Here is a 144,179-nt window from a genome sequence, read left to right on the forward strand (position 1 = left end):
GATACTGCTGCTGTTTGTTCCTGTTTGGTTGAGTCAGGTGAGACCTCTGTTTAGTTAGAGCCCAGCCGGGCAGGTGTTTATTTTGTATCCTGTTTTTGCACAGTGCTGCTACATTTGCTTTTGTCTGAAACTTTATATGCCACAATAAAGCCAAGTTGGACATTTTATGTTAAATTGGCATAAGGACTGCATTATTCTCGCTACCCCCTACTAAAGACCCCACAATATATATATATATATATATATATATATATATATATATATATATATATATAAATAATATGCACGTGCCGTCGGTTTTCCTTTAATACGGTATATGGGGATCTACTTTTCAAACTTGTTTTTATTAACTATTCTAAATTATTTAAAAATCATGGGGGGGGGGCGGCCTTGGGGACAAGGTAAAAAGGTTCTGGGAGATAGATGCTACGTCCACAATACTTTCATCTTGGTGGATTTCTAGGAATCTATTTCTGGGGTCTACTATTAGAGCTCTATGAATGGGGGGCATTGGCTGTCACTTTAGCACCTGACATGCATCCATGAGGACAGTGTGGATGTGCAGTGCCCCACTACATAGGTTTCCTGTGTCTTTCCTGAGCTGTAGGACATGTTACTCCGACACCAACACTTTGACTTAGGGGTTATCCAGCGCTACAAAAACATGGCCACTTTTCCCCCTCTCTTATCTCCAGTTCAGGTGCGGTTTTCAATTAAGCTCCATTTACTTCAATGGAACTGAGTTTGAAACCCCACCCAATCTGGAGACAAAATAGGGGGAAAAGTGGCCATATTTTTGTAGTGCTGGATAATCCTTTTAATTTGCCTCCCCAACTGTTGTATTGAACAGCGTGTTTGGAAAGAGTCTCATAGACCAGAGTTCCTCACTTCTAATTGGAATTGGAACACTTTAAAAGCAGAACAACATTTACAAGACTTACTAGAAAATCTCTAGTCCAGAAGAGAACAACCCCATTTAGAGATGACTTTGGAGCCGATCACTTGTTGCTACAGTCTATTCTGGGTGATCACAAATAACCCACTAGATCTTCTTGGTGATATGTCTTGTGTGTACAGTGAGAACAGTTTTGGTTACAATGTTAGTGGCTGTGCACGTATTGTAGACACGGTTGTTGGAAGAGATGAGCGAACCGGGCGGAGAGAACCATCAGAATTTGAATCCCGCTGTCTTCCTGTTCCATGGGGAAGGTGGAGACTAAACTTTCAAAAAAGGGATTCTACCTTTCTTTCATTCCCCATAGATGTGCATTGAAAAGAAATAATTCAATTGCTGTACAATAAGAAAAATAAAAACATCTCGTACATTTGTCGGTATAATTTTTGTTTAAGATCATGAATTGTAAACCTAAAGAGAGTGGAAATCTTTTGGAGGTGTCAATGCTGTAATTGCTGTGAACCTTGGAGAGTGGCGGTCCGGCAGGCCCCGGTGTCTAGCCAATTACTTCCATATAGTCATGGGACACCTCCAATGTCCTTCTGAAGTCTCCACACTGACAGCCAAGGGATTCAACCTCTTGAAATGGGTATCAGTGATGGAGTCTCTCTGGTGCTAAGTTTTCTTTTATAATCCTATAAAGGACCTGGAAGGAAAATTCACTGAGCCGTAATGTAGAACGGTTGTGAAATGTGAAGTGCTGATGCTAATTGTACGAGAAGAGGAATAGCCATAGTTTACTGGTAGCTGGAAAATCTCCCAAGAAACGTAATACATAAAGAAGATTTATACTAGGCTCCTTAGAAGTTAATAATGATGCGATATCTGCTAAATAAAACCCACAGGCCTTAATGCTCAGCTAACAAGCAGATGATTGATCGTAGGCCTTAATTCCCAAGATGGATGCAGGATTGTAGGATTCTATGTCCTCAAAACGTAGGGAAAAGATCAGCCAGGACGTTGCCAGTAATAGATAATGCCAGTGCATGGGGTGTAACTAGGATAGCGGGCATAATAGCTAAATATTCAAAAGTATTGGACAATTCATGGTCACCATCGGTAATATACAGGATTTGGAAGGCACCTGACTGGATATGGAGGGTGCATACTGACTGCACATGCACTCTCCTCTATTTCCTCCTAAGACCTGATCGTCAGCAGCTGCCAGGAAAGGGTTAACAGTTCCTGTGAGGCTGTAACTCCTCCCCACACCCCTCTCAGACACAGCTCCTGTATGTTTCCTATGAGCTCTGTGGCCAATAGGCCGGATTCCCTCCTTGCTCTAACCCCTCCCTATGCCTTTAGGAACCTGAACTTCCTCTTCCTGCCCTCAGTCTCCACAGGACTGACCTGAAGCCGGTTTGTGTGGAGAATCCATGGCCGCTTGTGCTGATGTGAAGCTGCTGGTAACACTATAGGTGTGACCAGGCAGAGGGTGAGGGCTGGTGAGGACACTTGCTGTCTGAGCTCCGCCCCCTCTGGTAATCCCTCAGTAGTTCCCTGGTTGGAGTTTGGATGTCTGCTCTGTGTATCTGCCCCTCACAGCAGCTGGGCCCCATGCTGGCACTTAGTTTCCAGTGCACCTCATAGTAAGTAATTCCATGTTGCCCAGAGATGCACAGTGCCTGCTATTCTCTCCCTGTCCCATGTGCCCTCCTCCCCATCCCCCTCCCTCTTATTTGCCTCAGAGACATTTTATGCCCACCTGCAGCTGCTGCTCATGAGGCTGCACCTCACTTATTAGCTGTTCTAACCCCCTCATCACCATACATCCCCCCCATCACCATACAGCCCCCCCCATCACCATACAGCCTCCCCCCATCACCATACAGCCCCCCCCCCTCCCCCTCATCACCATACAGCCCCCCCCCCCAATCACCATACAGCCCACTGGTGAGGTGGTAGTGCTCTCTAATGAGGGCTCATCCTCTATAGACTATACTGGTCCCCCTCAGTATCCTGAGGTGAATGGACCATATTGTGATGCTGTTACTGTCCCATATTTGCAGGCGCAGGTCCAACTTTTTATGTTCCTCCCAGGGTTCGTGGCACTGTTGTTGCCGCGTTTCAGCCTGGTATCATTCTACGCTACTCCTGACTCCATTCTAGGGATTCCGGGATTGCTTGAGCGTTCCAGATCCGAGGAGTCTGGTCACATAGTGCGCACTGACTTGAGGGGGCGGGGCCCCTCTTCTCCAGGGTGGCGGCCTGGTCCAGAAAAGCACGCCAAGCCCTCATCCTGTGGCTCCAGCGGTGAATTCGCTTTCCCAGGGTGGCGGCCTGGTCCAGACAAACACGCCAGGCCCTCATCCTGTGGCTCCAGCGGTGAATTCGCTTTCCCAGGGTGGCCTGGTCCAGACAAGCACACTAAGACATGATCCAGTTGCTCTAGCAGTGATTTCAGTAATGATGGATCCTCCAGAGCCTTGTCTGACGCTTTCCGCTCCGCCTGTAGTTTGTGAGTAAATGTCACTCAGTGGGGTAAGTGGGGGGGTTGACTCCAAAGTTTTAGCTGCCCTGAAAATGTTTGTGGGTAAATTGTCCTCCCCATCTGGTGCCATTTACTTTCAGAGCAGCTGTCTTTCCCTAAAAGATAGTGCCTCCCTCATTAGATGAGGAGGTAAAATAATAATTTTATTCCAGACAATATATGGACACTTGGTCCTTGGTGTCGGTGGATCAATATGTGATGGAAAGGGAATGACCCCCACAGACAGAGTATGCCAAGTCAGCTACCTTGGATTGAGAAGACACCTGGCTCCAGACGTGCTTCACCCGGGTTGGGCTATGGGTCATAGGTCGCTATTCTGAGTCTGAGGACACTTCTATATGTAGGGAAATTAGATGCAGGTACAGTAGGATTTTAATCAGCGAATAGCTAGTTAGATCATGATAATAGATGACAATGATAGATGACAGTCTGCGGGTATCTCAGCTTAGGCCGGTGTATTAGCACAACTACCTGACTGTCACAATATAGCTCAGTAATGTACATGTCAGACTGTTAGGAGACACTTACATCTGCCTATTACAGTGTGAACAGCGCCATCTAGTGGTCATGATTTTAATTACACCTGTGCACATATATACTTTCTGTTTTATACAGACTAATAAGGTTAGTTTTACATGGAATCAAAGTGAGTTGCAATTAAAATAAGATTATTTCATTTAAGTATTTTCACATTTTATCAACAAAAAATGGAAACAAGCTGACATCCAGTGCCATCACTAGCAGCATCGTCCCCATACACTTCACAGAAATCCAAGGCTGGTTGCTGCTTGCCTGTGGCCTGGGTGGTCTCAAATTGTTCTGTATAGTGCATAGGTGTTCTTTATAGATATTCTATATAATGTATAGGTTTTGAGAACTAGTTATATATATATAAATATATTGGGACAGTATTTATGATGCATATAATCACACAGCATGACAGGACTCCCATAGACACTTTGCTCTGGCTTTGGCTTATGCTTGCACACCAATCATCGCCTCTTTATCGGCCCAACCAGTGGCTCTGGTAACACATCTCTTTGGGTCCTGTGGCGGTGCGTCACCCAGGTCAAGTTTGCAGGTATGTTCAGATAAAAGCACAAGGGCTCCACCTGCAGAGGCCCGTACATCACCATGCGTTCTCCCAGACCTCCTATCCATCTAGATTATAGACCCCAGGTAACGAGCAGTAGGACGCCAGTGAGCGTAACAGCGATGGCTCCTTGATTCTACCAGCACCTCTATAAGTAAGCAGCTGGTATTTTGTGTTTTGGTTTTCAATTCAGTTTTATATAGAGTCTGCTGTCTGGTTGCTGCCTTGTCTGTACACCTCCTGCTGCGCTTAATATTCTATTATATTGAGCCCCACCACAACCACTCATTGCATTGTTCATATTCTTGCACTAGTTTGTATTCCAGCTCCTCCCTGGAGTGGATGGTTTTTATTAAGCCGGCTTTCCTTCTGCAGAATTGCGGAGGTTGCTGGATCTCCTTGATGGTTTGTTGGGTATGAGGAGGGAACCTTAAGCGGCTTTAGCCCCCTTCTGTCGGGTTATGCCTAAGGGATTTTCGCTTGCTACTTCTCTCTTACTATCGAGGATCCAAGTGGCCTGAACACTGTATACATGTCAGTAGGCCATTAAAGGCTGACCATGGGCTTTGAGGAACAGGCTTGAAACTTAACGTGGTAACATCTCTGCCACTATATTAGTAGGATGTTGAGTGTCTCTCCTTCCAAAAAGAGTATAATTATTTGATCATAAAACTAAATAATAATAAAAAAAATAAATAAATTCACCCCATAAATATTTGTCATAAAAGGCACCATTACACAGTACACTTGTTCCTGAAATGCAACAATAAATATTGGCACGGTCATTCAGGCCATTTTGGGCTGTCATGAAGGGGTTAATCATAAAACTAAGAATAAATAAACACATCTTTCCCATCAGCCCAGTTGGTTTGTGGATGGACATTATGAGTGTGGTCTCATGCATTAATAGCTTGGCTTTCCTTCCTGTCCGTAGACGTCTATCTTACCAGTCCTTCACTGCTTAGAATATTATATTTATTTCAGGGTTCACCATGTTCCTGGTATTGATGACATTTGTGCAGTGATATGTCTGTTTTGTTTGCAGGTTGTTTGTAAGCTTCTCTCTGGGACTAGTATGATGGGCAGGCCATGCCCACCTAGTGGACCTCAATTGATGTCACTTGATTCCTCACCGGTCATCCTGGCCATTTGGCAGCATTACGGTAAGGTGTGGGAAGGTGGTTCTCTTTGATGGACTGTTGGGAAATTGCTGCTGATCCTGCCGCTCTGCTGAAGTTTACAATTGATCATTCATTGCGCTTAAGGTAGTCTGGTTTCTTGGGATCTTGCTCAGAATTGTATTTATGCTTAATGTTGGATAGAGAAGATGTCACTTAGTCTTCCCTATATGCCCGGCTCTTAAGGGGTGAAGAAGGGAGCACATGCCCATGGAGTGCCATCGCCTTTCAATTATCTTGGCTACTTATTCAGCTTTGCCCTTCGGCTTGCAAGTCCTCATACGAGGCCAAGTTGTTTGAGCGGTTTTAGTAGACTTTGATATTTGTAAGGTCCTTTTCTCTTAAATGGGGATATCATGAGAAAAAACCCGATCTGAGTCTGGGTCCATAAGTTAAGGAGTGATTCCGTGATTACAGGGTGTGAGCACCACTGCAGACGGTCTCATGCTCGGCCTGTTCAGAGTGGCTTGTGGTCGACTTTCAGAAATCATGGTTCTAGGTAATAGATTCTTGGTTCACAAGGATTAACCCCCCACTTCTTCACTGTTTTAATCTTGCTCCATTTTTCAGTCTTTTGCAACCCTTGCACTCTCTCCCAGTGGCTTAGAGACACACTCCCTTACATTAGAGGTGGCTATGGAGCAGCAAGACCTTTCCTAGACTGAGTTCATTTGCAATAGGCGTTACTGTTTGCTCTTGCTTTGCACACTACATGGGTTTTGAAGCTGCTGTTTTGGTTGTTTTAAATTTATCTTTTTTCTTCTCTAGGTTCACTCATTGGTTTGGATTGTGGAGAACTCTACACTGGGGGCTGCTCAATCTGCAGAGATCAGGCATTGCGACAATAATCTGCGGTGTGTAACATCTAGGACTCTTGGTTCGGTATCCACTACCTCTCACTGAACACTCACGAGTCCTGTTTTGTTCGATGATGCTCTAGGGTGGAGCGTCACCGGTTAAAGGGCGATAACAGAGATTGATGGCGGTTGATGGAGTGCTCTGATATATATTGAGCTGATGTAATTCTCTTGCATCCAAGATGGCATTAAGCAGGCCCTCTTTGTTGGGTGGTGGTCGGAGCCCCGTGTAGGGCTACAGGGTCTCCTCCGTGGCGGAAATTACCTGCTAAGCAGGCGTGTTGGGTTAGTAAGGCGGACTTGCACGGCAGGAGTCTGTCGTCCGGCATACCCCTTTACACCCCTCGGTCTAAGAGTTCGGCACTAAGTGCCCGGTTATTGGTTTGGTTTGAGAAATAATTAAAAGCTGTGGCCGATCACCACCCAGCAAAAGTTAAATCGGTGTCTGTGTCTTTATTCCTGGCAGCTATGCTTATTAATTATGGTTTTTGGTTGCTTTGGGTCTATGTGCAGTCTGGAAGGCACCTGACTGGATATGGAGGGTGCATACTGACTGCACATGCACTCTCCTCTATTTCCTCCTAAGACCTGATCGTCAGCAGCTGCCAGGAAAGGGTTAACAGTTCCTGTGAGGCTGTAACTCCTCCCCACACCCCTCTCAGACACAGCTCCTGTATGTTTCCTATGAGCTCTGTGGCCAATAGGCCGGATTCCCTCCTTGCTCTAACCCCTCCCTATGCCTTTAGGAACCTGAACTTCCTCTTCCTGCCCTCAGTCTCCACAGGACTGACCTGAAGCCGGTTTGCCCACCCGCCCTCCCTTTTGATCTTGGTTTGTCATGGTGTTTTGTTTCTTTTTGTGCTTTCTTTTTGTAATTATACATAAGTCACAGCTGGCGGAAATTACCTGCTAAGCAGGCGTGTTGGGTTAGTAAGGCGGACTTGCACGGCAGGAGTCTGTCGTCCGGCATACCCCTTTACACCCCTCGGTCTAAGAGTTCGGCACTACGTGCCCGGTTATTGGTTTGGTTTGAGAAATAATTAAAAGCTGTGGCCGATCACCACCCAGCAAAAGTTAAATCGGTGTCTGTGTCTTTATTCCTGGCAGCTATGCTTATTAATTATGGTTTTTGGTTGCTTTGGGTCTATGTGCAGTCAGTTAAAGGAGAAGTCTGGGTAGTCTCACTTTAGCTAGTGGATTGTTAGTGGTGCTGTAAGGGCCAATATGTAGCTCTGGCCAGTGCCGGACTGGCCCACAAGAGGACCGGAGGATCCTCCGGTGGGCCCCCAGCTTTAGAACCTTCACTAACACTGATTGACATGTTGATTCTCACTGGTTCTTTATTGGTGGGCCCCCAGGATCATTTCCTCTGGTGGGCCCCAGATACCCCAGTCCGACACTGACTCTGCTGTCTGTGTCTCCACTGTTCTAATATCTACATGCTTTATAAATTTTAAGACTGAACAGACAGCCGATATATACATCAGCAATGAATAATAGTAAGCAATGATCATCCGGCAGAAGAGTGAGGAGAATCTATTCAGCCTCTCAAGCATTGTCAGCCTGACAGCAGGATAATTGTAAAAGTGTTTCTATCAGCTTCAGTGGTCAGAGTTATTGTCTGGGGAGCGCTAAAGTAGGTTGCAATGACACAGCTGTAGACATTGTGCTTGGCTCTATGCATACAGCGTAGAGGGATCAGTTCTGTTGATGCTTAGTCGTGTTCCCTCTCCAGCCAAAAGCTATCTGTCAAAAAGTACTGATCATTTCCATGATCTCGCTCCGTGTCAGCCGGCTTTCTTGCTTTGCATGTAAAGTATCTGAAAGTTTCCTGAGTCACGGGTTTTATTGACTTTATTACTATGAGTATAGGGAGAGATGTAAAGATATTGGAGATATTGAAAGGTGTTTATTTCTTGTTTCTTAAATAGTGGTAATTAGAGATGAGTGCAATTCGCCCATGGTCGAGTCCAATAATTTTGCATTTGAATACCGGTAGCTGAAGAAGTTGGATGCAGCCTTAGGGAGTCCAGGAAATCATGGATACAGCCTATGGTCTATGGCTGTATCCATGTTTTCCTAGATTTCATCAGCATTGACGCGGGATCTTTACTGTACGAGCAGTGAGACTGTGGAAATCTCTGCCACATGATGTTGTCATGGCTGATTCATTAAATAAGTTCAAGGGAGGCCTGGATGCTTTTCTTGAACAATATAATATTACAAGATATGGGCATTAGATTTCCGGTGATACGCTGATCCAGGGATTAGTCTGATTGCCAATGGAGTCGGGAAGGAATTTTCTCCCTGTGATGGGGCGATTGTCATCTGCCTCATAGAGGTTTTTGCCTTCCCCTGGATTAACACAACTGGTTGAACCTGCTGTACTCTTGTCTTCTTTCAACCTTATTAACTATGTTACTATGTAGATTCACTAGGGCTGCATCCAACTTCTTCAGCCACCGGTAATCAAATGGACTTGATCATGCTCGAATTGCTTGAAATAATCAAATGTTCACATTGTTCTTATCAGTCCCTGTCCCCATTGGGGTCACAATCTACAATCTTGGAGACACAAGCATGTAATTTGAGAATGAACCCTACACAGTATAGCAAAAACAAATGGAGAGCCAGCACTGGACACTATCCATCTTGCAAGCAACTAGCTGGAGCTCCATTCCAGACGCCATAAAAAAATACAGATTATGGTCACAGCAAAGTCACCAAAGGTTTGGTGTTATATGAAGGTATTTCTTCTTTGCTTCCACCCAAATGTGCAATGTTTCGCAGTATTGCCTCATCCCATGCTGCTGAAATGTTGAACATTTGGGTGGATGCAAAAAAACCCCAAACAAATCGGCTATAAATAACACCAGAGCTCCGACTTTGCTGTGTTCTGCATTTTCCTTATCGAGTATACATACTTTTTGTTACTATAGATAGACAGTTGTTGTTGTGTACTAGACCTAGTTCTGATTCATTTTTTTTTTTTAGTTATCATGGAAAACACAGCACTTCCTGTTTTCTGACTCAAGACACAGGAAACAGTCAGAAAACAGGAAGTCCAGTGTATCCCAGGCCATCTGAGCGCTCACAGAGAGAAGGCAGTCATGTGACTGATGGACACATTGAGCCGTGACTCTCTGTACTGCCCAGAATTCCTGTGTTTAGTTTCTTTTTTTTCAAGCAGCACAAGTCAAAAAATCTGCCTTTAGGAGACTGGACCTGGGTTTCTGGTAAGTTCAGCTTTGTTTTACAGCATGATAACAACAACAAAAAAAAGAATGTGCGCAGTTTACACCAGTGTGTATTTACATCCTGTGATAAATCTGGGCAATAGCCTATATGTGATCACAGTTGGCCTGAATGGCTAGCCTATACTTTTGTGACCTGCAAACTATATACAGTTGTACTCAGAAGTCTACATACCCCAGCAGAATTTTTGCTTTCTTGTCCTTTTTTCAGAGAATATGAATGATAACACAAAAGCATTTTTTTCCCACTCGAGGTTAGTGGTTGGGTGAAGCCATTTATTGTATTTTATTAATGACAACCAAAAACATCCAAATGACCCTGATCAAAAGTTTACATACCCGAATGTATTGCCCCCTCTAACATCAATAACAGCTTGAAGTCTTTTGGGGGTAGTTGTGGATGAGGTTCTTTATTTACTCAGATGGTAAAGCTGCCCACTGCATGAACTGCGCTGCGCGCTTGAGATCTCCCCAGATTGGCTCAATGATATTGAGGCCAGGAAATTGAGATGGCCACTCCAGAACCTTCACTTTGTTCTGGCTTCACCCAACCACTAACCATGAGTGGGAAAAAAAGTTTTTGTGTTATCAGTCGTATTCTTTGAAAAGTAAACAAAAATTCTGCCAGGGTATATAAACTTTTAGCACAACTGTACATTATATATGTATATATCTCTGTATAAACTGTAAATTAGTACTTAAAGGACTTATTCTCTTGTTAGGATAAAACTACCCCATTGTTTAACTAACCACTACATCTCTGAGCTCCTTTGAATTGCTCTTAATAATGTGTTTATGGAAAATGTCGTCTATATACCATAAGCTTGTGACTGGTATTAGCAAGCACTGCTGTATCTGTTAGTTTATTCTTTAGGGTCCTTTGTAAGTCGCTCTAGGAAGAATTAATTTATATTAAGGGTTTGCGGGAGAATAACTTTTTTCTATGCTTTAGTACAATGTCTCCGATTACTTATATTAACATAATACAGGATGTTCTGTTGGTTGCATTATAGGGAACCTTTGGTGCTGGAGACGTCTTCATCCTAGCAGCATACATCTCCTATTTCATATTTTAGCAATTTTATGAGTCCGATACACATTGTATAATGTTGCCAGTACACTCATCTAGGTCACACAAGGTAAACCTGTTAAAGCAATTTAAAATAAACAGCTTTAAGGCAATCCATACTTTCCAATAAAGCTGACCTTTATACTGTGCAATGAAGATGTTTTAAGAAGTTATTGAAAAAAAAGAAAGTATACTAAGAGAGGAAGGCCTGAACTCTTCCAGTTTACTCCTCAGAGACAAGCCCATTGGGAATGCAGTACCTGGATGATTTTGGGACAGTGCAGCCACCAATGTAGTGAAAATGCAGTATTGGATGGTGGCCATTAAGAGGAATGGCTGTCCATGTAATATGTCAAAGACTTGAGTCTGCCAGAACAAGAAGAACTAATACAGAGAGTATCTCTGATCTGTCTCATAAAAGGTATATGGGGAGAAAAGATAGACGAGGGTCACATAGCTAATCATTGTCCTTTAGGGCTTCAGGCCGGGCCTAGCAATCATGTTGCTATTCAAGCTCGCCCATTTCAGAGGACCAGAACACTGCAGTGGACACTTTATCTAAAATTCTAGTAGTGATGTTTCTTGGGATTTCAGAGGGTGCCATGTGGTTTATATTTCCTTCAGGGAAGATAATTAAAGGGGAACTCTGGGTAGAGGTAAAAAAAAAAAAATGAAACTTGTGCAGAAGCATATAACATTACTTACCTATCTATCCCAGTTGTGAAACTACCAAAAATCCATTTGTTTTGAGGGGTTTTGTTCTGTTTTGTGTTTCTGTACTTCCTGGTTGAGCAGATGTACTCAGTACTACAGGTTCCAGAATGCATTGCTTTCCCTCAGCTGTTCCATCACAGCCCCCCACCCTGCCTATTCCCCGCCCAAAGCTGTTGCAGAACATCTAGGCTGTGTTCACACATTGTAGTTTCAGGCTATGTTAACAGTACGTAAAACTACGGCCGTAGTGCTCGCTGCAGAACTACGGCCATAGTTTTGAGGGGTGGAACAATGCCTTATTTTCAATGGGATCCCGGCCGGCGCGTATACACATCGTATGCACTCTGGCCGGGATCCCATGCGGTGCCGGAAAAAACTGACATGTCAGTTTTCTGCGGCCAGAATTTAGTGAATTCCGGCCGCAGAAAGACCTGTTAGTTCACACAGTGAAGCAAGCGGCTCCGGCCGCTCGCTTCACTGTGGGCTATAGGAAGCTCTGATGCGGGCGCGCACTGATGCGCCCGCATCATAGCTCCGCGGCCGGAAAGATCACCCGGCCGCGATGATCCGGGCACAGACCAGCCGCTCCGTGACCCGTCCGGGGTCACGGAACGGCCAGTCTGATACGCAGTGTGCACATAGCCTCATTGTGTTACTGATTTGCAGTACTTTAAAATTTCATTGTGGTCCCACCCGCACAGCACACTGTATTCTCTACCTGTAATGCTGATATTAGAATAAAGCAAAGAACTTTTTAAATTATATTTTTATTTGTTTTTCTTTTCCTTTCCACACACATATTATGATCAAGAATCTTTTATCTTTGAAGTTGATTCCCACTTTATCCGATATTATCTTACATGGGATATAATGTTTATGCCTTGTTTTTGTGCAGGTGGGATTGGCAGTGCTGGCTCTTATCCTTTCTGCTGTTTAGCATTATCTATTTGTGTTACTGCATCATTTTTGTGCAGATGCTGCAGTACTGCAATGACCCTCCAACATGTGTGAACATAGCCCTGATTTCACTGCAGACTTTTGCACAATCAGCGAAGTTGAAACACCTGCTTCTGGCCGGTCAGAGATGGTGAACCACTCCCTGCCCCCTGTCTGCATCATCAGCCTGTGTCTAGCAAACACACACAATGTGAGAAAGAGGCATGGAAGATTTGTCTCCTAAGGTGGGAGAGCAGAGGGAGCAGGAGACAATGTGGATTAGCACAGAGGCCATTTTTTTTTTACTTCCTCGATTTCTATCAGCAGAACTAGCAGAACTGTACAGATACAGTAATAGGCTGCGTTCACACTACGTATATTTCAGTCAGTATATGTATATTTCAGTCAGTATTGCAACCAAAACCAGGAGTGGATTAAAAACACAGAAAGGCTCTGTTCACACAATGTTGAAATTGAGTGGATGGCCGCTATTTAATGGCAAATATTTGCTGTTATTTTAAAACAACGGCTGTTATATTGAAATAATGGCCGTTATTTACTGTTATATGACGGCCATCCACTCAATTTCACCATTGTGTGAACAGATCCTTTCTGTGTTTTTAATCCACTCCTGGTTTTGGTTGCAATACTGACTGAAATATACGTAGTGTGAACGCAGCTATAGGCTGCGTTCACACTACGTATATTTCAGTCAGTATTGTGGTCCTCATATTGCAACCAAAACCAAGAGTGGATTCAAAACACAGAAAGGATCTGTCCACACAATGTTGAAATTGAGTGGATGGCCGCCATATAACAGTAAATAACGGCCAGCCATTATTTCAATATAACAGCCGTTGTTTTAAAATAACAGCAAATATTTGCCATTAAATGGCGGCCATCCACTCAATTTCACCATTATGTGGACAGATCCTTTCTGTGTTTTCAATCCACTCCTGGTTTTGGTTGCTATATGAGGACCACAATACTGACTGAAATATACGTAGTGTGAACCCAGCCATACATTGCATAGACACATCTATATAACTTTTAATGTACTTTTAATAGAAAACAAGTTTGTCTTATCCGGAGTTTCTCTTTAAAGGTAATGTTTTGTAGTGTTGGCTAGAGTTGAGTTAAAGGGGTAGTTCACCAATTATATTTTTTTTCTCTCAAATCAACTGGTGACAGAAAGTGCCAGAGATTTGTAATTTACTTCTATTAACAAATCTCAAGTTTTCCAGTACTTTCAGCTGTTGTATACCCTGCAAGGAGTTGTATGTTCTATTTAGTCTGACAAGGTGCTTTCTGCTGCCACCTCTGTCCATGTCAGGAATCTCCATAGAAAACCTCTCCTGCACTCTAGACTGGAAAGAATACCACTTCCTGCAGGACATACATCAGGTGATAAGTACTGGAAGACGAGATTTTTTTAAATAGATAAAAATTTTAATTTCTTGTTGGCACCAGTTGATTTGAAAGAAAAAAATATATTGGTGATCAACTCCTTTAAGGAGTTTCTGCCACCCCAATAGCATACCTTACTTTCAAAAGAGTAACCCCTTGCTCCAGGCACATTCGTTGTTGTTACGAAGACACTTTTCCTCAATTGTAAGAAAAAATAGTTGTCTTTGGTAAATACTGTTCTCTTTCTCTATGACTTCCAGTCAGTAGCGTAATTTGGTGGGGGCAGAGGGGACAGATGCTCCCGGGCCCACACAGGCAGGGGGCCCACTGAAGATTTTGCCAGTTAATGCTATGTGCAAAAGCAATTGCTTTTGCATACAGACTTAAGAAATGTCTACTGGCTGTAGGTGACCCCTGGTCAGCAACCAGTGCTCCTAGGGGGTCCCACATGGCTAAGAAATGTTGTGTCTGATGATTTAGCTGTATGCGCTTGTATGCGGGGAGAACATACAGTTGAATGCATCAGGGTGATTGACAAGGAGAGGAGTGCGTTGGCTCACCACCCTGCCAATCGCTGTTGTAGCCACAAAAGGCCATTTTCTCCCTTAGAGCTGTGGGACATGAGTGATGTCACTCGTGCGCTCACAGAGCAGGAAGAGAGTTGACATCAGAAGACTACAGTACTGCAACCGCACAGCAGGTAGGTATGCTTTTTTCCCCTTAGTTATAGAGAAGGAGACCTATGTGGGTGGGTGGGGCTAACTCCTGGGATGTATGTTATCTATGGGGGTTGGGGTATGGAATGTGCTTGCTAACTGAAATGGGGGTACCTAATTTGGAGGTACAGTCTACTCACAGTGCTGGTGGGGGTGTCTAACCACCAGGAGGATTACCAGGGAGATTACTGCTGGGGAAGATGGTGGCTGCATGGGGAATACATACTGGGGGGATTACCTAGATGAGATAGTGCTGGAGGAGATGCCTACATGGAGGATACTACCTTTGGGGGGGGGGGGGGGGGGGGGGTTGCCTGCACAGAGAGGTCTGAATACTAGATAGATGCACAGAGGGGAGTCTAACTTCTATATGAGGGCACAGAGGGCCCTAACTACTACATGGAAACAGAGGGAAATAATAACTATACTATATTGGGGCACAAAAGGCCTAACTTCTATATAGAGGCACAGAGAAGCTGAACTTTAATATAAAAGTACAGAGGGGCCTCACTACTATATGGGGGTGCACAGGGAGGGTCTATATTCTATATGGAGGAACAAGGGGGGATAATCTACTATGTTAGGGTATAGATGTTGGCCTTTTTACTATATGATACCATAGAGGGACCCTGCGTTCTATATGAGGGCTAATAGTGGGTCTAAATACTACATGGAGGTATAAATTAGCTCCTCTCACATACCCTGTACACCATGATTATCGGGGCTGATTTCTCCTACATATGTAATGTAGTGTCATTTATTGTTTCTATGAATTAGTAAAGTAATTATTCCAATTAGTTATGTTGCAGTCTATTTTTTTTCTTGTATATAGGTTATTTAGTATAGTTGCCTTGAACTACATGGGGCTATTTATTGTTATTACCCAGCATTTGTACCATACATTTACTCTATTAGTATTGCGGGTATCCCCTTCGGGTGTTACCTATTTGGTCATTGACCATCAGCTATGGTGTAGTCCTCATGTTGCCCAATGGATATTAGACAGATAGATATGAGATAAAGAGATAGAAGAATGGATATATGGCTAATTATAAAACAAACACAGCGCCACAGCTTCCTCTATGATGTTTGTGGTATTACAACTTGGTTCCATTCTCTTTTAGTGGAACTGAGTTGCACTACCACATCCAAACTTTGGAGGAGAGTGGCGCTGTTTCTGGAAAAGGGCAGCTATGTATTTGCAATGCTTGATAACCCCTTTAATTTTTACATGGTTATATATGTGAAATATTCACTATGAATAATGTAGTAGAAAATAGCCTTTATTATTCGGAAAGCATTGTCATCTACTGAGGTTCCCTATGGGTAACATAATCGGTTAGGGGCCCACTGAGACTCACTCGCCCCCCCAGGCTAAACCCCTAGCTACGCCACTGCTATTAGTGTTTGGTTATGTTCACACAGTGTCAAAATGACGTCTGTTTTGTTAAAATAACGACCATTATTTGCTGTTTAATGGTGACCATTCAAATGAAATCTCAGCTCATAATCTGAGCTTCCTTCACAAACCAGAGGTAAACAGGTTATAGCTCTGCAAGGGCTACTGAGATAGAAATGTGAACGAGTCACAACCTTTAAGCCACATATCTCAAAAAAATATTCATTGAACATAGAGTATTACTCTGAATAATAGTGTGCAATATCCGCCTGGAGAATGGATGCAGAAATCCATCACATTAACCTCTAAGTTGTATAAATACATCCGCTCTGCACGCTTATGATGAGCTTGTAGCTGGGTTAACTTGCTCTCCTCTAGAACCCAATATATTAAATACAGTGGTGCCTTGGATTACGAGTATAATTCGTTCCAGGACCGTGCTTGTAATCCAAATCCACTCTTAAACCAAAGCAAATTATAGAAATGCAGACAATTGGTTCCACACCCCAAAAATAATGATTTATTATTCTTGATAACATGTAAAACAAATGAAACAAACATACAGAAACAGCAGAATATGTGATATTATACGTTACTGTACAGTCATGGAGAGGATGGGAAACACAAGGACTGACAGAAACTGCAGGGAGCATGAAGGAATGAGCAGGGCAGATGTGGGCACATACATGCAGCACTCTCTGTCCCGGGAGAGAGGGGTTACAGTTATGGAGAGATTACCTCCACAGTCCTGTCCCCTGATGTAACCCCCAGCCTGATGTGGATCTGCTATGATTTGGAAGGTGAGGGACACTTTCTGGGTCAGAGTACAGTGCTATAGACCCCGCTATGCAGACCATACCCCTCCCCCACTCGCCCTCCCATCCAGTACAGGGAGATCTTACACCAAAGCAATGCTCTTAAACCAAGTCACAATTCTGAAAAACTGTGAGCTCTTAAACCAAAACGCTTCTAAACCAAGTTACTCTTAAACCAAGGTACCACTGTACTTTGTTTAACCCCTTAGCGACCCATGACGTATCTGATACGTCATGGCGCCGCGGGGGGTGTTCAGAGCGGGGTCCCGCCGGGACTCCGCTCTGAACGGCGTTGATCCCGGCTGACACGTGCAGCCGGGCAGTGCCTCTGTTAGCCGGCGCGGGTCCCGTTGCCGCGCCGGCTAATTAAGCACTTCAATGCAGCTGTCAAACCTGACAGCTGCATTGAAGTGCTTTATGCACACTATCCCTGGTGTCTAGTGGGTCGGATCTCCCCCCCGCGATGCGATCGCGGGGGGAGATCCGTTCTTCTGCCCATGCCGGGCCTCAGCGTCGGAATGACGCTGATCCCGGCTCGGCAATAGATTGCTATGGCCTGCAGCAGGCCATAGCAATCTATGACCGATCTGATGGATCTTTGCTGTGTATATACACAGCATTGATCTCTATGAGAGATCAGTGCTGTCTATATACAAGCCCCCCAGGGGGGCTTCTAGTGTATGTAAAAAAAAAAGTAAAAAAGTGTTTTTATTAATAAAAAATCCCCTCCCCTAATAAAAGTCCAAATCACCCCCCTTTTCCCATTTTATAAATATAAATTAATAAATAAATAAACATATTTAGTATCGCCGTGCGCGTAATCGCCCGAACTATTAATTAATCACATTCCTGATCTCGCACGGTAAACTGCGTCAGTGCAAAAAAATTCCAAAGTGCAAAATTGCGCATTTTTGGTCGCATCAAATCCAGAAAAAATGTAATAAAAAACGATCAAAAAGTCGTATATGTGTAATCAAGGTACCGATAGAAAGAACACATCATGGCGCAAAAACTGACACCTCACACAGCCCCATAGACCAAAGGATAAAAGCGCTATAAGCCTGGGAATGGAGCGATTTTAAGGAACGTATATTTGTTAACAATGGTTTGAATTTTTTACAGGCCATCCGATACAATATAAGTTATACATGTTATATATCATAGTAATCGTAACGACTTGAGGAACATGCATAACAAGTCAGTTTTACCATAGGACGGACGGCGTAAATGCAAAACTCCCCGAAGTCAAAACAAATTCGTTTTTTTTTTCAATTTGACAGCGCAAATGATTTTTTTCCGGTTTCGCAGCATATGTTATGGAAAAATAATGCCGGTCATTGCAAAGTACAATTGGTTTCGCAAAAAATAAGCACTCATATAAGTCTCTAGGTGAAAAAATGCAAGCGCTATGGACTTTTAAACTTAAAATGGAATAAGCAAAAGCGCAAAAACGAAAATAGGCTTTGACCTTAAGGGGTTAATGATTTTATAAAAATTGTGATGTTCCTAAATTTGTGTGATGCCTGCTCAAGCCGGTTGATGTTATGTTAGGCTGGCGGCCTCTGTGGTTGGTAACCTCCAGGAGTGTTGAGAGTAATTTAGGCACTTGTCACAGTAGCATGGAGTGGTAGCAGAACCACCCGGGTAGTTGGCACCGCCACTCACAGAAAGGGCAAATAACCCAAGTATGCTGTGGTGTGTGTGTGTGAGTGCAGGTGTGGACAAATTTGACAAGAGTCGTGTGTGTTTGGTCAAAAATATAAAACTTTACTGAAGTAGTATTTAAGTTGAACAGTACACGTGATACAGTAGTGCAAAACTTGACACACAATGTTAGGGCGGACACAGAGGTAAACAGTCCTTGTGGAAGTAGAAGGTGCTTTGTAGAGAGAGAAAAATAGGAAAGGAGTTGCCAGAGGAGCCCTGCCCAACGTAGTGAATGTGCTCTGGGGGAACAGGTGTAGAGGTAGAGAGGTACAAAGATAATTGTACTCAAGAAGGTCAGTAGTGGCTCTGAACCATCTTATGCCCCCTAGTGCTAGGTGGGTAATACGAGCCCCATTCATCGGTTATAGGGGTTGAGCAGACTTCCTATGCTGTGCAGTAGGATACGTAGACCTTGCACAGTAGCTTTGTCCTACTGGGGTCAGTTTCTGTTGCTTCAGGATACTGCCCTGCACTTTTTGGAGAGGTTCCTGGTGTGGGCTAGGGTATTCCTAGGTGGCTTCTCTCCTCTAAGGTGAGCTTAGCACTGCATACTGGTTTTAGTTACTTGCATAAGAAAGTCTTTGGTTTTCAATCTTTTGGTTCCTGTCAGGGGTCCTGGCTAAACTTCTGCAGGAACTAGTTTGTTTGCGTCCTCTCACACTGAAAACTAAGTGAGGACTGACTTACTTCCTCCACCAAAACTAACACTTCCTACAGGGGCTAATACTAAACCCTCCTGTGAGTGGTGGGTCTGTGTGTGTGTGAGAGAGGATAGGATAAGAGAAAACAAGCACCCAAGATTGGTCAGCAAGACAACACATGGCATAAAACAATTAACCCTTGGTGACTTCAGCTGTGCAACAGGTGAGATCAAACAGTGGTGACACTTAGTGGGAAAAACACAGTACTACATATCCCACTTGTGAACCTGAGAGAGTGACTTACTCAGGTGTTCTAGACAGCACCAGTGGTGGGACACCACAATTGCACAATGCAAAATCTGTACCAGGCCCCATCTACCCAGTGCCCCATCATTTGTGGCCCCTTACTAGGGCCCAAGTGTGACTGCTGTCCCTGTACCCCCTTTTGTAATATTGGATGAGTAATATCCATACAATGTAGTTTACAGGGTTTATTTTATGGATTCGTGGGGTTCCTGACACTTGTATAGAGCTAAAATATAGTACCAGGTACAGTACAACAAACACTTGTAATTATGTTGCCATGTGTCCAGAACAACAGTAAAAGAGACACCGTAATTCAAGATGTGTGTCAATCAACCCATATTAAACAGACACAATGACTAGGCATTGGCGCCAAAGTTTGAACCATTTTGGGTTGCCATCTACTGGCCTTACGGCTTGTGTTCCCTCTAGTAAAACAGTCAAAATCTGGTGACATGACTGGATTAAAAAATGCCCTGGGTCTGAGGAGATCTGGAGGAACCACATGGCATGATATGACAGGTTATCTGAGTCCAACAGGGACATAGGTTCAAGATCCAGTAGGCCAATGCAGTAGTGGAGGACGCACGCTAGAACACCAGCAATCCTAAGTGCCGGTGTACAGACACCAACAAGCTTGACAAAGACCTTTCAGGTCAAAACATTGCATTCTTAGTATTCGGATAAAAATTGGAAGATTTGCATGATCTTTGACTCTGTCGGACCCTTTCGCTTGCTGAAGGCTACCTGATCATGTCATTGAGTTGGGCTGTTGTGGGCATGCCTCTGGATCAAGTTAGGAGAGCGAACATAGACAAATCCTTTATTTCAATGAGCATTTTCCAATGGTAGTTAGTAGCTGAACATGGCCCCTCTGTGACATGACATAGAAATAATGGGGGTTACACAACTTTCAGTGGTATTTATCGTACAGAGTTGTACTACATGGCTCCAGTATTTCTTTTGCACATTCCCATCATTTGTAATTGTTAGTTATACACGTATAGCAATTTGTGTGATTTGTAGCCATCAGCTAAGTAATTAAATGCAAATAAATCTGTAATTAAATCTGCCGTCTATAGAAAGATAGTACATGAGGCTTCCCGGCACAGGCTGCCAGGGGAGGAGTTTCTGGCAGCGCCGCTCTTAGACACATTTTCTTCAGGTTTTCATCATTTAACTTCGCTAAGTTAAACTGAAGCCGCAGATCTTCTACTGAAATATAAATGAGTATTGCAGTATTAATGCACAATAATGACACTAGTAAATTATTTGGAGACTGAAAAACTTTCCTCCTTAACTTTGTCTAAAAATTTGTCCCCGAAACGTGAGCTTGCGATGCAAGATTTGTCACCACTCCTGGAGAAAGATGAAACCTCGTCTTGCTTCTGGTCTAGAGGTGCTTCTCTGTATTTGTGTGGCTTTCTGGTTGGCTGGAATAAACAGCAAGGTCTTAATCAGACCTAAAATGTTGGTATGCAAAAAGGTGTGGGGAGCCTCAGTTACCAGTCTCAGAACATGGGACTAGCCAGATATCCCTCCAGGGAAGGACCTAGCAAAGGGATAGCTCCTGTATGGAGACCACCCAAACCACCATATTAAGTGGTCCCTTCAGTCAATATCCAACCCAACTACAAGTCTGATGATATGACCATGGAAATACCAAAGCCAGGTATCAATCCACAGACAGCTGTTTCAGGGTGTTACCCCTCATCAGTGTGGAGTGGGATTCTGGCTTGGTGGGAGCAATGGCTAATAGACCAATAAGGAAAACAAATCACTGATCTTAGGGAGACCAGCCAAAGTAGACACTGTTGGCTACTGTTTAAGGCGCTCAATATAGTAAAATCCTAGGTGCATTGCCCCCTGGTCCTTCTCTGGAGGGATATCTGGCTAGTTATGTGTTTTGAGACTCAAATGAGGATCCACAGACCTTTTAGCATATTGATGTTTCCCAGGGGGAAATGCACCTAGGCTTTCACTGTATTGAGCGCTTTAAACATCAGCCGACAATGTCTTCTTCGGCTGGTCTTTCTGAGATCAGTGATCTGTTTGCCTAATATGTTGGTGATATTTGCTTGCCAGGTTGGCTGTACTGCCCGACTAGCATCCTTGACCTTTCTCTAATGTCTGATCCAACTCTGGACCTATGCTGAATAAGCCATAGTTTGTCCTAAAATCTTCTTCTAACACATTCTATACTATACACCATAATGTACTTTGACAACCTTTCTGAGTTAGTTGGGTGCTCTACCATAGACCTATGAAGTCCTATGCTCCTTATTACTGACAATCCATTCTTCCCACCAGGAACTTCACAACCATCTTCTTGGGGGTTCTAGCTTACACCCTTGTTATTTCTTACCATGTCCTTTTCATGTTCCACTATGATCATCATCATATTCCTTCTTCTACATGGAATTGTGACCACTTTGCATAAACCCAACTTCAACAATTTTTTTGGAACATCAAATACTTAGTCCTTATTGCAAGTTAAGAAGTGAGCCTCTCAACCTCCCCCCCCCCCCCCCCAACAAATGCTCTCCGACCTGTATGGCTTTTATTTTTTTTTACATTCCAGTCAGGAGATTTCTTTTCTTTTAATAGAGCATGGGATTGTGCATTCAGGCTCTTATACATGGGCTGACAGGGGCTGATGTCAGTGATCGGCACTCCTTTACTAAGCCTTATGCAAAAGAACACTGCAGAGACACCATCACATGTCTCAACGTCAGTGAACTAGCCAGACCTTCCCTCCGGGAAGGAACAACCAAGCCAAAGGCGTTCTCCAGTCAAGGAAACCACCTCAGCAAGGTATCCATCCACAGACAGCTGTTTCGGGGTTTTTGCCCCTCATCAGTGTGGAGTAGGTTTCGGGCTAGTGGGAGCAATGACTAGTAAGTGCATACAAAAGGACGCTGGTTGACCTCAGGGAGATCAACCAAAACACTGCAGAGACACCATCACGTGTCTCAACGTCAGTGTATTTTAGAACATTGCCCCCTGGGAAATCAAATATGCAAAATTTTGGCTGATCTCCTTGAGGTCAACCAGCGTCCTTTTGCATGCACTTACTAGTCATTGCTCCCACTAGCCAGAAACCTACTCCACACTGATGAGGGGCAAAAACCCTGAGGTCAATCAGCGTCCTTTTGCCTTTACTAAGCCTTGACATGACTCCATTAAAGCGACTCTGTCGCTGTCTGTGCCCTAACTTTGCACCTCCCTCCTCCCCACCCTCTTCATCAATAGGAATGCCACTGGAACATTTTCTCCATGCTGAACATTTGCACAGGATGTCTTAACGATCCAGCCCATGTGCCGTGCTGACACAGCTGACGAATAGGAGACAATCTGCCTGGAGCATTCCTAATGATGAGGAGGGCGGGGAGGAGGGACATAGAGGGTGTGCCAGCCTAATGGATACACAATCTAGGCCACTCCCGTTGGGCACGGGGCTGCCAGTTTAAAAGTTGCTTTTTAGGACAATAACTGCATCACCTGCCAAACGGACCGCAGGACAGATCTTGGATTAAAAGCAGCTGACGGTACAAGCGGTTTGGAGGGGGGGGGGGGGGTCAGATTGTGGGTACAGAGTCACTTTAATCCTGTGACCAGGCCCTCCATATGTTTGCTGCATTGTTCGCATGGGTCTAAATTTAATTATTGTTATCAGCCCATCCTGGGTAATGTGCGGCCAATGAACAGATGAATAATATTTTCTCATTCATTGGTTAAAGGGACTTTTACATAGACCAGTTATTGTGACGCTCATTCAGCCAATAACCAGCTCATGGTAACGGGCCTTTAGGCAAACAAATTTCATGATTAGTGGAACCAGTGTTTCTCCTTGATACACTGGCATGGGCTAGGGTAGTGTTGTGTGGCTGCTCTCCCCTAGTATTTGTTTAGCACTGCATGGTATAGGTAGTGGTTTGCATAAAAGAGTCTTTCAGAGCTAGTGTCTCCTGCATCTGTCCACACTGGAAACCTAGTCTGAACTGCCTCACTTCCTCCCACATGGAGCTAACTCCTCCTACAGGGCTGTCAGTGTTTGTAAGAGAGGACAGACAGGATGGGGTAGAGAAGAAAGAGCGTCTCTCAGTGGTCAGAACATTAACCCATTACCTTCCTTCAGCTGTGCATGAGAAATACATATAAAGAACAGTGACACCTAGTGGGGAAATTGCATAAGTCATCCATCACTTAACCTGAGTGTGAACTTTAGGACAGGTGCATAAGAGAACACTAGTTGTGGGACACCACATATTAATATATAAGGTCACCTCTCTCCGGAGGATTTTGTTGCCTAACATTGGTGTGATGCTTGAAGCCTCCTTGTACAAAATGTGTCGGATGCTGTTCTGGCATCTTCCTGGCACCTTTACTCTTTTAATTTCATTGGGGTGCACCAAAGTTGTCACTGCTTATGGACTCTCTTGGACTGGCACTCTCTAAGGGGGTACAGTGCTCTGGAATATATAGGAGCAAGCAGTGATTGATACCACCTCAGTAGGTTACACAAGAAAAAGTCCATCTGGAAATGATCAGAACAGGAAGTCTCAGATTAGTTTTAGGCCTAGTGGCCAGAATGGAAACTGCTAGATTCCATGATTATTTTTTAAATATTCTAATAGAAAATATAAAAAAATCCCATAATGACAAATTCTTTTTTTTTTTTTTTTTTTTTAAAAAGCTCTAAATTTAAACAATAGGTCATTTTCTGATAACTCATTCCCAAGTTTCCAAAGCAGTACATTATACTGGGGAACCGTAATAATATGCATATATTGCTCAGACCATGAAGGTGCAGGAGAAGGTGTCACATGCTGTGATTGTTTTCTTGAAATACTGATAAAGAATGAATACAAATGCTGAGAGGCAGTCAGTTCCAGAGATGGGGCGCAGCACAGGAGGAGTGCATGATGCACAATGACATCTTTATAGAAGATCAGAGGCAGCGGTGAAAATGATATAGGTAATTAGATTGGTTTTCTTGGTGGGCGGCTGTGAGGTTAGGAGATATCTCTGAGATCAGGCACAGGATCAGAATTAATTGTTAAATTTAATGGGGGTGTTCACATATGAGAAACAGGATTTACTCTTCCTATGGAGGCTATTGAGAATAAATAAGAAGAGTAGAAAGACAGAGACAGAGAGGCCAGCAGTGGTGATACAGGCAAATATACATGGTCTATACTATACTGTACATTACAAAGTAATGTATTGAATGCTACTAAATTCTTTTTGATTGTCTGTCTATGTATCTAGCTAACATTTGCAAAATTATACAATTTAAAGGGGTACTCTGGCAAAAAAATTCTTTTAAGTCAATGGTGACAGAAAGTTATATGGATTTGTAATTTACTTCTATTTAAAAGTCTCAAGTCTACCAGTACTTATCAGCTGCTGTATGTCCTGGAGGAAGTGGCATATTCTCTCCAGTCTGACTCTGCTGCCACCTCTGTCCATGTCAGGAGCTCTCCATAAAGGAAATGTTTGCTATGGGGATTTGCTACTGCTCTGGACAGATCCTGACATGGACAGAGGTGGCAGCAGAGAGCACTGTGTCAGGCTGGAAAGAATACGCCACTTCCTGCAGACACAGACATGTCACAAGTTTTAATTGATTGGCGTCTCAGAGCTAAGATCTTCATTGATCTGTAGATATAGCTAAGAGAAGCCCTGCTCAATCAAACTCATTGCAGGGTATGAATCCATTATAAGTATATTGAGTCTTTCCCCTGCAATGAGTAGGAGTGTTGATTTGGGGAGTGAAGTGAATACAGTAGCTGCACACTTCTCCCAGCTATACCTTGAGATAGGTAGGGGTCTCAGTATTGATCAGTAACCGATCAGCACTGAGACTCTGACTGATCAGTAATTGATCAGTACTGAGACCCTGACTGATCAGTAACCGATCAGAACTAAGACGTTGACCAATCATTAACTGATCAGCACTGAGACCCTGACTGATCAGTATCCAATCAGCACTGAGACTCTGACCAATCATTAACTGATCAGCACGGAGACCCTGACTGATAAGTAACTGATCAGCACTAGACCCTGACTGATCAATATCTGATCAGCACCAAAAGACCACGACTGATCAGTCACTGAAAAAGCTTTTACTGTGATGGTCTTTGTCAAGTATACTTGATAAAGAATATCATGGTCAAAGCGTTATATTTGTACGAAACCACCCAATAAACACTTGGATTATTCTATTACTGGATACTGTCAGACTTTGGATTTTCAGTATTTATTTCACTAACTTGGACTGTGAACAACTGGCGTGCATCCTCCTGCTCTAACCTTACTTACTGATCAACTTGTGCTGCTGGTGTGGTATCCCACCATGGGTGTTTCGTGTTTCTCCTTTGCACCTCTCAAAAAAGCTTCTTACTCCAGGTTAAGTGGTAATGAATTGCACTCTAAGGTTTCACCACTAGATGTCAGTATATATATATATATATATATATATATATATATATATATATATATATATATGCTCTTAATTATTGCACAGCTGAACTTAGGAATGGGTTACTGTTTTATGTGTACCATGTGCTTTTGCTGACTTGTAGGAGATGCTCTCTACTCTCAGCCTATCTCTTTCTTTCTTTCTTTCTTTCTTTCTTTCTCACTCACACATTTCTTTCCACCACTCACAGGGTAGATAACACATCCTCTGTAGAAAGTTGTTACTTGGTGGGAGGAAGTGTAGGTTCAGTCGCAGTCTTATCAAGATTCTCAAAGAGGACGGACACAAACAAGGCAGTCCCTGCTGTAGCCAAGCTAGGGCCTGGCTTTTACCAGGACCCTCGTCTGGGACAAGTCAGTTGAGTTCAATCTAGTTAGTGAGTTGGTCTAAGACATGTGTGTATGCATGTGTGCAGCTAGAGATAACCAGTTCTCCCAGCACTTCTACTATATCTACTATGCTGTACTAAACACTACAAAGGGAGGAGAGTTTAGCGAATATCCTAGCCCATGCCGTGAACCACTCCACAAAGTACAGGGCAGTATCCTGATACAAAAGAGGAACCAGTCTTGATAGAACAAAGCTACCAGAAGATCTGGGTATCCTATCTCGCAGTGCAGGTAACTGGGACGCCCCCAGGAACTTAGCTTTGCCTACGTAGCCACGACTAGGGCTTGTATTAACCATAGGAGGACAAGTCACTCGACACTGTAGGGAAGAAGGTGGTCAGATTAAAGTCTATAAATGGATACAAGTAAACTCACTCTAAAGTATTCTCTCAAGTTCCGGCAGTACATTGCTACATCGGGTTAGAACTCCCCCCACAAACTCCTCTCTTCTGTGCTACTTTACTCTACTTTCAACTTCACAAGCTCTGCTACAGCTACTTCTTCTCTTCTACTTCCTCAAGCATCTCCTCTGCACAACGAGTTGAAGCATTACAGTCTGTGTGGAGATTTATCTATTTTCTGCAAAAGTGTATTGTACTATAAAGAGTCTGTACAGCAAAGCTGTTATATTTTTTTTTATACCACTGGGACTCCAGTCATCGTTTCCTTCGCACCAGCACCTATCCACAATAGCCGCACACCTTGGGTTATTTTTCCCCTTTCTGTGGGTGGCGGTACCGATAGTCCGGGTGGGTCAATTACCACTCAGGACTACCGTGACAAGAGCCCAAGGGATCTGCGATGCCCTGGCCCCTGGGGGCCACTTCCGCAGTGCTGGTGTTATGAGCGGGCAATGACCGGGGCAGCTGCAGGGGTTATACTTGTCACTGTATAGGCCTGAGGGCGGCACAGCTGTAGGGCCGGTCTGTGGAATCTGCGGGTGATGATGGGCATGCGATTCTTCGCTGCACCTAGTCAGGGCACCAGTTAGTGGACACCAATGCCAGGGTTCAGTAACAGCGGTTTTATTATAGATGAGGTAACTAGTAGCAACAGTTCTGTCCGGATGCAACCGGGTATATAGCAGGCTTTGACAAATAAAGCAGGAGTGGTGCTGCATAGGCTGTGAGAATACGTGCCGGATGATGGGAGTAGGAGTATGAGAGAAATAGCGTTGCTGGGTGGATTAGCTTGAGAATAATACTTGCTGTGAATCCTTGTAGCGATGATGAGAAATAACGGAATGACACCCAGATGAGAGAGAAGACTCCGGACACTTGAGCAGGCAGATACAGCCGAAGACTTGAACACAGCAGAGCACTCGATCCACACTTCTAGTGGTGAAGTGGGAGCTGCAAAGAAGTCCAACTCCTCTGAGGTAGGAGAGAGACGACCCACACCCTCCTTGCTTGGGAGCATGGGGAAGACTAACTTGTTAGGAGGAAGTGGGAGGTCACATGGTTGCTCCTGGCCAGAGCTAGTCGGCCATTGGAGGAACCATGGTTACAGGGCACTGGCACGGTCACGTGATCAACAGCCTTGCATACCACTGTACAATGTAATACTACACAGGAGTACATGAGAATACACATGAGAATGCACATTACCAGAGAATACTAGGGGAAAACCAGCAGCAGTTGCAGTGCAAACACTCACCAGAACAGGCATGGACACAGCAATAGAAATGGCCATAATAGGAGTAGTAGTCCTTGCGTGTTCTGGGACACTGCAGATCCATCACAACCCGGCAGGTTACCGACCATTGGGGAACACTACAAACCGGCCACGCTAAAAGCAGGTTCCAACATCACACCTGTGTGCTGGACAAGCACTGGCGTCACAACACTGTAACATCATTGGCTGAGGCAAACACCACACTGGACCTTCTCTATCGGTTATCAGTAACCTATCAGCACTGAGACACTGACCGATCAGTAACTGATCAGCACTAAGACCCTGACCGATCAGTAACTGATCAGCACTGAGATCCTGACCGATCAGTAACCGATCAGCACTGAGACCCTTACCGATCAGTAATCTAAGCCTACACATGGTGCGACCAGACAATCCATTCCTTACAGCCTTGGCCGCCTTCCTTCAACTAAATAAAAAACATGTTTTTCTTTTGCTCACATTTATCCGGCAATTTCCTTAAAGGGCTATTCCCAGGATGGGTCATAAACATATAAAATGAAGCATAAAAAACTAACAAACAATTTTTTTTATTTTCAATAATTCCCAGCAGGCCATTTTTCCATTCTACTTGGTAATTCATATATAATAGATGCAATATACTGTGTGCAGAGCGCCATGCTGTCTATATACAGCCAGTCCCTCATGTGCTCTCAACCATTGACTCCGCAGTTCATTGTAACATCATTTCAAGGGTATTTCTCCGCAGGTTGCGTTTAGTTGAGGTGAAGTGCAGGGAGAGGGGATGAGGTTAATCTAATTCTGGGTCAGGAGGGACAGATTAGGAAGCTCAAGTAGATTCCGCAATCCCAGTCTGCGAACCTTGTCACTCAGCGTCGGGATAAATAATAGTCAGGGACGACGTTCCCGGGTGGACGTCCTATTTGTTTTACCCGGAGTACAGATTACATTATTCCCAGTATAAGTGACATAGATTGGGTCTGGAAACGGCAAGGAAGGTGCATGACAGCGAGACGAAAGCCCTTGGGGGTCTCCTCCATTACTATTGTACTGATCCAAATGAAGTTTATATATTAGGGAGAGAGAAGACGTCTCTTCTTGTACTTTTCCAGATATTTATTTGTATTAAATATACAATAAATTAACCGTATAGTTAAGCTGCCTGTAAATGACTCCTCTTATAACTCTGGCATGGGTCCTCTTGACATCATTTTGGCAGATCCCATGATCAGGGCCGTATTTACCACCAGGCACCCGTGGTCCGGCGCCTAGGGCAGCACCTTGCAGGGGGGCAGCACCAGGGAGCAGGGGGACAGAAAAAAATATTTTTTTTGTTTTTATTTTTTTAGTTTCCCTCCTCCCATTCTGACTTGCCAGTAAATCTGTTGTCTTTTCCAGGGGGGTGGGGGGTATGGTGGTATTGGTCAGGTCTGGTATCGCCAATAGGTGCGTGTAAATGGGGCGTCTTCAGGTTTAGTTCCTAGGGCAGCAGCAGCTGTTAATACGGCCCTGCCCATGATGCTTTGCAGTGTAGCTTCTCATAGATCAGCTTCTAGCCATGACACTACTAGGAACTCTAGGAGAAATTAATCTATAAAAGGGGTTTATCCAGGATTAGTAAAACATTGCTGCTTTCTTCCAAAAACAGCACCACCCCTGTCCCTAGGTTGCCTGTGGTATTACGGCTTTGCTCCATTTACTTAAGTTGAACTGAGCTGCAGTACTACAGTCAAACTGAGGACAAAAGTAGAGCTGTTTCTCGAAGAAAGTAGCTATATTTTTAATCCCTTTAAATAGGTTGCCTATATATTACTTATAGGGTGGAAAACAAGGTCTGTTAGGCTCAGGCTTGTGCCCCTTTAGGCTATGTTCACACTATGTAAAAATACACTATGTTGAAATACGGCCGTTGTTTTTACATAGTGTGAACCTGGCCATAAAAGGTACCTATTATTTAAACAAACTTCTGACATGTAATAGCGACATGTAAGAGATTTGGAGTGCTGAGCCCCCCACTGATTGTTAGAATAAAGGGGATACGCGGTTTGCTTCCTCTTCTCTGTCTCACTGCTAAAGAAGCGGTGGACGGAATTATAATGGAGCCTATGCAACGTCCAGTACAGGGATTACATGATAGGTGCCATTTAAACCTCAGATGCATCTCTTGATAAATCCTCCTTTCACTAACAGGGGATTACTTAAAGGGGTATGCCAGAGAGTTAACATGGGACCCTGCTCTGTATAGTGCTGTGTGGCTGCGCTTGATCAGAACAGGGGAGCCCTGCAGTCCCCATAACGAATGTTGGTGGCAGCAGAATGGGCTGTGTCTTCCCGTACGGCTGCCAGTCAACGGAAGTACAGAATGCTACAGAAAAAAATATAAATTTATTGTAACAAAGTAATATAACTTTATTAACTTAATAAATCAATAAAAAAATCTCCAGAGTACCCAGGGCCGTCTTAACAGCATTATGGGCCCCTGGGCAGAGGTGTGAATTAGGCCCCACCCCCCGCGGCCACCGCCATCAAAACCCCCCCATCTTTGCAACCCCGCCCCTAGCCAGTACAATTACGTACAATAAAAAATACAAATTATTGTTAACATAAACTTTAATTCACAACACAGTCTCTCAGCAGCGCAAAAACAAAAAATAACCGTGCGTGCCGCCTCACCAAACCAGACCTGGTTCGCTTCACAATATCCAAAGAACGCAATGGAGACAGCACTTCCAACAGCAATCTGCAGGGTTTATTGTCACACCAGTGCAACATGTCTCATATATACAGAGGGGCAACAACATGACTATTATATATGAGAACCATGTTGTCTCCCTGTATGTATACTGTATAATACAATATACAGGGAAACAACATGGCTTATATATAGAGAAGGGCAAAACAACATGTCTCATATATACAGAGTGGCAACAATATGACTATTATATTATATATGAGAACCATGTTGTTTCCATGTATACAGAATACAGGGAAACAACATGGTTCATATATAATATAATAGTCATGTTGTTGCCCCTCTGTCTATATGAGACATGTTGTTTTGCCCTTCTCTATATATATGCCAGATAACAAGCAACAAATATTACCACCGCATACTGACTAACACCACCGCTGCTACTGACTAATCCACTGTACACAGATCACTATCACCTCATCCAGTCATATAGAGGTACCCAGCTCTACACAGGTTCTGTACACCATATACATTACAGTGCAGATACATCAAGTGACTCACATGGGACGTCTTCTCTGATCAGAGTTCTTCCCTTTTCATGTTCTTTTCCATTTGCCCTGTGCTGTTATGAGAACTTCTCCGAGCCACAAATCCACAGAATCTGCCAGACAGACATATTAGGCTTCACACTCTGTCACCATCCTCATCTCTCTACACACTGCACATCTGTATTGGCCCCTTATAGATGGCTCCCCCTGTATTACCCCCTTATAGATGGCTCCCCCCCTGTATTACCCCCTTATAGATGGCTCCCCCTGTATTACCCCCTTATAGATGGCTCCCCCCTGTATTACCCCCTTATAGATGGCTCCCCCCTGTATCCCCCCTTATAGATGGCTCCCCCCTGTTTCCCCCCCCTCGTATAGATGGCTCCCCCCCTGTATCCCCCCTATAGATGGCTCCCCCCTGTATTACCCCCTTATAGATAGCTCCCACTGTATTACCCCCTTATAGATGGCTCCCCCCCTGTATTACCCCCTTATAGATGGCTCCCCCTGTATCCCCCCCGTATAGATGGCTCCCCCGTATTCCCCCCTTATAGATGGCTCCCCCCTGTATCCCCCCCCCTCATATAGATGGTTCCCCCCTGTATCCCCCCCTATAGATGGGTCCCCCCTGTATCCCCCCCCTCGTATAGATGGCTCCCCCCTGTATCCCCCCCTATAGATGGCTCCCCCCTGTATCCCCCCTATAGATGGCTCCCCCCTGTATTCCCCCCCCTCGTATAGATGGCTCCCCCCTGTATCCCCCCTCTCTTGTATAGATGGCTCCCCCCTGTATCCCCCCTATAGATGGCTCCCCCCTGTATCCCCCCCTATAGATGGCTCCCCCCTGTATCCCCCCTATAGATGGCTCCCCCCTGTATCCCCCCCTATAGATGGCTCCCCCCTGTAGCCCCCCTATAGATGGCTCCCCCCTGTATCCCCCCTATAGATGGCTCCCCCCTGTATCCCCCCTATAGATGGCTCCCCCCTGTATCCCCCCTATAGATGGCTCCCCCCTGTATCCCCCCTATAGATGGCTCCCCCGTATTCCCCCCTTATAGATGGCTCCCCCCTGCACAGCAGATAAAAAAAACAAACACCCAACTCACCTACCAGCGCTCCCCCGTCGCTGCTTCCTCTCCACTTCTGCCCCTGGCTGATGCGTCGCTCCCTGGGGGATTCTCAGGGAGCGCAGACATCCGGAAGCTCAGTGTGCGCCCGGGCCGGGACTTCCGGTACAGGAAGCCCCAGCGACGCGCACTGAGGTTCCTGATGTCTGCGCTCCCTGAGAATCCCCGGGGAGCGACGCATCAGCCGGGGCCGGATTTCCTCTTGCAAATACAAGCAAGAAAGTGCTTGCGGTCGCAAGAGAAGGGGAAGGGGGGGCGCGCAGGGCCGTCTTACCCATTGGGCATGGAAGGCGGCTGCCCGGGGACCCTTGCGTCCTAGGGGGCCCCTGCCCGCTGTGACAGCGGGCAGGGGCCCCCTAGGACGCAAGGGCCCCCGGGCAGCCGCCTACCATGCCCAATGGGTAAGACGGCCCTGAGAGTACCCCTTTAACGCCCTATTCCAGGGGCTGTCAGCGCTCGTTTGCTCCTCGTTCCCTGCTGGCTGCTGCCGCTATTACACGCAGCAGCAGGGAGGGGCTGCGGGGTGGCTGCCCGGGTGATCGCTAGATCGTCCGGGCAGCCCATAGAGGATAGCAGCGGTCTGCTGCTGCCGCCGCTCCTATTCCACAGAGCGACAGCAGCAGATCGCTGGTATCACAGTCGCTTGTTTTTCAATATGTTTGAAAAACAAACAACTGCAACTTGAACAATGTCTGCTGATCGTTGCCTTCTATTCCACGGGACGATTATCGGCCGAGTATGGACGATAATCGTTCCATGGAATAGGGCCTTTAGGAGTGTGAAATGTCAAATTCCCCCTGCAGGACCTTTATTATTATCTGCAGGACCTTTATTATTATCTGCAGGACCTTTATTATTAGCAGAACAAAGATGCTGCCTTGCCCCAGCCTCTTCATTATTTACTCAAGCACAGTGCCATGCGTATGGGTGTGGCCATGTCTGGTACTGCAGCTGATATCTATTTTGAGAAGCCATAGAAACAGGGTGTCTGTTTCTGTTCTTTATTTTTCAGCTGAAAACATAAGGTCACAGGAGCCTAAGAAGTCTAATAATCTGCAGACCAGCCTGGAGAAAATAGCTTCTGCAAATCCTGCAGAATATGGGCGAAGCAAAAATGTTATTGTAGAGCTCCGATATTTCCCAGATGACTGCTTAACAAAGAGCAATAAAAATATCGGTGACACAAGGACGTGCTCATCTCCATCTGCCAGAAATATTATATTTTTCTCTTATTGTAATTATAATACACCACTCAATTTTCTATTGTTCGTACTGTCCACCAGAGCAAGAAGTCTTGTATGGATAAGTGGAAGAAACAAAACCATCGCTCACTGCATCAGATCAGCAAGGGAGGGGGATGAACAGGTGAGCTCACTCATGGGACAGCTGTTTCGGGCACACGCCCTTCTTCTGGCCAGGGATAAATGAAAAGATTCTGGATGCCTACAGCCACCTCTAGGAGGAGTTTTTCTTACATTTTCTACATTTTCTTACATTTTTATTTATTTCTATTTAACAAAAAACTCAAGCCTTCCAGTACTTATCAGCTGCTGTCAGCTGCTGTATGTCCTGCAGGAAGTGGTATTCTTTCCAGTGTGGAGAGTAGAAGAGGTTCTTTATTACGGAGATTTGCTACTGCTCTGGACATTGACAGAAGTGGCAGCAGAGAGCACTGTGTCTTCCTCGAAAGAATACACCACTTCTTGCAGGACATACAGTAGCTGTTAAGTACTGGAAGACTGGAGATTTTTTTTAGTGGAAGTGAATTACAAATCTCTGGCATTTTCTGGCACCAGTTGATTTGATTGAAAAAAAATATTTGGTGAACTACCCCTTTAAGCTCTCCCTAGTAGCAGTCAGAATTGTTTCACTTACTTGTCTATGCTTTGGATTTGGAGCTGGAAAGTTAATCTCTGACTACTGTGAAGGTATTAAAAAACGAACCTGCATAAAATTTTAAAGCGTGTTAGGTTGAAAATAAATAAACAAACAAATCCAATAAATAAATTCAATAAATAAATAATAATAATAGCAAAGTGACAATATATGTAATACCAAACCTAATATTATGGCTTCTGGTCTCTTCCAGTAATTTCCTACCATATAATACTCGGAATGGTTGTATAATATAATTATTATTCTATATCATTAGTATTTGGAAGCTTCTCCGATAAGTCGGTTTTACACCTTGTGAATCAGTTTAATCCCTTAGATGAAAGCTAATAAATAATAAACCTGTGTATTCTGCTCTTCTGACAGCGCATCAAAGCAAATGACATCCTGAGGTTTGTACAACTGGGGATTATTTGATGTGAAGAATAAAGCCCCGTTCTCTAAATTGCTGTGTTATTGCCTCAGCACTAAAGTCACTAAATTTATCGTGGCAAATCAATCAATTCAGCTATTTGGCAGGAGAAGATGGTTGCCGGTGTTTGATATGTGACAAGTAGCTTTGGAGCGCCTCCCCACACATCGCTTCATTACAGTCACTTTTATCTGAAGGCTGGTGATTATGGGGAAGCAGCTAAAAGTTACACGAAAGCCGGGAAACACCTCCGGCAAAGGCGAACAAATCTCCTATAAACCCTGATTAAATATCACTGTATAGGAAACAAGGAGGGAAAGGGCAAAACAAATACATCTACCAGATACCAAGGAGTCCGCTGTGAACACTGGGTGCTCCTTAGAATACATGGGGTCTTAAGAGCTGCTTTATTTCATAAAGGTGGTTGTATATTCATATATAGACAGTTGCATCTCATGAACGCATTCTTTTTAAAGTTTTTTATTTTTTTACCACTGATGGCTTATCCTCATGAGCTGATACTTACGATTCTAAGATATGGGAGAGGTTTCTAGACATGCTCTGTGACTTGTGCAGAGGTGATTCTACAAGCGAGATAATTTTGAACATAAACCATTGTAAATGCTGGCGGTAGCTGGAAAGTGATCTATAGAGAAGCTGAAAAGACAGCTTATTAGGTTTAGTGGCCAGAATGGAAACTGAGAGATTTCAGGATAATTTAACCCTTTGAGGACCAGGCCCAAAATGACCCAGTGGACCGCGCAAATTTTGATCTTAGTGTTTCCGTTTTCCCCTCCTCCCCTTCTAAGAGCTCCAGCACTTTCAGTTTTTTACCTACAGGCCATGTAAGTGCTTGTTTTTTACAGGAATAGTTGTACTTTGTAATGGCGTCATTCATTTTACCATAACATGTATGACGGAATCCCAAATATATTATTTATGAAGATATAAATTGGTGAAATCGCAAAAAAGAATGCAATATGGTAACGTTTGGGGGGTTCCTGTGTCTACGTAATGCACTATATGGTAACAGCGACATGATACCATTACTCTATAGGTCAGTCCGAACACAACCATATGCAGGTTACACAGATTCTCTAATGTTATATATTTTTTTTAAATGAAATCCTTTTTTTTGGCAATTAATTATAAATAAAATGGGACTATTGTGACGCTTATAACGGTTTTATTTTTTCACCTACGGGGCTGTATGGGGTGTCATTTTTTCCGCCATGATCTCTAGTTTTTATTAATACCATATTTGTGAAGATCGGACGTTTTGATCACTTTTTATTAATTTTTTTATATATATAATGTAACATAAAATTGGTAATCCGCGCACTTTTTTCCCTCTTTTCGTGTACGCCGTTTACCGTTCGCAATGACGCTTGTTATATTTTAATAGATCGGACAATTACGCACGCTACGGTATATTATATGTTTATCTATTTATTTATTTTATATGTTTTATTTATATAATGGGAAAGGGGGGTGATTTCAACTTTTATTGGGGGAGGGGTTTTGGGGTTGTGTGTTAGTGTTTTTAACTTTTTTTTTTACACATTTGAAGTCCCTTTGGGGGACTTTTACATTCACTACTTGGATTTTTACACTGATGAATGCTATGCCATAGGCATAGCATTGATCAGTGTTATCGGCGCTCTGCTCATTGAGCCTGCCTGTGCAGGCTCAGTGACCAGAGCGCCGATCGGACCGCACGGAGGCAGGTGAGAGAGCTCCGGCGGTCCGTTTTACCGATCGGGACCCCCGCAGTCACACTGCGGGGGTCCCGATCGGTAAGTGACAGGGGAATCCCCCTGTCACTTACACTTAAACGCCGCGGCGTTTAAGGAGTTAATGACACGCGGCAGCGCGATCGCTGCAGCGTGTCATTACCGGTGAGGTCCCGGCTGCTGATTGCAGCCGGCCCCCACCTGCTATGAAGCGCGCTCCGCTCCGGAGCACGCTTCATAGCGTGAGAAACACCCAGGGCGTACAGTTACGCCCTAGGTCGTCTGGGGACAGACTTCCATGGCGTAACTATACGCCCTGGGTCGTCTAAGGGTTAAAGCGTAACTGTCAAATTTTTTTTTATTGCAGAAATCAGTAGTATAAGCGATTTTAAGAAACTCTGTAATAGGTTTTATCAGCCAAAAAAAGCCTCCTTCTGTACTCAAGAAGCAATTTCACAGCCTCCCCCCCCTGACTTCTTATATGTGCATTATCAGGCAAACACGTCTTCATTACAGAGAAGCCAGTGAAGACGGGCTCTGCTCTCTCCATTCTATCCTTATGGAGGGGGGAGGGGCTGAGGGAGATGAGGGAGCAGGAAGAGGTGACATGAAGGTCAGCTGTTTGTAGACTCTCTGGGCACCTAAAACGCAGGATTCTGGGGTCAGAAAGGTCAGTGCTTATCTATGAACTTACTGAGAGAAGATTGCAGGGTGTTGTGCTTTGCAAGACTGCTCCGTGCTCAGTCACTCCTAACAGCCCCTCCCCTCTCCATAGCCACATAATGGACACAGAAATCCTGCTTCTTCTGATGTGAGGGGGGAGGCTGGGAGATTGCTTTTTCAGTCCAGAAGGAAACTCTTTTGGTTTATAAAACCTATTACAGAGTTTCTTAAAATCGCTTGAACTGTTTATATTTAATGTTTTAAAAAAAATGGCCCTGAAATGACAGTTACGCTTTAAAGATATAGGTAGTAACCCCCCCCCCCCCCCTTCCCTGTCAAGCTCATTTGTTGACAGAGCACATTGAGGAGGATTTATAGAATGAACTTAAAGCGAACCAATCAGCCCAATTGGGCTGATATGGTTCTCTGAACTGCTGTATACAGCTGCTGCTGCAGCTGCGGCACATACCAGTCAGGGCTGCAGCAGTAGCTATATACCTGAAAAAAAAGCAGTTTAATCCCCCCGGGCGCGTGACAGGCAGCGGCGGGGAAGCAGTCTTCTAGTCACCGCGCTCTGCCTGTCAGTGCGCTCTGAGGGATGATTGACAGAGAGGTCCTTTCTCTGCCTGTCAATCATCTTTCAGAGCGTGCTGAAAGTACGAAAGAAAATAAGAGTAGTGAACAGGACATCGGTCACATTGCCATCAAAGTCTTTCTTAGAAAAATGAAAGCTGTAATCTAATTGGTTTTTATAGGAAAATTATGCAGTTTGTGTTTTTTATTTTATATATCCCCCTATTAGTGTAAATGCATTTATCCCCCTATTAGTCTTAGTGCATTTATCCCCCTATTAGTGTTAGTGCATTTATCCCCCCCTATTAGTGTTAGTGCAATTATCCCATTAGTCTTAGTGCATTTATCCCCCTGTTAGTCTTAGTGCATTTATCCCCCTGTTAGTCTTAGTGCATTTATCCCCCCCCCAATTAGTTTTAGTGCTAGTGCATTTAGCCGCCTATTAGTGTTATTGCATTTATCCCCCTATTAGTGTTATTGCATTTATCCCCCTATTAGTGTTATTGCATTTATCCCCTATTAGTCTTAGTGCATTTATCTCCCCCTATTAGTGTTAGTGCATTTATCCCCCCAAATAGTGTTAGTGCATTTATCCCCCCTATTAGTGTTAGTGCATTTATCCCCCTATTAGTCTTAGTGCATTTATCCCCCTATTAGTCTTAGTGCATTTATCCCCCCATTAGTCTTAGTGCATTTATCCCCCTATTAGTCTTAGTGCATTTATCCCCCCCAATTAGTTTTAGTGCATTTATCCCCTATTCGTGTTAGTGCATTTAGCCGCCTATTAGTGTTATTGCATTTATCCCCCCAATTAGTGTTAGTGCATTTATCCCCCTATTAATGTTATTGCATTTAGCTCCCTATTAGTGTTAGTGCATTTAGCCCCCTATTAGTGTTATTGCATTTATCCCCCTATTAGTGTTATTGCATTTATCCCCCTATTAGTGTTATTGCATTTAGCCCCCTATTAGTGTTAGTGCATTTATCCCCCCTATTAGTGTTAGTGCATTTAGCCCCCTATTAGTGTTAGTGCATTTATCCCTCTATTAGTGTTAGTGCATTTATCCCCCCTATTAGTCTTAGTGCATTTATCCCCCTATTAGTGTTAGTGCATTTCCCTTACGTCCTCAGCAGCAGCACGAATGGGGAAGATCCTATCTTCCTGCAATGGTAGGACAGATGGTACTAATAAAAGAAGATTGATTAGGAGCCCTATAAGAAGGCCATACAGACCCCTCCTCCTTGTGTGTTTTTCTGTCCTCCTGTGGGACAGGTGGTAGGAGAGGGAAGCAGGCTCAGGCCTATGTTTGTGTCTGACTTTCCTTTCCAAAGATTCTTCCTTTCCACATGGTCGTGTGGAGAGTGGAAGTTTATAAAAATGTTGTTTTTCCTACTCTGCTGTATCAGAGAGGAGATTATTTACTTTTTAGTAGAGCTATCACTCAGCTTCTCTGCTGTATGGAGCCGCTGTGTGGGGGAAGCTATGAAGCTGCTGCACCTGGGCGGCTGCTGCAGTAAGTATCATGGTGCTGCCAGACCTGTGTTCTCACTTGGGTGGCTGCTGATGTTTCTTGATACTTCAGCAAGGTAAGATATGCTGCTTTTTCTTTTGAGCTGGAAGCCTGGCCTGTGTGTCAGGAGGATTATTGGAGATATATATATGTTGTATGAGGCTTTTACGCCTCAAATATTTTGTTTCAATGTCTTTCACTTTTTTAACTTTGGTTGTGCAAGTCATGTTAGACTGCTTCACTATATGAGTGACCTATGTAACTATAATGTGTGTACATGAACACAGCTTTGGAGCTGCTAGTTGTGTATTTAGTACATCTGCTGTCTCTTTATTTTCTCCAGTACTGCTACAATGAAACTGTGTATGTGTGTGAACACAGCCCTAGAGCTGCTAATTGTGCACACCTGTTGCCTCATTACTTTCTATATTACTGCCATCAGATGATGCAGTGAAGCTATAAAACTGTGTGCACACAACCTTAGAGCTGCTAGTTGTGCAGTGTGCACACCTGCTGCCTGATTACTTTCTATAGTACTGCTACCAGATGATGCAGTGAAGTTCTGAAACTGTATGTGAACACAGCCCTAGAGCTGCTAATTGTGTACACCTGTTGCCTCATTACTTTCTATAGTACTGCCATCGGATGATGCAGTGAAGCTATAAAACTGTGTGTTTGTGTGTGCACACAACCCTAGAACTGCTATTTGTGCATTGTGAACACCTGCTGCCTAATTACTTTCTATAGTACTGCTACCAGATGATGCAGTGAAATTGTGTGTGTGAACACAGCCTTAGAATTGTAGTTGTGTAGTGTGTATACCTGCGGTCTGATTACTTTTCCAGTATTTCTATCAGATGATACAATGAAGCTATAAAACTGTGTATGAACACAGCCTTAGAGTTATTGTGTAGTGGTAGATACACCTCCTGTCTAATAACTTTCACTAATACTGCTAACAGATGATGCAGTCACCCTATGGAGCGTCTGTGTGCTACTCCAGTGCTGCCATTTAAGAATGCAGTGAAGCTACTGTGTGTGAACGCGGCCTTAGAATTGTTAGTTGTATACTATACACCTGCTGTCTATCAGATGATACAGTGATCATGTGGACCTTCTGTGTGCTGATATTTAAGAATGCATTGAAGCTACTGTGTGTGAACACTGCCTTAGAATTTAGTTGTGTACTATGTACACCTGCTGTTTAATTACCTTCACTAATACTGCTATCAGATGATGGTTATCATGTGGACCTTCTGTGTGCTGCTATTTAAGAATGCAGTGAAGTTATGAAGCCACTGTGTGTGAACATTGCCTTAGAATCGTAGTGTACTGTGTAACACCTGCTGTCTGATTTTTTTTTTCACTGTACTGCTATCAGATGATGCAGTGCCCTATGAAGCTACTGTGTGTGAACACAGCCTTAGAGTTGCTAGTTGTGTACTGGATACATCTATATAATTACTTTCCCTAATACTGCTATCAGATCATATAGTGACCATATGGAGCTATGTGTGTGAGCACATGTTTAGAACTGCTGGATGTGTACTGGATACACCTGCTGTCTGATTACTTTCCCTAATACTGCCATCAGATGATGCAGTGATTCTATGGAGCTATGTGTGTGAGCACGGCCTTACAGCTGCTGGATGTACTGGATACACCTGCTGTCTGATTACTTTCCCTAATACTGCCATCAGATGATGCAGTGATTCTATGGAGCTTTTTTGCGCTGCTCCAGTGCTGCTATTTAAGAATGCAGTAAAGCTACTGTGTGTGAACATGGCCTTAGGATTGTAGATGTGTACATCTGTGTACTATCTGATTAGTACTGTTATCAGATAATGCAGTGACCTATGAAGCTACATGCTTAGAGATGCTGGATGTGTACTGTGTATACCTGCAGTCTAATTACTCTGTAATACTGTGTACACCTGCTGTCTAGTTACACTCTGTAAAACTGATATCAGATGATGCAGTGACCCTATGGAGCTTCTGTGTACTGAAGGACGCAGTAAAGCTATGAAGCTGCTATGTGTGAACACCGCCTTAGGATTGCTGGTTGCATATTCAGTGCACCTGTGTGTCTGATTCCAGGCACTCTGCACTAGTCTGTTAGTTGGCCGGTCAGTCTGGCACAATTTCCATCCTTGGATGTAGCAGGATTCTGGTGACAGAACTTCTGGAGGGGAAAAAGCTTTCTTGGCGTACAGATCCTGCAAGATTCCACTTTCAGGTGGCAGAGAATTCATTTGTGGATTGCAACTTTTTCTCAGAAGAGACAATGACTGCTTAAGATTTTACATCTGAATGATAATCTACAGGCTGAACTGGATGGAGTCCGAGGTCATGGCTCCTTCAGACGCACAAATACCTTGTTAAAAAAAAATAAATAAATAAATAAAATAATAATAATTGTCTATAGCTGAGCAGTATACTTGGCTGCCCGATCCCCACAGTTTGGAGACTGGTCCTTTGCTGAAAGGGGGCAGATGTTCACTCCAATATAAAGAGAGTTGGATCTGTATTGGACATTCTCATGAAAGTTCTTTTTTTCTTATGATCAGGTCCATTATCTGCCCCAGTCTAATAAGAAGAGAAGGAACTTCTACTTTGTTTCACAGTCCGTAGGAATTCTAGTATGGAAGGTAAAGGAAAGAATCCTGCACAAGAAGGACCAGACGTCTCTGAGGCCTTGGGGATGGGGACAAGAACTTGTGACTATGTCTTTTCTGACTATTTATTTCCATAATGAGAGAGGTCTGTACCAGTGTTATATGATAGGAAAGGCTACCATATTGAATTTTGATCTGTGGGTCCCTCCTAGAGGGATGTTATCTGACCGTGTATACCTGCATGTACCTGTATACAGCCTCCTCTGAGAAGGCGGTTGTATGGACGGTTTATGATCTGTAGTTCCCTCCTAGAAGAAGGATGTTATTTGACCAGGTATACCCGCATGTACCTGTCTACAGACAAAAGCTGCATATTCCTTTACAACAAGACCCTTTGTACAAGGAAATTGGCATTCTTTTCAATTTACAGCCCTTCTGTCTGGAATCATCTTGGCTCCATCTACAGTCACCAAGGTAATGTCTATTGTATTTTGACTGTTTGAGAAAATTGACGCTCATCATTGTTTCTGCCATGGGACAATTCCTAGGGAGGAGAATAGATCCCCAGTCTGTGACTCTCTTCCTCCAGAGAGATTAAAGAAGTTGACACAAGTCGGGGTTCTCGGCACTCCCCAGTTGCTGTCACTTCATCTGATACCCTTGGGTCTTATGTCTACACTGGAAATAACACCCAGAGAAAAGGATAGCTTTCCCTGCTCAATGGCAACAGTCTCCCAATGAAGTTGGTAGAGAAAACCATTGATATATCAAGCAGTGGGGCGCTTGTATGAGCAACGGGCAAAGGAGCCTTAATCCCCATCAGAGATGTTGCTGGCATCCAACATATGAAGGGAATACTAGTCCACTCCAGCACACCAATCTATGGGAAGCTATCAGTATAAGATCAAAACCGCATCTCTGATGGCGCATATCGATCTTTATAGGGGCACTAAATCAGTAGTATTACTACTGGAGGCAGGGGCATTTTGTCTGCTGGCAATCTATGCTGCGATGTAACCCTGTCGGAGGAAGGGTCTCTGGACCAGAAGCTTTCTGGTAAATCGCATGGAGGATAGACCTATTCCTATTGAAGGTTCAAATTGGAAAACCTTTTTTCCTCACTCCTATAAAGCCCAGAGTCTTGCAGAATCTCAGACAAGGTTGGCCCTTGGTCAGCCTCATTTGCCCCTATTGACCCAAGAGGGCATGGTTCACAATGGTGAGCCCCCTGCCTAAGAATCTTCTGGGAAGTCTCCCCAGCTACTGGCTCACAGTAGCAGAGATTACTCCCAGCGGCCCTGCCAGGTGTGGGCAGAGTCTAAAAATCTTGCAAGTAGCAAGTCTCTGGTTTCATGATGGCCTCTTATTATCTAAAAGCATGGCGCTAATTCCATAGGAATAATCTGGAGGCTTCTGTATACCCTCAGTTAATAACTCAAGAGGGTAGGCCTGTTAGAAGCTTGACTGCCATCAACAAGGTGGGATTTGATATGCTGTCAAAGTGGTGACCACTCTTCTGTAGTCCAGAGCCACAACTGCCTACAGAATCTACCTGAAGGTAAAGAAGATGTTTGAAGCCTGGTGGGTGAAAGTCTCTCCCACATTTCCATTGTTACAATCCATTACTCCTGCCAACACGGGAGAGAAGGAACTTCATCCCTTAGATGTGGGAAGGGCTTGGAGCATGGATATTGAACGGGCAAACTCCTTCAGGAAATTTAACCACTTGTTTTTATCCTTTGCAGGGAAAAACAAAGGATGCAAGTCATCCAAAGCTTCTCTGTCCATATGGATAAGGGAAGTCATCTCCATATGCTACCAAGAAGCGGGATTACAGGTACCTGGTGCAATCAAGGCACATTCAATGAGGGCAATATCATCCACATGGGCTGAAAAAAGATCTGTACCCTTGGAACAAATATGCAGGACTGCTTCATGGTCGTCCGTCATTACCTTTGTCAAGCACTATAGACTAAGATATTCACGAGTCTGATCAACCAGTTTTTGGCTCAGCCATTCTGTCTTCTGTAATGTAATGGCCCTCCCTAGTCTGTTTTCATAGCTTGCTATATCCCCATTCGTGCTGCTGCTGAGGACGTAAGGGAAAGGATAATTTTTTACTCACCGTAAATTTTCTTTCCTGTAGTCCGAAGCAGCAGCACGGACTTCCCGCCCTGATTTAAACGAACTATTATTTATGCAGCATACCTTGATTGTTTTAATGCCTTATTAACTAAGATTTTATTATGAATTTTAAATTTTTTTGTCGTTAGAATTGACACAAGGAGGAGGGGTCTGTATGGCCTTCTTATAGGGCTCCTAATCAATCTTCTTTTATTAGTACCATCTGTCCTACCATTGCAGGAAGATAGGATCTTCCCCATTCGTGCTGCTGCTTCGGACTACAGGAAAGAAAATTTACGGTGAGTAAAAAATTATCCTTTATCCCCCCTATTAGTGTTAGTGCATTTAGCCCCTTATTAGTGTTAGTGCATTTATCCCCCCTATTAGTCTTAGTGCATTTATCCCCCCTATTAGTCTTAGTGCATTTATCCCCCTATTAGTGTTAGTGCATTTATCCCCCCCATTAGTTTTAGTGCATTTATCCACCATATTAGTGTTAGTGCATTTATCCACCATATTAGTGTTAGTGCATTTATCCAACATATTAGTGTTAGTGCATTTATCCACCCTGTTAGTGTTAGTGCATTTATCCACCCTATTAGTGTTAGTGCATTTACCTACCCTATTAGTCTTAGTGCATTTATCCCCCCTATTAGTCTTAGTGCATTTATCCCCCTATTAGTGTTAGTGCATTTATCCCCTATTAGTCTTAGTGCATTTATCCCCCTATTAGTGTTAGTGCATTTATCCCCTATTAGTGTTAGTGCATTTATCCCCTATTAGTGTTAGTGCATTTATCCCCTATTAGTGTTAGTGAAATTATCCCCCCTATTAGTGTTAGTGCATTTAGCCCCCCTATTAGTGTTAGTGCATTTATCCCCCTAATTAGTCTTAGTGCATTTATCCCCCTATTAGTGTTAGTGCATTTATCCCCCTATTAGTGTTAGTGCATTTATCCCCTATTAGTGTTAGTGCATTTATCCCCTATTAGTGTTAGTGCATTTATCCCCCTATTAGTGTTAGTGCATTTATCCCCCTATTAGTGTTAGTGCATTTATCCCCCTATTAGTGTTAGTGCATTTATCCCCCTATTAGTGTTAGTGCATTTATCCCCCCTATTAGTGTTAGTGCATTTATCCACCCTATTAGTGTTAGTGCATTTATCCACCCTATTAGTCTTAGTGCATTTATCCCCCCTATTAGTGTTAGTGCATTTATCCCCTATTAGTCTTAGTGCATTTATCCCCCTATTAGTGTTAGTGCATTTATCCCCTATTAGCGTTAGTGCATTTATCCCCCCTATTAGTGTTAGTGCATTTATCCCCCCTATTAGTGTTAGTGCATTTAGCCCCCTATTAGTGTTAGTGCATTTATCCCCTATTAGTCTTAGTGCATTTATCCCCCTATTAGTGTTAGTGCATTTATCCCCTATTAGCGTTAGTGCATTTATCCCCCCTATTAGTGTTAGTGCATTTATCCCCCCTATTAGTGTTAGTGCATTTAGCCCCCTATTAGTGTTAGTGCATTTATCCCCCCTATTAGTGTTAGTGCATTTTTGAACTGCAGAAAGAACTTTATATGACCATATTAAATTGATATGTAGGTCATATTTATTTTTACTTTGAAACTCAAGGGATCTTTTACTCTAGGGAAAAGAAACTATACAATATATCACCATGTTCATCATTCAGTGCTGATACAAATATGAAATTAAGGTAATTGTCACTATCAGCCTGTGAAGAATAGTCCCAATGGGGCTGATGAGACCCAGTATAACCTCACATATATGTTAGATGCTTCACTCTCCACTTTGTCTGTTGACATTTTGATATGATCCACCGCCCTCAGGTTTCTGCTGCCTCAGATAAAACCTAAAATGTCAGCATCTGCACTGGGCAAGTGCTGGGGCCCCCTGCTTGTGGAGGGTGGGAGGGCTGCTGAGTCCTGTGTCTATGGGTAAATGTGTTACTTTGATTGACATAGTGAAGAGCCATAGGATTTCTACCCTTTCCGTCACTCTATTGGCTGCAGGAAGCATTATGTGAACCGGTCTTAAAGTGCCATCACTTGTAGAGCCAAGTGAGTATGGTTGTTTTTTTTTTTTTTTCCTTCTTTTTTCACCGGGGTGGGGGTGGGGGGAATAGGGGATACTTACTACTCGGGGTGGTTGAATACGCTTCGGGGGGGGGGGGGGGGGGGGGATACTACATACTGTGGGGGCTAACTACCAGGGGGACTACCTACAAGGGGGATGCCTACCAGGGAAACTAGGAATAGGGAGGAGACAAGCCTAACTTCTACAGTAATACCTCTGTTCTCAAACACAATGAGTTCTGGAAGACTGTTCCAAAATGGAGCATAGGACGTTGATCCAGGGATTGTTGCCATTGGAGTCTGGAAGGAATTTTCTCTCTGATGGGGCAACTGTGTCTGCCGTCAGCATAGTAGGGGTTCTGTAGGTTGAACTTGAACTTTCTTTTTTTTAACCTTTTTAACCATGTACCCTATGAGAACTGAGCTGTGTGTTTCCATAGGGAACCATTTAAATGTCTTTAATTGTTTTTTACACTTCATGGGTCAGGTACAGAGCACCTGGCTTACAGAGTGGTAAGACTAGCAGTAGCGGTAGCAGTAGCAGTAAGTAGCGGTTCATCTTGCAGCACTACTTTCCTAAAGGAGCAGGGATTCCCGTGACAGTAATAATGATGGGAATCCCTGCTCTTAATGGGTGTTTCCCACAGTGGAGACAGAGAGAGGCTGTAATGGGTGGCTGTTTGAACTTGCCATGCTGCCCTTGCTTCTCACCGCGGTGGCGAACAGCTTCTCCAGCCTGCACCAGTTCTGTGGACCCTTCTCCTGGCTGCCAGCACCCTTGCTCCGGTTCCAGCCTCTCTACCCACAGCTGATCCTGCAGCCGTCAGCCGGTACTTACCCTGGGCCGCTGCTGCTTCTCCCCACCATGGAGAACAGCTCCTCCAGCCTGCCCCAGCTGCCAGCACCAATCTCCAGGCTGCCGGCGCCCTGCTTCAGCGCCAACGGTCTGGAGATGGGTGTGGCAGCTGGAGAGGGGTGGGGGGGGGCTAGATGGTCCTTAGATTGTCTAAGTTGCCCATAAAGGTCACCGTGATTGGTGTAAATAAATTTACAACATGAAAAAGGTAATAGTCCAAAATACGCTGAGGGAGGGGATAGAAATGGGCAGAGAGGGGGATTGCTCTCTGATCTTTTAGGGTCTTTTGGGGTGCCCACTGCCTTAACAAGGTAGCCCCAACCACAATGGCAATCCCTACCCTAACCTACCCTACCCTAAAACAACAAAAGTGGTACAATCCCACATGTGTATATGTACAGCAAAAGGCATTAGACACCGATAAAATCAATCTAACATGCTTCTCTTGCCAAATAACGCAGGTTCATCAGGGAGCTGTTGGTGTCAGGCAATAAATGCCAACAAAAGAACAAACCAGTATTTACAATGGAGTATATTTATGATAATGAGACCATTAAGTACATGCTAGGACAACCCAAAGTTGTGTCAAGATAATGCACAAGAAGTGCCAATAGTTGATACCTGATGCCTAGTACCTAATAAAGATGCCGTGGCTAGATATGGTGGTATAATGCAAAACAAACCATGAGTGGAGCCGCTGTCTGCACAGCTGTTTTTAGAATTTACAAATTAAAAGTTGTGTTTTATTTTTCTTTGTCTCTAAGTGGACATGTCTTGTCTTTCACATTTAGGATGTTGAAGTTATGACCACAGGGCTAGATGTTTGAATAGGGAATATGGATACCCTATAATCAAATTTTCCGGTGTGTCCATTCGTTGCCTTTTATACTGTAGTCGTTTTTTTTTATTTTTTTAAACTGCCGCTGCAGTTATGGTGCCGAAACCAGAAGAGGATCCAACAGAAAAGAGAAGTCTTCCCTTTATATTTCCCATCCCATTTGAATCCATTTATAGTTTGGCACAAAAACTGCAGTGTCAGTTTTCCAAAAAAACTGCTGTGTGTGTTTCCAGTCTTAACATGACATTATACATCAAACGATTATTGGCTGAAATGGCTGATAATCGTTTGGTATAATAGGACCTTTACTTTGGCTCTGTATAAGGGTGTGTCCACACTATAGAATATGCTCAGAATACGCACACTTTGTGTGTGCGCACTACGGAATACGCCATGCAGCCTCTGCTTGAAGTTCGGCCAATCCCATAGACTCGAGGGTGAATTGTGCTGTCTGCTGGCCAAAGAATTGACATGCCGGCGAATATCATTGAGTCTATGGGATGGACGGAACTTCAAGCAGAGGCTTAATGGCGGAATCTACGTTAAGTCTACGTGCGTATTTCGTAGTGTGCACAGTATTAGTAATGGCGGCATTATTTGAACACAGCACTATGCAAATTTCTATATATGTGAATATCAGGTATTATTTATTTACAATATTAGGATGTTTCCTACTGATTTATTGTTGTGATCTCCGGATGAATCTGGGGTGACAGATATTTATAAAAATTGGATATTTCAGCCTTTGTACAACAAGCTCCTATGTAGGTCGGTGTTTTCCAGCAGTGTAATCAGCATAAGGCTGGGAGCAGTAGGGGCGAGGGATCTATTTAAAGGATGTCAGAGTCGCTTATCTGGGCCCCTGATGAGAAGCTGCACTGTCCAGAACATTGCTTCCCTCTCTGCCTCCTCTAATGACTGCTGCCTAAAATGTGTTTTCTGGGCAGAATATCCCGGCTTAGAAAGCCTCTGATAAACACTTCGCCTTCTCTCTTTGTGCCGGGGTTTTATTGAAAACCTGTACAAAATTCAAAGCAAACCGTTAACTCCTTAAGGACCGGGACGATCTTATCCCTCAGAGTCATTTTCAAATTTTTATAAATTTATATTCTGGAGATGGACAGAAAAAAATGTCTATATCATCTGATCTGTATATATAATATATATATATATATATATATATATATATATATATATATATATCATGGGATATATGCTGTTCTGGATGCACTTCAGCTCTGCTTCTATGTGTTCCTCAACCTCACTCAGCTGCTGCAAACAAGTCATGTTCATGCTTTATGGCTATGATTCATGCTGCTTATACGATTAAAGGGGTTATCCAGGATTAGAACAATCCCAGCTACTTTCTTGCAAAAACAGTGCCACCCCTGGGATGGCGATGTTTCTGGAAGAAAACTGCCATGTTTTTGTAAGCCTGGACAACCCCTTTAAGTTATCAAGTAGAGATGAGCGCGACTCGAGCATACGTGAGTCCGATCGCTAAGCATTTGAATTTTGAATACTGGTGGCTGATGAAGTTAGATGCAGCTCTAGGGAGTGCTAGAAAACATGGATACAGTCATAGGCCATAGGACGTATCCATGTTTTCCATGACTCCCTAGGGCTGCATCTAACTTCTTCAATCCCCGGTATTTATTTTATTTTTATTCTACAAGTCTTATAACAGAAATAGATTTTACTAGTCTTTTCATTGCATATATGCTAGTGTGCTAGTGTCTTTCCATAGACCCTCTATTCTAAGCCATACCACTCTCCTTTGATTCCTATCTTTTGTAAGAGGCCTGATTTTTGCATTTAGAGGTATAATATAGCAATGGTTGGCAGCTGGACACCCAGTCCTGTTTATGTGGGCAAAGCTAATGTACCCTTGTGCTAAGTGCTAGTACAGACTGTGCAGGAACTGGTACCACCCCGTTACAGGTTGACAAGAGAGGCGGTAAGGTTGGGATATATGAATGGCCAGTGCCCACTCATATAGTTGGCGGTTTCTATTATTTAAGAACTATAACATATGAATACAAATCTGCCCTTTCCATTTTGCAGTAAAGTAGCCGCTAATCTTAAAATGAATGAAAAGCCTTAGACACCTGACAAGCCACTGTCAAGCCTTAGACACCTTACACCTGACAAGCCACTGTTTTTTCTTCTGATACTGAGCTATATATTCCTTTTTTACACTTAGATTAAAAAAAAAAATATTCTGGCTACCTAGCCTAGTGGCTTACTGTAGACTATTATATAGGGAACATAATAATAAGGCATAAAGTCACATCTTTTGCCATGTCCATCATGTTTAATACTGTACTGCTGCTGCTGCTACTACTACTACTACTACACAGCCACACATCTCCTGCCTTGTCCATTATGTTCCATACTGTATAACTATAATTACTACCACACCTACACAGCCACATCTTTGCTGCCTAGACCATTATGTCCCATGCTATACTATAATATACCCTTTAAGGAATCCTAGCTCTTGCAGCAGAGTTCTTGGCTTTAACTGCACTTATCTGACTGCAGACTCTTGTAGAACCTCCTGCAGACTCCTTGCAGGATTTTGTAGAGAACAATCTAATAGCCCCTCAGTGTGCAATAGTTTTTTAGCTGCACCATACAGTAAGATATGAGACATCTAGTGGTAGGAGTACAGAATACACCTTTACAATCCACAGAACACTTTAAAAACAAATACTTGTGTGCAACAATGGCACACCTGTTCTGGGACATTGCACTATGACTACTACCGTTACTGCTAGTACTACTATTACTACTACTTCTATTATTAAGATCACTACTACTGCTACCATTATTACTATCACTACTACTACTACTGCTGCTACTACTACTATCACTTCTACTACTACTATCCCTTCTGCCTTGTCCATCATGTTCAATACTGCACCTTGTCCATTACGTTCCCAGCACTCTAGAAGACCTCAGCATGTCATTCATAGCTTTTCAGGGCAATCATGTCACTTTCTATTAGGGATGAATTGAATTTGATGGCCACCTTTAATTAATTGAACCCCATCCCCCCCAAATTGGGAAATCTGTCCATCTCTACTGTAGAGTAGTAGTTGATCGAACTCAAACCTAGCCGGACCTTCCACATTTGATTCCTGATGCCTCCTGAGCCAAAGCCAGAAGTGGATCCAGCAGAAAGCAGAAGTATATGTCCTTTCTTTATATTTCCCATTCTTGCAGTGGCAGTATTCCAAAATTATGCTGTGTGAACCTAACCTCAAATGGGTTTTCATTGGTTTTATGGCACCAACTTAGAGAATATAGACGTGCAATTTAACCAGACTATTTCCATCATTTGTCACTCCCATTATCCCAGTTCTCCTCCGCAGCAGTGGATGGCTGGAATTTAAGTATTCGCATATTTAGTCGTTGAAATATAGAAAATGTTCTGAATACTGTCATTACTTTCAAATTTGTTAATGATAGTTATCCACTTTAAAATATAGGTTTGGCTGAAGCCTGGTGCACACCATGGTGGGGAAAGTGAAGGCGTAATGACCAGTGCTTTATAAAGAACTCCCAGTAATTACAGCCGATCAGTGGGAGGCAGCGGCGAGCACAGATATGAATCAGAATACTATGCCAATTAAAGGTACACCGACTGCTAAATACCAGGGCGGCTAAAGGAACTGCTAAACTGATGGGGAAAGATAGAGAGATTAACACAAGGAAGATGCCCCAGTCGACAGAAGCAGCAACATTCAGAGGATTTAGGTATCTATACGGCTGCGCATGTAATAAATACTGAAGTAATGGGGCATAATGTTCACACTTTGGAAGTAAACTTTATTATCTATAAAGTTATTTAAAGGAGAAATCAGGTGAAAGTGTTTGTTAAAATATTGTATTGCCCCCCAAAAGTTATACAAATGACCAATATAGACTTATTACGGGAAATGCTAATAAAGTGCTTTTTTCCCTGCAATTACTGCTGCATCAAGGCTTCGCTTCCTGGATAACATGGTGATGTCACTTCCTAGATAACATGGTGATGTCACTTCCTGGATAACATGGTGATGTCACTTCCTGGATAACATGTTGATGTCACGACTCGACTCCCAGAGCTGTGCGGGCTGTGGCTGCTGGAGAGGATGATGGCAGGGGGACACTGAGGGACACAGAGCACTGGAGGGACACTGAGCATCCCCCTGCCATCATCCTCTCCAGCAGCAACAGCCCGCACAGCTCTAGGAGTCGGGTCGTGACATCACCATTTTATCCAGGAAGTGACATCACCCTGTTATCTAGGAAGTGACATCACCATGTTATCCAGGAAGTGACATCACCCTGTTATCTAGGAAGTGAAGCCTTGATGCAGTAGTAAGTCCAGGGAAAAAAGCACTTTATAAGCATTTCCTGTAATCCGTATATTAGTGATTTGTATAACTTTTGGGGGGCAATACAATACTTTAATAAAAAATTTAGCCGGACTTCTCATTTAATAATATGTATACAATGAGAAAGTGAGGAAATTTAGGGTAGGCCATAGAGAATAAGCCAAGAGAAGTATGTTCTTAGTGTGGTCTCTGTTTTACGTGACCTGGACAGACTCCGAATGCAAGTCTTTGGAATTGTCAAGGTCTCATAGACACAAAGAGGGGGAATTTATTAAGTCCGGCGTTTTTTACGCCGGACTTATAAATGCCCCCCCAGCTCCGGCGCTACGGGGATTTATGTTGAGGCGGACTGCCTCTACATAAATCCTGTGCGCGCCGGTGCGCACAGCCGAAAACCTACGCCAGCTGAGGACTGTAGTAGGTTTTCGGCGTACATTTGGGCAGAACGGATGGTAAATCGCGCGGACTCTGAGTCCGCGCCCTCCGTTCCGCCCGCTACACGCCCCCTTTCCGCCCCCCTGGCTTACTCGGCGGAAAGTGCCGATTTGCGAATATTTTATTCACAGATCGGCCATTTGCGTATAAAAAAATACCCAAATCGGCACTTTCCGCCGAAAATCATCCGTTCGCCGGATGATACATGTGGCCCAAAGTGAACAGGAGCTGCCCTTTCAGACTTTGAATTTTGTGAATTATTGAATTATTGTCTGTGTGACCATAAATGCTTGATCTGTTTTTAGATGGCAGTAGTGTTTGGGGTAGGAAGTGATGTGATTAGCCTTAAAGTGAATCTGTCTGTTTTATACCATGCTCAGAACTTAAGTGTCAAGGAGGTGTTGCTGAATCACAGAAGCACACTTCCTTCCTACCCCACCCCTTTCTGCCTTACATGATATATGATAGACAGGGCTTGGCTTCCAGCACTGAGCCCTGTACATCAATCAGTCAAGGGAAGGTTGAAGCATCATATAGGAGCTGATGGATTCTCTTTACATACCTGATATAGACAATCATTTCCTGCACCATCGTTAATAATTTCATTTTCTTTGGACTCTTGGGGTTGTGCCCATATACTAGCATGCTATGTTCTACTTAGGATTGTAGGGATGGAAGGGACCCATTAAAGAGAATGCTCAGTACAGGATTTTATCCAACTAATATAACTTTGTGACATTGATACAAATTTGTTTTTAGCTTTCAGAACCTGGACCAATGGATGCACCTAATGGTTTTGGCAAAAATATCACATTAGAGAAACCTGATGGCGAACAGAACACCTGTTTTTTTGTTTTTTTTTACAACGTCCTTCTGCTCGGCACCGACCTATTCCTAAATAGTTTCACTACCCGGCATATAAATAGTTAAATAAACGGTAAATCATCTATACTAGAGCGATTACTTAATTGCTTGTTTTCCGTCAGATTGTATTAAACCAAAAATGTAAAAACTGTAAGAACAAAACACAGAATGACGTTAAGAGGTCCTAAGACTACTGCTGCTCTGCGTGTACGGGGCGAACAGATGGCGAAGACCAAGCTGGAGAAATGTGTCTAAATCTAGATGTCAAATGATTTAATCTTTGCGGAAACCGTTCACTGGAAAATAGGTGATATTAGGAATAATCATGTACGTTCTATAAAAAAAAAAAAAAAAAAGAGAGAGTAAAACCCGTTGACTGGAGAGGAGAAGTGAAGGCTATGTGAGTGAAATGAAGGGCGATCATCTCTATGGCGATGTGAAGTAGTCGTGTAGTTCGGTAATATGGGACAAGTATTATATTGAATGGTTCTAATGATATTACTATACGGTATACGGCTAGTGCGAGCTCTGTCCCATTGATGGGTAAGATATATCCATGGCCTTGGCAAATCTATTACGATGGCAAATGGGGTTTTGAAGAGGCAACAGGTTATTATGTAGAAGTTCTATGTAATGCAACAAAATTGCAGAATATTAGATGAAATCAGAGCAGACATCATGAAGTTGAAGAGGTTTAGTCAATTTATTGAACATTAATGTGTTCCTCTAAATTCCTCCTCCCGCCATAGAGGATGTCTGAGGCAGGGCCGTTTTAATACATTGGTGGGCCCAGTGCACAGCCCTCAAGAGTGGGCCCCCCCTTCCCTTTCGGCACATTGTATAATGTACTGAATTTGCCCCCACACTGTATCAAGAGCCCCAATACATACAGTAGTTACCTTATAACACTATTTCCACCATACAGTGATTACATATTACATAAAAACTGCACTAAACAAAACAGAAAGATATCACCAATGATACCATTACATAATATCATGACCTCTAACAGAGTGCAGTTACATCCAGTGACTCACCGGGGGCGTCTTCTCCGATCAGAGTCTGTCAGCTTTTCTTTTTCTCTCCATCCAGCCTGGGCCACCTTGAAGCTTCTCCTGGCTGTGAATCTTCTCTCCAGAATCTGCCAGACAAATATTTTAGGCTCCAACACATACAGTAGTTAGGTCCCTTGTACCCCTATATAGTAGTTACACCCCTCTGTACCCCTACATAGTTACACCCCTCTGTGCCCCCATAGTTTTAAGGTGTCCCTGTAGTATATAGACCCTCATGTGCTCCTCCAGTTATATACAGCCCTCCTGTGCGCTCCCCCATTAGTATATAGCCCCCCTGTGCACTCTCCCCAGTAGTATATAGCCCCCCTGTGCTCTCCCCCAATAGTATATAGCCCCCCTGTGCTCTCCCACAATAGTATATAACCCCCCTGTGCTCTCTCACAATAGTATATAGCCCCCCTGTGCTCTCCCCCAATAGTATATAGCCCCCCTGTGCTCTCCCCAAATAGTATATAGCCCCCCTGTGCTCTCCCCAACAGTATATAACCCCCCTGTGCTCTCCCCAATATATAGCCCCCCTGTGCTCTCCCCCATAGTATATAGCCCCCTGTGCTCCCCAATAGTATATAGCCCCCTGTGCTCCCCAATAGTATATAGACTCCTGTTCTCCCCAATAGTATATAGCTCCCCTGTGCTCCCCAACAGTATATAGCTCCCCTGTGCTCCCCCATAGTATATAGCTCCCCTGTGCTCCCCAATAGTATATAGCTCCCCTGTGCTCCCCAATAGTATATAGCTCCCCTGTGCTCCCCAATAGTATATAGCTCCCCTGTGCTCCCCCATAGTATATAGCTCCCCTGTGCTCCCCCATAGTATATAGCTCCCGTGTGCTCCCCAATAGTATATAGCCCCTGTTCTCCCCAATAGTATATAGCTCTCCTGTGCTCCCCAATAGTATATAGCCCCCTGTGCCCCCCAGTAGTATATAGCTCCCCTGTGCTCCCCCATAGTATATAGCCCCCTGTGCTCCCCAGTAGTATATAGCTCCCCTGTGCTCCCCCATAGTATATAGCTCCCCTGTGCTCCCCCATAGTATATAGCCCCCTGTGCTCCCCCATAGTATATAGCCCCCTGTGCTCCCCAATAGTATATAGCTCCCCTGTGCTCCCCAATAGTATATAGCTCCCCTGTGCTCCCCAATAGTATATAACTCCCCTGTGCTCCCCAATAGTATATAGCCCCTGTGCTCCCCAATAGTATATAGCTCACCTGTGCTCCCCAATAGTATATAGCCCCCTGTGCTCCCCAGTAGTATATAGCTCCCCTGTGCTCCCCCATAGTATATAGCCCCCTGTGCTCCCCCATATTTTATAGCCCCCTGTGCTCCCCCATAGTATATAGCTCCCCTGTGCTCCTCCATAGTATATAGCTTCCCTGTGCTCCCCCATAGTATATAGCTCCCCTGTGCTCCCCCATAGTATATAGCCCCCTGTGCTCCCCCATAGTATATAGCTCCCCTGTGCTCCCCTATAGTATATAGCTCCCCTGTGCTCCCCCATAGTATATAGCCCCCTGTGCTCCCCCATAGTATATAGCTCCCCTGTGCTCCCCCATAGTATATAGCTCCCTTGTGCTCCCCCATAGTATATAGCTCCCCTGTGCTCCCCCATAGTATATAGCTCCCCTGTGCTCCCCAATAGTATATAGCTCCCCTGTGCTCCCCCATAGTATATAGCTCCCCTTTGCTCCCCCATAGTATATAGCTCCCCTGTGCTCCCCAGTAGTATATTGCTCCCCTGTGCTCCCCCATAGTATATAGCCCCCTGTGCTCCCCCATAGTATATAACCCCCCTGTGCTCCCCCATAGTATATAGCCCCCTGTGCTCCCCCATAGTATATAGCCCCCTGTGCTCCCCCATAGTATATAGCCCCCTGTGCTCCCCCATAGTATATAGCTCCCCTGTGCTCCCCCATAGTATATAGCCCCCTGTGCTTCCCAATAGTATATGCGCTCCCCCTCCCATATAACATTGAAAACATGGGTAAAGTTACTATTAGTGTTGAGCGGACTTGCCGAAGTGTTCAGGTTTGGAAATGTTCTACAAAGTGAAACGCTGTGCATTTCACTCCCGGCGTCCGGAGAGGCCCTACGGAGCCATAGGTTGTATCAATGGTTTTTTTTTTTCTTCTCTCCCTTCCAACCCCTCCCCTCTCCATAGACTTGTATTGACAGATTTTAATATGATCTTTGAGCAAATGTTCAGATAAGATATATTACAAAGCTTACATCTGCTTGTACTATTGATCTGTGCAATGTTTGTTAAAACAGTAGGCATAATTTATGGGTCTGTTCGCACACATCAGAGTTTCATGTCATTAACGCAATGGAGAATGGCTGGCGGGAATAAGATGATGAATTACAGCAATGAAGTGATGCATTCACATTGCATTTTCATTGCGTTATTTCTAAGGATGGTCCGAACCTGCTGAGGTTCAGGTTCGTACGAACCCGGACTCTCGGCAATGATTCCCGCTGTCTTAAACCTCCGTGCAGAGGGTGGATAAAGCGGGAAGACCGCCTGGAAAACTGGGATACAGCCTATGGCTGTGGCTGTATCATGGAAAACTGGGATACAGCCTATGGCTGTGGCTGTATCATGGTTTTCCAGGTCGTCCTCCGGCTGTATCCACCCTCTGCACGGAGGTTTAAGACAGCGTGAAACATTGCCGAGAGTCCGGGTTCGTACGAACCTGAACCTTGGCAGGTTCGGACCATCCCTAGTTATTTCATATGTGAACACAGCCTAAAGCAGCTCAAATGTCTCAGACTCTTAAGCAAGCAGAGCATTGCCTGTACTTAATAACACTGTATCCATTCCTTCTGGCCCTTTAAATCTGACTCCATGCTCATTGACTTGTGCGGCATCTATCTGTTCCTCATATTTTATCAGTGTTTTTCAGATTCTGTAGTTGTTGGCTTGTGCTCAGAGAACAGCCAATCTGAGCTCACAGAGCAGCAGTGTAACACATGAGAGAGATTTGGATCAGCAGCCTAGACATACAGCTAACCCGCAGTTACTGATCAGAGCTCGGTACAGCCAACACTGAAGGCAATAAATAGCAGATAAGGCTTGTAAATAGGCCATTGGCTTACATTGTATTCTTTATGACCCAATTACAACTCACAATCAACTATGTAGGTTCATTTAGCTTCTCGTATGTAACATCATCAATGTTTTTCACTTATGCTTCCTCCTCAATATCGGGCTGTGTAATTGGGCCCTTAAGGTCCTATTCACACAGTGCATTTCAAAAGAGAATACTGTACTTTGGGCCAGTGTGTGTTCCATATACAGTGGTACCTTGGTTTAAGAGTAACGTGGATTAAGAGGGTTTTGCAAGAAGAGCTCACAGTTTTTAAAATTGTAACTTGGTTTAAGAGCATGGCTTGGGTTTGAGAGCTTCCTGTACTGGATGGGAGGGGAGCAGGGGAGGGGAAGTCTCCCTCACCTTCCAAATCATGCCAGATCTACTTCAGGCTGGGGCTTGCATCAGGGGACAGGACTGTGAAGTTAATCTCTTCATAGCTGTAACCCCTCTCTCCCTGGAGAGAGAGTGCTGCATTTATGTGCCCATATCTTTCCTGTTCATTTCTTCATACTCCCTGCAGTCTCCGTCATCCCTTGTGTTTCCCATCCTCTCCATGCCTGATATAATGTGCCTGCACTCACACTCAGCTATACACAGTGCTGCTATAATGTGCCTGCACTTACACTCAGCTATACACACTGCTGCTATAAAGTGCCTGCAGTCACACTCAGCTACACACACTGCTGCTATAATGTGCCTGCAGTCACACTCAGTTACACACACTGCTGCTATAATGTGCCTGTACTCGCACTCAGCTATACACACTGCTGCTATAATGTGCCTGCTCTTACACTCAGCTATACACACTGCTGCTATAATATGCCTGTACTTACACTTAGCCATTCACACTGCTGTAAAGAAACGTTTCTGTCACTGTTCTCCTGCACAGCTCTGTGATTCTTCCTGATTGGTAAATGGTGAACACACACCCTTTCCCCATTGCTGTTATATGACCACACAGACCTCTGACAGCAGCCATGCTTCTCTATTGTAACCTGTTGTACAATGCTACTGCATTATGTGGATCTGCCGCTCCATCCTGTATCTACAAACTGCTGCTGTTTTTCAGGTTTATTCACTTACTATACATTATACTCCACATGCTGATTGCTATACTGTACAGTAACTTCTAATATCACATATTCAGCTGTTTCTCATTGCTTGTTTCCTCTGTTCCTCTGAAATAAAAAATCATTATTTTTGGGTGTGGAACCAATTGTCTGCATATCAGTGATTTCTTATGGGAAAATTTGCTTTGGTTTAAGAGTAATTTGGATTACACGCATGGACCCAGAACGAATTATGCGTGTAATCCAAGGCACCACTATACATGGAATTATGTAATAGACAATGCGAGGGCAAAAACATAGGAGTCTAATGGGTGTACAGATGGCAACCCTGGAAAGTATATATAGGAGCAGGAAGTCCTGTTTATTATTGGTTTCCTTAGTCCTGTAGGTACTGAACAGGGATGTACACTGTGTCCTTTGCTGCTTTCTGTACTACCGTCTGACAGTTACCTGAATATAAAGAGCAGTGATGCACATGGTACTGTGTGCATCGCTGCTCACTGTATGTGTGCCAGGTCTAGTGTGAGAATGACTGACCTGGGGAAAGTCATGAGCAGCAATCCTTACAGTACTGTGCATATCACTGCTCATTGAACATTCACCGGGCTGGGTGTAAGAGCATATGACCCAGTGAATGTAGTGAGTGGCAGTGCACACAGTGCTGCGCGGATCATTGCTTAATGTACTGAACATTTGTCAGGCCAGATGCAAGAGTCCCTGTCTCTGTGAATGTAAAGTGAGTAGCCATGCATACAGTACAATGTAAACATCACTGTTCATATACACTTGTATGGTACCATGATATTACACTGCTATACTTGGTGCTATATCTGCATGTTTACATTACATTACTCCAGATGCACCCTATTACAAAAGGATCAAATGTGAACAGACTCTAACAAGCTGTATATTGAATATTAAAGGAGAATTCCGTCAAGAAAAAAAATCCGTTCGGGCATAGGGGAACACAATAAAGAACCTATACTTACTGGTTCCCATGCCATTGCAGCACCGCATCCCGCTCCTGGACCCCCGCTGGAATTCTTCATCTCTCCCCCTCCTTCACCGTCATGACCTGGCTGATGGATGCCCTGCTTAGCCAGTTAGTGATTGGGGCGGGACTCTGCTGCAGTCACTGACTGGCTGATTGGGCCAGCCAGCCTTTCCCGACGGATTGTGACGTACCCCAACAGAAACTGATGGGGTCCGGGAGCCCAGTGATGCAGCGCTGGGGGGGTACCGGGGGCCAATATACTTTCTTTATTATGTTTCCCCCACCCCCTGCCGACACTCTAGTTTTGAATTTCGTCAGACTTCTCCTTCAAAGCAGATCTGTCAGTAAGTAGGGGCAATGTATGATAGTGCTTTTTACCCTGAATCAGGAGATATAACTCTTATTTTAATCCGCAACTCCAGTGCTGAGATATAGGTTTTGGAAGCCTGGCAATCTAAAGAGAATAGGTGTTTACTTGCATCTATAGAAGTGCTAGAAGAGAGAAGGGGCTCAGTACTTCTGGGCTTTTGCAGCCTAGGGAAAACCCCATAGGCTTTATCTCCTAGTTCGCATAACTCTTATATCTCAGCACTGGAACGACAGATTAGAATAAGAGTTATATCACCCGATGAAGAAGCTCTATTGTAAATTGCCTTTACTTTAGTCAGCACAATGTTGCTGATAGGTCCCCATGCTACAATAAACAGTACAGACGCTCTTGGTTAGGTTTGTGGTGGTTGTGTTTTTATTTTTAACACATATATGCCTACCTAAAATAGAAGAACGAAGAAGTGAAGTAGAAACAATGTGAGCACGGTGTAAAAGTTTTTTATTGTCACCATACAAGATGGATGAGACTAATTTACAAATTAAAATAGTCATTATTATGTCACACCATAGACATACTATGATATAACACAATCATTGTCATCATATCCTTTCTCTTCTCATGCAGAGAGAAGCCAGAACCTGATAATTACCCATATGATCCTTCAAGATTGTAGGAAACAAAACGTCTCTTTGTTGCCTTTATTACTCATAACCGTTCCGTCTCCATAAGACGCTTTTTGCAGCGATTTGGCTCCTAATAATCCGCTGTTTACCTAACACACCGTCCTATCTTCCAATTAAGAGGATTAACCCGATTAAAGGGTTGACTTACTCCAGTGGTTAATATCTATAGGGACGGCCTAAGGACCACTAAATGACAATCACACACGACACACAAATGGCACACCGGGGATAGAAAAGGAAAAAAAAAAGATTATCTGCCTATTATGAAAGCTAAGGAGCTGCTGCCAGCTTGACGTTCAGCGAGAGCTGGCAGCGGGCGAGGACAGATGGAATTTAAATTGTGACAGGCAGTGGATGTCAGAATGTGACTGGAGTGTGAGCGCAGGGAGCAGGCAAGGGATTGTGTTTACAGTAAATAGAGACAAACAGGGATAATCAGGAAAGGGAGGGATATGTAATTACAGCGGAATAATCCCGAGACTGGATGTGCAACGTATGAAGAGGATAAATTTACTGCGTGCCCAGGAATACAGGGCAAAGAGGCAAGAGTAGCATTGTTGGACAATATTAGAGACTGCATAACATAGGGACATGGGGTCCTATAGCCAAAATATGAAGTGCACCCCCAGCATCTGCTACTGTACTGTCCTGCTATGGGTGATCCAGTAAGTTTTTTGTCACCTAAGTAAAAGGTAATTCTGTCAGGTGTCACACAAAGGGGATGAAGCTGCCTTTTGCATTTTTACCACTTGGTGTCTCACTCTCCCCTATCTGTCTGTATAAGCACAGCTGAAGGACAAAGCATTAAAGGGGTAGCGCGGCGGCAAACAATTATTCACAGAATAACACACATTACAAAGTTATACAACTTTGTAATGTATGTTATGTCTGTGAATGGCCCCCTTCCCCGTGTCCCACTACCCCCACCCGTGTACCCGGAAGTGTGGTGCGCTATACATACCTGTCACGTGCCGACTCGTCTTCGATCTTCAGTCAGCGGTGTCGTCTTCGACCGAATCCCTCCGAGCGTCCTGAGTGCTGGCTGCCCTCTGACGCGTCATCGGCTGCTCAGTCGCAATTGGCTGAGCCAAACTGTGCTCAGCCAATCGCGGCTGAGCATCTGATGACGCTGAAGAGGGCGGCCGGCACTCAGGACGCTCGGAGGGATTCGGCCGGGCCGTCTGAAGACTGAAGATCGGAGACGAGTCGGCACGTGACAGGTATGTATAGCGCACAACAGTTCCGGGTACACGGGTGGGGGTGGTGGGACACGGGGAAGGGGGCCATTCACAGACATAACATACATTACAAAGTTGTATAACTTTGTAATGTATGTTATTCTGTGAATAATTGTTTACCGCCGCACTACCCCTTTAAGTTGTACATTGTGTGTTCACTGTTCTGACCGATCACAGGGGCAGGTACTGCACACAGCTTTCAGCCAACTACACTTCTTATTTCTATTTACACAGCCCCACCAATGGGAGGTTAGACCTGGGCAGCCCTATAAAATTTAGTTAGTTCCTGTTGGGAGGCTGTTTGTTAGTGGATGGTGGAGAGAGACACACACAAAAAGAGATTTCGTGTTGCAGTGATTACCGGGCCAGGCCCAGGGCCAGGGACTGAAGAAAAGACAGATTTCTTTTATGAGAGGAACATTTACTAAGATGCAGTGCTAAACCCTTAGGAGGAGCAACAGCCGTCTAGGAAACAACTTGTCCACACCTGGGATCCTTCTCATTATTGTCAGGACAGTTACCAGAGTCAAGGAACTGATCCACAGTAAGACAAAGAGGAGAAAGCTGAAGTATTGGAAAGTCTCAAGAACTCTGCCACTCTCTGAACTGGTTGGGCAAAAGGTGGTCACGTATACTGTATATTCCTGCATATAAGACTATGGAAAAAAAGAAGAGATACGGTAGAGTGGTGCTGTGCCCAGAAAAACACCCCTGTTTCACCCATCTGGCCACCCTTGTATCCTAACTGTATTACTGTACCTCCTTCTCTGCCTCTCAAATCTGGCTGCTGTCTAATGTTTTTTTTTTTATTCATTTTTATATTTTTATTTGGTGTGCATGGGAAGAGGGGTAGTCTTATACGGCGAGTATATCCCAAACTCAAAATTTTAACAGGAATAGTTGGGGGTCGTCTTATATGCCGGAAAATACGATATATATTTTCTCTCTTTCTTTTACCTTAAGTACTCTTCTTCACACTAATCTAGACAGAGTACACTACTAGCTTGGAGGCAATGTCGGTCTTTGGTACCAAGCACCCCAAGCGATCGCTTGGGGCCCCCAACATCCAGGGGGGCCCCCACGCCCCGCTCTTATGCTCAAGACCGCTGGACAGGGCTGCTGCCCCGCTCGCTGCTGCCATCTGAACTGTAACTATGAGCACTCGTAATGAGCGCTCATAGTTACATGCAGCAGCACTGACAGGGCGGGAGACATTGGCTCCCTTCCTGTCAGTCACTCTTGTGGCCGCAGGAAGGGTTTTCCCTGCGGTCACAAGTGGCAGCTTTGTCCTTGTGGTGCCAGCGCTCGAGTGACATCACTGGAGCATCGGTGCCAGGACAAGGGGAGTGCGGCCTCTTGTGATCGCAGGGAAAACCCTTCCTGCGGCCACAAGAGTGAAGAGAAGAGGAGACGCCCGGACCCAGGTGAGTATAAGTGTTTGTTTTATTGTGTTAAATACTATATGGGGGGGAGCATACAGGGGTCTGTTTAACTGGGGGAGCGCACATCAGGGGTCTATATAAATGGGGGGAGCACACAGGGGGGCTGTATAACAGGGGGAGCACACAGGGGGGCTAAAGACTACTGGGGCTTCACAGAGGGGTCTATATACTACTGAAGGCAGCACACAGGGGGTCTATATACTACTTGGGGCAGCAGAATGGGGTCTATATACAACTTGGAGAGCACACAGGAGGTCTATATCCAAGTGGGAGAGCACACAGGGGGGCTATATTCTACTGAGGGAGCACACAGGGGTCTATATACTACTGGCGGGGTCTATATACTACTGGGGGAACATACAGGGGGTCTATACACTCACCGGCCACTTTATTAGGTACACCTGTCCAACTGCACGTAGACATGGTCAAGACAATCTCCTGCAGTTCAAACCAAGCATCAGTATGGGGAAGAAAGGTGATTTGAGTGCCTTTGAATGTGGCATGGTTGTTGGTGCCAGAAGGGCTGGTCTGAGTATTTCAGAAACTGCTGATCTACAGGGATTTTCACGCACAACCATCTCTAGGGTTTACAGAGAATGGTCCGAAAAAGAAAAAACATCCAGTGAGCGTCAGTTCTGTGGGCGGAAATGCCTTGTTGATGCCAGAGGTCAGAGGAGAATGGGCAGACTGGTTCGAGCTGATAGAAAGGCAACAGTGACTCAAATAGCCAACCGTTACAACCAAGGTAGGCAGAAGAGCATCTCTGAATGCACAGTATGTCGAACTTTGACGCAGATGGGCTACAGCAGCAGAAGACCACCCGTTACTAGCATGGTGTACCTAATAAAGTGACCGGTGAGTGTATACTACTTGTGAGGCACACAGGTGGTCTATATATACCTGGGGGAGCACACAGGGGTCTGTATACAACTGGGGCAGCACACAAGGGGTCTATATAATACTGGTGGGGCACACAGGGGGTCTATATACTACTGGGGGAAGCACACAGGGGGTTTATATACTACTGGAGGAGCACACAGGGGTCTATATCCAAGTGGGGGAGCACACAGAAGGTCTATATCCATGTGGGGGAGCACACGGGGGCTAAAAACCCCTGAGGGAGCACACAGGGGGCCTATATACTAGTGGGGGAGCACACAGGGGGTATATACAACTGGGGGGCAGCACACAGGGGGTCTATATACAACTGGAGCAGCACACAGGAGGTCTATATACTTCTGGGGGAGCACAAAGGGGGCTATATATAACTGGGGGAACACACAGGGGTCTATATACTACTGGGGGAAGCAAACAAGGGGTATATACTACTGGGGGCAGGACACAAGGGGTATATACTATTGGGGCAGCACACAAGGAGTATATATTACTGGCGGTAGCGCACAAGGGGTAAATACTACTGGGGGCAACACACAGCGGTCTATTGTTTTGGAATGCGTGTCAAGGGGGGGCCCAGACATAACTTCGCTTGGGGCCCCAGAAATGCCAAGACCGTCCCTGCTTGGAGGAGGCTCCCAAGACAGTTCCTGTACCTTCTCTAAGACAACTTCAACTTTACTTCTATTCCTCTGGTCATTACCTCACCACTCCTGGCCACCATGACAAGTGTTCCAGCAAAAAACACCAAGCCCACCTGCTGCATAACATCCTCAGCACCCTGGGCCACGGCACCGCTACCAGTCAGTGACTGTAGTAACTCTGATCCTGAATTAAACTTCCTAGCACATTCTTGCTACCTGACCACCACATAAACTTCAGCAACCTTTAAACACCACACACTTAATTCACTTCAATTTCTTTACGGGTATAAAGGTATATACAGGTATATCTATATGGGTCTACCCTTCATATAGCCTCAGAATTAATTTCCTTGCCCCCCACTATACACAAACTTTTCTTTTATCTACACTCAATGGGAGGGACACACAGGAACAGACTTTTGTGTTGTGTAAGGCACACTGCACTTACCTCGGGTTAAGCCCTTAAAGAGTTAAGTGCCCTTGAACATTTCACCTCTCATGACTCCAATTTACCCTGCCTGGATTAGGAAGAGGTGCTTTATGTAGATGTAGAATTATCTTCCCAGCATGGACTCTCATTGTTGCTCTGATTCATTCTAATCTGACCTGTTATAACTTTTTACTAATCAGTCTTCCCTTTTCTAAGCTCGCCCCTCTCTAGCCCATCCTTATCTCCCTGACTATCCACTACATCAATGCCTCCCCCTGTGCCAGTGACTATATTGATACCCCCCTGTGCCAGTCACTACACTGATACCCCCCTGTGCCGGTCACTACACCAATGCCTCCCCCTGTGCCGGTCACTACACCAATGCCTCCCCCTGTGCCAGTGACTATATTGATACCCCCCTGTGCCAGTCACTACACTGATACCCCCCTGTGCCGGTCACTACACCAATGCCTCCCCCTGTGCCGGTCACTACACCAATGCTTCCCCCTGTGCCAGTCACCACACTGATACCTCCCCCTCTGCTAGTCACAACACCAATGCCTCCCCCCTGGGCCAGTCACCACACCAATGCCTCTCCCCTGTGCCAGTCACTATACCGATGCTTCCCCCAGTGCCAGTCACTTCACCAATGCCTCCCCCTGTGCCAGTCACTACACTGTTTACCAATCAAATTCAGTTTACAGTACAAAATCCTCACACTCCCTAAAGCTCTCCCCAATGCTTCACCTCCCTACATCACCTCCCTTATCTCTGTCTTACACCCTACTGCATTCTGCTATATATATATTTGGCTTATATCCGTAATCTTATCCTTTTACTTCTGTCTCAAAGACTGTACTTGGGTTGCATCAATTCTATGGGACGCATTAACCCAGTGCCGTGACCCGGGTCGCAGGGACTGGTATTGAACCTGCTGATGGGCTGGGGTGTTTAGGGGGCTACTTTTCACGGTGGCCAGGAGTGGTAACACGCACCCTGGACACACGTCAACTGGACCTTAGTTAAATCTACTAGTGAGGTGCGGAGTGTAGGTGCAGGTGCGGCGACAAGAGATGTCCCACTTTAAACAAAGTTCAACTTTACTTAGCAAAAATATCTTTAGTACAATAACAGTAATAAACGGTACTTAGGTGCAAAAATTAACAGCAGAAATAGGAACAGGCAAATAGGTTAGTTGATAAAAGAATAAACAGTGGAAGATATCAGGGACTGTAGGAGGGCCCCTTGCCTAATTTAGTGAGTACTCTGCCGGGATGTGGTGAGGTGCCTAGCGTGTTCTGAAGTAATCCTTGTACTCATGTATATATATGATCTCTGCATATATGACCGCTTCTGACCCTTAGTGTCGGGTTTCCGTCCTAATGGGGTAGTACGAGTCCAAGGTCTTTTGTCACTGGGTGGAGCTAGCTAGTAGTATCCTTCCTACTTATCCGAGCGTCAGTCAGTAGAGAGCGGCTAACTTGCACTGTGCTCGACTGGGGTACAGCCTTAGTTTTCCTCTCCTTTTTTTTAGGTGGTTGTCTGTACAGAGTTTAGAAAAAATACACAGCGTAGGCAAGGGGTGAGACTCCCTTGTCTCCGGCTTCCCTGGCTGTGAAGTCTAGCAACCAATGATGGTTGGGTAACTAGTGCTGTGGAACAGGTCTGCTATACGTCCTGCCTGCCCTGCAGCCAGGTACTAACTAAACTGGAGGAAGTGTAGACTATAGGGGGAAGTGTGTGGATAGCTAAACCTGGGTTTGTCTGCAGCTGTTCTGTGGAAGAGTGTGACATCTAGTGGTTGGAGTAAGTAACAGCAGCTTACTGTCCTAACTGTGACGTTGAACAGATACACTTTTGCCTAGGTAGAAGAAAACACGTAGTGGGACACTACACCAGACCATCAGACTTATCCCTAACATCCACATTTTTAAGTTTGCCCTAAAGATACATCTCCTTAGATAGGAGTATAACACTCCCTAATTAGTCCTTCATCCTTTTACCACCCACTATAACAATATGCTTTTATTTGTATAGCGCCAACTAATTCCGCAGCACTTTGCATAGTTTACCAACTTTGGTCCCTGTCCCCATTAACTCCATACATTCCTGTCCACCTCATATCTGTACATATAAAGCACTGGCTGCCTTTTGTTTTAACCCTATTTCCCTATAGATTTTAAGCTCTTGTGAGTAGGGTCCTCAGTCCTCTTTGCCATTGCTTTAGGATTTGCTGGTGCCCTGCTCTTTGTTAGGGTATGATGAATCTGTGAGGCTCTGCATTATTATACATAGGAAGCTCATGCAGATCGTGCCCAGGATAGCGATGTCTTCCTCACTAGCGAGTTATTTATCTCTATAATTGGACTACACTGTTGGCGGGATTCCAGTCTCTGCTGTTCGCAGTTCAAGGCGCGGGGTTGGTGACCTTCCCTGGTCTGGAGCTGGTCATAGCTGGGATTTATGGAAGAAAATGCTGTTAAAGGGAGACATGATATAGTTTGGGAAAATTGTGAATTTACAACAATGAGTAAGGTCCTGACCTGACATAAAGGACTGTCACATATTTGATCAAAACTACTGGTTTTACTGCAGTGACATAGGTCAGGGACAATAAAGGCCGAGATGTGGAGGAAAAAATAATAATGAATACTTTCTAGGTTGTACTGATGGCTCCAATCCTTTCTTAAAGGGGTATTCAATTATATTCAGTATTCAATTATATTTAGATAAAACTATCACCCCAAGACTTACTAATATAGTGTTATCACTATTTCTGGCTTTTGTGGCTTTTACCTGATTCATACCTGGCAGGAAGTTGAAAGCAGTGGAACTACAAGATCTGTATTGTCTGCAGCTTTCTGGCTCCTCAGTCTTTGTAGACAAAGCATCATCCTCTGATGCAGGGCCGCCATCAGGGCATTACTGGCAGTACAGGTGTATGGGGCCCGGCCTATAGGGGGGCCCAGGTCTCCCACACACTTCACTTTTATGAGAAGTCTGGTATACAGACAGTGCAGGGAGAGGGGACAGCTACTGCAGATGCAAGGGGCCCCTTCTACTTAACTAAAATCATGAGGCCCTCCTCCCCCCTGCACTGTCTGTGGACCGGGCTGCAGAATCCCCCCCTCCCGCCACAATGGACCGGCCCCCTCCTCAGCAGCTCCCAGGCTCGTGCGGAGCTGGTGACTTCCAGCCGGTGTGCTCTCCCAGGTGACAGGAAGCTGCATCCGATTACCGGATCCAGCGTCTCCCTGGTGTCTAGTGGTGGAGATCGCTCCTCCGGGCTGTTATCTATGCTGCAGAGATCTCAATGAGAGATCAAAGTGTATATACTAGAAGTCCCCTAGGGGGGCTTCTAGTATATGTGTAAAAGAAAAAATATAAAGTGTTGTTGTCAATAAAAAGCCCCCTCCCCTAATAAAAGTCTGAATCACCCCCTTTTTCTCAGGTTATAAATAAAAGTAAACAAATAAATAAATAAACAAACATGTTTGGTATCGCCGCGTGCGTAATCGCCCGAACTATTAATTAATCACATTCCTGATCTCGCACGGTGAACGGTGTAAGCGCAAAAAAATCCCAAAGTGCAAAATTGCGCATTTTTGGTCGCATCAAATCCAGAAAAATTGTAATAAAAAGCGATCAAAAAGTCGTATATGCGCAATCAAGGTACCGATAGAAAGAACACATCATGGCGCAAAAAATGACACCTCACACAGCCCCATAGACCAAAGGATAAAAGCGCTATAAGCCTGGGAATGGAGCGGTTTTAAGTGACGTATATTTGTTGACAATGGTTTGAATTTTTTACAGGCCATCAGATACAATATAAGTTATACATGTTACATATCGTTTTAATCGTAACGACTTGAGGAACGTGCATAACAAGTCAATTTTACCCCAGGGCGAATGGCGTAAAAACACATTTCCCCCAAATAAACAAAATGCGTTTTTTTTTTCAATTTCACCACACTTTGAATTTTTTTTTGGTTTCGCAGTGTACTTTATGCAAAAATTCAGCCTGTCATTGCAAAGTACAATTAGTGACGCAAAAAATAAGGGCTCAAGTGGGTTTCTAGGTGGAAAAATGCAAGTGCTATGGCCTTTGATGCACAAGGAGGAAAAAACGAAAACGCAAAAATCGAAATTAGCTCTGTCCTTAAGGGGTTAAAGGAGAAGTCAGGCAAAACATTATTGTGATTATGATGTGTCAGTCTTATTTGTGGAAAAAAACCATGACATTTTTCAGCCATTCTTTTATAAAACAATAGTTATTTTTAAGGCTGAAAACATGACTTAATTGACTCGTAATTTAACACATATTATGGGCTTTAAATAGCCAAACGTATGTCCTGATTTTTTGGATTAATGTCTTTGGTAAGGTGGGGGCCCAGACAAGTTGGCAGTATGGGGCCCTGGAATTCCTGATGGCGGCCCTGCTCTGACGTAACAGGAGACTTGTCTCTGAGCTCTAGCCCCCACCCCGTAACTATGAGGGGGACTATAGCATGTCGCTTTGTATTGATTTTTAAGTCATGAAAATACAGAAAACTCTTTGAATGAGAAGGTGTGTACAAACTTTTGGTCTGTACTGTATATGGAGGCCAAGAGAAACAACTGCTGGGTGAACAATCATTTGAACAACTGTTACTGAAAATGAATGCCCACATTTAGTCTTCTCCATGCCACATTGAAATTTAACTGTCCCTGTCATTAAAAAAAATAAAAATCTTTTGACGTGTCACAGAGACATCGTTCGTGATCTGGGTGTTCAGACCATGGCTGATCAGAAGAATGCACGGGGAGAGATGTGCACTGCCACGCGCCTCTCTCCATATTATGTGTGTGACTGAGATGGACCCATAGTATAACAATATGCGTCCATCTCAGTTATGTAACGGACAGCAGCGAGAGAACGCACTGAGCTTGTTTTCTTGACCTGTCTTGGTTTGAACACTAAGATCCCGACCAATCAAAACTATCGCTATATCTCTATGACGTATCAAATCCTTTTTACCTCATGACAGTGGCCATTTATATTGGCAGCTGAACAGCGGCGGACATGTTGTCACACAGAAGGTTTCTAACTTCCAGTCCTGATAATTTGGTGAAGAAACAAACACAATTGCTCTTTTTGTCCCCGGGTGCTGCTATCAGTCAAAGAAGAAGGAATGACTTCCACATCGATCTTCAGTGAAGAATAGTGTTTCTTGAAGTGACACAATGCTACAACGCATTTCAATGCTTTGTTGGGAACTTTGTCAGCAACCATTAAAGTGAGAGCAGGCTATAGCGAGTATACACCATGTACTATACACATCAACATGGAAAACTGCTTTCCTATAAAGACAACATCCAGGATTGTACAGTATATACGGAAAAAAAAAAAACAGGAAAAAAAAAAAATACTTAAAAATGTAAAAAAAGTTATTTATTCCCTTTCCTAGATAGGAAAATGTGTTCACAAAGTTTTATCCCATGTACCATGTATAATACATGGGCACTGAGTGTGTAAGCTGATTTAATTGCCAACTCTTCCAGCCTTCTGTGTATGGAGCGGAATGTCATAAGGGCTAGGGGTTGTTTTTGTCACTCAGTCTTCTAAAATATCTCCACATCCCTTAGGCACGGCTCAACTGTTGTTAATTCCTGTGGTCCTCTCTACTCTGACATGTTTGTTGGTCCGTCAGAAATGTCAGGCCGGAGCCTTAAATAGTCCCTGCCATTTCAACAAACTTTGCATAGAGCAATAGTACAAGCAAATAGTACAAGTAAATATATACATATATCTATATCTATCTATCTATCTATCTATCTATCTATCTATCTATCTCTCTCTATATATATATATGTCATATATCACAGAAAAAAGGCTTCCTTCCCCTTGCTAGCTTAAACTACAGTATAAGCAATATAAGTCTATGGCAGCTAAGAAACAACTCTATAAGAAAGGCCTCATTCACACGTTCAGCAATTTTTCTCGACCGCAAAACCTCCCACTATTTTTACTCCTATTCCGTATAAATTCATCAGTATTTGCATCCGTATTGCATCCGTTTCTGTATCTGTTTTTCCATAAAATGTGAATAGTATAGTTTGCATATATTTGATCCGTGTTTTTTACGGACATCACGGATGTGACATCCGTGACGTCCATGAAAAACATGGATCCCATAGACTTCTATTGGTAATCTGTACCGCAATCACGATCCGCACTAGAGCATGTCCTATTTTTTTATGGAACGGATTACGGATCAAAATTAACACGGACTGTGTGAATAGCCCAATAGAAATCAATGTGCTCTAAGTTGAACCGTGATTACGAATCCGGAAAAACGGACAACTTTACTGAGTTAGGCCTAAGGGTCATTTTATACACAGACCTGGCACGTCCTTTTAAGCAAAGAAATGAGATCAGCGAGATTGACGCTCATTTGCAGAGTCCCTACAAGGTTTGATCAGTCATGCAGCAGGGTGGTACAATCAATCACTTGATTGTTTGTGTTGTCCATTAATTCTAATGGTGTCAGTTACACATTTCTGCTTACACGTTAAGATACGTGGCCTACTAGCGATGATTTTAGTGGCTGCAATAGAGATGATACCAGCTGTATTCATTGGCTGGTCCTTTTATACAGGCCACAGGTCTGTAATAAGTGTTCCTGCCAGCTGATAACTGGCCTGTGTGAAAGGATGTAAAACAATCTCACCCCGAGGCTTTATACACAGCTTAGACTGCTCCCTGCAGCTTTATCATGGCTTTCATGCTGCTGCTTTTAAGGCTATGTTCACACTACGTATGAGTCCGGCTGTAGTTTGTACGCAGCCGTACATGTGCGGCTGAAAGTATGGCCGTGGGAAAAATAGACATGCGGCCGGATTGCGAACATGCGAACGAACCATGAACATACACCCGTAGTAGAGTTATGCTTCCCTAGCTTGTTTCGAAGCGATCTGAAACAGGTCATTTACTTGGAAATCTTCGCCCAGCCCAATAAAACACACAGAACCTTTTGGATCTGAAAATCACGTTCAATTTGGCTGAAATAAGTACTCCGTACTGGGCCGCATGGAAATCCACGGCCGTGAGTTGGAACACTTCCGTCCTCAAACAATGGTCTTGTTCATTTTTCACAGCGGCATATACGATCTGGCTGTAAGCTCATACGTCGTGTGCATTGTGCTGCCGTATATCGTATACTTTCAAGCGAACGCATCAACCTCAAAACTACGCGCGTATATTCGCGGTTCGCACTACGACCGGAAAAATACATAGTGTGAACATAGCCTTAGGCTGCATACAAGGACAGTGCAGGATCTTCTCCTTTGTGTGGGGAGACACCATAGACATTAGGCTCTGCCCACCAGCTGTGAGAACTGAATAATACAGATTTAGCTTGCAGGACAACATACCATACATAAGATATAGGATTAATATAGTGCTGCTCTTTATGTGCACACATGGGGCAGCTTATCTCGAAAAGTCACCTGAAACAACAGGTACACTTTAACTAAAGGTCCTATGACACTTTATACTTGTGTATTTTTCCAGAGGTCAGTATTACAAGGAACATTGCTTTTTCTTGCGTTTGTTGAAATCTCTACTGTAATTTTTTTTTTTAGATCATACTATGACTATCTAAAGATTGCTATTTGCTTAGTTTTATACAGTATTACTAATCATCTTATCTCCATGTACCTCCCACCATCCTGATATATTGGGCTTTTGCCATTTTATAACTTTAAAAATGATCCATTTCCTGATTTTCCATTAATTCCTATTAGTAGATATTGGAAAACTCCAAGCTACCGTAATGAACCACAAGATAGGAAGCACGTTGCAGTGAAAATGTGTTTCCTGTAGAGAACATTTAAATGTGTATGAATGTAATATATGACGGTGCTGCACATTACTGCAATCTGGAGATGGCTGCTCTGCTATGTGATTTATTGCTTTGTTTCAAGCAGTTTCATTCTGTGGTAGAAATCTTACTGAAATGTAAGTATAAAATTACACATTTGTCCCTATTGAATCCTCTACCATCTTATCCTTAGGGTAAAGCATGCAACCCCCCTTATTAATAGGGCATGGGACCATTTTGTAATTGATAGATACCCACCAACCTTTGAGACGTAACATCAGGGAGATTAATAAAGTTTGTGACCTTATAGACAAACTTAACCTTCTGACCGCCCATCAAGCTGTCGGAACTGATGGATAGATATCGATATAAGCATTTAGAATATACCTTTGTTGGACTGTAAAAAATGTCAAGGAGGCGGGGCCTAGAGCTCCCTGGGCTGCAGCACTGCTACTCCATACTGTGCTGTATACACAGTGCACGTTTCTGATTGGGATTATGGTAGGGCCTACAGCACAGTAGGGTATAGTGGTGCGAGGGTTTAGTGAACCCTTGGCCCCACCTCCTTGACACTAGCTTGAATAAAGTAAACAGGGGCAACAAAGGTAAATTATAAGTACTTTTACTGATATCTATCCAGTGATGCTGCCAGCTCAGTAGGTGATTAAGGGGAGCTTTTTTTGGTAAATCAGGTTTTATTGATTTTACAGTTTTGCATAGAAATAAAGTACAACACAAGGAGAATGTGTACAGAACAACAAGTGCACACACAAATTAGGAAATTCGTACATCCAAAAAGGGGGTGGCCAACAGCGGCTAAATATAACAGGCTGTCAAGCCATTAAAAACAGAACAAGGCTCTGCCAATTAAGAACGAAACATCAGCAGATGACCTGGTTAAAACATTGCCAACAGAAGACTAAGAGAAACACAGAACATATATGTAGACGTGACTAAAAGAGGAGAGATGGGTCCCAATGGGGGACAAAGACTGTCCAAGCACTGACGAATAGGGAAAGAGGGGAGGGGGGTGCACCAAGGGGAGCATACTGGGCGACACATATCTAGCGAGTTAACCATTGAGCAAACAGTGGACCCTCTTTATAGGTCGTCCAGGCCAACCACAAGCGGTCCACCTTGGTCCCCCTCGAGTGTTCCTCTTTGCCGTTAAAGATTCCGTATGATAAAGAAGGTCCATCTCCGTCACCCATTCAGCGATGGATGGGAGAGTCGTGGATTTCCAGTGTCTAGGGATCACGATCCTGGCAGCAGTAAGGAAGTGGCGCAGGAGGCCATCTTCACAGCAGAGGGAGGCCCCGGGATCAGTGAGAGCAAAGCTAGACTAGGTGAGGGTGTGACCGGCCTGCCCGTGACCTGTTTGTATATGGCAAAGACCGCGTCCCAGAAAGGAGCAAGGACAGGGCAGCTCCACCACACATGCACCATTGTACTGATTTCCGTTACACAGTGCCAGCACAGGTTCGACACCTCGGGGTAGCATTGGTGTAAGAGCTGCGGGTATCTGTACCAACGCGACAAAATCTTGAAGTTTTTCTCCTTTGCGAGACAGGCCATGGGCATCTTGTGTGTGAGAGTGAATATTTTCTGCTTATCAGGGCATGAGAAGGTAACTCCTAACTCAGTTTCCCAAGCGCGCAAGTAAGAGGGTTCAGGATGGGCGTCTGCCTCCAGTAAAATACGGTACAGTCGGGAAAGCACCTTCAGCAGTGGGGCGGACCCCTGGAGGAGCTTTTCTAGATCAGTAAGAGCTGTCAGAGGGATTCCCTGCGGTAAGGAAGTGCGTAAGTAAGCTTCTAACTGTTCGTACTCCAGCCATGATAAGATCCTCTCCGGGCAGGCCTCTTGTAGCGTCTGGAGTGGCCCCAAAGTCTTGTGGGATCCCAAAATCTGTCCCATCCTAGCACCCCCTGACGACGACCAACCCAAAAAGGATTCTCGACCACAGGCCGGAGGAAAGGCAGGATTGTCGAAGAGCGGACTCATTATTCCGGAGTGGTGAGAGATGTTGTGGGAGAGAAGCAGCCTATCCCACAACCTCAAGAACCACCCAGTCAGGTGCGGAAAGGTATCTAATGGTGGGCGGTGAATCGGAAACACCCATGGGAGGGACTGGAGAGCAATAGGAGACTGCACACCCTCCAGGAGTACCCATTGTTTATCCATGGCACTATGAAGCCAGTCAACCACTCTCAGTAGGACCGAGGCTTTGTAATATAGGGAGAAATTGGGTAATCCCGGTCCACCGTCCAGCTTGTGTCTCGTGAGAGTTTTGTACCAGACAAATTTGCGTAGGATAGTGCGGAGCTGGTTTAAGTAAGAGGTAGGTACAGGTAAGGGGAGTGCCTGAAAGGAATACAGGAACCTAGGCAAGACGTCCATTTTAATGACATTTATGCGTCCGAACCTAGACAACTGGGATTTGTCAAAAGAGACCAAATCAGATTTGGTACGTGCAAGTAACTGCAGAAAGTTTAGTGAAAATAGGGCGGATATATCTGTGGGTAGGGCCGGCTCCAGCTTTTTGTGGGCCCTTGGGCGACAGAGCCTCGGCGGGCCCCTTTGAGGAGCAAATCATGGAGAGACAGGCGAGGAAAGATTTGCAGCAGAAGAAACATGCGGCTGCTGCATATCTTTCTCCTCCTGTATCTCCTGATCTCTGCAGTAGTCAGGACTCTGGAGGAGTCAGACCCAGTCACAGGATTATATATATATATATATATATATATATCATGCTGGTGCTGCTAGTTCTCTAGTATACAGCTCCTTCTGTGTGTGTGTGTGTGTATATATACATACACACAGAGCAGGAGCTGTATACTAGAGAACTAGCAGCACCAGCATTATATATATATATATATATATATATATATATATATATATATATATATATATAATATTTATAATATGAACATGGTGAGACCTCTAGTTCTCCTATATACAGGCCCTGCAGTGATATACAGTGTGTGTGTGTGTATATATATATATATATATATATATATATATATATATATAGACACACACACACACACACACACACTGTATATCACTGCAGGGCCTATATATAGGAGAACTAGAGGTCTCACCATGTTCATATGATAGATAGGAGATAGGGAAATAGATAGATAGATAGATAGATAGATAGATAGATAGATAGATAGATAGATAGATAGATAGGAGATAGATAGATAGATAGATAGATAGATAGATAGATAGATAGATAGGAGATAGATAGGAGATAGATAGATAGGAGATAGATAGGAGATAGATAGATAGATAGGAGATAGATAGATAGATAGATAGATAGATAGATAGATAGATAGGAGATAGATAGATAGATAGATAGATAGATAGATAGGAGATAGATAGATAGATAGGAGATAGATAGATAGATAGATAGGAGATAGATAGATAGATAGATAGGAGATAGATAGGAGATAGATAGATAGATATAGATAGATAGATAGATAGATAGGAGATAGATAGGAGATAGATAGATAGATATAGATAGATAGATAGATAGATAGGAGATAGATAGATAGATAGGAGATAGATAGATAGATAGATAGATAGATAGATAGATAGATAGGAGATAGGGAAATAGATAGATAGATAGATAGATAGATAGATAGATAGATAGATAGGAGATAGATAGATAGATAGATAGGAGATAGATAGATAGGAGATAGGGAAATAGATAGATATGAGATAGATAGATAGGAGATAGATAGATAGATAGGAGATAGATAGATAGATAGATAGATAGATAGATAGATAGATAGATAGATAGATAGGAGATAGGGAAATAGATAGATAGGAAATAGATAGATAGATAGATAGATAGATAGATAGGGAAATAGATAGATAGATAGGAGATAGATAGATAGATAGGAGATAGGGAAATAGATAGATAGGAGATAGATAGATAGATAGATAGATAGATAGGAGATAGGGAAATAGATAGATAGGAGATAGATAGATAGATAGATAGATAGGGAAATAGATAGATAGATAGATAGATAGATAGATAGATAGGAGATAGATAGATAGATAGATAGATAGATAGATAGATAGGAGATAGATAGATAGATAGATAGATAGATAGATAGGAGATAGATAGATAGATAGATAGATAGGAGGTACAGATATCTAGTTGTTTTGTGTATAGAGGTCCTGCTGTAATATATATATATATATATATATATATATATATATATATATATATATATATATATCCTGCTGTAATAGATATATATATATTACAGCAGGACCTCTATACACAAAACAAGTAGAAGAACCAGCACATACAGGACACTTAGTTTGCAGAGCCTACCTGCTGCCCTCTATCAGGTCATGTGTCCGATCACATGACCCGTGACATCATCAAAGGTCCTTCAGACTCAAAGGTCCTCTTTCCTACTCGGCTGTAGGGAAGATTTGTGATGGAAGACAGGTGCTCGGGGGCCCCAGTATGGATCGGCGGGCCCCTAACTGTCACATGCGGCCTCTAGGGGCCCAGTCCCCTTTGTTACTACACTTTTTTTTCTTTTTTACTAACAAAAAAAATGTAGTAACAAACGGGAGTGGGCCCCTAGAGGAGCTGGGGGCCCCGGCATTTGCCCTACTTAGCCGGGTGCTGACGCCGGCCCTGTCTGTGGGCACCCAGACCCCAAGTTATCTAATGGCCGGGGTTTGCCACTTGAAAGGAAAGGATTCCCGTAGTCGTCTCGCCAGAGGCTGCGGCAGGGAGACCTTAAGAATTTCTGTCTTGGTGTAATTGACCTTAAAGTTGCTTACACTGCCGAATTTGTCAAATTCCCTGGGGATAGCTGGAAAGGAGGTGAGTGGGTCAGTTATGTAAAGCAAAAGATCGTAGGCATAGTGATGCCAGAAATGTCAGGTGACCTCCGAAGGGCCACAGCTAAATGCTCCATCACTAGAACGTAGAGCATCGGCGACAGGGGGCAACCCTGACGCGTGCCGTTTGCCACTGCAATGGGTGTGGAGAGCATGCCGTTAACCCTAACTCGCCATGTGGGGTTCAGAAAGAGGCCTCTAAGCCTTCTACGGCCTCAGCAGGTAGAGTTGGAAGCGGGGTGGACTCTATGTATTGTGCCACCCTGGCGGCGAACGTATCTGGGGGCATATCGGCTAGTGGGCCTCTAAGATTGTACAGGGTATGATAATAGTGCCGGAACGTGTTGACAATGTCTGGCGGGGAATGACAAATACCTTTCTGAGGGGACATGATAGAGGGAACGAACGTTTGCGTTGATCTCGGGTGTATGAAGCGTACCCCACATTTGTTGGAATACTCATAATAGAAGCGTTTGATCCGCTCTCTATAGTGAGCGTGTTCCTGATCGATCAGTTTCTGTAACTGACCCCTCAGGTCCATCAGGGACGCTAGCACTTGTGGGTCCTGTGATTGTATATGGCACATTTCTGCCGTGGGGATCTTGGTAAGGAGTTGGGTCATTTTGTATAAAAGGTCCCTTTTCAGGCGTGCCCCACACTGTATAAGGACCCCTTGAAGGACGCATTTAAGCGCCTCCCACTGCCTGGGCAGGGGGGTGCTGTCATCTGCGTGAGTCTGAAGGAACTCCGTAATGGCTTTCCGGATGTCAGCCTGACAACAGATGTCTCTAAGCAAATTCGAGTTGATTCGCCAGTTCCACTCCTTAGGGGTGGAATCCGGAAGAGTCAACACGAGTGTGACCGGGGCATGATCGGCCCATGTCATGGGGTCTATGGTCGCCCTGGAGTGCCAGGAGAGTAAGTGGTGGCTGAATAGGAACATGTCTATCCTGCTGTGTGTGTGGTGTACCGAGGAGTAAAATGTATAATCTCTCACCCCTGGGTGCAGGATTCTCCAAACGTCCACCAGCTTGAGTTCAAACAGCCGTCTCTTAAGGGAACGTGCTTGTGATGAAGAAATGGAAGACCTGACCGAAGAGGAATCCAAGGCTCTATCAAGTACCAGGTTGAAGTTTCCGGCTGTGATGATGAGGCCCTCCGCAAACCTCCCCAGCGCCTTGAGTTACCCCATCCCAATCCGAACCTGGTTGTGATTAGGAAGGTACACATTAGCAATGGTATACACTTTGGCAGCAATACGCACTTTGAGAAATATGTAGCGACCATTAGGGTCAATCTCGGTGCCCATGACTGTGACGCACAGGGATTTATGTAAGCCTATGCTCACACCCTTAGTCTTTGCCTCCGGGTTTGTGCTGTGGAACCATTGGGTGTAATAGCGGGTTGGCATGGAGGGTACATGCCCTGATTTGAAGTGTGTCTCCTTGAGTAGTACTACATGGGTGCGTTGTTTGTGTAAGTGATATAGGACCTGTGAGCGCCGTTCCGGATCTATGTGGGAGGTGTCTGGAGAAAGAAAGAGCAACAGGCTGACTCCAGCACCTCCCCCTGTGTGGACTAGTCTGTGCCAAATAGAAGTATAGTGAGAGGAACAGCAAAACCTAGATGTGGGAAAACTACAAAGCTAACTCAAGAACATAATGGCTGCGGCAGCCAACAGTAAGATGTCTGAATTATAAGAGGAGGTCCCTGGACCCAGGATCCACCAGGCAGCTAGAGGGTTTGTCAACACTGAAGGCAGCGGTGACAAAAGTCTTGTGGCGGGGCCACAACAAGTGTTCCCAGATGACCTCAGGTGAGGGAGCAATCGCTGACAGCATTGGTCAGAAGCAGTTCTAACCAGAGTAAAGGTTGCATCTTGACCCTTATCTTATTGAAAGTAACACCACACAATGAACAAAGTCAACATGGAGCGTAGTCATTTTGCGGCTCAAAGGCAAAGGTCGTGGGGTCTGGCAGGGCGCTCATACTGTGGGGAGTTATGGTTCAGTGGCTGGGTGTCGTTTGCCGTTCGGCTTTGACATGAACAGCAAAAGGCCAATGGCAACTCTGTGTCACCCCAGCGTCATGGGGAAGATGCAACTGACAGCCCATAGGGCCAGACGTCTGAAAAGGCTCCAGGGATTCCAGGAAATGGCAGTCACCATAGATAACATAAGAGCCTTTAACGGTACAGCCCCGAGACATCAACACAACAAAAGGTGGGTAGTTGCTGGTAACCACAAAAACAAACCCAGGGTCAAGGTAAGGTGTCTTGTGAAGAAGAAAGTTAATACAACTCAGCTCTCCAACGGTGCAACCCCGCGGCTCTGGCAACACTTCCATGCTGAGATCGGTAGTGAACACATTAGAGCAGGGCAGAGGGACACAGGGCTACGATAGGTTCACAGTTTAGCCTGCATCGGCTCTGGAGTGCGCCTACGTCGTCTGCTGCTCCAAGGCGGCTTTTGGGCCAGAGGGGCAGCACGTGAGGAGCGTTGCAGAGGCAGTGGGAAGCATGCCCACTCCGTAAGGGTGACTGGTGGCAAGTCCAGCACGGTTAGTAGCTCCGGGAGGTCATCCGGGGTGCGCAGATGATATGCCCTATTCCCCTGCCAGACCTGTAATTGGAAGGGGTAGCCCCAAGAATACATGATTGTGTTCTCCCGCAGGACATTCAATAACGGTCTCAGTGCTCTTCTTTTGACCAGTGTTGTGCGGGGCAGATCCGTCAGGAGCTGTATCTGTGCCCCGTCAAAGTCTATAGTGCCCCTCTCCCTGGCCTTGCGCATTATGTCCTCTTTGACGAGAAAATAGTGGATTCTGCATACCACATCCCTGGGACGTGCTAAGTCAGTGCTGGGAGGGCCCAGGGTCCTGTGCGCTCGGTCAATCACTATAGGTTCGGTGGGGGGGCCTATTGAGGAGAATATTAAAGATTCCCTGCAGGGTGGGCATGAGATCCTGTTGTTGTACTACCTCTGGGATACCCCGCACTCTTATGTTGTTGCGGCGGTTCCTATTTTCCGCATCATCCACCATGTCATAGAGCTGCTGTATTTGCTGGGTATGCAGGTCTATTTGCTGCTGCTGGGATTGCTGGTCAGTTTGCTGCTGAGTGGTAGTTTGTTCTATTGATTGAACTGTGGAGGTCAGAGAAACAAGATCAGTGCGCAGGGAGCGTATTTCAGATTTACAGACTGCCCCCATTCTGCTCATGTACCCCTTCATGTCCTGCTTAGTAGTGCGGCCATTTGCTCCCTGAGAGCTAAGTTGTCTGCCCCGAGATGGATGGCAAAGTGCCTGTACTCACGGTCCCCGACAGGGGGGGGGGGTGCGGCCATGTCCTGTGAGTCCTCCTCTCTGAAGAAGGGAGGAAATTCCTGGGACAGGGCGGGCGCTGCTGCAGCGGTGGCGGCGGCTTGCTGGGAGCGCGGTAATGCAGGTTGGGCGGCCATCTTAGGTGTGGAGGAGCGGGACCCGGCCGCTGTTGTACAGGGGGAACGCCGGAGGCTACACAGAGCTCTCACACAATGCGGCTGCTCGGCGCCATGTCCAAATCACGCCTAATTAAGGGGTGCTTTAAAGTGAATGTACCATCAGGTACATCGCTGCACTTTCTTTATCTTAATTTATTGGCGCTGCCCCCCCAGTGTAGCGATATCCCCTACCCTCTGTGAAGTGGCTCCATGGATTCTAGGAGAGGAGGGGGTTTCAACACACTCGGGACCGATGGGCCTGCCCCGGAAAAAGACTGGCACCAAGCACAGGAACTGGGCGGCAAAAAAAAAAGGACCATGCTGGCGCTGATCAATTAAGGTAAAAAAGCCCAGCGATGTATCTGATGATACATTTGCTTTAATTCTGACTCCATGACACAGACACCAGACCAGATTTCATGCGGACTTCCCACTAGATCCTCATTAATACAGACCCTAGACCAAACCAATACTGAAGAACCACCATCTATACAACCAACCCCAGACTAGGCCCCCATTTATAGGCTTCACATCAGACCCCTTATCTATACTGGCCACATCCTTTCAAAACTTCAAGGGGTATACTGGAGGATAACTTTAACATTTAAAAGTGTCCAGTCTAAGATAAAGAAAACCTCTGTACTCACCTGTTGCTGATCTCCCGACTGTTGCTGTCCTGATGGTGCCAGCCACCATCAGAACTTTTCTCCCGCAGAAGATTGGCTTAGCCAATCACTGGCTGACTTTATCATCCATACACAGCATGGATTTTGAAAACTGAGCCGTGTTGAGGGGGAAACAGGCCTGATAATTTTCATGATCAATGGGGGGGTCAGCACTCAAACCTCCCCTGATCAACCCTTCTGTTATTATGACATCATGATGTGCAACAAGTCGTTCAAAGTCATAGCTAGCCTTTAACAATAAGCCATTAAAGTTGATTTTCCAGTAATTCCCTTTAAGCCACAGACTGCCCTGATTAAGTTCATCCTTGTATAATACATTGATTGCCTTTCCTTAGGTGGTAACAATCAAATTGGTGAATTAAACCATTTAATATGGTATTATGGAGTATCACCGCACTTTATCCCATTACTTCTTATCTGTTACCACTTCTCGGCTGTCTCCTGCTCAGACAATAGCAATCTGTGTCAAGAAGAAAGGAGAGATAATAGCAATCTGTGGAAGCCCAGCTGCTCTGGAGTATAGAACTACCATAGAATTTCTCCACCATTGATTGCGTTAACCACTTCTAACCTGACAAAACTGGACCCAGACAAAACTTTTATTTTTGTAGAACACAATCTGCTTAAAGGGGTTATCTAGCGAAAATCTTTTTCTTTCAAGTCAACTGGTTTCTGAAAGTTATATAGATTTGTAATTTACTTTATTAAAAATCTCTGATCTTCCCATACTTATCAGCTACTGTATGTCCTGCAGGAAGTGGTGTATTCAGTGACACAGTGCTATCTGCTGACATCTCTGTCCGAGACAGGAACTGTCCAGAGCAGGAGAGGTTTTCTATATTGGGTACTGCTCTGGACAGTTCCTGACATGGGCAGAGGTGGCAGCAGAGAGCACTGTGTCATATTGAAAAGAATACACCACTTCCTGTAGGACATACAGCAGCTGATAAGTATGGGAAAACTTGAGATTTTTAAATAGTAGTAAATTACACCTCTATATATCTTCCTGAAATCTGCTGATTTGAAAGAAAAAGATCATCTACAGTATGCCATTCTATATCTTTTTTTGTGAAATCAAACACACATATAGGTATACACCTTTAAATTAGATGTGTGGTTTTTTTTCTAAGATTTCCTTTAAATTAAATATAATCATATCATTAGTTCTCACCTAGAGGCGGCCTGGGTGACGAATCTTGGTGTGAAATGACTTGCAATGAATCATCCATCATTACTGAGCTACCGGAAGATGATTATGGCAGATGCTGATTGTGACAGTGACCTTGTCCTGTAGTAAAGGTCATGTATCGCCACTCGTTACATACAAAGCTCATCATTATTGCTATGTGTTACTTTTATGCATCAGAGGCTGATAGCTCTACCCGTAGAGAATACCATGTGTTCACATCACTTCCACTAGCCAGGAGTTAATTTGCAAGCCTAATGGTGACTCTGTACCCACAATCTGTCCCTTCCAAACCACTTGTACCTTCGGATAGCTGCTTTTACTCCAAGATCTGTCCTGGGGTCCATTCGGCAGGTGATGCAGTTATTGTCCTAAAAAACAACTTTTAAACTTGCAGCCCTGTGTCAAATTGGCGTGGCCTAGAGTGTCTGTGCCCTAGGATTGCGACGTCTCTCCATCCCTCCTCCCTGCGATACAAAAGACATTTTTTTCGTATACACTACCCGCAGTATTTTATACATAACACGTCTTATCATTAGATTTTCTTCGAATTGTTCTAGGAGGTGACTCACCTTGACATGCGACTTTTAAATCAATAAGAAAATGACTTGTATACTTTGTATAACACATTTTCCATAAAAACCCATCACCGTGGCAGCTTATCATTGATTGACGACAAAATACAGCGCAGGCACAGTTATACAATAGGGGGCTGTAAAAGTAGTGAAAAGCGATACTAATATAATGATTTAGTTTCCTCGGGAAAGTGCTTCAGCGCATAATAATAATACAATCTAGACAGTGGAAAGCAGAGGCAGCGATGCTAGGGAGCGTCATAATAAACACCATTAAATTCAATCAGCCTGTAATACAACAACTGCTTACGGAAAGGTTACGCTCATATTTCATGGTGACTCACATGTTTCTCTGGTGTACTGGGTTATCTCTGCTTATGCTTTATAATGGTGGTAAATTTCAGGATATTCCTATAAAAGTCACATTTATTGTATATAATGCTAGATGTATAGGCGTGCGATCATATGTATGTTAGTTTTTTAATATATTTTAGGGTGCCTTCACACCTACCGTATTGCAGCAAAAAATCCGCTGCGGATCCGCAGCAGATCCGAGGCGGATTTAACTAAATGAATGAACACAGCACTAAATCCGCACTTACAAATCCGCAGCGGATTTGACAGTGCTTATTTAATGCTGTGTTCATTCATTTAGTTAAATCTGCTGCGGATTTTTTACTGCGATACGGTAGGTGTGAAGGCACCCTTAATGTGTTTATGCCATGACCCGGGTTGCTGGAACGGATGTTGGGCCTGTTGGTGGGTTCTGGTGATTTAGAGGCTACTAACACCCACCCCTAGACACAAGGGAATAGGACCTTGGTTAGGACAGGTGTGTGGTGCAAGGTAGAGAGTCCCACTTTAAACAACTTGTAAATTTTACTTGGAAAAAGTACAAACAGTGACAAACAGTGGGCAGGTACTTAGTGCAAAAATAATCAATTACAATAGATAGATAAGTTGATAGAAGAAAACGATAAAAGGAGATAGGGACCAGATAGGAGGGCCCTTGCCTAATGAACTGCCGGGATGTGGTGAAGTGTTGAAGAAGTGTTCTGAGTCTAGTTATCTCACCTAACCACTTTCTGCTCCACTGTCGGGTGACCCGTCCTCTGGGGTAGTACAAGTCCCAAGTCTCTGCTCTGGGTGGAGCTGGCTTGTAGTGTCCTTCCTACAAAGCTGAGTGCCTTGTCAATAGAGAGCGTCATTGTGGCACTGTGCTCTACTGCAGGTCCAGTAATGAGTTTGTCCGTCCCTTTTCTAAGGTGGTCAACTGTCTTATTTTACTAGTCTGTCCTCTGCGTAGGCAAGGGTGAAAACTCTCTTGTCTCCAGTTTCCCTAGGGGTCTTGTCTAGCAAGTTGGGTAAGTAGCGTAGTAAAAACAGGTCTGCTCTCCTCTCTGTCTAGAACTAGACTGACCACCTCCAGGGAGTGTGGACTACAGAGAAAGTGTGTGTATTGCTGAGCCTATTGTTATCTGCAGCTGTGCTGTGTGAGAGTGACATCTAGTGGTTGGAGTATAACAGTGGCCAACTTGTCCTAACCTGTGACAGTAGAATGATACAGTTTTACGAAGGTGTAAGAAGAGAAAAAAAAAACATGTAGTGGAACAATACATTTAGGTTGAAATCAGGGGCATAACTTCAGGATGGAGAGAGGTTGCAGTTGTATGTAAGTCCTGCAGCCTTAGGGGCCTAACATGTCCCTCTACCCCATAAGAGGAGACAAGGACTATGACCAGTACTATAAATAACATGAAAGTTGAGGGTCCTGTTACAGATTTTGCCCTATTTTGAAGCTTCAACTTACCCCTCCCAGCCAATCACTGGCCATGATGTTGACCCGCCTCTGCCAATAATTGGCTAGGAAACAGTGTTGAACCACACACCTTTAATCACGGTAGGTGCTTAGTGGCAAATGGTTCTTCAACCACCAATCGTGAAAATGTAGGTAAACCATGGCATACTTCAGCAAAGTTAAAAATAATGTCTTTGTTCCAACCAGAGTATATAGGAATATAAGGTATAAGACTATAAATCCTATATGGCATGTGGCAATGTGACGATTCGGTCCTTCCCGGACCTTCAGGCTATATGGTCTCTGTGCAACATGGAAAAAGAGCCTGGTCTGGTGGAGCGTACTGGTGGACCAGTAATTGGCTAGGTCATCATTTCCGATGCGTAAAGATGGAGAAGAGAAGGCTCTGTGCTGTAGGACAGACACCTCTGGAATGGCACTAGTATGGGATCAAAGTGTGGGTTTTACTTCAAGGCGGTCTGTCAACATTTCTGTGTGGCCTAGTTTCAGTGTCCAGGAGATGCTCTCTTTTCCTTGCATGCCCTAAATTTTCTGTATTGGGAACTTTCCCAACTACTCCCCCCCCCCTACATTTGATTGACTTCTATACCTGTGTGACTAGGGACTAGAAAAGGGATTATTATAGTGCTTGAAAAGCACTATATTGTAATCTGTATTCTTCTTCTTCTTCTTCCGTTTCTTCTTCCAGACATTTTTCTGCGCGTAATACAGCCCGAACCACTTTATGCACAGACTCCGTTCAAACTGCGTTTCGAACCCCCCGGCGGTGTGTGGTGTGCTATCTATTTTTCGTTTCGATCAGATTTGTCGTTTTTAAGAAATTTACGTTTAAAGACCCCAAATTTCCCATAGAAAATAATGGCCCATTGCAAATAATGGCCACACTCTAACCGCTAACAGCCAATCACAGTACATATGCAAATAGCTGAAATATAGCAGCCAATAGGAACTCTAAGGTCTCGTCAGGCAATGTCACCATCCACAGTCACATGTCCACTAGAAGATGTAATACATGGAAGGTCCTTAATGATTTTGTCTCACTGACATGAGTAAGGTTGTCATGGTAACCGAGCAATGATCTTTATCATTATAAGTACCCAGATCGCTCTTAAAGGGACCCAGGTCGCCCTTAAAGGAACGCAAGTCGCTCTTAAAGGGACCCAAGTCGCTCGTAAAGGGACGGGAGCCATGTCACTCTTAAAGGGACCCAAGTCGCTCTTAAAGGGGCGGGACCCAAGTCGCTCTTAAAGGGACGGGACCCAAGTTGCTCTTAAACGGAAGGGACGCATGTTGCTCTTAAAGGGACTCAAGTCACTCCAAAAGCTATAGGACCCATGTCGCTCTTATAGAGACCTATGTCGCTAGAGCGACCTGGGTCCCTTTAAGAGCAACCTGGGTCCCTTTATGAGCGACCTAGGTCCCTTTAAGAGCGACCCGGGTCCTTTTAAGAGCGAAATATGTCCCTTCAAGAGCGAAATATGTCCCTTTAAGAGCGACCTGGGTCCCTTTAAGAGTGAAATATGTCCGTTTAAGAGCAAAATGGGTCCTTTTAAGAGCGACCTGGGTCCCTTTAAGAGCGAAATGGGTCCCTTTAAGAGAGAAATTGGTCCCTTTAAGAGCGACCTGGGTCCCTTTAAGAGTGAAATATGTCAGTTTAAGAGCAAAATGGGTCCTTTTAAGAGCGACCTGGGTCCCTTTAAGAGCGAAATGGGTCCCTTTAAGAGAGAAATTGGTCCCTTTAAGAGCGACCTGGGTCCCTTTAAGAGCGATCTGGGTCCCTTTAAAAGCAACCTGGATCCCTTTAAGAGCAAAATAGGTCCCTTTAAGAGCCATCTGGGTCCCTTTAAGAGCCATCTGGGTCCCTTTAAGAGTTAAAGGGTTCCTTTAAGAGCGGAATGGGTCCCTTTAAGAGCGACCTGGGTTCCCTTAAGAGCGAAATATGTCCCTTTAAGAGCGAAATATGTCCCTTTAAGCGTGAACATGGTCCCTTTAAAAGTGAAATTGGTCCCTTTAAGAGCGACCTGGGTCCATTTAAGAGCGAAATATGTCCCTTTAAGAGTGACCTGGGTCCCTTTAGGAGCGTGCTGGGTCTCTTTAAGAGCGAAATATGTCCGTTTAAGAGCAAAATGGGTCCTTTTAAGAGCGACCTGGGTCCCTTTAAGAGTGAAATGGGTCCCTTTCAAAATGAAATTGGTCCCTTTAAGAGAGAAATTGGTCCCTTTAAGAGCGACCTAGGTTCCTTTAAGAGCGACCTGGGTCCCTTTAAGAGCGAAATAGGTCCCTTTAAGAGCGACCCGGGTCCCTTTAAGAGCAAAATGGGTCCCTTTAAGAGCGACCTGGGTTACTTTAAGAGCAAAATATGTCCCTTTAAGAGCGAAATATGTCCCTTTAAGAGCAAAATAAGTCCCTTTAAAAGCGACCTGGGTCCCTTTAAGAGCGACCTGGGTCCCTTTAAGAGCAAAATATGTCCCTTTAAGAGCAAAATGCGTCCCTTTAAGAGCGAATTGGGTCCCTTTAAGAGTTAAATTGGTTCCTTTAAGAGTGAAATTGGTTCCTTTAAGAGCGCCCTGGGTCCCTTTAAGAGCGATCTGGGTCCCTGTAAGAGTGAAATGGGTCCCTTTAAGAGCAACCTAGGTCCCTTTAAGAGCTATCTGGGTCCCTTTAAGAGCAATCTGGGTCCCTTTAAGAGCGACCTGGGTCCCTCTAAGAGCGACCTGGGTCCATTTAAGTGCGACCTTGGTCCCTTTAAGAGCGAAATATGTTCCTTTAAGAGCAAAATGGGTCCTTTTAAGAGCGACCTGGGTCCCTTTAAGAGCGAAATGGGTCCCTTTAAGCGTGAATTGGGTCCCTTTAAGAGTGAAATGGGTCCCTTTAAGAGCGACCTGGGTCCCTTTAAGAGCGACCTGGGTCCCTTTAAGAGCGAAATATGTCCCTTTAAGAGCAAAATGGGTCCCTTTAAGAGCGACCTGGGTCCCTTTAAGAGCGACCTGGGGCCCTCTAAGAGTGACCTTGGTCCCTTTAAGAGTTAAATTTGTTCCTTTAAGAGCAAAATGGGTCCTTTTAAGAGCGACCTGGGTCCCTTTAAGAGCGACCTAGGTCCCTTTAAGAGCGACCTGGGTCCCTTTAAGAGCGACCTGGGTCCCTTTAAGAGTGACCTGGGTCCCTTTAAGAGCGACCTGGGTCCCTTTAAGAGTGACCTGGGTCCCTTTAAGTGCGACCTGGGTCCCTTTAAGAATGAAATTGGTCCCTTTAAGAGCGATCTGGATCCCTTTAAGAGCGACCTGGGTCTCTATAAGAGTGATCTGGGTCCCTTTAAGAGTGAACTGGGTCCCTTTAAGAGCGACCATGGTCCCTTTAAGAGGGACTTGGGTCCCTATAAGAGCGAAATGGGTCCCTTTGAGAATGACCTGGGTCCCTCTAAGAGCGACCTGGGTCCCTTTAAGAGCGAAATGGGTCTCTTTAAGAGCGAAGGGACCCAGTTTGCTCCTAAAGGGACCCATGTCGCTCTTAAAGGGACGGGAGCCAAGTTGCTCTTAAAGGGATGGGACCCAAGCCGCTCTTAAAGGGACGGCACCCCGGATTAAAGTTTCTCTTAAAAGGAAGTCATTGATAAAGGGGCGCTCTTTTCAAGCACTGTGTATTTCCCTGGAAATGCAAATCTAGTTATTATATAATACCCCCCCCCCATTTTCAGTTCTACATACCATACATGAAATGACCCCAATGTCTACCGTTTCCCGAAAATAAAGATGTGCATAACTTCATGGGCTAACCTTAGTCACTTTACATTTGCCTTTCAAATCTCTTTTTAAGCCGTGAAGCATTTCCCTGTAAAATAAAACCTTGTCTCAGAATGAAGCTTGGAACGAAACCCCTTAATAAACAAGGTAACTTGGGACATTAGTATTCATAAGATCTTGACATTAGGAAATCTAAGGAATGCGGACGGCAATGCGAGATGGTATGCAAATGACATCTTAGCCTCATGTGCATAAGTCCGCAATTAAGTTGTTATTATGTTATAGTGTGGGGTTACAGCTCATACATATTTTAATATGATGCATTAAAATTCCTTTTATGTTTTTGGCTCTTCTTCCATGGAGCGGTGTGATAATAGAACATCTCTCATAATCTGAATATCCTGAATGGCTACTATAAAATTTTGTAGCTGTTTTTCGACAATTCCCTATTTTTAGACATGATATGCCCATTATAATCGGCTCGGAAAGTGAAAAGACTTGAAACCAGGAAACATTTCCATTTGAAATTACTCTCCATGCTTCATGATGTGAATCGCAAGAAGATGCACATTGTTAGGTGTAAAAAGTATCCACTTTTCATGCTTAATACTCCACCAGAGTGGGTGTGCCACTACTGTTTCTAGCAGGTGTATGTCAGCATTGAAATGTGTATATGCTCTGGGATGAAGGCTGTAGTTTGCTCTCCCACCACTAGGTGTCACTCTATGATTGAGTCTCTATGTAGCACAGCTGAAGGAAAGTTATTAGGCGGTTAACTGTAAACGTGACTAATCTCATGTATTTCCACTGTACGCTCTGTCTGTTCAGTTGACTTCAGAACCAATGCCTGAGCTGGTTACCTCACAGTTGTCCATTCTCCATCTAGCTAACCTATCAGACTGACAGTCTCTGGTGTCCTCCTATTATCTACTCACTGAGGCCTTATATAGTAGGGAAGCCGGCCATGTGACCAGAGTCTAGTGAGAGAAGTAGTTGGAGAGTAGTACAGAGAGGTTTTAGTGAGTGAGGTAGTTAGTGTTTTATTCAAAATAGTTCCAGAACTAGCCATACTGGGCAAGTAACACCTCTAGTAAGGCTACTAAAGACGGGAAAGAAATCTTATTCAGACTGAGGGGCCATCTTTCTTATGTTCTTCAGCCTCTTGATAACTTGACAGAAGTAAAAATACATCATTTAGGTAAGAGAAAGTTAAAGCTAAGAACTCTGAAAGCAACGTGATAGAATTCCTAAGGGGTCACCCCAATGGTTAGCTTCACCCACAAGGTGGGGCATGCATTCCTGGATTTGTGTCAGTCAGTGCCCATGGATAGCAAAAGGTGGATCATCATAGCCTTGGATGCAGGTACTCTCTTATGCCACTCTTTCAAGCTGGTTAGAGCCCCTCCAGTTGAGAACCGAAAGGTCTGGATAGGCGCCCCTTTCCTGCAAGTAGCCCACTGTCACCTAAGTCAAGCCTACAACAAGTAAGTAGAGACTTTCAGCCTTTCAGCGTTGCTCCCTGCCACTTCTCCAAGGATGCCAGGAAAAGCTGGATCCAATCCTGGAAAACTTTTGCCATATTCTAAGAAATGTTCCAGTATGGGGAATACAAGCATTTACTACAATGGACATGTCAGGAGAGCTGTCAGGTCTTAATTCCAGGTAAGGGCCCTGATGTGACAGATGTGACCATGTGCTGAACACATTGTATTTTAGGGCTCCAAAAATATGTTTGTATTTATTTACAATATGAGCTGCACATTTTTTAAATTTCTTTTTTGGAGAATTCTTATGCACATTTTTGTTTTACAGATTATTTAAAAGAGCTTTTTTGACATTTTTCTGCACATCATTTTTTTTCCCTACCAATTTTCAAGTATTTTTTTTTTTTGCAATGCACGTAAAAAAATTGGCGAAAACATAAAAAGCTGTCAGTCATTGAGTAGGACCGCCCACTTGACTATTTAGCCCAGAATGAGCTTGGGGTTTCATAAACAATTGAATTTGGAACTATATATCAATCTGCTCAGCTCCTTCTGCTGCAGACTGGATTATATAATAATAATAATAATAATAATAATAATAATAATAATAATAATAATAATGATAATAAAAAATATTTGTATAGCACCAACAGATTTCACATATTACCAATATAACAGGTTTCCTTTAAGCCTATAATAATTACAGCCATAAAAAACCTATGTGAACTGTGCCCCATTTCCATATTGAACTCAATGTACAATATTCAAAGACTACCCATCATCCAGAACTCTTTCTATAACATGACCCTGCTGTGTCATTTGCTATAATCACAGCATTATTAATACAGCGTTCCTATGGGAGGGACATTTCCTAATATAACTATAGGGAAAGCTTTCTGGGATATTTCTGGCATTATTCCCACACTGAGAGTATTTTAATACTTACATTATATACCATTCTGGCTTTATTTAAGCTGCCGGTCACAATGGCAATTGTGCTGGAGGACGGGATCATGTCCATTTTTTCAGGTGTTTTCCCTCTTTTGTATGGAGCCCAAGTAATTCTGGTCTTTTCCATTGTATGAAATGGTTCTGTATACTTTTTCAATCTCCACTAATAGAAGTCAATGTTTCCTTTCATTAGCTATAAATGATATCCTCCTCCATAATACCTTGATGGAAGTATCTGTATTCTAATCTCTGCTATTCTAATTCACTACTATCTAATTCTGGAACATTTTCAAGGTCAGCAAGCTATTGAATTTCTTTCCAGGCATAAGAATTAAATGTATCATACAGGTGACTTTAGGATAGACCTTGGAAACACAAACTAGATAAAGTCCTGTCGACTTTAATATTAAAGGGGTGCTCTGGAGAAAAAAAACAGGGTATTCATGAGAAAATTATACAGATTTGTAAATTACCTCTATTCAAAAAAACTCAAGTCTTCTGGTACTTATTAACTGATGTATGTCCTGCAGGAAGTGGTGGATTCTTTCCACTCTGACACTGTGCTCTCTGCTGCCACCTCTGTCCATGTCAGGAACTGTCCAGAGCAGGAGAGGATTTTTATGGGGATTTGCTACTGCTCTGGACAGTTCCTGACATGGACAGAGGTGGCAGTAGAGAACAGTGTTTCAGACTGGAGAGAATACACCACTTCCTGCAGGACATACAGCAGCTAATAAGTACTGGAAGGCTTGAGGTTTTTTTAATAAAAGTCATTTACAAATCTATACATCTTTCTGATTTGCATTTTTTCTCCAGAGTACACCTTTACTAATGTAAGTCAATAGGACTGTGTCTTGTTTTTGTTTGTTTCCAAGTACCCCTTTAAATAATTATTTTGGGCTGTATGTAAATTGTGCAGGCTAAGGGGGTGTATCTAAGAGACGTCCTAAAATACATTAGAAATATTATTATTATTGTGCGCCAATACTGTGGGACCTGATGTTGGGCCTGATCTTTTGAATATGATTGTGATTGCTGTTTTATTGTTGGTGTTTCTGTAGGTGTAGCCACCTGGTAATAGTCTGCTCCAAACCTCTCTAGAGAAATGTATCACCGGTGTAACATGTAATATCTTTTTGGTATCTAAGACAAGGTAGGGAACCTTTGGCACTCCAGCTGTTGCAAAACCACAATTCCCATCATGCCTGGATAGCCAAAGCTTTAGCTTTGGCTGTCCAAGCATGATGGGAATTGTTTTTTTTGCAATAGCTGGATGGCTGAAGGTTTCCCATCCCTGATCTAAGGAAAGGAGCAAAAAAGGCATCTAGGGGGGTGCTAAATCCATAGAATCCACCTAATAAATCTTAAGGTACCATCTGAGTCCTGTCATATGTCAAATGAGACCTGACATAGTCCAACTGGTCACTTTTGGCGAGTTGTGGGAACATTTTTAATAGTCTGAAAGAAAATACTGTGATTCGGCATATACATCTATACATGTGTTTAAAGGGGTACTCCAATTTTTTTTTTTAAACTGTGCTCAGGGCAGTTAAATTGTTAAATAAACTATACTTACTCTCATCGCTCCCCTGCTGCCCTTGTTGTCTTGATGTTGGTCCCCTGCTCTGTTGCACTTCCTTGGGTCTGTGTCATACAAAGGCTTTTCTGCTCAGCCAATCGGGCAAAGGAAGGGACACAGCTGTGGCCACCCATTGGCTAAGCAGGAAGGTCCTTGAGCACCACAGACACCAGGAAGTGCATCATAGTAGGGCCTGACATGGGGATACCAGCAGTGAAGGTCCGTGAGGAGGGTATATATATATATATATATATATATATAATTTAGCCAATCCCTAAGCACAATTACAGTTTAAGGCTATGTTCACACTACGTATCTTTCCGGCCGTAGTGCAAACCGCGAATATACGCACGTAGTTTTGAGGTTGATGCGTTCGCTTGAAAGTATACGATATACGCTCGCACAATGCACACTACGTATGAGCTTACGGCCGGATCGTATACGGCGCCATGAAAAATGAACAAGACCATTGTTTGAGGACGGAAATGTTGAAACTCACGGCCGTGGATTTCCATGTGGTCCAGTACGGAGTACTTATTTCAGCCAAATTGAACTTGATTTTTCGATCCAAAAGGTTCTGTGAGTTTTATTGGACTGGGCAAAGATTTCCAAGTAAATGACCTGTTTCAGATCGCTTCAAAACAAGCTAGGGAAGCATAACTGTACTACGGGCGTATGTTCGCGGTTCACCCGCATGTTCGCAATCCGGCCACATGTCTATTTTTCCCACCTTCACACATGTACGGCTGCGTACGAACTACGGCCGGACTCATACGTAGTGTGAACATAGCCTAAAGGAAGAATGGGGCTATAATTGGTATTATGGATGGATCCTTACCTGGTTTAGGAAAAGTAACTATACAAGTTGGTTGATTTTCCTGAGGAAAGAAACCTCAAGACATAGCAAGGTTAAAGGCGTCTATAGGTTTCCCAGGAAAAATGGCACTGCATAAAGCTCCATTTTCCCACCTAATATGACAGAACATAACCTAAGGAGCAATGACATCCATTTATATGGCCATGACCGTAACAACCCTCACAATACAGCAAACATGTTATTTATAACAATAGCAGAACTCCTTTTTTTCCCCGCCTGTCACCCATGATGAAAGTTAATGTACATGAAACACTTACATGTACGGCAAAATGTCAGCTAAAAAAAAAAAAAAAAAAGCGACTCCATGATCCCACTAAACATAATATTCCATTTATTAGTCAGCCGGCTGTGTCTTGTCTTTTTATAGCCGTCGCGGCCTTCACAGAGATGGCACTTAAAGAATCAATGCAGCATATCTGAAATGTACTAAGTAATTGATCAAAGCTCTCTGCCGAATCACATCTTAATCCTTCTGTAGAAAAAAAAAAAAGTCACTCTATTTTTAAGCGTCATCAGGAAGTCGGACTGAACCCGGCGAAGTGAATAGAATGCGATCGCCCCGATGCTTCATCTTAATCTGATTGATCCTGCATCTGATAAATTGCTGTTTTTCCATAAACCAAGTTCTACATTGCTAATGGCTTCCCGTTTCGTTTCTTCTTCCTCGCCGCCGCCGCCATGCATTTCTGCCTTCTTGTTTTTTAATTGTGCAATCTGCAAAATAAATGAGAAATAGAAAGCATTTATAATGGGAGAAGCGATTGCTGGAGAAGTGTAATTATCGGAATACAAAAACATTGGCCTAACTTCTTGGGTACTTTAGAAGTGTCATTTGCTTGTGTTATTTACATAGAGATGGGCTTCCAGGAATAGGGACGCTGGACTTCATTCATCAGGACTGGCTGAAAGAAGATCTACAGGTACTCTGACTATATGAAACAAAAAAGAGAGCACTTCATGTGTGATGAAATGGATGCACATACCGAGGCTGGACTGAGAGAGTCAATGGGGAAAAATGAAATGCAATACCCACAGAACCATTTTTTACTGTGGCCTTTTTCAATACGTTTTTGTAAATTCACAGTGGTTGTGTTTGTCATGTTTTTGTTTTGTGTTTTTTCTATCATGGACTTCAATGGGGGGGGGGGAGGGGGGTAAAGAAAAGAAAAAAAAAAGTCATGTCTCTATGCATATTAGCTTTTTTCTTGTGTTTATTCCCCAGTTCTTCAATATGAAGTCTGGAATCTCGTGATAGTGAATCACATGACACATAACGGGATAGAACACCAGGAATAAAAAGGTCGGTAGTAATTCACTGAATAAAACCATAAAACCTACAGAGAGCAGGAAAAAAAAATTGCAAAATTTGTGTCTGAGAGAAACTGCAGACATGAATGCACTCAGGGCGCTATCCAGATCAGTAGCAAAGATAGCAAACATAGAAAATCTCTCTTGGGGTATGTGCAATCTTTGGAAAAGCAGCGTAAAATCCGTTGTGGAATCCGCAGCTCGGGGACTGCGGCGGGCGCGTGCATCTCCGCCCGTGTCATAGACTCCACTCCATGCATGGGTGGATTCCATCGTCTGTGCAAAGAATGAAAGTGTTCATTCTTTGGAAGGACGACGGAATCCGCCCGTGCACTGATGGAGTCCATGACATGGGCGGAGACGCGCCCGCCCGCAGCAGTTTGCGAGCGGCAGATTCTGCGAAGGATTTTACAACGCTTTTCCGAAGTGTGCACATACCCTCGCTCTGGAAAGTTCTTGTCTCAGACAGGTAAAACCAAAAGGTGCCAAAAATGACCAAAAAATGATGACCTGGAGATTGCACTCACCACCAAACAACGTAGTAGAAACCGATGTTCACATAAAACACGATTTATTCAGTCCAACAATAATGCGTTTCAGGGCTATGGCGCCCCTTCGTCAGATTCAGGACATGTTTGTGAGCAGTGATTTTTTACATGTGTTAGACCATTATTTCAATCCAGAGGTACTACTCTATGAGGCGCTCTGCCTTTCTTTTTGTTCTTTGTTTCTACTTGTCTCAGACAGGGATGGCAGCAGAGAGCGCTGTGTCAGACTGGAGAGAATATACCACTTCCTGCAGGACATACAGCAGCTGATAAGTACTGGAAGACTTGAGATTTTTAATAGAAGTCATTTACGAGTCTGTATAACTTTATTATACCAGTTTATTTAAAAACATACCCCTTTAAGAGTAATCAGTGTATGAGAGAGCTGCACCGACTTGCAGATATCAACGATAGCTATGCGTTATTACATTTATTATTCCTCGTATTAGTTATATAAATTGTACAAAAAGTGAAGCCAACTCGTTTCTAAGCCTTAACTGAAATATCTGTCAGGCCAGAGAAATGTACAAACAATTTAAAAGGATTACATAATTCCCAAGGATATTTAATGTTCCTGCCACATCAAGGTTCTGCTTACATAGGAATCTCAGCAGAAGCAGCTTTTACATACAGGATAACTTTTCTGTTTAAAAGTGCTGAAATGTTACAAACCAATATAAAAACAATGGCCTGCTCGGTCACCTGGTGCTGCAAATGATGACAGCTCAGAGGGCTAATGTATTTTAGGAGAGGGCCATGGGGCCCCCTGATGCGGCGGGCCCCATAGCAGCCCCTAAGCCCATTATGCCCCTTATGGAATCAATCGTGAAATATAACTAGCAGACAACTTATCACCAAGAGCTGCACCCGCTTTTGTGTATTTATGTATATAATAATGAAAAATGGTCACTGGTCATGTGACATCACAACATATCTATAAAAGTTATGTAGATGACATCTTTTTATTTCGAAGGGGGGGGGGGGGCTTAGATACTATCAATCAACTTGTAGATCTTTCTCAACTCAAGCAACTAGGGGACCTGCTGGGTTGTAGTGGGTCCCTTGGGCTCTTGTCACGGTAGTCCTGAGTGGCAACTGACCCAACCGAAGTATCGGTAACGCCACCCACAGAAAGGGGTAAAATAACCCAAGGTGTGCAGTTCGTGTGTATAGGTGCTGGTGCGTATAAAAGTCCCAGTGATGTAAAAATAGAACAGCTTTACTGTCAAGTTCTTCAGTAATACAATGCACTTTTGCAGAATATATAGATCTTTGACACAGAATTAAGTGCTTAAACTTGTTGTGCTTAAGAAGGTGCTTGAGAGTAGAGTAGATAAGAGAGGTAGTTGTAGCGGTGCTTGAAGAGTAGAGGAGAGGACTTTGTCAGAGCAGCCCTAACCCAGTGTAGCAATGTACTCTGCTGGAACTTGAAGATATACTTGAAGTTTACTTGTAGTTGTGTTTAGACTTTGGTCTGACCACCTTCTGCCCTACATTGTTGAGCTACCTGTCCTGGTAGGGTACTACAAGCCCCAGTCGTGGTTATCTGGGTGTAGCTAAGTGTCCGGGAATGTCCCAGTTATCTGCTCTGCAAGATAGATAACGTAGACCTTTTCTTACGTGGGTTAGGGTGTTCCTTGAGAACCTCTCTCTTTAAAGTGCTTAGCACTTCATAATAGATGAAGCGATAGTAGTCAAAGAACTAGTTGTCTCTTGCTGCATCTATACACGTAGGTGTCTAGACTTAACTAACTTTGCTTGTCCCTAAAAGGGGTCCTGGCATCAGCCAAGCCCTGGCTTAACTACTGCAGAAACAGCTGTTTTTTTACATCTTCCCTCTCTGAGAATCTGGTAAGAACTAACGAACGTAGATAAAAAATGTTGCTCACCCCCACGTCCTCCCACTTGAAGTTCCGCCCGTCACATAGGCTCCATTCTATGCTTGGGCGGAATCTGCCTGATCATAGAATGGAGCCTATGGGACGGGCGGAAAGCCAAGCGGAATCTGCGCTGAGTTATCTGCGACAGTCACTCAGTGTGCATACACCCTAAAGACGGCCAGTGACCATTGATCCACTGGGCAGGTTGTCACTACCTAGACAAGTCCATCTTCTAAATATCCACCAGAGCGTCCAATGGGGATCCAAAGATGCCTCAGGAAGACCAGAAGTATGGGTTGTTTATTATTTTCTCTGAAGCCCCAGCAATATATATATATATATATATATATATATATATAAAACATGAATATCTGGAGTACCCCTTTAAGGGTCCGTAAAGTGTTTCTTAGAAGTCCTTGAAAATAGACAAGAGTCTGTAGTCTTGGGCAGAGCAGAGTCGATATTGTTTGACTTAGTCGAATGTCTGAAATGAATCAAGGCTTTATTCGCTCGCTCTCGGGCTCCGGAGTAGTAAAATTTTAATTATTTCCCCAGACATGTCCGACCAGCTTCCACCATATCCTGTACAGTATATAATAGCACATTGTAAATGAGTGATAGATGTTTCTCTATTAACAGACAATCTGGTGTCAAATAAAAGCAACATATGGTCAGAAATCATGGCCTATAGAATGTAATAACCTCTCTGGTGGAATAATATTATTTGCTGCATGCAGAAAATGTGTTCAGAAGAGCGTCCATATTAGTGTGGCAAACACGGGTCTGGGGGGCAATAGAAATGACAGGGTTTTGGAATGGAAGAGATTAAAAATAAAAATGAGCTATAATCGTCCTTCTAAAACGCCTCCTTGCTGCGGGCCCTGCGGGCATGCTTCTCGGAGAAAGACGTGGACGAGACTACTGCTAGATGTGAATTATAAGCCTATAAAATATAATAATGTCATTGAACATTTGTTCCTATATTCAAAAAATTCTGAAGTATTAGCTATACATGACATTGTGAGGGTACGTGATATCACTAGGTAGTGCCTGGATGAGTAGAGAAGAATCTAGCCATCTAAAAAGGTTATTTAAAGGAGTTTTTCCAATTTATTCAAGAAATTCCCGACAGCTTTGGAATGTGAGAGTATTACTCGGTAAGCTATAATCAATGGTTTTCATCCAGTCCTGCCACTCCAGAGCTCCCTGCTGGCTGTGTTTACATGGTTTACCGGTGACTGTTGAAATATGAGCAACAGCTACAGACTTAATAAATGCTGGAGCAAGTATATTGAACTGTCAGCAGTTGGCGCTGTGTTAAGTGTTAAATGTTTATTGATGTGTACAGTAATGCACTGCTCTCTCTGGTTATGATGTAATTCCTCTTCTTTGTTATTATCCATCTCTGATCAGATCTGTTATCTATGTTTTAACTGCTATGGACCCCAGACGAAAAACAGAAAGTGAAGAAAAAGAGTGTCACTGCATCAATTATAAAGGGAAATCCTGCAACAATGTGTAGCTTTTGTTTCATTTTAGCATAAACTGCTATATCAGGAGTACCACTATTTCATGCCATTATACTTGTATATTGTATTTTCACTAGTTTTCCCCTTAGCAGGCTCCAGCTCTAATTCTCAGTTGTGTCTGAGATAGTGGGTGTAGGTCCTCTATACACACAGAGATGAAAATCTTGCTCACCTATATCTCTATTGCACACAGTAGCAGCAGCAGCAGCAGCATGGTGGACATTAAAGAGCAGTATTGAGTAGTGTAAGCTGTCAATCTAGCATTGTGGTGAGATAAAACAGTTACTAGCAGGTTCTTTTTATGTCTATCTACCTGTATGGAGATATATTTTTGCATTTTTTCAGATTGATGATGAGTTTTAGATGGGAATATCCCTTTAAATATTAAGTGAAAGGAAGAATAAGAACTTCTGTGTGTATGACCAATTCAGAGACCCATACTGTACCTCTCTGTGTACTGATTTTATATGGTGACAAAACACAACAATCACTGAGCTCAGGGAGATCAGTGAAAAAAATCCAATGGAGTACTCTTTTAACAGTCTCCACTGATACATTGCCTCCTACAAAATTTTAATATGCAAAAAAGGGATCCATGGTGCCTCAGTTGCGAGTCTCAAAACACGGGAATAGTCAGATATCCCTCTCTCCAGAGAAGAAAGCCTGTTACCAAGGTGTGCCCCCCATTGGGGAGAACACCAAACCACCCTGATACTTAGCCGCTCAAGTCCCCACTCTGTTGCGAGCATTGGGACCTAAATAGGGAAACACCAGGGTGGCCCCTATAAGTCAAAGTCTAACTCAGTTGCGAGTTTAACAATCTAGGACAAGGGTTACCAAGGCAAGCATCCATCCACAGACAGCTGTTTCGGGGTATTTCCCCCTCGTCAGTGTGGAGCAGGATTCTGGCTACCAGGGGCAATGATAAATAGACCAACAAAATACAACAATCTCTGAGCTCAGGGAGATCAGTGAAAAAAAATCCAATGTAGTACTCATTTAAGAGTCTCCACTGATACATTGCCCCCTACAAGATTTGAATGTGCAAAGAAGGAGTCCATGGTGTGAGTCTCAAAACGTGGGAATAGCCAGATTTCCCTTTCTCCAGAGAAGGAAGCCTGGAAGCCTGATTTTATATGGTGGTGCACATGGGGTATGTGACCCATTGCGTGCCATATTACGAAGCCCTGTATAGGTGCCATCTATGGGGTGATGATAGCCAGGGACCCAATGCAACTCTCAGTATCGGAGCCGCGCTGCGGGGCTGGGAGTTAACCCTATAGATACTGCGGTCAGCACGACCACAGCAACTATAGGGCTCCTGACAGAGGATTCTACCTCTACAGAGGGAGAATTCTCTGTCCGGTGTCCATCAGGGCTCTGCGAAGTGATCGCAGAGCCCCGATCGTAGCTATGGAAACCGGAAGCCTCCGACTTACGGTTTCCTGGCTACGGAGGCCCACGGGGGGAGGGAGGGAAGGCAGGGCCGCTCAGGACAGGGGGCAGACACAGGGACATCAGCTTATGGGATCATTATGATCCCATAAGCTGATGTCCAAAAATGACCTGGGCATTGATGCATCAATGACCCTTCCCAGGGGATGTAAATTGTCTATTTATTGACGGATCATATGGCAGCGTTTTCTAATTGACAGAAAGATGTATCAGCTGGAAAGCGTTATTTGTGAGCTCTACCCAGCCTCACTGTATAATAAGGCCGAATATCACCGAACAGGCTGCGCTGTAATTGATCACTAAACATCAGCTCTTCTCCTGGAAAAAGAAAAACACTCCGACACACAATCTCATTGTCATATATAAACCCAGAATTTTAATAGGCAAACTTTAAGATGAGATAAAATGAGACGACATGCTCGGTGTAAGAAACCCTTTAATTTGGTTATCTTGCCGGGGATGTGAGATGGGTATATACTCCTCCTATCTTGGTGCTGGGAGGATGATTGATGGCTGGCATGAAATGAAAATGCTTTGGAGTCAGATGGAAGGAGAAAAAGTTTGGAAACACAGATGTAATGAAATAATAATGAAGCCGGCTCAGGTTTTATTGCTACAATGTAACTACTCGAGTATCTTTAGAGGAAGATTGATACTGCAATTTACCAAAATACATTCAGGTTCTCATTTCTGTACTTTTTACAATTGAGACGCCTGTGGTAAGGACCTGCATTAGATGGGGAAAATGACCATAATAGCATAATGGGAGGAGGATCTATTATATTGTAACTATTATATTGTAACTATTGTATATAGTACTCCTATATAATGATCAGATAATATTGTTACATAATACGGCTGTACAATTACATAATAATAACAACGCCATACAGTATATGAAATAGTGTAACCATATAGTGCCCACTTAACATTGGTATATGTATATTTCCCATATTAGGCTATGTTCACACAACGTGAACATCTGGCCGTTCTGTGACCCCGGCCGGGTCACAGAACGACCGGTCTCTGCCCGGATCAGCCGCAGAGCCGGAGCCGCTCGCTTCATAGTGTGAACTGACAGGGTTTCCTACGGCCGCAATTCATTGAATTGCGGCCGCAGAAAACTGACATGTCCGTTATTTGCGGGTCCGCACAGGATCCCGGCCGGAGCGTATACGATGTGTATACGCTCCGGCCGGGATCCCATTGAAACTGAGGCATTGTTCCACCCTGCAAAAACTTTACATAGTGTGAACATAGCCTTATACTGCGATTCATTGGCTATAAAAATTACCATTTATTGTCCCAATAATACTGCTATACAATACCTAAATGATAACTCCATAAAGTGCTTGGAATAGTACCACCATATAGTGTCTACTTAACATTGGCTTAAGTATATTTCCCATATTACACTGTCTTCAGTACCTAAATAAAACTGCCATTCAGTGTCCCAATGATACTGCTATGCAATCACTAAATAATAACTCCATACAGTATTAGAAATAGTACCACCATATAGAGCCAGCTGAACATTATCTCATGTATATATCCTATATTATACTGTCATATACTGCCATTCAGGGTCCCAATGATACTGCTATACAATCCCTAAACAATAACTCTATACAGTATATGAAATAGTACTACAATATAGTGCCCACTAAACATTGGCTTAGGTATATTTGCCTTATTATTCTGTCATATACTGTCATACACTGTCATTCAGTAACTAAATAAAATTTTTAAAATAATGCTGCCATATAATAACTAAATAATAACTTCATAAAGTACTTGAAATAGTACAGTCATATAGTGCCCACTTACCATTGGCTTATGTATGCTTCCAACACTATTCTGTAATTCAATGCCCATTCATTTTCCAAATAACAATGTCATACAATGCCTAAATAGTAAAGTCCCTGGTGGTCCAGGGCAGTGAAGGTGTTTATGGTAAAACCTGGGGCAGTGATTTTTACATGCTCCATTTTTTGGTTACTCTTAATGGGGTACTCTGGATAATTTTTCTTTTTCTTTAAAACAACTGATGACAGAAAGTTATACAGATTTGTAAATTACTTCTATTTAAAAAAAAAAAAAAAGTCTTCCAGTACTTATCAGCTACTGTATGTCCTACAGGAAGTGGTATTCTTTCCAGTCTGACACAGTGCTCTCTGCTGCCACCCCTGTCCATGTCAGGAACTGTGCAGAGCAGGAGAGGTTTTCTATGAGAATTTTCTACTACTCTGGACAGTTAATGTCATGGACAGAACTATGTATACGATAGCTATGTATATACCAACCATACCGCTGCTTTTACAGCAGAATTGGTCTGTCTGTCAACAATGTGAGGGAAAGAGCAGCCTATCAGAAGAAGGAGAATGATTGTATTTGTAGTCTCTAACCATTTCTACATATAGATTGGCATAGGAGCCAGTGGGGAAGCTACCAGAGAGGCAGAGTAGGCAGTTGCTATGGGGCCTGTGCAGGAGGGGGGCCCAGGGGGAGAAGAAAAATAGATCTCCTCTGATAACCTCTGACCTCTGTTCTCCAGCTGAGCCATCAAGTAGGAAAATGTACAGGGCTCTGTGCAGAGGTCAGGGGTTTTCAGTGTGCAAGCATTAAAGCAGATATATCCTTGTCTTATGAACATTGAGTAACTTACATACTGTGGTACATAAGGGGTAAAGCAGAAGGTAGTCTGCTCCTGCACCTATGTGTTTAACCATAAGGCTCCCAATGGGCCCTTATAGGTAAAAATAGAGCCATTGGCTCTCTACTCTGCCAGTCACTCTTGTGGCTGCAGCCAGGATTCTGCCTCTGGCCACAAGAGATTTTATTTTTTGGCCACATCACAGAGCATATAATATATAGTGCTTTGTGTTGTGTGTAGGGGAGGGGGGGCCCTTAAAATGTTTTGCTATGGGGACCCGTGAACCCTAGCTACATAAAACGAACCCTGTATACAAACGAACCCTGTATACATAAAACGAATAATAAGAGATTGTTTAATCAAAGCTGTTTACAATGTACTGTCCCGTGCTCGGCATGAATCAGATGGATTATAGAATTTATCAGCCGCATCCTGGTGAATGTTCGGCATGCAGAAGTATCCACCTCATCAGTAGTATTAAGGCAGAAGTGAGCTCCAGCTCAGCCAACAAATGTCTGCACGCCGTTCAGGAGCGGCCGGCAATTGTAGCGTTTAAGATGAAGATTTCGGCAGCTCCTCGGTCCTGTATTGACTCTTGACAGCGCAATATCTGGGTCTCGTCTTTATATTATGCATTATACAGGATGAAACTATATCTTTGTACCAGGGAGATGGGAGAAGACCACGAGAATATAATTGTAATTGATGTGAAGTGTTACCAGGCCATAATAATGATTACCATTACAGTTACCTCGACGCTCTTTAAAACAACACTAAAATCAATGGCGCAATGTACAAAGTCATTAAGGAGCTGACAGTGACGAAGGAACCATAAAACTCAATCAAATCATCTGCAGAAGAAGAATAGGAGGTAAACAAAGCGGCAACTTCAGAGGTGGTGTCCATGACATTCACTACAGCTAAGAATGATATAAAGAAACAGTTTTTACTTTCATTCCTGTGGAGCCGGATGCAGTTCTTCTCTTTCCTAAGAATGATATTGCTTCACATCATACATACAAATATATACAGTATATATATATATATATATATATATATATATATATATATATATATTGTATATACTGTATATATATATATATATATATCATATGCAAACCTTTCTATACATTGAATGGACACGCTATTGGATCTAAATTGGATCTAAACAGCCGGCTGAAACAAGGCTCGCTCAAAAAACGATAAACAAATGTGCGCCAAAAGAGACACTAAAGGCCCTATTACACTAAACGATTATCGGCTGTATTTGGCCGATATCGGCTTTTACAGGTGATAATTGTCTGGTGTAATAGCAGGCAAAGATCAGCCAACATGAATGATGTCGGCTGATCGATGCTGTTGTTTGTCTTCCAAAGACAAACGATCAGGATAGCAGCTATTTGCTGCCGTAGCTCAATGGAATAGGAGTGGCGGCAGCAGACCGCCGCTATCCTCTATGGGCTGACGATCTAGAGATCAATATCGCCCTGTGGAATAGGGGCTTTACTGTTTAAGAAGCAACAAGGACACTGGCCTGTATCCCTCACAACTGAGCCCCTCCTGTACCCCCTCAGAGCCCGCAACACCGAAAAGGAGTTAGTAAAATCCCTCTCACCACTAGCTTGAAACCAAAAGGATAAGGCAGATAGCCGCCGACTAATGCTAGAAGGAGACACCCCATTAACAAAATCAGGATCCACATAATACAATAAAAAGACCTCCCAATCGTGCGACTCCCTCACTCTCGGCAACTCACCCAGTAGGCTCTCCCATTCTTATTTTCAACCAGACAGTAATTATTCTGAGAAAAGAGGACCACAAGTGTTACAGATCTAGCTTATGATGGACCTTGAGGACCTGTCATCCAAGAATAGAAAAACGTATAGATAAAATGTTGTTTTAAAAAAATAATTTCTAAAAAACAAACATATACACGGCACTGTACGTAGAAAAAAGCCCACTGTTATGCTGCTAAAGTGTAACAAGGGATTCCGTGGTCCCTCCTAATAGTAAAAATACGCCAAAAATATGTGTGTACACTTAAAGTGCTACAGTGCGTGCTTAAATGATGGAAAAGAAGTTTCCCGAGAGATACTGTCCTATAAAAATGTAAACCTAATATATTTTCTGTAAAGTACGTGAGTAAATAGTGACAATGGTTCGTTCAAGCAGTTTTAAGTATCCTTAGTGATATATAGCTATACTGCTGAATACCTGGTAGTTTTGTGATGTGGTATAGTATCCTCGATTCTTCTGTATCTTTTCAGTAGTTGTAGGTGTTGAGGTGTCGGGTTGGGTGCGGACCCCGGCCAGTGGCTCCACTACTACCAACTCTCGGCATGCGGTGAGTAGTCCAAAGGTTTTCCACGGAGTAGTAGTGACGTCACTGTAGTAGTTGCCGTAGTTCATGCAGGTCAAACATCTAATATGTTTCGGCGATCAGTGGTCGCCCTCATCAGAGATAATTTTGGCCTTGATGCTACTCCGTGGAAAACCTTTGGACTACTTACCGCATGCCAAGAGTTGGTAGTAGTGGAGCCACCGGCCGGGGCCCGCTCCCAACCTCAACACCTACAACTACTGAAAAGATACAGAAGAATCGAGGATACTATACCACATCACAAAACTACCAGGTATTCAGCAGTATAGCTATATATCACTAAGGATACTTAAACTGTTTGAACGAACCATTGTCACTATTTATTCACGTACTTTACAGAAAATATATTACGTTTACATTTTTATAGGACAGTATCTCTCAGGAAACTTCTTTTCCATCATTTAAGCACGCACTGTAGCGCTTTAAGTGTACACACATATTTCAAGAATAGAAAAAGCAAAGCTGCTTTTTGTCCAGAAACAGCACCACTTTTGTCCCCAGTCTGAGTGTGGTATTGCAGCTCAGTTCCTTTGAAGTGAAGAGAGCTGTAATACCACACACAACCTGAGGAGGACAAGAGTGGTGCCGTGTTTTTTTTTGTTTTTGTTTTTTTTTTTTTACAAAATGCATTACTAGATCAAATTTTAAGGCACAATGGTTAATAATTCACCGAGATAGAATTCAGGTTGTTTATAAAGAAAATGACAAGAACGATACCACTTCAGCTCTACATAATATACGAGCAGAGTAGACAGCCTTTTTTTTTTTTTTTTTTTTTTAGAAGACTGTCCTCTAGGTTTCTATGGAACTCCTGTTCTCTCTTGAAGTGGCTAAAGGGTTTATTCAATCCTTGATGCCTCATGGTCATTAAAAAATAAAAGCCGATTTCTTAAAGCACACCGCCATTGATCGACTTACAAACCTTTTACCATCCTCATGCCTCTTGTGTAAATTGTAGTTTCTAATGAATGAGTAAATGCAGGCGGAATCATGTAAAAAGTGTCCAGCTCACCCCTGCCTCCTATGTGTGCCCAGATCTGCACCCAGCCACATGCAATCAATGAAGAATAAGGAAGCAAACAATAGATCCAGCATTCTATAAAACTTGTGAACTTTATTCCGAAAGTTTAAAATTCTGCAAGAAACCATTCAGACTCCGCTCGCTATACCTGGTGGAGTCTGAATGGTGTCTTAAACTTTTAGCATAAAGTTCAGAAGTTTTATTGAGTACTGGATCCATTATTTTCTCCTCTGCTCAGTTTGGGTGTGGGTTTTGAAGCTCAGTTCCACTTGAAGTGACTCTGTACCGGCATGTACCCCCCAAACTGCCAGTAGAGATCCTCACACAGTATCCGGTTTGGGGGTTGGCCTTTCTTCTAGTGCTTGTGTTTTAAAGTGTCACTGTCGTTATAACTTTCAAAATCGAAATCAACAGTAGGTGTGACATAAAGCAAGTTTGCAATTTACATTCACTATATATATTTTTTTGACCAATAATTGTGCTGGACATGCACAGCCCAATAATAATATAGGGTGCTAAGGAGTCGACATGAAAACAAGTATGATCAAACCAACGAAAAAAAGAGCTAGGCCAACAAGGATGGTGTCTTTACTATTATTATTTTTGGTGACATTTGATCATTTGGTTAGACCGTTAACTGACTATTCTTAAATGTCTTTATTTATTCCTGATTGTTACTTATCACATGGTTTCTTTCTGGTTGTAGGATTTGTATATTTTATGTTAGCATTGTTCATTTGAGTGACACAGCTCTTCTCCTTTTCTGGTCATTTACACATTGCATTAGCATGTTATTTATACAGGGTGAATGATATACCTATACGGGGGTGTCATTTTGGGTGGTACCATACCGGGTACCCCCATGTTTGCCATTTTTAATTGCTTTTAATCTATGGGATCAAAAACCTTTCTAATATTGTACCTGTTATAATAAAGTACTTTTATTTATGATACTTTTTGGTGTGCTTTGGTATATTGTTGGCATAGCTCTTTTTTTCGTTGGTTTGATCATATGTATTTTTTTGGTTATCATGAAAAACACGGCACTTCCTGTCGTCTGACTCTTTTTCTTTCACAGAGTCAGAAAACAGGAAGTTCAGTGTATCCCAGGCCATCTGAGCGCTCTGTGTATCCCAGGCCATCTGAGCGCTCTGTGTATCCCAGGCCATCTGAGCGCTCTGTGTATCCCAGGCCATCTGAGCGCTCTGTGTATCCCAGGCCATCTGAGCGCTCTGTGTATCCCAGGCCATCTGAGCGCTCTGTGTATCCCAGGCCATCTGAGCGCTCTGTGTATCCCAGGCCATCTGAGCGCTCTGTGTATCCCAGGCCATCTGAGCGCTCTGTGTATCCCAGGCCATCTGAGCGCTCTGTGTATCCCAGGCCATCTGAGAGCTCACAGAGAGAAGGCAGTCATATGACTGATGGACACATATGTGAGCTGTCACTCTCTGTACTGGCCGGGATTCCTGTGTGTTTAGTCTGTTTTTTTCAACCAGCACAAGTCAAAAGATCTGCCTTCAGGAGACTGGACCTGGATTTCTGGTAAGTTCAGCATGTTTTACAGCGTGATAACAGCAAAAAAAGAAAAGAAATGTATATTGCAAACTTGCTTTATTTCACATTTAGGCTAGGTTCACACTATGTATCTGTGCGGCTGTATTGCGGGCGGTAAATCATCGGCCGGATTTTTCCGGTTCATGCGTACGCTGGAAAGTATACGATATACGGCTGCACAGTGCACAGTATGTATGAATCTACGGCCCTATCGTAAACGGACCCGTAAAAAATGAACAAGACCATTGTTTGCGGCTGGAAACGCGGCCGTGGATTGACAGGCGGTCCGTACGGAGTACTTCAAAAATAGCCGGCAATGATGCCGAATGCCGATGCCTCTAATAGTCAATATATTAAATTAATAAAACACATTTTCTTTGTAATAAAGTCCCTTTCGTTGTTCAATAATTTAATTCTAACGAATCCATCATTGTGCAATTAAATATACTGTTAAAATAAATATATATATAAATAAATGTATATGTATATATATATTTATTTTTTGACAGTATATTTAATTGCACAATGATGGATTCTATAAAATTAAATTATTGAACAACGAAACTGATTCAACGAAAATGTGTTTTATTAATTAAATATTAATTAGTACAGGAAGCTCCATAAGCCGTTAATTCATATTCCCGGCAATAGAGCTTTCTGTACTAATCATCACTTTACTTTAATGAAAACATCAAATGTTTCTTCTAATTATGTTATCACAATAGCATTATTAGAAGAAACATTTAGAATTATATGTGCGCTCAGCTGATTGGCTGATCGGCTCAGCGCACATATAATTAGCGGGTCCGCAGCACAGTGACTTCATTGTGCTGCGGACCAGCGAAGAGGACACATCGGGGTGAGTATACAGCTCTCCCCACCCCCTCCCCAGCACTGCACCCCTCCCAGCAAGGAAGGGGGGGTCACTTAACCCCTTCCTTGCTGGGATGGGTGCAGTCTGACATCAGTCTGGCCCCCAAGGGGTTAAGGGGGATGCAATACATCCTCCCTTAACCCCTTGGGGGCCAGACTGTAAGCAGCGATCTGTAAAGATGCTGCATACTGTAAGGAGCACAACACCGCTCACAATGATGGGTGTTGTGCTCCTGTTTGTGTGTTTTTTGTGTGTTTCTCCCTTTTTTGTTTTTCAGATATCGGTATCCTGGGGATTACGTCGGATTCCGTGGACTACGTCGATGACCAGCGGTTGTTTGGTGTTTTTTTTAATAAAATGGTCAATGAGGGGTGTGGGGGTGTTTTTATTTGAATAAAATTTTTTTTTTAACTTGTGTCTTGTCTTTATTTCTTTACTTTATAGACTTAGTAGTGGAAGCCGTCTAATAGACGGAATCCATTACTAAGTCGGGGCCTAGTGTTAGCCGGTATAAAATGGCTAACACTAACCCCCTATTATTACCCCAGTACCCAATGCCACCAGGGGTACTGGGAAGAGCCGGGTGCCAGTGGTCCCGGAGCGTCAAAATTGGCGCTCCTGGACCGGGCGGCAGCAGGCTGGTAAGATTTAGGCTGGGGAGGGCCTGGTGTTACCAGGCTGCTGTCGTTTGGTTTTTAACCCGGCTGGTTATAAAAATAGGGGGGACCCTATGCGTTTTTTTTTTAATTATTCCCGGCTCTTCCCAGTACCCCTGGTGGCATTGGGTACTGGGGTAATAATGGGGGGTTAGTGTTAGCCATTTTATACCGGCTAACACTAGGCCCCAACTTAGTAATGGATTCCATCTATTAGACGGCTTCCACTACTAAGTCTATAAAGTAAAGAAATAAAGACAAGACACAAGTTAAAAATTTTTTTTATTCAAATAAAAACACCCCCACACCCCTCATTGACCATTTTATTAAAAAGAAAAACCACCAAACAACCGCTGGTCATTGACGTAGTCCACTGAATCCGACGTAATCCCGATACCGATATCTGAAAAACAAAAAGGGAGAAACACACAAAAAACACACAAACAGGAGCACAACACCCATCATTGTGAGCGGTGTTGTGCTCCTTACAGTATGCAGCATCTTTACAGATCGCTGCTTACAGTCTGGCCCCCAAGGGGTTAAGGAAGGATGTATTGCATCCCCCTTAACCCCTTTGGGGGCCAGACTGATGTCAGACTGCACCCATCCCAGCAAGGAAGGGGTTAAGTGACCCCCCTTCCTTGCTGGGAGGGGTGCAGTGCAGGGGAGGGGGTGGGGAGAGCTCTATACTCACCCCGATGTGTCCTCTTCGCTGGTCCGCAGCACAATGAAGTTACTGTGCTGCGGACCCCCACCCTCTCCATCATTATGAATGCCTCTGAAACATTTTCTCCATGCTGAACATTGCTCAGGTCCTTATTGATCTAGCCCATGTGCCGGGCTGCCACAGGTGGGGAATAGTAGGCAATCTGCCTGGAGCATTCCTAATGATGAGGAGGGCGGGAAGGAGGGACAGAGAGGTTGTGCAAAGTTAGGGCACAGATACTCCCGTTTGGCACGGGGCTTCAAGTTTAAAAGTATTTTTTTAAGACAATAACTGCATCACCTGCCGAATGGACCGCAGGACAGATCTTGGATTAAAAGCAGCTATCCGAAAGTACAAGGGGTTTGGGGGGTGGGGGGGTCAGATTGTGGGTACAGAGTCGCTTTAAAGAAAAACTACTTTTACAGGTAGTTAATCTGGCATGGCCGAGAGCGTCCGTGCCTTAGGCCTGCGGTGCCTTTCTCCCCACCTCCATCCAGCCCAGGGGCATGCTGAAAGTGAAGGAAGGCAGGGAGAGAGGCGCCGCAGGTCAGGGCACCGATGCTCTAGGCCACGCCAGATTGTCTCCCCGCCGCACCGCAGCAATAACAGCAGTCTTTCTTCAAAATACCGGCACCTGGAGAAAGGTTGACCCCCAAATTGGACACAGCGTAAGGACCACTACAACATGATACTGGTGGTTGGGGGTAGCTTCATGCCTGTACAAAGTCGCTTTAAGTCAATGGAGCTGAATAGCAATATCACAAACAACCTGACCACAGGGGTGGTGCTGTTCTGCAAGAAAGTAACTTTGATAGCCCTTCTAAGTGTGGAGTAGAATAGACTCCTGGCGGGCGCTTTCTATTTGTCGGGATGAAAAATATCATGCTCTCAGGAGAAGGAACTGGCATCCTCACAATGGCAGCAGCAGGGGATAGGTGGCAGGTGAGTGCATGTGTAATGTTTTTAGATCGCTTTATGCACTTTTAGACGAAAGACAAAAAAGTATCTATATAACCTTTTCAAACTTTTGCAGTCCTTTAATCCCACCCTGCTGAGAGTGGCACTTAAAAAAAATCAAGACTTTTTTTTAACTTTGAAAGTAAGCATGTGCCATGGTGGTAATGCTAAAATTTGCTTCGTGAATATGTCTTCAATAAGTTTTTGAAAGTTTGTTTTAAAATACTTTGGGAAGAATTGGTAACAATAGGGCCATGCCTCCCAAAATTTGAATCCTCATTTGCCCCCAATTTTCTCACCCATAAATTTCTATTTTGCGAAGAGATTTGCATAAACCCACCCTCATTGGACCATTGTGTGAGCCCATAAACAAGGCAGTTGAGAGGCCCAATGAAGCCCATGGAACGACTTTTTCCACAGTGGCCTTGGTGGTTGGTAATACTGACTAGTAATAGAGTGTCAGTACTGCCATGAGGTCCTGGGTTTAAATCTGACCAAAGACAACATTGTTTTAAAGGAGGCTCTGATTTGACTTATAATACTTAGCTGTGTTATAAAGGGGTTATCCAAGATTGGGGGGGGGGGGGGGGGGGGGAAATCACAGCTACTTTCTTGCAAAAACTGCTCCATCTCTGTCTTCAGGTTGTGTGTGTTATTACAACTCAGCTCCATTCACTTTAATGGAACTGAGCTGAAAAACCCACACACGACCTAAGGACAAGAGTGGCGCTGTTTCTGGAGAAATGTTGCCATGTTTTTCTAAAATACAGACAAAAATGTGTCGGGCCATGTTTTTCTAAGTCTGGATAACCCCTCTAAGCTACTTTTATGGGTCAGATATTGACTTGCAGGTAGATAACTGTAATAGACGGCAACCAGTCAAAGTGGAATACTGATATATTTAAGCTGAACAGGCAATAGCTTTATAGATTCAACTGGCCCGAACATAGTCAGCTAATGACTATGTTAGGGTTATTTTACAAATGAGTAAGTGTTAAGGCTTGGGCCCAAGTCTAAGCAAACCACACTTTTGGGTCCCAGCCCAAACATGTTTACATTCAGAAAACAAGTAGCTGTTTTAATTTAAGTCATTAAAAGGGCATTAGCAGTTTATTTAATATGCTAATAAGGTGTTTTGGTGCACGGGGGGTGGGGCTAAAGCCCTCCCCCTGCCAGCCCGCCCCTTCTAATGAGTACTAGTTAGGAGGGGCCAACCAGCTGGGCCAGATCAGTGCCCCAGTGCACCAAAATAGTGTATGCCTCCCCCTCCTGGACGGTGTGTCTCCTTTTTCCTTGGAGCGGCTCTTACCAGCTGCTTTGGTAGACACGCCACTGCTTCCGTGGCAGCCTTGGCCTCACTTTTAACGCTTCACTGATGTTATAACTTTCAAAATCTAAATCAACAGTAGATGTGATATAAAGCAGGTTTGCAATATACATTCATTATTTTACAGCATAATAACAACAAAAACATAATGAATATAAACTGCAAACTTGCTTTATATCACATCTACTGATGATTTAGATTTTAAAAGTTATAATGACAGGTACACTTTAAAGCTTTGGCTGTCCAGGCATGATGGAAATCGTGGCTTTGCAACCCCTGGATTAAAGTCTATAAGTTACGTGCCTGTTAATTGGACTAAGCTCAGAACCAGAGAGTGAAGTGTGCTACGACTTGCTTCCCCCTACTATATCTAGATAAAAATCAAAACTTTTGACATGCTTAAGTGACATGATTTTTTTTTTGTAAATCCAGTAATGACCCATACAATGAAAAAATCCTATTCCTCTAAATTATAATTATTTTTTTTAATCTAAATTATAAGGATTATTCTTAGAAAATACTTGATATATTGTCCTCTTGACAGTCCATTTTTGTAATTTTGTAGGTGTCCAGTAATGGCCTCAGCCACCAATCACTTGTCTATAGCAGGTTATATACAGTATATATGGCTCTTCTGTCATGAGATTTGACTTGTACCCTTTTATTGTTGCCGGGCCCATATCCTTTTTTTTAAAATATTGTTTTATTTAATAAGGGCACCTGTCACTCACTTTGCCATGACCCTATCCGAAATGCAAATGTTTTATGCAGAGAAGCTCTATGACGGACAAAGCCTAAAGGGCAGGCAGTAAGATGTATCTCTTTCATATGGGAGCAATGCTTATAAAATGTCTATATCTCCCCAGCATGTTTCACGGATCGAATGTCTGCAGAATCTTTCATTGTCGTCACATGTTTTATTTACCTAGGGGCGAGAATTCTCAATGAAACGCTTACTCTGTGGATATTTTGCTAACTGCTGGAATTCTAATCATGTGAATTTGGATGCGCGATGACTGTTTATAGTGTTTATGTGAAGTTCAGAAGCTGTGACTCAGATATCTGCGAGCTACGTTCCTGATTGGGGTGATATTTCTCCTTCTCGCAATGTTCTCATGAACTTGTGTAATTAAATCTAGGCAATTAAAAAAAAATGAGGAATTTCAAATATTAGAGTTTTAAAGTGTACGAGGATGGGGGGAAAAATTGAATTAATTTATAATATTGCTCGATGTGTCGTAGAAAATGGGGTCTTATTAAAGTCATTCTTTACAGTGTGACAAATGTTTAATTACCGACCTTGTGATCGACTGATGGCTTTCTGCTTAAAGGGGTAGTCCAGAGAAATTGGTCATTTTTGGTGGCGTGAATTAGCAAATCCTCTGGTTTCAGGACATCTAGTGTAGGCCAAATGGAAGTCAAGGTGCAGTATTTTGAGAGACTATTTTTTTGGTTGTAGTCATTACAAACATTACCATGTTGCATCAGGACCTTTCAAAGCCTCCAACTACATCGGTAAGGATGTTATTTCTCCTATATAGACCACTATGATGATATAGAGCTATGTATACAACACTATATTCCTACAAAGATTGATAGCTCGCATAGCCATTAAATAATAATGTAAATTTTATTGAAACATGATATAACATACATAAAAACACATACTTTGATTAAAAATCTAGAATGGTATTACAGATTTGCACGGATAACACAGGTAGGACACAGAGATCACCAGAGCATATGTAGACAGTTTCTAAGGAAGAATGGTATAATGGCTTTAATAGCCAAACAGGACATAAATAAATAGTAAATAAAGTGCACAGCGCCGCAGGACTAGTGTCCAATCTATGTAATATAGCAGCAACCGGGGTCCGGACTAAAGTGCACAGTGTTAAATAAATACTAAATCAAAAAATCCCCAACACAATAGCAGCAATGTAAGTTGTAAACATATCCACAAAAACCCAGTAAGTGCCGGGCCAGCTTCCAAGCAGTAAGTATGCACAGTGCAAGTGTACCTTAGATCTGATGACAGCGTGGAGGAGGACCATTCTAGATTTTTAATCAAAGTATGTGTTTTTATGTATGTTATATCATGTTTCAATAAAATTTACATTATTATTTAATGGCTATGCGAGCTATCAATCTTTGTAGGAATATACATCGGTAAGGAGTAGAGATGAGTGAATCCCTCATCTATACAAATCGAACAGTTTTGTTTGATTTTTCCTCTGCTCATCATGCCACAACCTTTTAACGCTGCTCCGCTCCCGGCCTCTCCTCCCAGAGTACCGGGGAAAGCTGGATCCAATCCTGGGAAACTTCTCTCAGTTTCCCAGGATTGGATCTCGCTTTTCCCCAACACTTAGGGTGGAGCGTCAGGGAGCGGAACAGCGCTGAAAGGCCGGCGGCTTCATGAGCAGAGCACAGATTAAATGAAGCGCTTTGCTTTGTTTAGATGACCGATTGGCTCATCTCTAGTAAGGCGTCCTTCAGTAGTTTGTGGTTCAGCCTCCAGGGCAGTTCCCTTTCACATATCCCACTGATCTCCAGGGTCAGGAATATATATATATTATATATAAAATCATCACTGATATCATCAGATTTTTGCTGACTAAAGTAAAGGCAGTGTACAATAAAGCTCATAACCCTGAATCAGGAGATATAACTCTTATTTAAGTCCATTGCTCCAGCGCTGAGATATAAGCTTTAGAAGTTTTATGTCAATTAGGAGATATTGCTTACAGGGCCTTCCCCTGGGCTGAAGAAGCCCAGCAATGTTCATTGAGTGGGTGTTTACATGCAGGAATAGGGGAGAGAAGGGGCTGAATGTTGCTTTGCTTCTGCGGCCCAGAGGAATGGGCTTTATCTCCTAAGTTACATAACATTTCTAAAGCTTATATGTCAGCGGTGGAGTGACGGATTGAAATAAGAGTCTCCTGATTCAGGATAGGGAGCCCTGTTGTACATTGCCTTTACTTTAGTCAGCACAACATTGCAGATAGAGCTACTTTAAATCACATACTTTGCTTTTGCAGCCCAGGGGAACGCCCCATGGGCTTTATCTCGTAACTTACATAAAACTTCTAAAGCTTACTGGAGCTATGGATTGAAATAGGAGTTATATTACCTGATTTGGGGAAAGAACCCCTGTTATTTACTTTAGTCAACAAAAGCTGCTACTTCAAAAAAACCACCCATGGTTCTAGTGTCAGAACTGTAATACTTTGGACCCTGACCGTAATATCATCAAATCTCTGATTCTTTTATTGGCATTTCAGAATTCTTTCTATGGGCTGTACACATAGACACAAAACATTAGATGGACATTTTGTTTTAACAGGATTAATAGATTTACTGCACTCTTAAAACTAAAATTATTTTCAGATGATAGGAAAGACCAACTTAATTTAACTTAATTTAAGGCTGTCTAAACCATTCTGCATACTCTTTACAGCAATGACACCAGTGCCTCAAGCTGACTTTGCTCCACCAGGACCAGAGCTTCTTTACTAGCCTTTATGCAAAAGAACATGAGATATGGGTAACCAGACCCTTTCTAGTAATTTAAAGGGACACACACACCCATCTTCTACATATTGGTTTCCTGATGGCTACAGCTGCCCATAAGTTACAGGCTGAGGGCAAACATATGTTGTATCATATGGAGCCCCTTTACCACCACATGGAGCTCCTTTCTTGCAATATACTGTAGATGTAGTCAGGGTTTTTTGTTATCCAGTGCTAACGTCTTGGGCAGGGATGGGGAATCTACGGTGCTCTAGCTGTTGCATGATGGGGGCTGCAGTTTTGCAACAGCTTGAGGGATGCAGGTTCCCCATGCCTGGTCTAAGGGTTGATTGTTATGAGACAGGTAGGTAGGGCTGGCACCAGCACAGGGCTTACCCAGGCAAGTGCCAGGGCCCAGAGAAGGAGAGGGGCTGGGTGTTCTAATGTTCACCCTCCTCACTGTAGTGCATGGTGAGTGCTAAACATCAGAAGACACACAAGATGTAGCAGGACCTGCGCAGAGAAAAGAGTAAATGACCTGATCACATGACCTGAAGGTCCTTAACCTTACAGTCTTGAGAGCAGCCAAACAGAGAAAAAGAGGGAGAAGGCTGAGCTGTAAGTGCTGTGTGTCAGTGTCTGGGTGTGTCAGGGTCAGTTAGTGTCTGTTTCATTCTGTCAGTGTCAGTCAGTCATTGTCACTCTGTCAGCGTCAGTCAGTCTGTGTCAGTCAATCATTATCTGTGTCAGTCAGTGTCTGTGTCAATAATGTGTGTGTATGTTAGTGGTGTCTCAACTGATTATGCATAGTGTGTGGATGATGGGTGCATAGTGGATTACATAGTGGCTGAGGCTCTGTCGTCCGAGGGCCCCGCAAAAACCTGGTGCTGACCCTGCAGGTGAGTATTATGTCTCTTTTACAAAAATATACAAAACTTCTGGTCTCTTGTCTGAATTACTTTATCTAATATCTACCAAATAATTGAAAGCAAAAAACTACAAATACTTTGACACCAACTTACGTACTGTGAAATCTCATCTTGTCATCCAAATTAATTAAACCGGGTCATTTTGCTCCTCGCACGTAGTGAACGGAACATAATTTATTCATGTGATTGGCGCATTTCTAACATCGCCGTCCATCCCGCCATCAAGATGACATCAATATCCTAATTAGCTGATTCTCCAAATGTGTAAAGAATCTAACAAATGTACATATAATTACCGCAATATTTGTATCTGAGGGAAAATTATTCATTTCCTCTCGCAGATATTTTTACAAGCCAGTAGTCAATACATTCCCGCAATTAAAACATCATCCAGATGAAGAAACTGTGCAATTTGTTGCTTGATGTGTTCTGAGATTAAAGTGAAGAGATAAATGAATTACTGGATTTCTTTATTTATGGACTCGTTAAAGAGAACGTGAGGGATAGAAATCATCTCAGAGTAGTGACAGCGCTAACAGCATGTTCATGTTTCCCAGGGGGCAATGCACCTAGGATTTCACTGCATTGAGTGCTTTCACTAGCAGCCTGTTATCATTTGGCTGGTCTCCCTGAGATCAGCAGTCTGTTTCTCTTATAGCTTTACTAGGCATTGCTCGCACCTGGCCAGAATCCTGCTTCACACTGATGAGGGGCAACACCCCAAAACAGCTGTATGTGGATGGATATCTGGCCTTGGTTTTTCCCTTGTCATTACATTGACTTATAGGGCCCCTTAACATGGCAGTTTCCTTACAGGAGCCACCCCTTGGCTGGGTCCTTCCTGGGGGGATATCTGGCTAGTCCTGTGTTTCGAGACTCTTCAATGAGGCTCCACAGGCTCTTCTTTTGCATATTCATGTTTCCGAGGGGGCAATGCACCTAGGATTTCACTACATTGAGCGCTTTCACTAGCAGATGGCAGTGTTATCTTTTGGCTGGTCTCCCTTAAATCAGCGATCTGTTTCTCTTAGCGCTAACAGCATGTAACATTGTGGGTAAATAGGTTCATTCTATGGTATTGCCGCCAACTGCATTTTGCCCTGACGGGGTAATAACTTAAAAGGGTATTCTAGTATCAGAAAATACCCCAATATATATAACTTATATACAAGTGCATCAGCACAAAAAGTTTTTTTCATCACAGACAACTCCTTTAAAGGGGGTTTCCAAGTTACATCTCTTATCCCCTATACATGGAAAAGGGGATTAGTGTTAGATCACGAATCCTGAAAAGGGGGCTTGACTTTGAGCATGGAGCGGCATTTATACCTTTGCTCCATTCATTCTGAACAGCTGATTTGGAATGTAGATGACGGTTATGCAGATGTATTGTTGTACATGTTATACAAGGATAGCTTCAGTCTGGCTTTATATTTTGGGGAAGAGTGCCCTCAATTATATTCATATGCCCAAAGAGCATTTGAACAAATTTTTGTATTTTTGCAACATGTCTAGTATTAAAAAATAGCAACTTTGTAAATAGTTTTTTATTAAAAACCCTATTTTGAGTATTTTGAGACTGATGTATCTGTCACCATGGTGACAGACTACAAACAAACCTTGTGTAGTCTGATCATGATACATGCTTGGTTGGTGTGCTGTTAGTTGTTCCAGAAGCTACCTAGAGAATGAATGGAGAGCTGGCTGCTCATGCACAGTGTGCTCTATTCATTCCAAGTGGCATTTAAACTCTATGGATCTTTCGGAGTCCCCGCGGTCAGACAGATTTAACAAAACAACATGGTAGACTCTTGATAAAACTGGCACCTTCTTAGACTGTCTGGTCTATGTTTACACTCTCTAAGAATTACACAGTTTTAGTACATCTGGGCCATAGATCCAACACAGGAACTGAATTGGAATCTGGAGAAGTTAATTTGATAGCGTAATGCTGGAAGTGAATGACAAGCATAACATGGGGAGGCAGCGAGCCACAGAGGCGCAGCCGTTGCTTTAAGTAATGATATATCAGAAACACACATCTACCCCGGAGCGATCTGGCACGAATGCTAAGAAACAGACAAAAACTTCAGGCGCAAAACACAAGAGACAGACGGAATATCAAGTTAAGTCATCAATGTGTTTTCTCATCATTGCAATTGAAAAGTATTACAAGGATTTTGTAGCAAATGAATAAAGTCTATCAGGGGTATACACAGGATTATGTTATAGAAGACAAATGCATGAAAACACATATACCTGTCACTCACAATCAGAGCGCTTATAATAAAGCAGTGCCAGTGACGTAATGAAGAAGAAACATGCCGGTGATATCTCAGAGGAAAGTATGATGGTATCCTGGCTCCATATTTGTATATGTCATGTAACTGAAAAAAACTGACAAAGTGCTATATAGCTCCAGGATGTAGTAGTGTATAGTGTGGTGCTCAGAATACAATGCTTGGCCAAGGCAGTGTCATAGTGTGACCATAGATATTTATACAACGTATGAGGTGTACCATGTATACGAGTAGTTCCATACATACAAGGAGTATCATACATATCATACATATTTTGTCCACAAAGTACGGACCGAGATAATCTTTTCAGAGACCGGCCGTTCTGTGACCCGGCTGGGTCACGGAACGGCCGGTCTCTTACTGCATGTGAACATAGCCTTAACATGTATAATTCTATATTATGTGTAGAAATACCTCTCAGAATCAGTGATGACCAGACTAGTCATACTCAGTTTTGGCATAGGGCAGCGGCATAGCTCTCATCATGGATGGGCTAGATGGGCATGTATGGGCACATTGTTCTATAGTACAGGACACTGGTGCAGACAGGTCGAAAATTGCTCTAATCTAAAAACCCATTTCACACTTGGTGTGGGGGTGAGGTGGCAGCTCTAGATAGGCGAATATCCCGGTCAGCTTTGCATCTAATACTGTTTGCCACACAAAGCCTACGAGTCACATAGAATTTCCACTCATCGCTTGTCATAGTTTTGCTCCAAAGACTCGGAAAACATCATTTAGTTTTCAAAGTTGAACGTGAACCCAAGTCTTCTGGCAGCGGCGGTGACCGCGCACCAGACAACATCCCTTATCTCATTTTCTCAGGTGGCCTTAGCGGCTGCGAGTTTTCTTTAAGGCCGCGGAGTTAATTAATGCTTGTTTCATTTGCGGAGAGGTTTTCAGACAGAACATGAAACATAACCTTGTCTGAAGGCATGTGAGGGGCTTAAAAGTAATAATTAACCTCAATTACCCATTCATTTAACTATGTTAGAACTTGCAGATTCATGCTGCTTAGGGTTGCTTTGATAACTTGGGGAGACTAGGCGCATGCATCATCCGCTATCAGTTAACCCTTGTCATCCTGTAAGCCTGGCTGCTGCCAATCACAGCTTTGTGTACCAGTAAGCAGAGCTTGTAAGGTGCCCTATGTGCTACTGTGGTATCCCACTGTTGAGGGCCCCAGTCACCTGTCATAAAGTTCTCTCTCCAGGTTCAGTGGCGATGAAAGTAGTATTCTGTAGTTTCAGCACTAGATGTCACTATTCTTTATACACCTCTGTTCTGGCTTGCACAGCTGTAGGCTGGGTTCACACTACGTATATTTCAGTCAGTATTGTGGTCCTCATATTGCAACCAAAACCAGGAGTGGATTAAAAACACAGAAAGGATCTGTTCACATAATGTTGAAATTGAGTGGATGGCCGTCAATTAATGGCAAATATTTCCTGTTATTTTAAAACAATGGCCGTTGTATTGAAATAATGGCCGTTATTTACTGTTATATGGCGGCCATCCACTCAATTTCAACATTGTGTGAACAGAGCCTTTCTGTGTTTTTAATCCACTCCTGGTTTTGGTTGCAATATGAGGACCACAATACTGACTTAAATATATGTAGTGTGAACCCAGCCGTAGTTAGCAAATGGTTACTGTTATTGTTGTAGCATGTGTTCAGTGCTGACCAGTAGGAGATGCTCTTTCTTCTTCTACCTATCCTTGCTCTCCACAAACACAGCCCCAGGAGTGTAGCTAGTTAGCCCTGTGTGGTAGGAAGTCAGTTCAGTGTAGTTTGTTCAGTGAGTTGGTTAAGACACGTGTGCATGCAGATGCAACTAGAGACACTTAGTTCTTTTAGCACTTATTTTATATCTACTATGTAGTGGTAAACACTACAAAGGGAGAAGAGGCGGAGAACATCCTAGCCCACGCCGAGAACTACACTACAAACTGCAGGGCAGTATACTGATACACAAGAGGAACTAGCAAGTGTAGAACAAAGCTACCAGAAGGTCTACGTATCCTACCTCGCAGTGCGGGTAACCGGGAAGACTCGAACACCCCTGATGGTGGCCGTGCAGTTGGAAACCAAGAAACATGAAATCGTGGCGTAGCTTTACATCGTGAATTTAACCTGTTCCACCCTTGACGTACATGTACCACATGTGTCGGGTAGGGGAAGTTTAATGCGGGCCTAGGAGCCTAGTCCTACTATTAGCTTAAAAGTGAATACAGTTGTATCCAGTCTAGACAATTCTCTGTGGGCTAAACAGCCTGGACTCCAGACTGATACATTGCACATAGCTTGTCCTGCTTTCAGCTTAGAAGTAAATTGTATTTAGTCTAGCTCTGTGAGCTCAATAGCCTATATTCTACAACTGATACAATTTACATACCTAGTCTTGCTTTTAGCTTAGACGTGAATACAATTGTGAATCCATTGAATCCATTCTAGACAATGCTCCGTGAGCTAAACAGCCTGATCTCCAAACTGATACTGTACATTGTACATAGCCAGTCCTGCTCTAAGCTTATAAATGAATACACTTGTATCCAGTCTAGACAATGCTCTTTGAGCTCAAGAGCCTGGACTACAGACTGATACATTCTACATAGTTAGTCCTGCTCTCAGCTGAGAAGTGATACAGTTATATCTGCTCTAGACAATACTCTGTGAGCTAAACAGCCTGATCTCTAGACTGATACATTGTTCATAGTATCCATTCTAGACAATGCTCTGTGAGCCGAATGGCCTGGACTCCAGATTAATACACTGTAGCTCACACAGCATTGTCTAGACTCTACGTCCACTTCTCTTTTGAGCAGTAGCAGCTCGCAGCCTCTGGCAATGTTCACAAAATGAAAGTTGTGTATTAATCGCAGCCGTTGTTGCAATTTGTGATTACTATACAACTTATGTTGTACTGAAGTTAGAGGGAATCCTGGGAATGTACACATAGTATGACACATAGTAAACACATAGTATGACATGTCAGTTTTGTGCAACTGCTATTCTTTGAATAGCAGCCGTACAAACCTGACAGGTCACACAATGGAGCGTGTGGCTCCGGCCGCACTCCCTATTGTGTGCTATAGTGAATTGGAATGCGGGCGTACAGGGATGCGCCCGCATCCCAATTCAGCACAAATGAAGATCGTGCAGTACTGGCTGGTATGATCTTCACTGACACCGGCCGTTCTGTGACAAGGCCGGGTCACAGAACAGCCGGTGTCATACGTCGCATGATCGTGGCCTAGGAATTCAAACCAGATAATTCCTATTCACTGACAGCAAACTAATGCCTGTAAAATGTGAACTGAAACACAAAGAGGGAAATTTATCAAACATGGTGTAAAGTAAAACTGGCTCAGTTGACCCTAGCAACCAATCAGATTCCACCTTTCATTTTCCAAAGAGTCTGTGAGGGATGAAAGGTAGAATCTGATTGGTTGCTAGGGGCAACTGAGCCAGTTTCACTTTACACCATGTTTGATAACTCTCCCCCTTTGTGTTTCAGTTCACGTACAATTGTATATGAGAAGGCTGAGGCGGCCTGGAATAGATACGTCAGGGCTGTCGTCCATTGCAGAATTATATTGCTATAACAGCAGACGGCTATATCACACATGGTTACAAGTGACAGTTTCCACTGGAGACTTTAATCTGTTATTTTAGCAATTAAATAATAATTCTCAGATGGGTATATACCATGGGTGCAACCTGCTCTTCTCTCTCTGCCTCTCAGCTGTAATATCATTGATGCTCGAGTTCATCTTCTCATCCTGAAATGAATCCCAGGAAGAAAACAGGGCACTAGGACTAGATACATCTATCTATCGCTGTGCACCCTGATATCCTGTCCTAGTTCATTACACACCAAGCACTGGGCCCTAATTCATTGAAATATATGAAGGCGGCCAAGAGGGAAGATAAATATTCACGGTGAATAGATCTCCCCACAAGACTCCTTCTGTCTAGATATTAAATAGTGTCTGATCTAAGACAACGTTCTCGCTCTCGTTCACCGCCGCAGTATACAACTACAGGGAAACATGGCGGGAACGACCCATCAAACAATGAGCAGAACAAATCATCTGTCTGGGATGTGTTTGGAGCCTGCTGTTTAGTGTTCCCCGTGCCAGCAATAAGGCTTCTCAAATGCACCCGCTTTACAGAGGAGATGGCAGCGGCATGTAATCATGGAAGAAATGTTTTTTTGCTTTTTACCCATTTTTCAGCCAAAACTGTATTTTACAGCAATGATGGCACCATTATATCAGAGAGAGAGAGAGAGAGAGAGAGAGAGAGAGAGAGAGAGAGAAAGGAAGAAAAACAGAACATTAACAGTGGGGAATTGCTCAGCTCTTTTCTACTGGTTTATATGTAAGGGTGCGTTTACACCGAGAGATCTATCTGACAGAAGCCAAAGCCAGGAACAGACTATGAACAGGTCATAAAGGAAAGACTGAGAATTCTCCTCAAATCCATTCCTGCCTTTGGCTTAAAAAATCTGTCTGTGTAAACACACCATAACCCATATGTGGCCATTGGGGTGATCCAGTGGGACCAGGTGGTGTATGCAGTGCTAGCGGTTGTGGTACCAGAGTGGTAGTAGCTCCCCCTAGGTCCCAACACACAGCCGTTATAGGTGTCCCTATATACCGTCTGTAGTGTGATGGTGCCAGGTATAAACGAACAGACCCGGGATAACTGTAAAATGTTCACCTTTACTTTGCAGTCTCTTAAAGGCAAAGTACAACAGTTTTCAATAAATGTGTTTACGAGGCGTATTTTGTGCATGAGAGTTTTGCCAGCAAGTTCCCTTTGAGAAGTTTTGGAGAATCCCCCTTTAAGATGGGTTCACATGTACTGGAATGGCATTGGATCTTGTGGATTCCAATAGCTTTACATACTCAGGCTATGTTCACACGGCGTATGAGACCAGCCGTTCCGTGACCCGGCCGTTCTCTAAAAAGATCATCCCGACAGGTACTGCAGTAGCGGCCGGATGATCTTTACGGCCGCAGTGTTCTGATGCGCGCGCCCGCATCAGAACTCCCATAGCACACAATGTCAGTTCTTTGCGCCCCCACATGGGATCCCATAGAAGAATAGGCAGTGTTCCACACCGTACAAAGTACGGCCGTTGTTGCCGATGGCTGAGTGAACATAGCCTCACAGTGGAATTTTCATTTTCTGTGGCTCCCAGCATTCTGAAGTCCTTCTCGGCCATTTAAAGCGCTCTCTTGCTGCACCCACTGATTGGCTGAGCAGGACTTCAGGATGCGAGGAGCCACAGAAGCAGGCCGGATCGTAGATTGGTAAAGTATTCACCTGACCACAGCGGGTTAAGGGCGATGGTGCTTTACATACTTTTTCTGCTGCGAATATGTAAACCTACTAAAAATGACAGTGCCCGGAATCGCAGCGGATTTAGCTGCAGAACTCGCAGGGGGAAATCTGCTGTGATTCGCTGTGTGTGAACCCACCCTTAGCTGAGAATAGATAATACTTGAGGTTTGTTTTAGAAAAGTCAGAAGTTGCTATAATAACACTTGTACTTGAGGTTTGTGGCAGGGGGAACTAGCTGTAGGAGACCTGTCCAATATGCTTTATCTAATGAAGTCACTTTTTCAGTCATTTTTGGATCTAAGGGTCCGTTTACACACACAGATTATCAGACAGATACCTGACAGATTTTTGCAGCCAAAGCCAGGAATGGACTAATAAACAGGGAACAGGTCATAAAGGAAAGACTGAGATTTCTCTTTTTTCCAAATCCATTTCTGGTTTTGGCTGCAAAAATCTGACAGATATCTGTCAGATAATCTGTGTGTGTAAACGGACCCTTATGCTGGGTTTACACGAAACGATAATTGGCTCGATCGTACGATTAACGATGTCGGAGTACCAATTTTTTTTCATAACGATCAGCGCTTAGACAGTACGATATATCGTATGGAAAAATCGTTTTGCGATTGTTTTGTGATCGCGCGCCTGCAGCCCGGCCCCCCACTCATCCGCAGCCCGGCCCCACGGTCAACCGCAGCCTCCTGCGCCTCCGCTCAGATCGCCCCCACCGCCGCTCCGATCGCCCCCCCACCCGCCGCCACTCCGATCGCCACCCCCCCCCGCGCCGCTCCGATCGCCCCGGCCACGAGCATACGTTACCTGCTCCGCGTAGCAGGTCGTCGAAATCCCCGGCTCCCCTCTTCAGTGCATTGATTGGCTGAAGAGGTGAGCCGGGAATTTCAAACGGCTCCTCTTCAACCAATCAGTGCTGAAGAGGAGCACTGATTGGCTGAAGAGGAGCCGTTTGAAATTCCCGTCTCTCCTCTTCAGCCAATCAGTGCACTGAAGAGGGGAGCAGGGGATTTCGAAGACCTGCTACGCGGAGCAGGTAACGTATGCTCGTGGTGGGGGCGATCGGAGCGGCGGCAGGGGTGGCGATCGGTGCGGCGGCGATCGGAGCGGCGGGGGTGGCGATCGAGGCGGCGCAGAGGGCTGCGAATGAGCGGGGGGCCAGGCTGCAGATAAGCGGGGGGCCGGGCGGCCGGACTTTCGCGCGACGACTGTTTACACGGAATGATCGGTGAATTTTTTGCAAACAACGAACGACAATTTAAGAACAAGATAAAAGATCAAAATGAACGATTTCTCGCTCGTCGTTCAATCGTTCGCTGTGTTTACACGTATGATTATCGTTCGAATTCGATCGTTATCGTGCAAATTCGAATGATAATCGCTCCGTGTAAACCCAGCATTAATCTATCAAATTTTTGTATCACGGGCACTTGCTTTTTGTTGGCACTTGACAATAGGGTCAGATAGTTTACAAACATTTGCACTTGGTACTTTATATGTGTGTGTTATGTATTTTTGATTTTTTGCTATCTCTGTATTATCATGTAGCATGGACCAGTTCTCATTGTACCTTATCTGACCAATGATAGTGGAGTTTTAATGGTTTTATACTTGGTTGTGCTTTAATTTATATGATATGAATAAAGTGCATTTGATTGTATATCAGAGGTGCAGACCTTATTTTTCCAGACCTTTTCTCCTTTTTGGTTTACATGAGAGGTTTGGGAGTATTGAATCTGAAGAGAGATAAGCTATCACAAGTCATGTCCGATAGCTGCTTATCCCCCTCTCCCAGCTGAGAAAACATGCATGCTCCAATGAGCTGAATGTACATGTGCAGGGTAGGTCAGAAATGGGTGTTTGGCTGATAGCTATCTAAGGTGATGGTCACCTTAATATGAGTGCAATGACTTTAAAATGAATATCACAATGATACATATTCTACCCATTCAATAACTTTCCGCCTGGAAGAGACAATATTCTGATATGCGGCTGAGATGTTGTTCTCTCATGAATTATACATGAATTCTAAATGTTCCCTTGATAAAGCCGAGCTGGATTATCCTCAAGATGAACAAGGAACCAGAGACTTTGTTATCTTCTTGAAGAGGGATGTAGCTATAAAGTCATCGGAAGTAACAGCCACATGAGGGGCCCAAAGCCCCTATACCATATAAAATTTAGATAGGAAATTCATATTTGAAGCATTACTGGGATTTCCAGTAACTTTATCAAGCATTACAGATCGCACCAGGTCTCACTCTAAGACCATTGGGATGATCCTGAGATACAGTCGGAGATCGTGTGCGGCAACTGTCAACCAAATCTGACTTGTTAAATTCATTATAGTCTATGAAGTGAACAAGTCCGATGCCCCTGCTGGCTGGGAGTGAACCGCACTGCTACACACTCCCCCTGGCTGGCTGGCTCGGGATTATAGTGGTCTCAGGAATGAGACCTAATGCAATCACTAACTTTTGACATCTCGACACATCGACAGTTACGGCAAATGACATTAATGCATTTTAAGGATATCCCTAAATATACATTAGGGTCTGTTCACACGTACAGACTCGCTGCGTATTTATCGCTGTGAGTTTCTCGCACATACAGTAAATTCACAGTGAGGGTCTGTCCACACGTACAGACTCACAGCGTAAATCTCGCTAAGAGTCTGTCAGGTCCTGGCAGTTCACCGTCACTACATACTCGCAGTGGTCTAAATGACCGCTGCGTGTATGTAATTCTGCCGGCCCCTAAACCTCTTTGGCTCCCGCCCCACTGCCTGTCCTCGCTGCGTGGGGTCCCGCTGCCCTGCTCTCCCACCCAGCAAATCAGTGCCTGCGGCTGGGCACTGATTGGCCGGGCGGGGGAGCAGGACGCCGGGACCCCATGCAGGAGACAGGTAATGTATATACAGACACAGAAGAGCGGGAGCTGAAGAGGTTAAGGGGCCGGCAGAATGACATACTCGCAGTGGTCGTTCAGACAGCTGCGAGTATGTAGTGACAGGGAACTGCCAGGGCCTGCCAGACTCGCAGTGAGTACGTGTGGACAGACCCTGATACTGATTGCTATCAAGTCAATGTATGTGTATATTTGCTGCGTGTTTGGTGCGATTTTTACATGCGAGTTTTGATTTTCACATGATTTTCACAGGCAAGTTCAACACCACAAAAACGCAGCTACTTTCATGCGAGTTTGATGTGAGTTATGTGCGAGTTTTACGCAGCGAGTCTGTACGTGTGAACAGACCCTTAAAGTGGTTCTAGAGGTGGAGCATGACTTCAATGCGAAGTGTACGGACCCTATGTTATGGAGCCTGGGTTATTTAAGGATAAATATATAAAAACTTAACCTGCATCTTCTCCAGAACGTGACTTGCAGCCACAATCTCACTGTTGCTGGTCTTTTCCTAGGGTGTTGTCCACAGAATAATAATTGCTGGAATATTCTGCACAAGCACGGTCCCCGTCATCGCGTCTTCCTTGGATAGATGCATTAGTAGTAATAGCTGTCGGCCTGAAAGACGTTTAGCCGACACTTGTCTAAGATGTACGACCACCTTAAGACGTGTTGCCTCAGATACCTGCTCCTTACTAGAGTAATTCCTTATTCTCCTGGAACAATTTGTACGAAGCAAAATAAGAAAGACAAAGACCTCACCTAATATTGTGTCAACCTTGTGTCACCATTCACCTTTATCCTGGGGAGACATGGACTCTATAAGACCTCTAAGGGCAGCCTGTGTTATCTTGAAAAAAATATCAGAAAATCTCCAGTCTCCATTTGTCAAACTTCTATTTAAAGAACTGATGCTGCGTTTACACGGAACGTTCAAATTTTCGCAATAACGATGGCATTTGAGCGATAATCGTTTCGTGTAAACACAGCCAACGATCAAGCGATGAGCGAAAAATCGCTCATTTTGATCTTTCAACATGTTCTCAAATCGTCGTTCATCGTTCGCTAAAAATTTGCAGATCGCTTTGTGTAAACAGTCTTTCAAAGATTCACCCTATGTAAAAGATGGGCTTAAGTGATGTTAAAAACGATTGCATTAACGATTTTTCTTACGAATTTTCTTTCGATTTTTCTATTGATTAATTCGTCTAAACGCTGACCGTTATAAAAACCAAATAGTTTCTTCAAAATCGTTAAATGATCGATTGGGCGAATTATCGCTTCGTGTAAACGTAGCATTAGGGCACTATTACATGGAGTGATAATCTAACAAATCAGGCCAATTCGGCAGATCATCGCTCTGTGTGAAAAACACAATGATCAGCTGATGACAATGATTGTTGGCTGATTGTGTCTTTTGGTCCGGACCAAAAATCTTCAGCTGCCGACTGCGCATCGCTACATGTAATAGTGATGCATGGCCAATGGCTTTAGGCTATGTTCACACTACATATATTTTTTTAAAACTATGGCCGTTTTTGCCGATTGCAACAATGGCCGTGATTAATACGTAAATACAGTGGTGCCTTGGATTACAAGCATAATTCGTTCTGGAACCGTGCTTGTAATTTAAATCCACTCTTAAACCAAAGCAAATTTTCCCATAAGAAATCATAGAAATGCAGACAATTGGTTCCACATCACAAAAATGATTTATTATTCTGAATAATATGTAAAGCAAATGAAATAAACATTCAGAAGCAGCAAAATATGTGATGTTATAAGTTACTGTACAGTAATAGAGAGGATGGGAAACACAAGGGATGGCAGAGACTGCAGGGAGCATGAAGGAATGAGCAGGACAGATGTGGGCACATACATGCAGCGCTCTCTGTCCGGGGAGAGAGGGGTTACAGCTATGGAGAGATTACCCCCACAGTCCTGTCCCCTGATGCAAGCCCCAGCCTGAAGTGTATCTGCTATGATTTGGAAGGTGAGGAAGACTTCCTGGGTCAGAGTACAGAGCTGTAGACCCCGCTATGCAGGCCATGCCCCTACCCCACTCTGCCGCCCACCCAGTACAGGGAGCTCTTAAACCAAAGCAATGCTCTTAAACCAAGTCACAATTTTGAAAAACTCTGAGCTCTTAAACCAAAACGCTCTTAAACCAAGTTACTGTTAAACCAAGGTACCACTGTATACGTTACATTGCCATCTATGGAATCTCGGACGAATTGTATACACATAGTATACACTCCGGGCGGGATCCCTAGCGGCACTGCGAGAAACTGACATGTCAGTTTTCTGTGTCCGCTATTCATTGAATAGCGGCTGCAGAAAACCCTGTCAGTGCACACAATGGAGTGAGCGGCTCCGGACGCACGTCCCATCGTGTGCAGTGGGGAGTTCTGAAGCGGGCGCACGGATGCGCCTGCATCAGTACTCAGCGGCGCTAAAGATCATCCAGCCAATACTGCGGTACCGGCCGTGATGATCTTTTCTGAGACCGGCTGTTCCGTGACCCGGCTGGGTCACGGAATGGCCGGTCTCATACAGCGTGTGAATATAGCCTTGTGTAAAGAGAATAAAAAATTTCATCCCTACCTGTCCACACTCCACTGTGCTGTTGCCCACTCCCCAGTATCTTTCTGGCTTCTGCCTGCTCCTGGTATTCTCCTGGTTTCTGCCCTCTCCACAGTATCTTCCTGGCTTCTGTCCGCTCCCTGGTATTCTCCTGGCTTCTGCCCACTCTCCGTTATTCTCCTGGCTTCTGCCCTCTCCACGGTATCTTCCTGGCTTCTGCCCTCTCCCCGGTATTCTCCTGGCTTCTGCCCTCTCCCCGTTATTCTCCTGGCTTCTGCCCACTCCCCGGTATCCTCCTGGCTTCTGCCCACTCTCCGTTATTCTCCTGGCTTCTGCCCTCTCCACGGTATCTTCCTGGCTTCTGCCCACTCTCCGTTATTCTCCTGGCTTCTGCCCTCTCCACGGTATCTTCCTGGCTTCTGTCCGCTCCCTGGTATTCTCCTGGTTTCTGCCCACTCTCCGTTATTCTCCTGGCTTCTGCCCTCTCCCCGGTATCCTCCTGGCTTCTGCCCTCTCCCCGGTATCCTCCTGGCTTCTGCCCTCTCCCCGGTATCCTCCTGGCTTCTGCCCTCTCCCCGGTATCCTCCTGGCTTCTGCCCTCTCCCCGGTATCCTCCTGGCTTCTGCCCTCTCCCCGGTATCCTCCTGGCTTCTGCACACTCCCCGGTATCCTCCTGGCTTCTGCACACTCCCCGTTATTCTCCTGGCTTCTGCCCTCTCCCCGTTATTCTCCTGGCTTCTGCCCTCTCCCCGGTATCCTCCTGGCTTCTGCACACTCCCCGGTATCCTCCTGGCTTCTGCCCTCTCCCCGGTATCCTCCTGGCTTCTGCCCTCTACCCGGTATCCTCCTGGCTTCTTCACACTCCCCGTTATTCTCCTGGCTTCTGCCCTCTCCCTGTTATTCTCCTGGCTTCTGCCCACTCCCCGGTATTCTCCTGGCTTCTGCCCACTCCCTGGTATTCTCCTGGCTTCTGCCCTCTCCCAGGTATCCTCCTGGCCTCTTCCCACTCCCCGGTATTCTCCTGGCTTCTTCCCTCTCCCCGTTATTCTCCTGGCTTCTGCCCTCTCCCAGGTATCCTCCTGGCCTCTTCCCACTCCCCGGTATTCTCCTGGCTTTTGCCCGCAGGCACTGCTTGAACTTCAGAGCCGGTCTCTGAAGTGACAGGCTGCTCAACCAATCACTGGCCGCGGCCAGTCACTTCAAGGACCACCTTGGCAGTTCTTGCAGTGGCTGTAGGCAGAAGCCTGGACAGGTATGTATTCAAGGGCTACACGGACATCACTAAGGCTAGCAGATAGGCGTCTGTTTACATTAGTGATCGGGCCGTGTAGTATGGTCCTACAGGCAAAATCAATACCCTGAAAACACACAGGTTTTTGTGTCTTAAGCAGAAAGCAGCAGCTCAGATGTGGGAGAAGGAGACTAAATAGATAATAAAAAGTATGGAAACAATTGTTAGTCTCACCATGGGCAGCAACATATGAAAAGTTAGAGTGGAATACCCCTTTAATGATTAGTGCTTACAACCAAGTTATCAATGGATCAAGGATCTCCTTTCTTCTACTGTTTGTATTCTTTTTTTTTTTTTTGCTATGCACACATTTTCTTATACTAGTGTTCTTTTTAGAAAATAAAATACACACACACACACACACACACACACACACACACACACACACACACATCTATATCAATATCTATATACATTTGGACATATACTATAACAATCTCCTTTTAGAACCACAGCCATTGGTTGATTTACAGAGGGTCTGCTATCCTTCTGAATCATTTTAATGAGTTTTCTCTCTTCTGTTTTCCCTAATCTCCTCTTCTTCTCCGTTCATATGAAGGTTCGGTATAATTGCTTAGATAAGAGCTATGCTTTCCAATTTTCTAATATTGTGCAATTAGCGGGATAATAATCTCTAATTATTTAGTGCGCGCTGTCCTAAGATGAATCGTACTAAGTATATATCAACATTTCATTCCCCCAAGCTTGGGTGCTCCGGATGCACAGTGTGAGATGCCTTTTATACCGTGATAAAATACAGGATACCTGTCTACTGAACAGAGATACGGCTCTTATTTCCTCTTAACTGTAATTATCCATGTATCCAAGGACGAGGGGGGGGGGAGGCATAATTTATGGCCGTGAGTCTTGACGTATGATGTAGTCCATTGGTCTTTCAACCCTTGACCCATTATAGATGACCTCCAGAAGGTTCATTCAATAAACATTTTAGCAATTCAGCGACTTTTCATGATTACATTTCCTTCTCCTTGAGTCGAATGAGTTAAACTGAAGGCAACCAGATATTTTTAAATCAAGGGAATAATATAAGCTTATATAGAACACTAACATCCATTATTTCCAATGTGTTAGAGTGTTACCCACAAAGGTATTTATATGCAAAATCATCCATCATGGAGCTCATTAGCATAGATCTAATGTCACCACGTAATGTTATTTAAGACTGCCTGGCTTTCATCCTAGCTACTGAAGAACATTTGCTTGCTGATGGAGGATGAGGAGAATTTCCCAGTGTTATCAGGGTATATAGGGTATCTCTTATACCTTTATCTGTGAGTCACTTATCCAGTATACTGGTCACACACAGTAGGTGATTGGTCAGTGTGGCCCGGTTTGAAAGTTGTATAGGATAAAAATAAAAGTATTCTCAATGGCCACTTGATGGTCAACCAAGATCTGTCAGCATCTTTGGTCTTCGGCAAAATTTTTGCGGCTTATATACTACTAGAAACTTAAGGGTAATTCTATTCTATATTATGTATATTGGGCAAGGCATGTCAAAGAGAGAAACATAGAAGCAGAAAACTGTCGGCAGAAAAGGACCACTTGGTCCATTTAGTCTACCCTAGATGGACCAAGCGGTCTTTTTCTGCCGACGATCTTCTATGTTTTCATGTAAATTCATATTTTTGTATATTCACAACACCTAGACACTAGGGATGATCGAACAGCCAAAAATCTTAGGTTCGATCGAACTCGAACCTTGCCGGACCTTCGGTATTTGATTCCTGATACCTGGAATTCCAGGATTCAGCCTAGGTAATAGGCTGTATCCCGGAATTTCAGGCGGTCCCCGGGCGGTCTCCTCCTTCCCCATGGACCGGGAAGGTATCAGGAATCAAATACGGAAGGTCCGGCAAGGTTCGAGTTTGATCGAACCTAAGATTTTCGGCTGTTCGATCATCCCTACTAGACACCCAGCAGTTCAACTGGACCTAACCTTGAATACCCCATAGTGATCTACTGTAAGTTTGGTTTGGCTGAACCATTGGAAGTCTGGGTATCACATCATTCAAAAAGCCACAAGGGATCAGTGTTTGCAAGTGAACCCAAAAATTCTTCTACATTGAGTGACCCATAATATCAAAGGTACATCATCTTGACCACCCTAGGATTATGTCAACACGTTTCCGGGTCAACTGTACCTTTAAGTCGTGAGTAAGGGTTTAGTTGCACCAGAAACGTGTTGACATAATTTTGAGGTGGTCAAGATGATGTTCCTTTGATTTTATGGGTCACTCAATATAGAAGAATTTTTTAGTTCAGTTGCAAGCGCTGGCCCATTGTGAATTTTTGAAGTATCTAAAGCATGCAGTTGTAGTGGTGGATGAGTGATATGGTGAGCTGGCTATATACCTGCTTGACTACAGCCGGAATACAGATGGTCCTACATACAGTAGACTAACTCTGTAAATACATCACTCTGCTTATTTCATATGTGCAGGGGCTAGCATTGGGGCAGTGTATATAGTGGTATCCAGTAGGTGTGTCTGATTACACAGTGGGTCTTGCCACAAGAGGGCATAAAATAGCTTCACCTGCTGCCATATAAACAGGCTCTCAGGGGCCACTTATTGGTAGTGTACCTTGGTGGGAGATTGATGACTGCTAGGCATGTTTCTATGATGCATTTGTACACATTATATTCAGTTGTCACTTTTTGGGAAGGTGGCTCATTATTGGATGGAGAGAATCAGGATGGTTGTTTTCATGAATTGTCATCTGGGCTGTTGTGACCAATCTGGTGGGATGTGTTGGGAAAGGTGACCATTCTTTGAACAGCCCAGATAGACCATCCGTAGAGAAGATTGTTTGATCTGCTGAGAAGCATGAGCAGCCCCCACAGTTTCTTTGTCCACAATCCAGCCTTCCCGCTGGGCCTTAAGTGTCCTGCCATTGACAGCAGCCACCGTCTCCTTCATATGCAGTTGTGTTTTAAACAAGAAACCTGGACTACTTTAGAGATGAATACAATTTTTTTTATATGATGACGGTCTGAACGGAGTATGGAGGCCTCAAGGTGAGAGCTTTAATCCTGTCTTTGCTGTGGAGTAACACACTGCCCCCTGCTGGTGTGATGATCTTAAGGCCGTATTCCACCAACAGATCTGATGACAGATTATGCCAAAGATTTGAAGCCAAACCCAGGAACAGACTATAATCAGAGAACAGGTCATAAAGGAAAGACTGATTTCTTCTCTTTTCAAATCCACTCCTGGATTTGGCTTCAAATCTTTGGCAGATAATCTGTCGTCAGATCTGTTGGTGGAATAGGGCCTTTTGGAACCATCGCATAACACTCCATCTGTTTGTCTCCATACCCAACCTTATCTCATTTTGTGGTTATTTTGGCAGCTGATGGTGGGGTCCGCTTCTGATTCAAATGTAGACTTTTGGGGGACTTAATCTTTATAAATGTCACAGGCACTATTAAAATCTCCTCTGTTCCTCATTTACCTAATCATAAACCCAATAGTTCTTATATAAGAACATCTCAAGCTGATTTATCATTACTTAATGCCATCCTAATATATATGTGTGAGGTGTTGTTCCAAACTGAATGTTTGAAATGTTCATAACCCGTATTATATAAATAAGTATTGTCTGACTGATATCTGTGGGATATTCCATTCAAACATCATTTTCCATATGTTTCTGCCCATGGTGAGACTAACAATTCCATCCATACTTATTATTATCTATTCAGTCTCCTTCTCCCAGTTCTGAGCTGCAGCTTTCTGCTAAAGACACAAAAATCTGGGGGTTAGCATTTCTCTCTGTCTCCCCCTCCTTTCTGAGACGGCTGATTTAAACTAGTCCCTATCTGCAACTTTGTAATGCTGGGAGGATTAATTACAGTAAGTTACAGACTTGACCTCAGATTAACCCTTCCAGCATAACAAAGAAGCTACAATGTTGCAGGTAAAGCCTGCCAGACACTTTTTTACATTAGCCATCTCTAAAGGGAGGGGGTGAGACGGAGAGAAAAACTCACACACACTTTTTTGTGTCTTCAGCAGAAAGCAGCAGCTGGGGGAAGGAGAAGGAATAGATAATAATAAGTGTGAAATGAATTGTTAGTCTCACCATGGGCAGCAACATATGAAGTTATGTTTGAGCAGGATACCCCTTTAACCCCTTCCAATTTTGCTTTCTGTATCCCTTATTGTTATATTAGAATAAAAGTTTGAATAAGAAAAAATCTCTCCTGTTCCTTATTAAAAGTTGTCAAGTATGAGTTATTAAGGTTACAGGATAAGCTGTCATCACAGTCAGCAGTATTGCAGACTCATTTCAGAGTACTTGGAGGTCGCTGGGGGACAAAGCCGCTATCCTTTCACAATGATCTTTTCCAACAACTTTAACTTTCCAACTTTGTTCAGAAGACAATGTGCAGCGAACTGTTTGCATATCTGAGGTCACTGTCCTCTTAATTATATATTTATTATTATTGAAATTTCAGATTTCAAGGACAGAAAGTGAAAACTTTGCTTTCCTTTCCTTGTCCCAGGTTCCGTAATTACAGAGCAGAGATGTCTGTGCCTTCTGACTCCAGAGACGGCACGCAGAAGATTACTTCAAGGTCGGGAAATTTTTAAGATTTTATCATCAGAATACACATTTATCAAGGCTGTCTGTCAAACCGCAGACAGGCCATTAATAAAATCCAAAAATTACAAGATCAACTACATGAAATATTCCCATCTGCATTATTAGTAGTCGCAGCTAAGCAATGTAGGTAAATGAATGCCGCGTGGAAATGCTGAGGAGCACTTTTTAAAATTAGAAATTAGAAAAAAAATTATAATTAGAAAAAATTAAGCAAACTAAACACATAGGGGAGATTTATCAAACATGGTGTAAAGTGAAACTGGCTCAGTTGCCCCTAGCAACCAATCAGATTCCACCTTTAATTTTCCAAAGAGTCTGTGAGAAATGAAAGGTGGAATCTGATTGGTTGCTAGGGGCAACTGAGCCAGTTTCACTTTACACTATGGTTGATAAATCTTCCCCATATTTTCTGTGCAATAAGGAAAAAAACAAAAACAAATATACTTACCTCCCCAACTCCGCCGATGCCACATGTCAGATCTTCCAGCCCCCACTGGGCTCCTGTTCTTCTTCTTTTTAAAGACGTCTGCTCTCCCACTCAGCTCAGCGATGGACATAGTAACTAAACTAAAGGGGAAACTTGTCCAGGGATAAGAAAAGGGTCTTGTTTCTTCCCTCCTGCTATACTAGCTACAATCTATGGACAAGGAGAGAAAACAATAGGCAAGAAGCGGCGCCTCGTGTGTGTGCTCACCTTTAAGCCACTTGGTCTCTGTGCATATCACCCCAAGTGTTAGAGTACTATTACACGGAACGATATTCGGCGGAAATGGCCCTATCCGGCCGATTATCGTTCCGTGTAATAAACACAACGATCAGCTGATGACAACCATCATCGGCTGATCGTTGATATAGGTTCTCAGTCCTATAATTGTCGGCCACCGACCGCGCACCGCTACGTGTAATAGCGATGCGCGGTCGGCGGCTGACGATTTGCAAAAGAATACATTACCTATCCATGGTTCAGGGCTCCTCCTGCTCCTCTTCTCCCCGGGTCCTGCGCGCTGCAGCTTCAGAGCGGTCTGTCTTCTCTGACGGATGCTCAGCCAATCACAGGCCGGGACCGCCGCGGCCAGTGATTGGCTGAGTGGCCTGTCAACTTAAACAGACCGCTCTGAAGCTGCAGCGCGCAGGACCTGGAGGGAAGAGGAGCAGGAGAAGCCCTGGGCCCGGGATAGGTAATGTATACCAGTTTAGCAAGGGCTGCAAGGACATCGGTAACAATGTCCCTGCAGCCCTCGTTAAACGATTATCGGGCCGTGTAATAGGCCCTGTAAACGAGCGCCGATCTAGCCGATCGGCGCTCGTTTACATTTATTATTGGGCCCCTATAGGCCCGTCTAATAGTACCCTTAGGGTCCGGGGTGGAGAGGTGCCACCCAAGGGAACATCCTGTAGCTGGTGTAGGGTCTGCAGGAAGCTAGCTGGAGTATGGAGGATGCTCCCAGAAAAGGGGAGGCAAAGTATAAAAACAGAAAAAATATAAAGGCTAAAGATGTTACCCACTATATACCAGCGCTGCCCCAAAGAGGGATAAGAGGAGGCCAGGGTGGGAAAAATGATTGAAAGTTTATTGGGACAATGCCCATGATATAACATGTTTCGGGAGTCTTGCTCCCTTCCTCAGATAAAGTGCATGTCATGTGCATTGTCACAATAAATTTTCAAAATGATGGACATGTGTCTTTCTTCAACCATATTAACTATGTAACTATGTAACCTTGATAACCGGTGACAACCTTTTTTATGGTGACTGAAACATCGGAAGTGTAATAAGGTCATACTTACCTGTTTCCTGCCGATCAATGGATCTTCTGCCTGCACCATCTTGTGTCAATGCCGTCACTAGTAAAGGGAGGCTGGCCTAACTAATGTTCCTTAGTTAGGCCAGCCCCCCTTCACTACGTCATCAGATGACTCATGGCTTGCTCAGCTCCGATTGGCTGATCAAGCTGTCAGATATCTCATGCTCTAAAGTAGAAGAACCAGAAAGTGGAGAAGAAATGAAGACTCTGTCTGGAGCTATGGGGACCTGCGAACGACAGGGAATTCAAACAAAGACTCACTTGGGAGTGAGAGTAAGTATGAAATCTGTGTTTTTATCTAGCGCCGAAGTTGTCCTTTAAAGGGGTAGCTTACCAAATTTCTTTTCTGTCAAATCAGCTGGTGTCAGAACATTATAAAGATCTGTAATTTACGTCAAAATCTTCAGTATTCCAGTACTTATCAGCTGCTGTATGTCCTGCAGGAAGTGGTGTATTCTCTCTAGTCTGACACAGTGCTCTCTTTTGCCACCTCTGTCCATGTCAGGAACTGTCCAGAGCAGTAGCAAATCCCTATAGAACAGTGCTTCTCAATTCCAGTCCTTAGGCCTCACCAACAGGTCATGTTTTGAGGATTTCCTTAGTATTTCACAGGTGATATAATTATAGTCAGTGCATCAGGTATTAGCACAGGTGTCCTTTGTATAGGATATGCTCAAAACATGACCTGTTGGTGAGGCCTGAGGACTGGAATTGAGAAGCACTACTATAGAAAACCTCTCCTGCTCTCCAGACTGAAAAGACCACACCATTTCCTGCAGGACATACCGAAGCTGATAAGTACTGGAAGGCTTGAGATTTTTTAAGAGAAGTACAAATCTCTGGCACTTTCTAGCATCAGTTTATTTTTTGTTGAACTACCCCTTAAATATAACACAGAATTGAGGATAGATGCAAGAAAACGACCGTCTTTCTCAGTGTCTCCTGCCCTATAGGAACATAACAGAAAGTTAGATGCTTCTTTCCCTTTAAGGAAGGAATAGGAAGTAGTTTTTTCCCCAGAAATGCTAATAAGGTTGGTGATAACTGGCTTAGATGATATGGAAAATAAAAGAAGCATTAAGAATTAATATATTAGTATTTGTTGTAAACTGCTCTCTTAGTATTGGTCCAGACCATCTCACATTTATATACTGTAACAATAATTATAACTTTTCTATTTTCTGCTTTGTTTTCAGTCTGATGAGTGAGCGGGATGTTAATACTGATGAGATTACACATCACAAGTACTGCACTGTGTTTGGCCAAGAACTCAGGTTTCCAGGATCCGACTCACCGGGCCTGAATTGTGCCTCTCCGCTGTGCTATATTTCATTTCATGCTTATCTTTAATACATGAAATGGTGTTCTCTGCTTATGCATATGTGCTTCGCCCGTTACTCTTAAGAAATTGATATTTCCAGAGAGCTGTACAATTCCCTCTCTGAAATATTCCATTTTGTAAGCCATAAAAAAGAAATCGTAGCCAACAACCTCAGAAAGTCTGCGGAACAGGATAAGCCTAAAATGAGATGATACACATTAAAAAGCTTTTCTGCTAGTCCTATCATATAGACCATGAAAAAGTAGCATGAATCAGCAGCGTGCTTTTACCGTATACACCATAGTAACTGTATAAGTGGTGTCAGAAAGTTATATTATATTTGTAATTTATTTTTATTTAAAAATCTCAAGTCTTCCAGTACTTATCAGCTGCTGTATGTCCTGCAGGAAGTGGTGTATTCTTTCTAGTCTGACACAGTGCTCTCTGTTGCCACCTCTGTCCATGTCAGGGACTGTCCAGAGCTGGAGAGGTTTTCTATGGGGATTTGCTACTGCTCTGGACAGTTTCTGACATGAACAGAGGTGGCAGCAGAGAGCACTGTGTCAGACTGGAAAGAATACACCACTTCCTGTAAAACATACAGTAGCTGATAAGTACTGGAATACTTGAGATTTTTAAACAGAGGTAATTTAAAGATCTGTATAAAAAATCTGTATAACTTTCTGACACCAGCTGATTTTTTTCTTTCTCTGATGTACACCTTTAACTGATGGAAGCCACAAGAGGGTAATCTTGTGTTCACTGTGTGTACCAGAGTTGTACCAGCGCCATGGCTGTTGGGCAGGGTGCTGTCGGCATCCCGCTGATCTGATATTTATGACCTAGCCTGAGGTAACATCATCAATTCATTTTGCTTTGAAAATCCCTTAAAGTAATTTTATGGTGACCATGGTGATTGATATCCGGCGTTCTTCTTGTCATCAGGCAGACGCCCATTGTGTCTGAGCATGAGCAATACACCATACTTCCTATGTGATGCCATGTTACAGCTATACAAAACTCACGGTCTATTGAGCAGAAATGAAACGGTTAGTTTGAGAGCGGGAGGAACAGGATTGTGATTGCTGATCGCCTCAAATTGGCCGTTATTCTGACAAGACAATAAAAAACAATTGGCAAAAGTAAGAGAAAGGTTTGGAATAATAAGCGCTATGATTCCGATTCAGATGAGTTCTTCTGTAACAATATCACTGTTTAATCCAACAATACAACAGATGACAGACAATGGAGGACGCTAAAAGGGCAATCTATGGGTAATTCCCACCTGTTACTTAGATATTTCATTGCTCATTGCTCTGCTGTTAGGGGGCAGACATGATCCAAAACCGTCACTAATCTGCAATGGAGACTGTAAAAAACCCACCTACTGTGTCATTATTCCCTAAGGAGGCTGCTCTGTATATCTGTCCCCTATGCGTTTGACTGCTACACTGTGTGCTCTTATTGCTTGTAGTGTTCTTATCAGGGCCGATTCAAGGGTTTCTGCTGCCTGAGGCAAACCTTAGGCGGCCGCCCCGAGTGATAGCCGGCATCCCCCCGGACCCCCCGCAGCCCCCCGGCCCCCCCTCCCCCCGCCGCCGCCATCTACTCACCTGTCCCACACCGCAGCCGGCCCGCGCTCTCCGCTGTCTCCACATCCCGTCAGGTCCCGCGATGTCACCCTGCAGCTGTCACGGACCTCCAGGCTGTGGTGAGTGAGTGGGGTGATCGGGTCGCGCGGGGCGGTCCCGCGCGACCTGATCACCCCAGCGCGTCCCCCACCGACCCCGGGCACTCACCACAGCCTGGAGGTCCGTGACAGCTGCAGAGTGACGTCGCGGGACCAGACAGGATGTGGAGAGCGCGGGCGACGGGACAGGTGAGCGGCCGCTGTCATTTTTGTTAAGTGATACTTAACAAAAATGACAGCAGGGGGGACATAATGCCGCCCCCTGCCGGACCGCAAATTCTGGCGCCTGAGGCGGAAGGCTCATTCCGCCTCATGGCAGAAGCGGGCCTGGTTCTTATTGTATGTGGATCTGTTCAGGGCCAATTCTAGGTTTTCTGCCACTTGAGGCAAACCTCAAGTGCCCCATCTTTTACATATGCAAAAATGGTCAGTGGAGCCTCAGTTACGAGTCTTAAAACACAGGAATACCTAGATATCCCTCCATAGAAGGTAAGCCTGATTACTCACCACAGAGTTAGACTTTGACGCAAAAGGGGCCACCCTGGTATTTCCCTATTTATGTTTCAATACTCGCAACTGAGTGGGACTTAATGGGCTATGTATCAGGGTGGTTTGGGGATCTTCCCACTGGGAGTCACCCCCTTGGCAACAGGCTTCCTTCTCTGGAGGGATATCTGGCTATTCCCGTGTTTTGAAACTTGTAACTGAGGTTTCACTGACCCTTTTTTGCATATTAAAATTTATAGGGGCCATCTATCAGTGGAGACTCTTGAGTGAGTACTCTATTGTTTTTTTTATTCCTGGTCTCCTTGAGCTCAGTGATTGTTGTGTTTTGGGGGTCTATTTTTCATTGCCCCTGGTAGCCAGAATCCTGCTCCACACTGACGAGGGGAAAATACCCTGAAACAGCTGTCTGTGGATTGATGCCTAACCTTGGTACCCTTGTCTTATTGCAATACTCGCCACTGAGTTAGTCTTTGACACAAAAGGGGCCACCCTGGTATTTCTCTATTTATGTTCCAATACTCACAACTGGGTGGGACTTAAGGCACTATGTACCAGGGTGGTTTGGTGAACTTCCCACTTGGAGGCACCCCCTTTGCAACAGGCTTTCCTTCTCTGGAGGGATACCTGGCTATTCCTGTGTTTAGAAACTCGTAACTGCGGCTCCACGGACCCTTTTTTGCATATTTAAATTAATAGGGTGCAACGTATCAGTGGAGACTCTTGAGTGAGTACTCCATTGGTTTTTTTTTGTCGCTGATCTCCTTGAGCTCAGTGATGCTGTGTTTTGTCTATCTTTCACTTAGACAACCCCCACCCCCTGCAGTCAGGCTAACCGCCAGCCCCCTCCCCGGCGTGACCCCCGCCCAACCCAGGTACTTGCTGAAGAGCATAGTGGAGGCAGGTAATAAGAGCTGCTGGGTGACTTCACAGACTGAGCCCAGGGGGACGTGCAGGGGCGGTCTTGGCATTTCTGGGGCCCCAAGCAAAGTTATGTCTGGGCCCCCCCCTCGACACGTGTTCCAAAACAATAGACCGCTGTGTGTTGCCCCCAGTAGTATATACCCCTTATGCGCTACCGCCAGTAATATATACTCCTTGTGTGCTGCCCCCAATAGTATATACCCCTTGTTTGCTTCCCCCAGTAGTACATAGACCCCTGTGTGTTGCCCCAGTTATATATAGCCCCCCGTGTGCTGCCCCAGAAGTATATAGACCTCCTGTGTGCTGCCCTAGTTGTATATAGACCCCCTGTGTGCTCCCCCACTAGTATATAGGCCCCCTGTGTGCTCCTTCAGGGGTATTTAGCCCCCCTGTGTGCTCCCCCACTTGGATATAGACCCCTGTGTGCTCCTCCAGTAGTATATAAACCCCCTGTGTGGTTCCCCCAGTAGTATATAGACCCCCTGTGTGCCCCACCAGTATTATATAGACCCCTTGTGTGCTGCCCCAGTAGTATACAGAGCCCTGTGTGCTCCCCCAGTTATATATAGACCACCTGTGTGCCTCACAAGTAGTATATAGACCCCCTGTATGTTCCCCCAGTAGTATATAGACCCCCTGTGTTCCCCACCAGTAGTATATAGACCCCTGTGTGCTCCTGCAGTAGTATATAGCCCCCCTGTGTGCTCCCCCACTTGGATATAGACCTCCTGTGTGCTCTCCAAGTTGTATATAGACCCCATTCTGCTGCCCCAAGTAGTATATAGACCCCCTGTGTGCTGCCCCCAGTAGTATATAGACCCCCCTGTGAAGCCCCAGTAGTCTATAGACCCCTGTGTGCTCCTCCCATTGATATAGACCCCCGCTGTGTGCTCCCCCAGTTAAACAGACCCCTGTGTGCTCCCCCTCCCATATAGTACATAACACAATAAAACAAACACTTATACTCACCTGGGTCCGGGCGTCTCCACTTCTCTTCACTCTTGTGGCCGCAGGAAGGGTTTTCCCTGCGATCACAAGAGGCCGCACTCCCCTTGTCCTGGCGCCGATGCTCCAGTGATGTCACTGGAGCACCGGCACCACAAGGACAGAGCGGCCACTTCCTGCGGCCACAAGAGTG

Source organism: Dendropsophus ebraccatus, chromosome 5, assembly GCF_027789765.1.
Source record: "Dendropsophus ebraccatus isolate aDenEbr1 chromosome 5, aDenEbr1.pat, whole genome shotgun sequence".
Lineage (NCBI taxonomy): Eukaryota > Metazoa > Chordata > Amphibia > Anura > Hylidae > Dendropsophus > Dendropsophus ebraccatus.